This window comes from Saimiri boliviensis, chromosome 3 (assembly GCF_048565385.1).
Source record: "Saimiri boliviensis isolate mSaiBol1 chromosome 3, mSaiBol1.pri, whole genome shotgun sequence".
Classification (NCBI taxonomy): domain Eukaryota; kingdom Metazoa; phylum Chordata; class Mammalia; order Primates; family Cebidae; genus Saimiri; species Saimiri boliviensis.
The window spans coordinates 75,658,070-75,760,059 of NC_133451.1; the positions used below are offsets into that span (position 1 = coordinate 75,658,070).

At 42.1% G+C, this 101,990-nt stretch overlaps 1 protein-coding gene and 1 pseudogene across 3 annotated transcripts; both read right to left on the bottom strand.

Annotated features, from left to right (window-relative positions):
• Positions 1-8,307: 8,307 nt before the first annotated feature.
• Positions 8,308-84,502, bottom strand: TMEM150C (transmembrane protein 150C). 3 transcript variants are annotated; one of them, XM_074396351.1, is made up of 9 exons: positions 84,131-84,247; positions 32,060-32,149; positions 30,885-30,938; positions 30,725-30,757; positions 30,557-30,624; positions 22,649-22,776; positions 16,300-16,478; positions 10,323-10,556; positions 8,308-10,019 (listed from the first exon to the last, which is right to left on the bottom strand). In XM_074396351.1, the coding sequence occupies exons 2-8, from the start codon at positions 32,137-32,139 to the stop codon at positions 10,349-10,351; spliced, it is 750 nt and encodes a 249-aa protein (XP_074252452.1). In that variant the 5' UTR covers positions 32,140-32,149; positions 84,131-84,247; the 3' UTR covers positions 8,308-10,019; positions 10,323-10,348. The 3 variants fall into 3 exon arrangements, with proteins under 3 accessions (XP_074252452.1, XP_074252453.1, XP_074252450.1); XM_074396352.1 differs by lacking the exon at positions 84,131-84,247 and adding an exon at positions 84,395-84,502 and having other exon boundaries at positions 8,308-10,556; XM_074396349.1 differs by having other exon boundaries at positions 8,308-10,556; positions 84,131-84,245.
• LOC141584014 (small ribosomal subunit protein eS6-like) lies at positions 16,485-22,640 on the bottom strand (annotated as a pseudogene).
• Positions 84,503-101,990: the final 17,488 nt, after the last annotated feature.

Below are 101,990 nucleotides of genomic sequence, written 5' to 3' on the forward strand. Positions count from 1 at the left end.
CTCTGCCTTTTAATTGAAGCATTTAAGCCATTGATATATAATTACTGACAAGGACTTAATTCTGCCATTTTGTTATTTGATTTCTATATCTTGTGTATCTTTTTTGTTCCTTAATTCTTTCATTGCCGCCATTTTCTGTGTTAAATAGATATTTTCTAGCATACTGCTTTAATTTCCTTATATTTTTAATTTTTATTTATTATTATTATTTGTTGAGATGGAGTCTCGCTCTGTCACCCAGCCTGGAGTGCAGTGGCACAATCTTAGCTCACTGCAACCTCCGCCTTAGCAGAAGAAACAATGGCTGATTAGAGTTTGTGCCTACATCTTAAAGAAAAGGTGTAAGGTATTCAGTGAATATTCAGAATATTCAGAATTCAGGGCCCTATCACATTTCTAAGCTTGTGGCCTTTGATTAGTTTTACAAAGGTGGTTTTGGTCCTGAGCAAGGAGAAGGTTAGTTATGAGAAGGAACTGTTTTCATCTTTGTTTTAAAATTAAACTATAAATTAAATTCGTGGGCCAGGCACGGTGGCTCACACCTGTAATCTGAGCATTTTGGGAGGCCAAGGTGGGAGGATCGCTCAAGACCAGGAGTTCAAGACCAGCCTGGGCAACATGATGAAACCCCGTCTACCAAAACAAAAGGAAACAAAAATTAGCTGGGGACGGTGATTACGTTCCTGTAGTCTCAGCTACTCAGGAGACTGAGACAATAAGATTGCTTGAGGCTCGGAGGTCGAAGCTGCAGTGAGCCATGTGTGTGTCACTGTACTCTAGCCTGGGTAACAGAGTGAAACTGTCTTAAAAAATAAAAATAAATACTAAATTCTTGGAATGACCAAAGACAGCTTGTGAGGTTACAAGGAAAATGGAGTCAGTTATGTTAGAGTTCCCTCACTGTCATAATTTTTGCAAAAGTAGTTTCAGTCTTTCTTGATTAAGTCCTCCTGGTTGCTGTAAGCTTTTACTTAGGTTCCAGAATTCTGAAAAAGTTGATTCTGGCAGTTTTTGCCAGTTTATGTGTTGCTTTTTTGGAAGGATTTTGATGTTCCCTATTCTTTCATTTTCACAGATGTCACCCCACATGCTCTTCTTACAATGAGACTTTGACACTCCTGTCACCAAGAGGTGGGGCCTGTGTTTCATTCCATGAGTCTGGGTGGCACTTAGGAAGATGTGATGCTTTGTAACTTTCTTTCTTTCTTTTTTTTTTTTTTTTTGAGACGGAGTTTTCGTTCTTGTTATCCAGGCTGGAGTGCAATGGCACGATCTCAGCTCACTGCAACCTCCGCCTCCTGGGTTCAGGCAATTCTCCTGCCTCAGCTTCCTGAGTAGCTGGGATTACAGGCATGCGCCACCATGCCCAGCTAATGTTTTGTATTTTTTAGTAGAGACGGGGTTTCACCATGTTGACCAGGATGGTCTCGATCTCTCGACCTCGTGATCCACCCGCCTCGGCCTCCCAAAGTGCTGGGATTACAGCCTTGAGCCACCGCGCCCGGCGTCGTGATGCTTTGTAACTTTCTAAGCTAGGTTATGATACAGCTTCTAGCTGACTCAGTGTTTTCAAGAGCTGGGGGTTAGACAAGTGCTCTGGGGAAGTCAGCTACCATGCTGTGAGGAGCCCAGATTCACCCATGTGGAGAAGAACTAAGACCTCAAGCTGACAGCCAGCATTGACCTCCAGACATAAGAACAGGCTGGCCTTCAGGTTCTTCCAGCGTCCAGCCTTCATGCTCTCTAGCAGAGACCCCAGACTTCAGAGAAAAGCTGTCCCTGCTGTGCCCTGTCTGAATTCCTGACACACAGAATCTGAGTGCAATAAATGGTGGCTTGATGCCACTAGATTTGGTGATAATTTGTTTGACAGCCAACGTGAACCAAATAGTACTAAGCAATGGACAGGCTTTTTCATCCTTTCAGCACAGCAAGGCTTTCAAAAGGCCTGTGCTGGGGTGTGCAGTTAGGAACATCAAGACTGTCTCATCATTCTCCTTCCAAATGCCATCTCTTATCTTCCTACATTTTGCAACTGTCCCCATCTTCCCAGTCATGCAGGCTTGAACTTCAGAATGTCTTTGACGCTTTCTTCCCCTTTACCCTCCTCCGTAGGCAGCAAGTCACACCTGTTGTCTTTTCCATGGTGACTCAAATTCATTTTCTTCCTATCCCTAGCAGCCTGTGCTTGAAGCTCCAGTAGTTATTACCTACAAAATAAAATGCAATAGAATAGAAAAAACCTGCCAATAATAGACATCATGCTTTCAGGCTTTATACAGAAAAGGGTACTGCTTAAAGCCTTTCAAGGGCAAGTAATGATAATGTTTATGGATATGATAAGGAAGTCGAGTATTTTGAGAAAGCTGTTTCCTACTAGGGCAATGCAAAAAGCAAATCACCAGCTAGTCTCTATCTGGAGTACTTCTAGTCACTGAATCTACTTTGCTCCTGTGTTTAGTCAAAGCCTTTTCTCCACAGTGCTCTTAATTATCCCTGGCTACAAATCTAAATATAGTTTACAAAAATCTAGTCATCTTAGATGTTACTCTAATATTGACTGGTGAACAAATCCCTTAGTTCTGCTTTATTCAGAAATATTCATTGAATACCTTACGTTTTCTTTATCCTGACCCAGATAGCATTTGTGGGTAGAGGTTTTGTTGTTTTTGAGATGGAGTCTCACTCTGTGGCCCGGGCTGGAGCACAGTGACATGATCTCGGCTTACCACAACCTCCACCTTCTAAGTTCAAGCAATTCTCCTGTCTGAGCCTCCCAAGTAGCTGAGATTACAGGTGTGCATCACCATGCCTGGGTAATTTTGGTATTTTTAGTAGAGATGAAATTTCACCATGTTGGTCAGGCTGGTCTCGAACTCCTGACCTCAAGTGATCCGCCCACCTCGGTCTTTCAAACTGCTGGGATCACAGACGTGAGCCACCATGCTTGGCCTGTAGGGAGAGTTTTTGATGAGTAAATTTTAAAATCTGATTATGACCTACAGAGTCAGCTCAGCTTCTTCTTCTTTTTTTTTTTTTTTTTTTTTTTTTTTTGAGACAGGGTCTCACTTTTACTTTTTCACCCAGGCTGGAGTGCAGTGGTACAATCTCAGCTCACTGCAACCTTGACCTCCCAGGCCCAAGTGATCCTCCCGCCTCAGCTTCCCAAGCAGTCAAGACTGCAGGTGTGCACCACCATGCCCAGCTAATTATTTTTGTATGTTGGTAGAGACGGGGTTTCACCATGTTGCCCAGGCTGGTCTCAAATTCCTGGACTCGAGTGATCCACCCACCTTGGCCTCCCAACGTGCTGGCATTATAGGCGTGAGTCACCGTGCCCAGCAGCTTCTTGTCTTAAAAACATGAAACACATTTAATTTTCCTCAGGTAAGGACTTAGTTATCCTTAATATATTATTTTGAAGCTACATGAGAGAAAATCATGTACTAATACAGGGTTTGCATATGGATATTTCAAGTCTTATTTAGAATTTTGGTATTTAACATGTACTCGTTGCTGCAGACATCATAAAAAATAACTATAATCTAGAACTTCCTCAAGACATAGAAAGCTGTTTGATGGGACTAGCACGCATGAGGACAATTGTATCCTTCGAAATTGATCACAATAGCACTTTTCCTAAATGCCTTGAATGACTGAGCAGCTGATAACTAATAAACCAAATGTTTTTTTTTTAAATCTGGAGTTGGGGGTTGGCAGCTACCAGTCATTTGTTTTAGAAATATTAAGTACTTACCTATGTACCGGACACTGGTTCTAAGTACTGGCTGGATATATGGCTAACACAAATCTCTGTACTCCTGGAGTTTGTATTTTAGGGGTAGAGAGAGTCAGATAATAACAAAATAATAAAGTGTGTCAGTATTATCATGTTAAAATTTTAACCAATTACAGGACCGTGTTTAAGAAAATGCTATACCCAGGATATCAAGACTACAGCGAGCTACGATGGTGCCACTGCACTCCAGGGTGAGCGAGACCCTGTTTTTTTTTGTTTTTTGTTTTTTTTTTTTAAAAGCTATAGAGCAAAATAAAACTGGAAAGAGGGACAGATTGTACAGGGTAGGCTTGCAGGGGTTGAACTTTAGAGAGGTCAGGGGCCTCAGTGAGAATATAACATTCAAGTAGGTGAAGAAAGTGAGAAATTTAAATATTTAGGGGATGATGGCCCAGGGCAGAGGTCACAGCAAATGCAAAGGCCCTGTGTTAGTTCCTTCTCACGCTGCTGTAAAGAACTGCCTGAGACTGGGTAATTTATAAAGGAAAGAGGTTTAATTGACTCTCAGTTCCATATGGCTAGGGAGGCCTCAGGAAACTTACAGTCATGGCAGAAGGGGAAGCAAGCACATCTGTCTTCACATGGTGGCAGCAAGAAGTGCAGAGCGAAGGTAGAGAAAAGCCCTTTATAAAACCATCAGATCTTGTGAGAACTCACTATCACGAGAACAGCATGAGAGTAACCACTCCCATGATTCAATTACCTCCCACTGGGCCCTCCCACAACACATGGGGGTTATGAGGACAACAGTTCAAGATGAGATGTGGGTGAGGACACAGCCAGACCATATCAGGCCCTGTCGCCAGAGCATGCCTGACTGTTGGAAGAACACAAGGAGGCAGAGGGACTGGAACAGAGAGAAGGAAAGGTATAAAGGCAAACCTTCTTAGGCCTTTTAGAACATTTTAATGATTGGGATTTTTAGTCTTCGGTATAAGGAGTGCCGAGGGCTGGAGGGTTTTAAGCAGAGGAGAAATGATTATCTAAGCTTTTTTTTTTTTTTTCCGTTGAGAGGGATCTCATTCTGTTGCCCAGGTTACAGTGTAGTGGCACAATCTCAATCTCAGTCCACTGCAGCCTTGACCTCTCAGGCTCAGGTGATCCTCCCTCCTCAGCCTCCTGGGTAACTGGGACTACAGGTGTGTGCCACCATGCCTGGCTAATTTTTTGTAGAGATGGGGTATCACCATGCCCAGGCTGATCTTAAACTTCTGGGCTCAAGTGATCCTCCCTCCTTGGCCTCCCAAAGGGCTGGGATTATAGGCATGAGCCATGTGAGGCCTAATTTAGCTTTTAGAGAGAGCATTTTGACTTCTGCATTGAGGACACACTGAAGGTAGCAAATGATGGAAGAAGAGAGACTAATTTTTTTTTACTTTTGAGACAGAGTTTCACTTGTTACCCAGGCTTGAGTGCAATGGCGCGATCTCGGCTCACCGCAACCTCCGCCTCCTGGGTTCAGGCAATTCTCCTGCCTCAACCTCCCGAGTAGCTGGGATTACAGGCACACGCCACCATGCACAGCTAATGTTTTGTATTTTTAGTAGAGATGGGGTTTCACCATGTTGACCAGGATGGTCTTGATCTCTTGACCTCGTGATCCACCCGTCTCAGCCTCCCAAAGTGCTGGGATTACAGGCTTGAGCCACCGCACCCAGCCGAGAGACTAATTTTTATAGATTTTTATAAAAATCCAGGAGAGGTATCAATGGTTTGGACTAGATCGTGGCAGTGAATGAATTCAGTATACTTTACAGATAGAGCAGACAGGATTTGGGGTGAGCAAGAGAGAAGAGATGAGGATTGCTCTAAAGTTTCAGTGTGAGCAACTGAAAGACGGATTGTCTCTAACTTGGGTGGGAGGAATGGTGTAAAGAGATTAAGTCAGAATGTGTTAAACTTGGGACGCCTTTCAAGTGACGATGCCATAAGGGTGGTTGAAGACACAGATCTGTGGTACTGAGGAGAGATGTCTCGCCTGCAGAACTTGAGAAATGTCAGCCCATGGCAATATTTAAAACTAGAATACTGGCCGGGCACAATGATGGCTCATGCTTGTAATCCCAGCACTTTGGGAGACAGAGGCAGGTGAATCACCTAGGTCAGGAGTTCGAGACCAGCCTGACCAACGTGGAGAAACCCTGTCTCTAATAAAAATACAAAATTAGCTGGGTATGGTGGTGCATGCCTGTAATCCCAGCTACTTGGGAGGCTGAGGCAGGAGAATCGCTTGAACACGGGAGGTAGAGGTTGTGGTAAGCTGAGATTGTGCCATTGCACTCCAGCCTGGGCAACAAGAGCAAAACTCCGTTTCCAAAAAAAAAAAAAAAAAAAAACTAGCATACTAGAATACTGTATGAGGTCAGGAAAGAAGAGTTGCCAGGACGGAGCCATGAGGCACTCCAGTGTTGGGATGGCAGGGAGAATGTGGTCCAGCAGAGGAAGCTGGGAGGAGACGGAAGCAGGAGGCAAATTAAAAGGACACAGTGTTCTGAGAGCCAAGTAAAAGTGTTTTAAGCAGAGAGATGGCGAGGGGATGATCAAATTGTGAAGTGTTGCTTATCAATCTAGGGACAGTAAGAAAAGCACTGAGAATCAAAGAGTGCCAACCCCACAGATGGTCCCTTTCCTCTCTTTCTGAATTATGATGGCTTCTCTAATGATTCTTTGGAACTTGCACCTTAAAGGATTGACAATGACTGAAGAAGTTAAGGATCCTGTGGTGGTGACTGGGCTGTTCACAAATGTGTGTCCCAGTGTGGGCACATAGTAGGAGTGCCATGTTTAGAGAAGTCCACTCAGGTTCCTTAGCCACGAAATGTACGCTAAGTGATGTCTGCCATTTCTGGAAGGAGCTCCGAGAGGCAGCGAGCAGTGTGCCACATTTCCTTGGCTGTGAGCAGTAGTGGGAGCATGTGCTGAGAGGAAACGTCGACCAGCCAAGGTGGGAGTTCTTACAATTAGCAGAACTCCCTGCTAAACCTGGATAGGCATCTAGGATAAGAAATAAAGTTTAGCTTTATTAGTTTTATATTGGGACAGCAAAACCTAACCTATCTTCAGGACACAATGCCTGAGTACAAAAATAGTATCAACAGTGGTATCCCGTCTCCATTGGTAACCAGTAGATTATCAATTTCAGGATATGAAAATTTTACTTTTCCACACCAGGGGTAGAGAAAATCCAGCAAATAACACAGATGATAAAACTTGACCTGATAAAACTTTCCTTATTGTCAGTTCACAAGAAGGACAAGTTTTATCAGGTCAAGTTTTATCATCTGTGTGAAGGTCAAGTTTTATCATCTTGCCGTTTTGTTTTTGTTTGATGTTTTTGAGATGGAGTCTCGCTGTGTCTCCCAGGATGGAGTGCCGTGGTGTGACGTCGATTCACTGCAACGTCCATCTCCTGGGTTCAAGCAATTCTCCTGCCTCAGCCTCCCAAGTAGTTGGGATTACAGGCACGTGCCATCACACCTGGCTGATTTTTGTATTTTTTAGTAGAGACGGGGTTTTACCATGTTGGCCAGGCTGGTCTCGAACTTGTGACCTCAGGTGATTTCCCTGCCTTGGCCTCCCAAAGTGCTGGGATTACAGGCGTGAGCCACCACACCCAGCCGGTATTATAATCTTATGAGACCACTGTCTCATATTCAGTCAGTTTTTGACCGAAAAATTGTTATGCAGTGCATGGCTATATTTAGTCTTTGTTCCCAGTTCCTGCACAGAACTTCTAAAACCTTTGAAGTTTACTGAGAGGGGTGTCTCTTGCTTTACATAATGAGCCCCTTTTGATCACACTTGAGTTTATGCTAATGAATTCACTTAGGGCAGGGCACCTGGATAACCCCAGGCTGCGGTTGGCCAGTAGAAACACCTCCTGACCCACTGAGCTTTGGGGAGAGAGGGTGTCTGGAGATCCAGCTCCATAAAATAAACTCTTGAATGGTAAGATTCAGAGAGCTCCCACGTAGATGAACACCGTGAGGTGCCGGGAGGATGGTGCGCTCTGAGTGGGCATGGAGCACTAGGCACCTCCCCATGTCTTGCCCTATGCTGCTTCTCAATTTGTTCTTCCTGAGTTGTAGCCTTCATCAAAAACCAGCAAATGTAAGTATTTTCCTGAATTCTGTGAGCTGTTCTAGCAAATTATTGAACCTTAAGCGGGCGGTGTGCGGGAGCCCCCTCGACTGTGTAGTCAAGCTGGACAGAAATGAAGGTCACCTGTGGACCCAGTACTTGTAACTGGTGGTAGAATTGAGGCAGTTTTGTGGGACCCAGGCTTTAAACCTGTGGAATCTGACACTAATTTCGGGTAGTTAGTGGCAGAACTTGAATTGTACATACCCAATTGGTGTCCGGGAGAATCAGAGAATTGGTTGATGGTGTTAGAAAATACCCAACCAATAAAGAAACTTAAGTTCATTTTTAACATAATATCTGACTGGGTTTTCACATGCTTCAACATTAGAGAAGAAATGGTGGTATAAGAGATAAGAAAATCACAATTATGCATAAAAGAATTTTATTTAGTGATTAGATCCCAATGAATAATGTCAGTCATTGCTTGATTCTGCTAAAATGTGCTATTAGATATATTCTTAAGAAAGTGTACAATTGCATCACCAAAAGCTGTTTAATTTGGATTGTGTAGAATAAAAGAAAACTACATAAATCTTTTTTTGATAAAAATTTTAAAATATAAAAATGAAAAAAAGAAACCCAAAAGCAGTATTCAAAACTAACAAATGTCACCTTGGACTATTTACAGTAAGATGCCTTTTTGACAGGAGAATCTTGCTCTCTGCTTGTTCTTTTCGTCACATTTTACTTACAGGGATTCTCACTCCCCCATCCGACCCCTATTCATGACCACTTCCATTCCTGTCTCACGTGAAATAGCCATCTTCCATGCTGTCTCACTCATCTTTGAGTCTCTCTCTGACACTCCTTTTTCCTACTCCCAAATTATCAGTAATTCTATTCAACAGACATTTATTGAGCACCTAATATGTGCCAGGCACTGTGCTAGGAGGTGGGGAAAAAATACACAGATGAAAAGACATTGACCTGTTCCTCAAGAAGTTCAGATTTTGGTTGAGTTAAAAAATGTTTTTCCTATTATATTCCATGAAATCCCAGGCCTCTATGGAGTAAATCTGAGGATTTCTTGAAACAAAGTGCACTCGTGGAGGGTCTGTCCACTTGGCTCACTCCAACACAGTCTGAATTTGGAATTCTGCTCTTCGACATGAAGCCCAGCCTCAGAAGCCCACACCTATAGTCTGAATTCCGAACTCTCAGCGTAGGAACTGGGAGCTGCGGGCTGGCTAGCAGGGGGACCAGTTGTGTCACTCTGATTTTTAGGAAGGGTATTCTTTTAACTGGCTTCTTCAAATTCCAAATTTGAAAAGCCCTTAATAAAAAAAAACAACAACATACTAAATTTGAGCAAAAGATATATAAGATATGTATCAACAAAGTCTCCCCAGATTTGGACTTGCAACAAGATGCTCTAAAATGCCTATCTTTGATAAACGTCCAGCAGCGGTTCTTATTACCTCTGCACATCCATATCTCTTTCCACTTTTCTGTGACTATTTTCTCAGCGTCCAACAGAAGCCTGCAGGTGATCTTTGTTTTTCCTCAATCATCGCTGAACCCAAAGCACACTCAGCTCTTGCATTTGGTTTAGATCTTGTCCATGAGGCTTAGAGAGAGTCATGGTAGTTACTTGCAGGAAAAACAAACCATGGAATATAAAAAAATTGTCAATGGCATACTATGGAAGCAAACACTAAACCATACCTTCACTGCCCCCTTCTTGTTCGGAGCCTGGCAGACCACATCCCTCCAAATATTCACATTTGGAAATCATTCTCAGTCACAGTGCATCAGGTCCAAATCACGGTGGTGGGCTCTGCCCTCACAGTCTTTAGCATATTCCTCTCCTGGGATCCACGCAGCCGACCACTGAACAAGGATGAAGGGGGCTTCCGTGGCAAAGTTCCACCCACCATGCCTTTCCACAGGCCACGCAGAGTCACATCTCAATACAATTTCTGTCCTATTTGACGATACATTATCATCCATTCAAGAAAATTAGCGCCAGATTCAGAACTTCCTCGCGAGCTGGTTCCAAGCCCTTTGGACCTGAAGGCAACTTCGGGAGTTGGCATGATTCTCAAGGAACATTTGGCCTGCCCTACTCAGTAGGGTGCTTGAGACATGTGGAGAGAATGGGAAGAGGAGGGAGTGCTGGGAAGGGGACGGAGAAGAAGTGACCATGCACAAGCTTCTTGCTCTGTCGTGCATATATTTTCAGTGTAACAGCGTGTTATTTCCACACATAAGGGCTTGTGCTTTTTCATTAAAGAAATAACTCGCCCTGAAAAGCTCATTTGGCAAATACGGCCATGAATGTGTGTGTGTGTGTGTGTGTGTGTGTGTGTGTATGTGAAATGAGGTTGTGTCGGGTCCCGTGAGTGTGTCCTCCTGGCCCCTCCCCCACTGTCACACTCACCTCACCAGCAAGGACAAACTGATGGGTTACACCTGGTCAGTCTGATATTCAGAAGCTTCTGACAGGCTTTCTGAGAAGCTTAGGAAATTCTCCTGGTACTCAGAGCAAACAATCTCATAGCGGTAATGCCGGAATTCCATGGCAAAGGTGCCAAAATAAGACAGGAAGCACATGACCAGGCCCCACTGGACCCTTGCCGCGTACATGTGGATGCTTTGGGCCATGAGGATGAAGTCTGGGGAGAAGCAGTCAAGGAAAACACTCTCATCAGGCACATCAAAACTGAAATCTTTCCAGCGCAGAGACAGATTATAGGAAAAGTCTGGCTCTCCTCGTCACTAGCAAAACTGGTAGCCTGCTAGAGCTTGTTGAAAACGAAAATCGACATGAATAATAACAGTTAATATGATTGAGCTCTTATTGGTGATAGACACGCTTTTAGGTGCTTTCATGGATAGTATCACTTAATTCTCACAACAATCCTATTATCATTTTCTTTGTTTCTCTTTTTTACATGTTCTGTTTGCCCTTAAATACTCTTCTATCCAAATCATTGCCAGTTTGTTTAAAAATAGGGAAACTGGGCTGGGCGCGGTGGCTCAAGCCTGTAATCCCAGCACTTTGGGAGGCCGAGGCGGGTGGATCACGAGGTCGAGAGATCGAGACCATCCTGGTCAACATGGTGAAACCCCGTCTCTACTAAAAATACAAAAAATTAGCTGGGCATGGTGGCTTGTGCCTGTAATCCCAGCTACTCAGGAGGCTGAGGCAGGAGAATTGCCTGAACCCAGGAGGCAGAGGTTGCGGTGAGCCGAGATCGTGCCATTGCACTCCAGCCTGGGTAACAAGAGTGAAACTCCGTCTCAAAAAAAAAAAAAAAAAAATAGGGAAACTGAGACCAAATGGGTAAGTAACTTGCCTGAGGTCACACAGGTATTAATTGGCTGAGCTGGGCTCAAACAAGCGCTCTAACTCCTGCGCCATGTACTCAACAGCTGTACTCTGTAGCTGCTTAAGAAACTGGGAGGTTACCAAAAGGATTACAATTCCAAAGTAATTAGTTGGCCAGAAAAATCAAGCTATTTTTAAAAATATCATGGCATTCTATGATTTACGCTGCAAATGGCGAGCCGAGATCGGCCACTGCACCCAAGGTTGGGCGACAGAGCGAGACTCCATCTCAAAAAAAAGAAGAAGAAGAAATCACTGCGAATGACTATGAGTTCATAGTTACCGTTATATCTGCAGAAATAATTCTGAACATATCGAATTACTAACTACCTACATGAAAGCTGTGTCTGGCTCTGCAGTACTGCTAACAATGTCTAGTGGCTGGCCCTTCTGACTCTTCTAATTTTCACGATTGTCTTTTAGACAATACTGTATAGACTAGTTTCATTCCTAGTATCACGTTTAAACTTGTATGATAAACAAACAGATGAGGCCAGGTGGGGTAGCTGCCTGTAATCCCAGCGCTTTGGGATGCAGAGGTGGGAAGATCACTTGAGCCCAGGAGTTTGAGGCTGCAGTGAGCTATGACTGCACTGTTGCACTCTAGCTACGGTGAAAACAAGGCTCCATTTTTAAAAAAAGAAAAAGAGGGCCAGGCACAGTGCCTCACACTTGTAATCCCAGCACTTTGGGAGGCCGAGGCAGGCAGATCACAAGGTCGGGAGTTTGAGACCACCCTGGCCAACAAAGTGAAACCCCGTCTCTACTAAAAGTACAAAAAATTAGCCAGGCATGGTGGCGGGCGCCGCAATCTCAGCTACTTGGGAGGCTGAGGAAGGAGAATCACTTGAACCTGAAAGGCAGAGGTTGCAGTGAGCCAAGAATTGTGCCACTGCACTCCAGCCTAGGCGACAATGCGAGACTCTTTCTCAAAAAAGAAAAAGAAAAAGTAAAAAAAGAAACAGATCAGACTCTTATGCCTGGATATATATGTTGTGTGTGTGTGTGTGTGTGTGTGTGTGTGTGTGTGTGTGTGTGTGTATCTGTATCTGTATCTGTATCTGTATAGATACAACAGAATAAATGGAGGGAGGAGCTGGGAAGGAGAAGGGTGAGACATTCATAGCATTCTTTAGTGAAAAGCCAAGTGTCTGAGGAGCTAAATACATTTACTTAGAAAGATTAGAAAGGTCTCCTTAGAATTAGTTTTATCTTCTGAAATTAAACATGAAACTGGGAAATTTTCAGAGAGCAAGAATGTGAAATTACTTCAGCCAGACTTTGCTCTGCTGACTGGACTTTAATCCATTCACCTGAGAACCAAAAAAAAAAAAAGATTTTACGTGTTCAGAAAGAACATGAATCAGAATCATTTGGTGAAAGCTCAAAACTTGGGATAGGCTGGGCACGGTGGCTCATGCCTGTTATCCCAACATTTTGGGAGGCCAAGGAGTGCAGATCACTTGAGCCCAGTAGTTCAAGACCAGCCTGAGCAATATGGCGAAACCACATCTCTACTAAAAATACAAAAATTAGCCGGATGTGATGGTGTATGCCTGTAATCCCAACTACTCTCGAGGCTGAGGTGGAGGATGGCTTGAACCCGGGAGGTGGAGGTTGCAGTCAGCCAATATCATGCCACTGTCCTCCAGCCTAGGTGACAGAGTGAGGCCCTGTCTTGAACACACACACACACACACACACACACACATGCACGCACGCACACGCACAAAAGGCCAGGCACAGTGGCTCACGCCTGTAATCCCAGCACTTTGGGAGGCCGAGGCAGGTGGATCACCTGAGATCAGGAGTTCAAGATCAGCCTGACCACTATGGTGAAACCCTGTCTCTACTAACAATACAAAATTAGCCGGGTGTGGTGGTATGTGCCTGTAATCCCAGCTATTCAGGAGGCTGAGGCAGGAGAATCACTTGAACGCAGGAGGTGGAGGTTGTAGTGAGCCAAGATTGCACCACTGCACTCCAGCCTGGGCAACAAGAGTGAAACTCCATCTCAAAAAAATTAAAAAAAAAAAACAACCCTCCACACAAACACACACACACACACACACACACACACACACACAAAATATCTCAGAATTAAGTCTGCACATTCTTCCGAACAAGGGTGCAAAATATTGCCAAAGCAATATTCACTTATTACTTAAACTAATGGAGAAATCACAAATATTCCATATTGGCAGAGTCTTGATCTTTTTGATCATAAAGTATTTATTAGGTTGCTAGTAAGAAGCAAGTATTTTGGCTTGAACTTAAGTCCTTAAACGTTCTCTATCTAATGTGACTGTAGAGCTTCGGAAAATCAACAAAATGCTGGAATGGGAATTTGTGAATGAAGAAGAAATAAATAGTCCAAATACTTCACTAACTAGAGAATGGGCTCTGAACTGTGTATGTTTTCATATTTTATACTTTCCACCCTCATCTTAGGGTCTGCTTCTATTAATATTTTAAAGCTACTTTCTGTTTTGTTTTTTAAGAAATTGATATACTTAATTTTTTTCTAGCTACTTTTGAACTTTAAATTTATTCATTTTTATTTCAATAGGATTTTGAGGAATAGGTGGTGTTTGTTTGCATGAATAGGTTCTTTAGTCGTGATTTCTGGGATTTTGGTGCATCCACCACCAGAGCAGCGTACACTATACCCAATGTGTAGTCTTTTATCCCTCACTCCCCTCCCATCCTTTCCCAAGTCCTCAAAGTCCACTGTGTCATTCTAATGCCTTTGTGTCCTCACAGCTTAGCTCCCACTAACATAGGATGTTTGGTTTTCCATTCTTGCTGGGCGCAGTGGCTCACACCTGTGATCCCAGCACTTTGGGAGGCTAAGGTGGGCAGATCATGAGGTCAGGATTTTGGGACCAGCCTGGCCAACATGGTGAAACCCCATTTCTACTAAAAGTGCAAAAAGTTAGATGGGCATAGTGGCACCCACCTGTAATCCCAGCTACTCAGGAGGCTGAGGCAGGAGAATTGCTTGAACCTGGAAGGTGGAGATTGTGGTGAGCTAAGATTGCACCATTGCACTCCAGCTTGGGCAACAAGAGCAAAACTCTGTCTCAAAAAAAAAAAAAAAAGATTTTCAATTCCTGACTTACTTCACTTAGAATAATGGTTTCCAGTTCCATCCAGGTTGCTGTGAATGCCATTATTTCATTCTAAAGTTACTTTCTCTTTTTTCTTTTTCTTTTATTATTTTTTTCTTTTCCACCCAAATCCCATCTTGATAAAGCCACATTCTCTAAGGTGGGGTCCTGTAGTGGTTAAAAGTGCAAGAGCTGAGCCTGAGTTTAAATCTTGATCCACTGCACGTTATCTGTGTGATCTTGGGCACATTAAACTGCTGTGTGATTCACTGTTCTTACATGTTAAGTGAAGATAAAAAGAGTTGATAAATTTAAAGTACTTAGAATAATGCCTAGCATGCTGTATAAGTATCAGTGATTATTACGACTGAAGATTGTATAATTGTGTTTGCTGTACAGTCTACCCTTTAGGAACCTTGATTCCCTTCTCTGGTTTCCTGAGGAAGAGGACCTTATTAGAGTGAACACTTCTTTTATTTTTCCTTTTCCTTTTTTTTTTTTTTTTTAGCCAGGGCCTCAATCTGTCACCCAGGCTGGATTACAGTGGCATGATCACAGCTCACTGCAGCCTCAAATTCCTGGGATCAAGTGATTCTCCCCTGCAGCCTCCCAAGTATCTTTGACTACAGGTGCACACCACCATACCTTGCTAACTTCTTTTTAAAACAAATTTTTATAGACAGCAGGTTTTGCTATCTTGCCCAGGCTAGTCTTGAACTCCTGGGCTTAAGTAATCCTCCTGCCTCAGCCTCCCAAAGTGCTAGGATTACAGGCATGAGCCACAGCACCAGGTCTTTATTATTGATTGATTGATTGATGGTTACAGACAGGGTTGATCTTAGCTTACTGCAGCCTCAAACTCCTGGGCTCAAGCGAGCCCACCTCAGCCTCCCCAGTAGCTAGGATTACAGGAGCTCATGACAACACCCAGCTGATTTTTAGATTTTTTTTTTTTCCTTTTTGTAGAGGCAGGGTCTCACTTTGTTGTCCTGGTGGATCTTGAGCTCCTGGCTTCAAGTGATCCTCTTTCCTCTGCCTCCCAAAGTGTTGAACGCTTCTGATTACTCCACTCCATGGAATGAGTGACTGATCTGATTGGTGGGATAGGAACTGGAAGGCTTCTGTTGGGCCACACTATTAGCGAGTGAGGTTACTGCATTCCACCCTAAGATAGACTCTCTCTGGGTATGTGAGTGAGGTGCTCTCCTCTGCCTTTCTTTGGTTTCTCTGCTAGTTACTGGGTGGTTAAGTTGAATTCCAAGGTGTGAGAGAGGAGACCTTCAGCATTTTCCTTTCAGGTTTACTAGAATAAAGGCTGATTTCTTCATCCATCCCCATCTGACTTTTATTGTCTATTCTCAATTGGTTCAAATTCTGAGGGGAGGAAAAGAAATGAACAGCATCCCAAAACCTCAAATATTTGAGGAAAGCTACACATGCAACATTAATTTAATGCTTGAATTTGTCTTCCAGAAAAGCTTCATTATTTTCCTGGAAGATATAAATGTATTGGCCCTCTGAAACTCATTTCAGAGCTAATAAATGAAATGAAATAACAGGGCTGTTAATAGAGTCACAGATGAATTTTTTTAAGCTGGAGAAAAAATGACAATTCTCTTTTGGCTATGCATTCTCTGATTTCACAAATGAGAACTTTTACATCATTAGTGATAAGGAGAGTGCATGACACCTTCCTCATCCAGAGAGGGCAGACCTTGTTTTATTTTTATTTCTCCGTCTCCCCTTTGGCATGAAAAATCGGTCTGAGTTTTTGTTTATATACCCGTTTACCTTTGTTTTGCCTTAAGATTCTGAGATGATCTGGCAGAATATCCTAACCCACTGGGTTCTTCTGCAGAGACAACTTACTTGTTTTCACCTTACTGGCAAAAGAACCTTTTCACATTTAAAGGATATAGAGGACCACACAGAGAGTGATAGATGCTGACAGAATAACCCGTGGAATTCCAACTCTCCGTCCTTCATTCTTGATGTTGACCTTCAGTGTCAGTGCAGCCTGGATCCAGCAGGTCAACGTGCCAAATCCAAAGGTCAAGGAAGTTCCGACGTTATGGATTTCTTCATCATTCGTGAGCTTAGGGATGAATGGATAATGACACATGAAGGACCATTCAGCAAAGAAGACATGAAAGTTGAAGGAATGTATGAGGGGAAAATACAGGAAAAGAGATATCCCAACAATGGGAAGATAGATTGTAGAAAGATTAGCTCTTTGTTCTATTCTCAAATGGTTTGAACTCTGAGGGGATGAAGGAAATAAATAAGTAGTACCCCCAACCCTTAAAAATATTTGTTTAGAAAAAGTAAAAGAAAATAGCAGGAGAATTACAGAAAAAGAAATGTTTCTACAAGTATACACCCCAAACCTTTCCAGGCTAAGAAAATTAGAACAGGGATTTGAACATGGTTTTTGCTTTTGGTGTGTGTGTGTGTGCGTGCGTGTGTTTTGACACAGGGTCTCACTCTGTCTCCCAGGCTGGAATACAGTGGCGTGATGATGGCTCCCTGGCTCAAAGTGATCCTCCCGCTTCAGCCTCTCAAGTAGCTGGGACCACAGGCGCATGCCACCATGCCTGGCTAATATTTTTCTTTTGAAGGAAATTTTGTATTACTTTGTTTTCTAATGTACAGAAAACTCAACAGTGTACATTTAACCCAGCTTGGTAGCAAGTTTTTTAGCCTTTGCCTTTTTGAGCTTGGCGATGCGAGCCACAGACTTGGGACCCAAGACACTGCCTCCCCAGTGACGGCGGATTACATCATATCTGTTGTTGTAATTGGTCCTGATAGCTTTACCAGCTTAGCCAAAGCTCCTTTGTATTCCCAGTTAACCTGTGTGAAATCCACAGTGGTGCAGGTCTTCCTGGGGACTAGGCATCCCAGTCTTGCCCCGCCCCGACCTTGATAATGCAGTAAGGCACCCCCATTTTACGACACAGGGCAGGCAGGAAGACAGCTCGATGGGATCCATGTTGTGTGCAGTCACCACCAGGTGACCTTTCTTGTTCTCCACCAAGGTGGTGGCAGCATTAACTCCTGCTCGAAGGACAGGTGGTCCCTTACTGGGGACGTCCCCTTTGCTGGCAGCTTTCTTCTAAGCCTGGGCCAACAGCCTCTGCTGCTTCTCTTGCTTTGTCTCTGGTCTGTACTTGTGGGTCAGCCAGAGAGGATGGTTCTCTGCCACTGTAACCTGATATAGAGGGCCAATTTCACAAAGTGGGTATGGTCACTTTGGGGCTGGATGTCCTGTCCAACGCCAACATTCTTAGGCTTTTTCTCAAACCAGGGCTTCACCACTTTCTTGGCCTCCTGCTTTTTCCCAACAGCAGGGGCCGGAGCCACCTTCTCCACTCTGGCCTTCTTTCCTTGCAGCATCTTGGGTGGCAGGAGGAGAGTGCTATTTATTTATTTATTTTTTATAGAGATGGTGTCTTTCTAGGTTGCCCAGGCTGATCACAAACTTCTGAGCTCAAGCGGTCCTCCCGCCTTGGCCTCCCAAAGTGCTGAGATTACAAGCATGAACCATCAATCCTGGTCGATATGTATTTACTGACAGAGGACAGCCAATTAAATCTAGGCAAGTCAAGATTTAATTGGCATGGACAACTAAAACCTTTTAAGCTATGTTTTTTACTCTTACAAAACTGGCCTATGTAATGTGACTAATTCATTGTTTTTTTTTTGAGACGAAGAGCTCTGTTGCCCAGGCTGTAGCTGGGGTTACAGGTACGTGCTACCACACCCGGCTAATATTTGTATTTTTAGTAGAGACAGAGTTTCAACATGTTGGCCAAGCTGATCTCCACCTCTTGACCTCAAGTGATCCACCTGCCTTGGCCTCTCAAAGTGCTGCAATTACGGGCGTGAGCCACCATGGTGCCTGGCTTCATTTTTTTTTTTTTTTTTTTTTTTTTTAGACAGAGTCTCACTCTGTCACCCAGGCTGGAGTGCAGTAGTGTGATCTTGGCTCACTGCAACCTCAGCCCTCCGAGTTCAAATGATTCTCATGCCTCAGCCTCCCAAGTAGCTGGGATTACAGGCGTATGATACCACACCCAGCTAATTTTTGTATTTTAGTAGAGATGGGGTTTTACCATGTTGGTTAGGCTGATTTCAAACTCCCAACCTCAGACGATCCACCCGCCTAGGCTTTCCAAAGTGCTGGGATTACAGGTGTGAGCCACCATAACCGGCCCTAATTCATTGTTAATGGGAATTTTTTTAAGTTTTATTTTCCTATAGTAATAAGAAAAACTGTCACCTATGAGCTTTTGCCACACATAGAGAACCACAGTAGGACAACAGGATTTGAAGATTCATACTCAAGGCTTTTGTAGAAGAAATAGTTTAAAGGACTCCCATTTAGGTTATTTCCATTGTGGGGTTCAGATGTAAACTCCTCAAATTATAACCCACTGATATTTTAAAATACATCCATCACTTGGGCCAGGCGCGGTGGCTCACACCTATAATCCCGGCACTTTGGGAGGCCGAGGTAGGCGAATCACCTGAGGTCAGGAGTTTGAGACCAGCCTAACCAACATGCAGAAATATCATCTCTACTAAAAAGAAAAAATTAGCTGAGCATAGTGGCGCATGCCCGTAATCCCAGCTACTTGGGAGGCTGAGGTAGGAGAATCGCTTGAACCCAGGAGGCAGAGGTTGTGGTAAGCCAAGATTGCACCATTGCACTCCAGCCTGGGCAACAAGAGTGAAACTCCATCTCAAATATATATACATACATATATATATACAAATATATATACATATATATATATATATGTACACACACACATATATATACATCACTCCTTTTGTATTTTCATATATATATATATATACACACATATATGTAAATATATATATATATTCAGATTATCACCATTAGATCATAATTTTTTTAGTCAATCGTACTTCACCAAGACTATCCATTTCTCTAAAAAAAGAAAAAACAAAGTCTATCCATGTCTTCATCAAATCTAACATATATGTTTGTGCATATATACATATATACACATTTGAGATGGGGTTTTTGCTCTGTTGCCCAGGCTAGAGTGCAGTGGTACAATAAAAACTCACATTGTATTTACATATAGTTTTTAATTGCACATATAGGAAAGTAAAATCTACTGTTGAAGACATGGCTTTAAGCCACTGTGAAAATATTATTTTTTTGGTCGGGTGCGGTGGCTCATGCCTGTAATCCCAGCACTTTGGGAGGCTGAGGCAGGTGGATCATGAGGTCAAGAGATCGAGACCATCCTGGCCAATATGGTGAAACCCCGTCTCTACTAAAAATACAAAAAAATTAGCTGGGCATGGTGGCATGCACCTGTAGTCCCAGCTACTCGGGAGGCTGAGGCAGGAGAATTGCTTGAACCTGGGAGGTGTAGGTTGCAGTGAGGCGAGGTCATGCCACTGCACTCCAGCCTGGCACCTGGTGATGGAGTGAGACTCTTGTCTCAAAAAAACAAAAAATTATTTTTTGAATTGCTGTTGCTTTCAGATATCTTGTTGTTTGACATTGTTGTTCAAAATGGTTGCATCATATCAGTATTACTTTTCCTTTACAATTTCTTCTGCTGTTTTTGGCTGTAGGATTTTTACCTCTTTTTTCAAAGAAGTCGTGTTTTCTCTCACAGCTCAAAAGATGTATTTTCAAAATTATTTAAAATAATGATACCTGCAAATCAAATTTCACTTCTAGAAAATTGGCTTCCCATGCTCTATAAATCTGTTCATTCATTATTTTTAATCTTTTAAGAAAGATAATACAGTTACATAGTTCAAACTTAAAAAAATTATAATGAGGGATAGATTGAAAAGTCTGTCTCCCATCCCATATTCTAGCCACCTGGTTTCTCCACAGGAAACCAACTTGTCATTTCTCATGTATTCTGTTATATTCCAGCAGCAAACGTACATCATCAGTAGTGTCAATATTCATGGTCTGAATATTTGTGGTTCACCAAAGCCACCCAGTCTTGGGGCTTTTTCTAGGACTTTTGTAAAGAACAAAATGTGTTCTTAGTAACTCATCAAAGCCCTGGTCAAGAAAAGTGACAGTGATTGAGCACTTTACAACATGCCTGTACCTCAGCACAGGCTGGCAAGTGGGAGAGACTCCCACCAAAAGTTCCATTAAAATGTCCCATGCCTTATCATTTTGGATCTTAACAGGATAAACTCTCAATAATTCTCCAGGTAATCACTGCCTCAACCAATCTATTCTAAGAATGCAGCTTTCTGGTTGCCTAGCTGGATATATATGGAAGATAGAATGTTAGAGGAATTGGTGAGATTGCCTATTTACAACTCATCAAGCAAAAAATACTTATTGGGTCGCTACTATGTGCCAGGGGAAGTCTTTGGGAATGAGTGATCCTGGTTTATACTCGATCTTAGCCAAAAGGCCGAGAAGAGATGTGATCCTGGTTTAATAAATCAGCAGTGCTGAGGGCAGGACAAGAAACGGCCTTAGAAAATTCACTACTATTTTAATTAGAAACATTACTAAATGCACACTAGAATGCTGAGGGTCTTGAATGCCTATGCCATTTGGGATTTCATTCAACAGACGGGGGGAAGGGTGTCAGGATCAGTGTTTGCCGCAAGGAGGAAGTTTCTAGCAGCAGTATAAATAGCATAGGTTGGAGGCTGGTAGGAAGGGAGGGAAATCAGTCAACCACTGAAATAGTACAGAGGTTTCCTTGTCTATGTTACAAATAAAGTCATTCTTGTCAAGAGTTGCATAATGGTATTGGCAAGGAAAATTATGCTAACAGGTTGTGACCTTGGGCTTCTGAATTTCTAGGAAGAGGAGTTAGGGTTAGTATATCTTTATATAAATCATAGGTGTTCTAGAGAAATTCTAGGCTTTCAAACTTGGCTTCCACATAAACTCACTAATCTGAAAAGCATGTTTTCATCCAATGAGGATGTTTAGTATTTAGTCATAGAGAGGCAATGATCTTATTGGTTTGCTAGAAAGGTATGTTAGGATCCAATTTGTTATGAAAAAGTGTAAACCACTTGAAAATCCTTTGTAGAAAATACACAGCTGTTCTAGTAGCTGCTCTTCTCAGTAGTCACACTGTATTTCATAGGCATATTTACCACCCTCACACATGTAAGAGAACTCAGGAAAACCAGGCTGAGAGACTAGAAAGGCTAAACTCTAGAGAACCTGTGCATTTTAGAAACCAGTGTTCTCTCTCTCTCTCTCTCTCTCTCTCTGTGTGTGTGTGTGTGTGTGTGTGTGTGTATTTGTGTGTGTGTGTGTCTGATCTTATTTATTTGTTACTCAAAAAAACTTATTTCTGACTGGATTCAGACTTAGAAATAGAAGCTTGCAGAGAGGAAAGTGCATCTCTTTGCAATTTGTTTCTGGTGCTTCTCTTTAGCCTCCTTCATTCTCTTGGCCAGAAGTTCAGCATACTCTGTCTGCAGTCTCTTATTGTTCTTAGTATGCTGCTTCTTCAGAGCAATACGCTGTCATCTGTGTGTGCTGCAGGACACGGGGAGAAACAAGACGCTGAATCTTGGGTGCTTTGGTCCTAGGTTCTCACCTTCTTCGTTTAAGGGCTTTCTTACAACATACTGGCAGACATCATCTTCTTTAGAGAGACCGAAAAGTTTGTGGATTCTGCTAGCTCTTTCGGGCCCCAAGCAATGAGGCACCATAGTATCAGTCAGTCCAGGAATATCCTTCTCTCCAATTATTTATTTTTTAAAATAACCAAGTTGAGAACACTCAGATTGGCATCCACAATGCTACCACAAACTGATTTTCCCTTTCTTCCTCCAGTTCTCCTTGCTGTAACAGGAATACCCCTCACTCAGTAGCAGGAGGACACGGCCATGGGTCAAGACACCCTCCTTCCTGGGGAAACCTTGTTTGTCGCTCCCACCACTGATTCTGACCACATAACCCCTCCATTCTTCTCCCAGAGTGTCAGCAGCAACTCCTATGGCTACACGCTTCTCCTAAAAAGTACAAAGTTTGTGTTCATCGTCTACTTCAATGAGTTTCTGGCAGCCAGTGGCTGGGAAGGAGATGTTCAGCTTCATGTTGAAGCAGCTGAATGCCTCTGAGGTGCCATGGAAAAGAGCCCTAATTTCCAAAGAAAGGTTTGTGCCAAATGATATGGGCCATATGGTGATTATACCTCATTAGCTTTGATAATCTCATAAGTGAAGGTCTTAACAGTGTCAGAGGGAGGTGAAAAAGGCCAAATCAAGTACCTGAAAATTACCAAGTAAGGTCATGCCAAAGGAAGCCAGACACAGCGCCACCAATCCACTAATATTCAGCCACGGGTTTAAAACCTTCGGTTTCAGTTGTATGAAGCGCAGAACAGCTACCACAAGGGCTAGGAATAAAGCAAAGTCTTAAATGAAAGAAATTAAATCACACACCTAGACTGTGAGGCAGAATTTTTTTTTTTTTTTCTGCACTATTTTCTTGGATAAGAGGCAGAATTCTAAAGCCACAATGTGCAAAATCAAACTTTTCACCACAGTACATTTTACATCTCTGGAATGATCCACAATTTTTCAAAGAAACTTTCCATGCAATGCTTATGATTATTTAGACGTTTTATTATACCCAATCTGGGGACAGCAGAGAGGCAGAGAGGACTCGAGGCAGCAGGGCTGTATGTTATTTTGGTGAGACAGGGATGATAGCCCCGTGAATCGTGTTGTTCTCAGAGTTTTCAAAAACAAGGTCAGCACAGGACAGACTGGCTTAGGAGAGCACTGCAGAGGTCTGACACACAGCAAATAAGATGGGATAAAGACAGACCGACTCAGTCTTCCTTTAGCTTAGAACAGTGTGGAAAATAATGACAGGGCAGGAAAATAATGGGAAGAAGACAAGGTTACATCTAGACAGAACAGCTGGTGCCAGCACCATCAACCATGCCTGGGCAGAGGAAGAGAGATAATGGAAAGTGTACAGGTTCCTTTATTACTGGTTTTACGCTCATCCTCCCTTTGATTCTACTTGGAGATGTTCACTGTCAAGCAACAAAGATAGTTAATCCAAATTGGAGCAGTTACAACATTCACACTTACGAAATCTGTATTTTAACAGAGCAGATTGGGGGATTTGGTATATACTAAAAATCATACCCAGTATATCAAGAAAACTCAATTCCTGAAAATAATGTTAATTCCTCATTTTAAAAGTCCACTCTATCTGTTGAAGCAAATGGGTATCTGAGAATCTGAAGAGAGGATGAGGGAAGTTACTTAGATTTCAAATCTGACTTCTAATAGTAACCTTGGGATAGTCCATACTCAGGCCCTAATCTAAAGATGACCTTTTATTAATTGCCTAGGGCAGAGATATTTTCATATTTATACAAAGAGTTGGGAGAGCTTAGTCTACACATGATGAAAAAGCACTTGCAATTAATGTAAATAATATCTACATGTAAGGAAATAAACTTACTACTAAGAGAATTTATTTTGACATTAAGATTCAGTAGGAAAGACAATTAGAAATTCAAGAATTACCCTATTTATTCAGCAATTAAGTTGGCAATTATTTGCTAGAGATTTTGCTTTGATTACAGGCCATTATTAGTAGCCATTAATAAAGAAAATCTATCCATAAATTTGCACTTCCCACGTATGTTGAATTTCATAGTGTCATGCTACGGCTTTAAGCTCAATAAGTTGACTTTTAGTTCTAAGTACTTCTGATCAAAGAGCGGTATAAAACTTGATTAATATTTGGATTTTGGAAGCAAAATAGAGATAAATCATCATTTATGAAATCTCAAATTGTTCATCCCTGACATATCTTTTAGCATATGCTTCAGCTAGTACTCACTATTGATCAGAAAATTAATACATTATACCTGAGTTGACAATAGCTTCTCCAACTATTGGTTTGAGAGACCTAGGTAGGAGTTATATCCAAAGTCTTTAACAATGACAGTAACTATCCTAGAGGATGAAAAACAGGCACAATGTCTTATTAATTTTAGGATAGGAATAGGAGGAAGTGAGGGAGAGGAGTAATTCAACACACGGCACCCCAACACAAAGTCATCATCAGCTAAAGAAGCCATTAGGCCAGGCCCAGTGGCTCACGCCTATAATATCAGCTCTTTGGGAGGCTAAGGAGGGTGGATCATGAAGTGAGGAGTTCGAGACCAGCCTGGCCAACATAGCGAAACCCCGTCTCTACTAAAAATACAAAAAATTAAGTGGTTTTGGTGGTGGGTGCCTGTAATCCCAGCTATTCGGGAGGCTGAGGCAGGAGAATTGCTTACACCTGGGAGGCGGAGGTTGTAGTGAGCTGAGATCTCACCACTGCACTCCAGCCCAGCTGACAGTGCTCTCAAAAAACAAAAAATAAAACAAAACAAAGAGACCATTAGATTAAGCCTAGAAAGTTCAACATAGGCACCATAGGATATCCTTCTAATTAGTTGTGTATAGCTGTTAGGACATAATTACAAGACACTAAGACAGCACATTAAATTTTTTTTTTTTTTTTTTTTTTTTTTTTACGGAGTCTCACTCTGTGGCCAGGTTGGAGTACAATGGTGCAATCTCAGCTCACTGCAACCTTTGCCTCCCTCATTCAAGCAATTCTCCTTTCTCAGACTCCCAAGTAGCTAGGACTACAGGCCCACGCCACCACGCCCAGTTAATTTTCATATTTTTAGTATAGATGGGGTTTCACCATATTGGTCAGGCTGGTCTTGAACTCCTGACCTCAGGCGATTTGCCTGCCTTGGCTCCCCAAAGTGCTGGAATTACAGGCATGAGCTACTGCATCCAGCTAATTTTTTTTTATTTTTTTTTTTGAGATGGAGTCTCACTCTGCCGCCAGGCTGGAGTGCAGTGGTGCAGCACAATCTCAAATCTCAGCTCACTGCAACCTCCATCTCCCGAGTTCAAGAGATTCTCCTGTCTCAGCCTCCTGAGTAGCTGGGACTAGAGGTGCACGCCACCACACCCAGCTAATTTTTTAAAAAATATATATTTCATAGCGACAGGGTTTCACCATGTTGGATAGGATGGTCTCCACTTCCCGACCTCATGATCTGTCCTCCTTGGCCTCCCAAAGTGCTGGGATTACAGGCATGAGCCACCATGCTAATTTTTAAAAAATGACCACTGAAAATATGACTCTGAGAACTCTCTGCTGGTCATTTTGTGGGATAGGATGGTGCTGGAACTTGGCCTAAGCCCCAAACCCAGTTCCTTCCTAAAATGGCTTATGTTGACCCATGCAGTCAGTTTGTTCCTTTGTGCCCAGGAGAACAGAGCTGATGGCCATCTCTTCATTATCTATTTTTCTCCAGTAAACATAGGACATGCAACATCTCCTGGTCCCTGCTTTGCTAGCTGTCCTATTTGTAATATGAATGATGTCATCTTATCATGAACAAATGATAAAATTAAGCAGGAAACAGAAACCTATTAACCCAACACTCCTAACTTCTAGAATTGCATTCTAAACACCACACTTGGCCCTTTTTTTTTTTTTTTTTAACTTCTTAACTCCATTATTAATCAGATCAGGAGAGGCATACTTTCCTTTTAAAATAGATTCTAGCTGAATTTTTAGAATGATGAATCTAATAAAGATTCTGCCCGTAACAGTTTTATTAACACTTAGGTATGAATGGAGGCAGATTTGGAGCGTTATGAAGTCCATTTTTAACCAAGTAGTGATTTAATTCTACCTTCTTGAAAAAGACTTATGGGCTATTCAAAGCCATCTTTATATATGCTGACTAACTTTTACCACATTCACGTTCTGATCAACAGATTTTTTTTTGTTTCATTAAAATTTTTACATTTCACCAACAGTTTCAGAAAAGATTTTTTTTGAGATGGAGTTTTGCTCTTGTTGTCCAGGCAGGAGTGCAACGGTGTGATCTTGGCTCACCGCAACCTCCGCCTCCTGGGTTCAAACAATTCTCCTGCCTCAGCCTCCCTAGTAGCTGGGAGAACAGGCATGCACCACCACGCTTGGCTAATTTTGTATTTTTAGTAGGAACGGGGTTTCTCCATGTTGGTCGGGCTGGTCTTGAACTCCCAACCTCAGGTGATCCGCCCACCTCAGCCTCACGAACTGCTGGGATTACAGCTGAGAGCTACCGTGCTCAGCCCAGAAAAGATTTTAAAAACTCATCCTTCTGTCGTTTTTGCTATTTAGAACAGTCCTTTGCTATACAGGTGTCCCCTACTTAACTTCCCTGTCTATTTTTAAAAGCACAGAAATACAATAATGGCTGATTTTTCTAATTACATTTTAAATTCTGAGTCTGACTGGGTTTTTAAAGTTCAAAACTCAAAATAACATCTCTTCTTTGCAGTTCTAAACTGGTGCCTGGCCAAATCCTTTTTGGTTTTGTTTAGTTTTACTCTTGATGCATCAATAATTCCTATTTATGACTGTGGTAGAACACAACAGTCAATATGTTTTGCTGATGGAGGGAGAGTGGCTGCTATTAGGTGACTGAAGTCATTCAGCTATTAGCTTTATTCTCACAACTTCCCCAAGGCAGGAAATTATATTCCGTTGAAGAAATTTGTCTTAGGACTTTTTCTCTCCCACCCAGTGGAAAGAAATGCAGTTTCAAGACAAACAGCATAACTAATTCTGTAAAGAAAATAACGGCGCATTCAATCTTTGGTTAGTCTGTCAAAAAAGATAAAATATCTTTGCTAATTTTAATATATGCGACACTGACTCATTTTTATATTGTAAATTATAAGCCAGCTGCTGAAAAGCAGTGACTTACAGGCAGTGTGGGTTATTTCTTAAAGTCAGTTATGTAGTCTAAAGTAATGCTCTGATATCAAACAGGGGCAGGCCTGGGGAGATGAAGGTATCCACAGTGTAGAGAAGGAATTATTAGTAAACTGATTCTTTTTCACTCTCAGAGTTGATAAATAAATAATTGTTGGTTTGCTCCCATTGAACACTAATCTTAATCAATTTTATGTCTACCAGATGGCACTAAAAACGATGAAAGATAATAACAGAATAAACACTGGATGTTGTAATACCTTAGAGCAAGAGCTAGCAAAAGCTTAATTGCTTCTTGGTGGAGCAGGAAGGACTGGAGAATAAGATGATGACAAATGTCATCTGGAAGAGGGGATCTTGCTTTCATTGCTTTGTTTTTGGAAATGTTTTTGTAGTAGATCATAAGCCTTAAAACTGGATAAACTTGTGAGCTATACGAACTGAGTTTTTGAAAATTATACACTTAAAGACTACTGGGAAATATCAATTTGTCTTAAGCATACAAAGGAAACAACATGTGGCTTCCGATGTGCTCACTGGTTTGTTTAAAGCCCAGTGGGAGGACAGACAGCTGGTGACAGCTTTTTTTATTCCAGACTTGAGTATCACAATTAAATGAGGTAGCATTTGCAAAGCACTTAGCATTGTTCCTGGAATAGAAATGATGGCTATTAATTATCATTTTTGCCTCCTGTGGGATATTCATACAAATAGGTGCCAGCCTGCAGCCCTATGTGCTATGACGGCAGAGGGACCAGGAAAGGTCCCTGCCCCTGCCATTCAAGATTCACTCTTGGGGCTTTGTGCTCTGTTAAATGCAAATGTTCCTTAGCCGCTATTTATGTCTTGGGATGAAAAAGTTTATTAGGCTTTTTCAGAAGAACAGTGTCAAGAGTAGAAAAAAGGAGTGCGTATAAAGCTCCTGGCAGCTCTGAGGCTGAAAGCAGTGATAACCAAACCTGACTGCCCAGGACTGGCCCTGGTGCCCACAGATGCACAAGATGCTGCAGGTGCCATCCTTCTTGATACTTGTGAATATCTAGGATGTGAAAGTCCTGACTGCCAGGGGCATAAAGAGGAGAGCTTTTTATAAAGATTCGGCAACCCCAGCATCAGGGTTTATTTGACTTTCTCCTTAGGTAGTGTAGCAGTCCATGCCTTCTAGACACTTCCTGCTTTGGCAAATGGGATATACTTTGGGGAAGCCTGGGGAGCGCTTTGATGGAAAGATGGTTAGCTCCAGGGAAGAATCTTGCTAACTGCACAGAAGCTCCCTAGTATATTTCTTTTTGAAACTTACAGGTTCAAGAGAGGCCTGATAGCCTGATGGGAAACATTCTCCATGTTTCTCATGTTCTGGGCTTTCTGAACCAACTAAGTTTCCACCTGTGTTGCATGTTGGACCAAACATCTCCTTTGATTTTCCACTGATTTCGAAAGGTCTTCCCCACCACCTCCTTTTTTTTTTTTTTTTTTTTTTTTTTGAGTCTTGCTCTGTCGTTAGGCTGGAGTGCAGTGGCGTGATCTTGGCTCACTGCAACCTCTGCCTCCTGGGTTCAAGTGATTCTCCCGCCTCAGCCTCTTAAGTAGCTGGGACCACAGGCATGTGCCACCATGCCCCACTAATTTTTGTATTTTGACAGGGTTTCACCATGTTAGCCAGGATGATCTTGATTTCTTGACCTCATGATCCACCTGCCTCAGGCTCCCAAAGTGCTGGGATTACAGGCACGAGCCACTGCACCCTGCCATCTTCCCTTTCTTATAGCAAACATTAAAAAGTAATAGATTAAGAGTGAGTAGGAATTTTGGGTGGTGGAGGTGAAATAACAGGTCACCTCTTTGGGGGACAGCTCCCACAAAGGTTGAATATTCCCTCAGTAACAATACTACCTTTTACTTGAAGTGGAAGTCTCACCATCAAAAGAACCACTTCTAGAACACCATCGTGGGAAAAGTGAGCTGTCTCTGGTCTTTCCTAACAGCATGCTGTCAGTGACAGCTAGTTGACTCTTGGAGAGGCACTGGGAAAGCCTGGCCTTGAGGAGATGGTATACAAGTAGATTTGAAAAAGAATAGAGTGCACAGCTGGTTCCCACCATCTCTGGAGGACTACACAGGGTCATGGACGCACTCACAGAGGGGACAGAATATTACATGAGGGTCTTGGTCCCTGAGAAACAGTGAGGAACGGGGGATAGATATGAGTATCAAAGGTTTCTTCTTCTTTTTTTTTTTTTTTTTTTGAGACGGAGTTTCGCTCTTGTTACCCAGGCTGGAGTGCAATGGCGCAATCTCGGCTCATCGCAACCTCTGCCTCCTGGGTTCAGGTAATTCTCCTGCCTCAGCCTCCTGAGTAGCTGGGATTACAGGCACGTGCCACCATGCCCAGCTAATTTTTTGTATTTTTTAGTAGAGATGGGGTTTCACCATGTTGACCAGGATGGTCTCGATCTCTTGACGTCGTGATCCACCCGCCTCAGCCTCCCAAAGTGCTGGGATTACAGGCGTGAGCCACCGCGCCTGGCCCTCTTCTTCTTTTTAAGCCTCTTTCTCCATTTGCCAGCTTACTACATCTACAGGGACGGGAGAGAGCGTAATCCTAATGCTAATGTTGACCTTCAGGTTTAAAGACAGTATCTACACACATCAACAAATATCACAGAGCCCATGCGTTTTTTTCATCTTTGCTAGTGAGGGAATAAAGAAGGCATTCTTTTCAAAACAACGTATTATACAATATTACATTCTCATACAGGATTTTAGAACATGAAATATATTATTTTATGCAGCAAAAGAAATCAAGTCAAGAATGTCTGAAATGATATAAAGACAGTAAAGGGAAGAGAAAGTGTAAGGACAGCAGGGTGAACGTAAATGGATGTATGAGAGAAAAAGATATTTAAAACAAAGAGCTGACTTCAGCATATTGACATGATATGACGATACTAAATAATCAGCTGAATCTCCAATTTTTTTTATTATTTTTTTTTTTTTTTTGAGATGGAGTTTCGCTCTTGTTACCCAGGCTGGAGTGCAATGGTGCGGTCTCAGCTCACTGCAACCTCCGCCTCCTGGGTTCAGGCAATTCTCCTGCCTCAGCCTCCTGAGTAGCTGGGATTACAGGCATGCGCCACCATGCCCAGCTAATTTTTTGCATTTTTAGTGGAGATGGGGTTTCACTATGTTGACCAGGATGGTCTCGATCTCTTGACCTCATGATCCACCCGCCTCGGCCTCCCAAAGTGCTGAGATTACAGGCTTGAGCCACCGCGCCCAGCTCCCATTGTTTTGATATGAGTCTGGAAAATTTAAAATAAAAAAGAAATGTACCAAAGCATATAAAGCATTCTTTACGCTATTCTTACCTAGGAAGGCTGCCATGTTCATAACTTGACTAAACACACAGCTTGCAGGAGGATTATCACCTGCAATGCTTGAAAAAAATGAAATGTTTTATAGTTATTATATCAAAATATATAATCCTCCCAACTTTCCCTGTGGTCCCACAAGACAGAAGAGAATTGCTGGATTACCTTATATATGGTGCACGCTTCACACTAGGTTTCCTGGATAACCAAAAAAATACAGAGGCTCAGGTTAAAGCACTGTCATTTGTGTGGTTTAACCTTCCCAGTGGGAAAGTTTTTGCTAAATCTGTTGATGAACAATGAATTACCCACAGGTAAACTTTACCTTTCAGCTGAATTTAATGGTAAAATTTTGTCATCTTCCACAGCTATGAAGTATCTATCAAAAAAGAGTAATTTTATAAAACAAAGAAATTGCAAAAAAGAATTGTTTCCCAGTTTTATTAAACTGCACAAATCATATTCATTTTTTTCTGAGAAATGATCTTTTACAATTCTTTACCCACTAGTTCTTTGAAGCTCAAATGTCATTACTAGTAATATTTCCTTAATTTCAAAACATCCCCCAAATTAATGACAACACTTATAAACTGGAAACTAGAAAACAAGGAAATAGACCTTACAACTTTGAGCAAACTAAAATTAGGATTCAGTTTCCAGCTTCTCAGGAAAATGTGTCTGACCTTTCATAACAAACTTTGAGGAACTAAAATAATTTTCTTAAAGAGAATATTACCTAAAATAAGCAGGAACATTTTGTGGTAAGCCAGGACTTCCAATGTAATGATATTCATTTTATAAATATATCAGACCCAGTCATGAATAACTAGACTATGAACTGGACTGCAAATGGAATCCATGGCATGATAGTGTCAAATTTGAAAATCTTGCAAATAATTAATTCATAGAACCAGTTTACAAAATGTTCAATACAACAAGAACACATGAACACAAAACAAACTAGTATTCTTCACTACCTGCTTTGCGTAATTATTACTCACTTTTGTTACTGACTTTGGTTAATAGAAAATGGGGAAAGAAATGAGGACTTTAGCAAGGTTGAATTAGTAAAATATATTATTTTAAAGTATTTATAAATACAGTCATATAGATATGCCATCTACTATTTTTTTGGGGTGGGGACAGAGTCTTGCTCTGTTGCCTCGTCTGGAGTACAGTGGCGCGATCTCAGCTCACTGCAACCTCTGCCTCCAGAGTTCAAGTGATTCTCGTGCCTCAGCCTCCCAAGTAGCTGGGATGACAGGCATGCACCGCTACGCCCGGCTAATTTTTGTATTTTTAGTAGAGACAGGGTTTCACTATGTTGGCCAAGCTGGTCTCAAACTCCTGACCTCAAGTGATCTGCTGCCTCAGCCTCCCAAAATGCTGGGATTACAGGTGTGAGCCACCATGCCTGGCCACTAAATGTAACTATTAAGAGTTACAATTTTATCTACATTGCACCTGAATCCTTAAATAATTAAATGAGAGAATACTTACACTATCCACAATCCAGCTGAAGTAAACAAAGTAAATACAAGAGGTAGGAACATCCATACGCTGCATTTCTTCCCATCCATGCCTGTACCACTGAAATAAAATAAACATGTATTAGTAATGAAAGTAAAATATTTATTTCACTCCTTCAAGATAGAAAGTTTAGTCTAACTGAAAAAAAGTATATTTTACGAAACCATGATTCAAATTGAAATAATTGAAATAATTATTGCCACCTACTCAAGTGTGAAATCCCTGAAACAGTTAACGTGGATGATTGTTATCTAGCTTAAATGTTCCAGAGTTTTCGTTGAGAACTAATGGGCAATTTATTTTAAAATTTTTTTTGTAGAGATGGGGGTCTAGCTATGTTGCCCAAGCTGGTCTTAAACTCCTGGCCTCAAGTGCTTCTCCTGCCTTGACCTTCCAAAGTGTTGAGATTACAGGCCTGAGCCACAGTGCCTGGCCAGAAAATTTTTCATAAAAACATTTATCCTTGTATAAGCATTGATATATTTAAGAAAAGACAGAAGAGTTTGGGTTAGGTTAGGACTTTTGCGATGAGAACTAAGTACAAAGGTATACTTCAACATGCTTTTAGTACTAATATTAACATTTATGTATTTTTGGATCTGACATGTACATAAATCTACAGGCTGGCAGACAAAAGTGTTAAGAACAAATGGCTACTAAATAAATTAGCAATTATCAGGAGGAAATGACAAATACTTTGCAAATCTGAACTTTTCTCATGACATGATACTGAGCAGCTATCTCAGGAGACTAAAGATGAATGCTCTGTGAAACAATGCATTGTGTATAACTTTAAATTAGTGCTAATAAATACACTGAAAGGCTGAGCGCAGTGGCTTGTGCCTATAATCCCAGCACTTCGGGAGGCCAAGCAGGGGCAGATCACAAGGTCAGAAGTTCGAGACCAGCCTGGCCAATAAGGTGAAACCCTGTCTCTGCTAAAAAATTAAAAAAATGAGCCGGGCATGGTGGCACACACCTAAAGTCCCCTACTCAGAAGTCTGAGGCAGGAGAATTGCTGGAACCCAGGAGGCAGAGGTTGCAGTGAGCCAAGATCATGCCACTGTACTCCAGCGTGGGCAGCGGAGCAAGACTCTGTCTCAAAAATAAATAAATAAATAAATAAATAAAATACACTGAAAAAAATACATATGTCTGGCGTTTTGGATGTTACATTTTTAAAGTGAAAAATATATTTTAAAAAAATCCCCACATACACAATGAAGTGAAAATCAGAAGCTCCGGAAATATCTATGAAAAATTATCAGTATTAAAGATAAAGAAATAACTATCACTTTACGTCTTAATTGCCAGACAAAAATCTATCTGAGACACTGAATGCCAACATAATCCTTATGGCAAAAACAAACCTGTTCTAAGAAAATTAAGTGCCTTAGTAACCTCTACTGGGGACCTGACAATCAGAAGAACAATGTCATTATATAGCACCTCTAGGGAGATATCAGTGCTCTTTATTTTGGGTTTTACAATTAACTGCAGCAAGTTTGTTTACTGGGTTTGAACCAGTACTGTCCCATTAGTGAATACCTCCAAGACTTCTGCTTTCATATGCTGGGACTCTGTGGACCCTCCAAGTGTTGAGACGAGAGAGAACATGGTGCTCTCTTCAGGCTGGCGAACCAGTCCCTTCTGCAATGTCTTAGGAGGTCTTAGTTCCCAGGACTGGTGTACCTGATTACGTAGATCTTTCAGACTGGGAGACAGACACAGGGCCTAATAAAGTGTCTTTGAACAGTTGTGCCTTAGTCTAAACACATATCTGGGCAGTGGTGTTAAATAAATTACAGAATCTAGGAGTTGATAGACATTAGAGCCACTTTCAATAATTTAATCCAATCTAACCCAATACAATCCAACTCAAAATTATGGGCACCCTATGCATGCCAGGTACTATACCGGGTGGCAGAAATACTGAGGCAAGGTCTGATGAATACAGCTATTTACACGTAACATTCTATGCAATACATAAAAGCTACTGTATGGCTGGGCACAGTGGCTCACACCTGTTAATCCCAGCACTTTGGGAGGCTGAGGTGGGTGGATCATGAGGTCAGGCGTTCCACAGGACTGACCAATATGCTGAAACCCCGTCTCTACTAAAGATACAAAAAATTAGCCGGGCGTGGTGGCACATGTCTATAATCCCAGCTTCTCGAGAGGCTGAGGCAGGAGAATCACTTGAACCTGGGAGGTGGAGGTTGCAGTGAGCTGAGATCGTGCTATTGCACTCCAGCCTGGGTGACAGGGCGAAACTTTGTCTCAAAAAAAAAAAAAAAAAACCAAAAAGCTACTGTATAAACTAAGTGGTCCATGGCTTTCTAGTTTATATGATATGGAAGAACAATGAACATTTTAAGCATACACAATATTGTTAGTCTCTATTCATTTATTTACGTTCAGAAAGTTGTGGGCTCATAATAAAGCTATCCATTATGGTGACAAAAATAATTCCATAAGTAGCCAAATGTAGAGGGAGCACAGTAAATAGGAGTGATGGTTGAATATGCAAACCAATTATTCTAGGTCTGCCACTGAAATAGGATCCTCTAATAGGATGAGTACAGCCAAGATGGTTAGGAGATCTGGTTCCCAACCTTGGCTTTCCCAATAACTGACTCATTAGGTCTGGGTTGTTACTTAAACCTGTAATATCATTTTCTTACGATGTTACAGAATCTAGGAGCTGAAATATTTTTCAACTCCTAGATTGTGAAATTCAACAAAGTGAAGACCACTGAATGCAAACAAAGGGAGAAGGATGTTAAGGGCAGAGGCTTCACAGAGGGGCAGTACCTTGGAGGTTAAGCCAAGTCTGGTATTTTACACCTTTGCAAAAACAGAATGATCCAATATACTCAGAAGTATCAGCCCCAGAGAAAATGTTAACTGTCTTTACAATAGATTGGTGAATACATCAGAATGACAACTTATTAATGTACAATGAGAGGCACAACTGTCAAATGGACAAATACTTATTCTGGCTCCCCTTTTAGGAACATCCATGTGGGAAATCCAAATTGTCAAGCAGGGAGGTAGAGTGAAGAGAGTTAATAAGATAATCCTAAGACCACGGCATCAAGCTAAAAATAGCTTTATATACTAATTTCCTGGCCCAAGGTACTGGGATGTCCCCTTCAGCCACTGATCCTCATTTGCCTGCTCTTGTCAGCTTATATTGTTACCAAACAACTTGCAATAGAGAAACAACTCTGATGTGCTCTCTGTTCCAGGTACTGGGGGAGGATTCCTGGAGGTGCCTGGAGATGAATGCTTAATTTGCTTTAGTTTCACAAGCCAGATACTTGGCTGAAAATACCTTTTTGCAAAGGATAAACAAACAAATCTATTAAATTAACTCTCTTTTTTTTTTTTTGAGACAGGATCTCGCTTTGTCACCCAGGCTGGATGGGGTGCAGTGATGTGATCACAGCTCACTGCTGCTTCAACCTCCTGGGCTCAAGCAATCCTCCCACCTCAGCCCCCTAAGTAGCTGGGACTACAGCTGCATGCCAACACACCTGGCTAATTTTTTGTAGAGACGAGGTTTCACTATGTTACCCAAGCTAGCCTGGAACTCCTGAGCTCAAATGATCTGCGCACGTGAGCCACTGCCTGTGGCCAAATTAACTATTAACTTTGCCTTACTGTTGCCTGAGAATTAAAGTTACAAGTAGGAGATGGATTTGTTTCCTGCATCCTTCCAGACACCATGGAAATAAACTGGCCCATTGCTTCTAGTCACATTAGAAAGTGTCACCCAAACATTACTTACATTTCCTAGCGATAATAAGTTCCACTCTTTCCCTGAGCTAAATCAACAAGATTCCTCCCAGCTAGAAAAGTACAGTTTCTCCTTGCCTCTTTAAAGAAGGAGGGGGAGAAGAAAGGAATACTCCACACTCCTAAAATAGTTTTATCTTTGCTTTTTTTTTTTTTTTTTTTTTTTAAGTGATCCATCTCACTATGTTGTCCAGGCTGAATTCAAACTCTTGGGTTCAAGAGATCCTCCCACTTCGGCCTCCCTAGTAGCTGGGACTACAGGCATGGACCACCACACCTGGCTTGTTGTATCTTTGCATTCCAAATTGTACTTCTTTTTTCTTTTTCTTTCTTTTTTTTTTTTTTTTTTTGAGATGGAGTCTCATTCTGTTGCCCAGGCTGGAATGCAGTAGTGTGGTCTTGGCTCACTGCAAACTCCGCCTCCTGCATTCAAGTGATTCTCCCACCTCAGCCTCCCAAGTAGCTGGGATTACAGTCACCCGCCACCACACCCAGCTAATTTTTGTATTTTTAGTAGAGACGGGGTTTCACCATGTTGGCCAGGCTGGTCTCAAACTCCCGACCTCAGGTAATCAGCCTGCCTTGGCCTCCCAAAGTGCTGGGATTATAGGTGTGAGCCACCGCACCCGGCCTCTACTTCTTTGTTATTCTACATAATATTTACTCTATTGATATTAATCTTCCAATAATACTTCACAGTAAAAAAATTAAAGATAATTCTTCCTATGTCCTAAATGTTTAATTATATCTAGGACAACGTCACCTCATGAGCTTCTAACAAATGGAGGAAACGAGCCAGGATTTGCATAAACCTTCTTGAAAGGGTTCTGGCATTTAGATTTGCTTTGGAAGACTCTCCTCGGAATGGTATCATTTATCCAAATGATCTGCAAAGCTGTTATCCAGATGGTCAAACCTTCCTAGAGAGCCAATACTGCAAACTCTCTGTATATTTCTGTCGCATGTTCTTTTCTTCCAATAAATGTCACTCCCTGAGTCTGAGTTATCTTCTCTCTCTTTTCCTCAATCTGTGGTGTGAGTGAGACTGCACAGTGGGGCTCGTCAACACTGTGTTGATGATTTTGATGAAAATGCCCATCTTCTACCACTCCCTTTGTGACCTGGCATCCCTGGAGTTTTCTTTTTTCCTCTGAGAGAAAATGACCTGTAGCTCGAGGTCTGCAGAGGCTCCCACTGTTGACACTTTTGTTGCTCTGGAAGTCTCAAAGCAGCAAATAGCCACGAGAACACCTGGCCATTTGAAAATGTACAATTTTTGTGGAAGTGAACAGAATGGTAGTTTATTATCCAAGACTCTAACTCCTTTCATTGGCTAGAAAAGGGGGTCTTCATAAAGTCAAAGTTACAGCAGGGAGGGGTGGCTCACACTTGAAATCCCAGCACTTTGAGAGGCTCAGGCGGGCAGAACATCTGAGGTCAGGAGTTCGAGACCAGCCTGGCCAACATGGTGAAACCCGTCTCCAGTAAAAATACAAAAATTAGCTGGGTGTGGTGGCATGCACTTGTAGTTTCAGCTACTTGGGAGGCTAAGACAGGAGAATTGCTTGAGCCCAGGAGGCAGAGGTTGCAGTGAGCTGAGATCCACACTTCACTCCAGCCTGGATGACAGAGCAAGACTCTTTCTCAAAAAATAAATAAATAAATAAATAAAGTCAAAGTCACATGATTATTCATACTTCTATCATCAAATTCAAAACAGATAGATTATACAGTGTTAGCTACTGAAGCTACGAGTGAAAGAACACAGCATACCATTACCCATGCTAATCCTTGAAGACAAACTTTCTATTCTGTCAAGCCACAAATGGAAATGGAAGCTACAAATGGAAAAGTAAAGCCCAATCTGCATTTACAGCTTAAAAACTTTATTAGTGAGAACCACTTACAACAATGACCGTGAAGTGTCATGAACGTTCATATTTTGAAGGGCTGGAAAGGACTTGCTTATTATAAATAGAAGGACTTTGTCCTGCCTGGGGCAATGGAGAGAGGCAGCTATAGTTCACAGACTCGAGCCGGGCGACCAAGGCCTGGAATCTCAGCTCAGCCTCTTTTTAGTTGTGTGTCCTTGGTTAAGTCTTCTCTGTGCCTCGGTTTCCATATCAGCAAAGTGGAAATAGTAATGGTATTTACCTTAAAGGGTTTTTATGAGGACTGAAAATATGTTTAAAATATGCAGAACAGTGCCTGGCATACAGCCAGCATTTCAATAAATGTGAACTGTATTACACTAAAAATGCTGTTGGGGTCTTTGGTTATCTTTTTTTGTCTTGTAATTTATCAAGGAATGAGCCCCCTGCTATAGTAATTTTTCATTCTTCTGTAAGGGCCAGCTGGAAGGAAGCAGAAATGATAAAGGAGTCACCCTCTCATGGCCATGACAGTCGCAATGTCCGTGAGCCATCCTTGTTTGTTTTTAACCACCTGAAAATCTGACTTTTCTTTTGTGTCATGGGCAAGTGTGAAGGGCTGGTGTTATCTTATCAGTCACTTGTACAACATATACAAATCAGTAAGTGTAATCCATCACATAAACTAAACCAATGCAAAAACCACATGATTATCTCAATAGATTCAGAAAAGGCCTTCAATAAAATTCAACACCCCTTCATGCTAAAAACTCTCAATAAATTAGGTATTGATGGACTATATCTCAAAATAATAAGAGCTATTTGTACCAAACCCACATATATGCCTTGGAATACCATGGAGCCATAAAAAGAATGAGTTCATGTCCTTTGCAGGGACATAGATAAAGCTGTAAACCATTATTCTCAGTAAACTAACACAGGAACAAAAAACCAAAGACCGCATGTTCTGTCATGAGTGGGAGCTGAACAATGAGAACACATGAACACAGGGAGGGGAACATCACACACTGGGGCCTGTCGGGGGGTGAGGGGCTACAGGAGGGACAGCATTAGGAGAAAACCTAATGTAGATGACAGGTTGATGGGTGCAGCAAACCACCATGGCATGTGTATACCTGTGTAACAAACCTGCATGCTCTGCACAGGTATCTCAGAACTTAAAGTATAATAATTTTTTAAAAAATGGAAAAAAGGTAACAAGTATTGGCAAGGATGTGGAGAAATCAGAACCCTTGTGCATTGTTGTTGGGAATATAAAATAGTACAGCTGTTGGAAAATGGTATGGCAGTTCCTCAAAAAGTTAAAAATAGAACGACCATATGATCCATAAATTCTACTTCTGTGTATATAACCATACAAATTGGACGCAGGGACTTGAGCAGATATTTATATACCCATGTTCATAGCAGCATTATTCACAACAGCTGGAAACATTATTCACAAAAGGTGGAAACAAGTGCTTATCAACCAATGACTGGATTAATAAAATGTGGTCTAGACATCAATGGAATATTATTCAGCCTTAAAAAGGAAGGAAATTCTGATACATGCTAAATTATAGATTAACCTTCAAATCATTGTGCTAAGTGAAATAAGTAAGCCAGACACAAAGTAGTGAAATTCACAGAAGCAAAAGTGGAATGGTGGCTGCCAGGGGATGAGGGAAAAGTGGGAAAGAGGAGTTACTGTTTAGTGGGAATAGAGTTTCAGTTTTGCCACTGAACTGCACTTTAAAATGGTAAACTTTGGCCAGGCATAGTGGCTCATGACTGTAATCCCAGCACTTTGGGAGGTTGAGGCGGGTTGATCACGAGGTCAGGAGATTGTGACCAGCTTGGCCAACACCGTGAAATCCTGTCTCTACTAAAAATACAAAAATTAGCTGGGCATGGTGGTGCGTGCCTGTAGTCCCAGCTACTCGGGAGGCTGAGGCAGGAGAATCGCTTGAACCCAGGAGCTGGAGCTTGCAGTGAGCCAAGATCGCACCACTGCACTCCAGCCTGGTGACAGAGCAAAACTCTGTCTCAAAAAAAAAAAAAAGGTAAATTTTATGTCATGATATTCTAGCACAATAAAAAACAAAAGATTAAAAAAGATAGTCATAAGGCAAATGTGTGACTAAAATCTGGTCTGTGCTAACAAAGTCTGTTGACATTAAAAACAAACAACCAACCAACCAACCCGTCACCTGACCTAAAAAGCAGACCATATTTCTGTTGAGCCCCTACCCAGACTGATTTGCAAAGAGAGATACAAAAGAAGAGGAAGAGTTTTTAGAAATTTGGTGTCCTGAAGGGTTGGAAAAGCCAATGACTTCCATACCTTAAACAGAAAGAGACTAGAGGTGAAAATAAAGGTTTTTGCCTTCCCTCCCAAGTCTGCTGTCTCAGGGGGCTCCGTACAGCTGCCACCACATTGTGAGAGAAAAATATGGAGGGCAGGGAAACAAAGAAATAAAGCAGGCAGATACGGCCCGAGTCTTGAAAAGAAGGTTGGGAGAGAAGGCTGGCATGTGAACTGGCTGGAAGCTCTGAGTTCTTGAACTGCATTAGCAAAGGGACCACAGCCAAGCCAATGAAAGGACTGTTGCACTTTCAGACCTCCACGTTTGCACCAGCAGGCAGTGGGCTGCAAAAGCTGAACAGCCACCAAAGGGCATATCCCTAGCACCCACTTCAGATTTGGCCAAGGAGAAAACTGAACACAGAGAGGCCCCTTCCCCAAGAGCAAGGCCAAGGGACACCAAGAGCATGAGCAAGGGCTCTCCTGAAGAGCAGAACCAGAATCTACTCAGGGAAGCTTCTCTCCTGCTGGGGCAGGGGGCCTTCCCATTGCCTGCCGCAGGATCCTAGTCCTGCTATAAACCAGGGGCTGCTGTGTGCATTTCCTCCTCCTCTTCTTCCAGTGAGAGTTTTAATTTCCAGAGGGGTTTTTTCTGTTCCCTGTTCTACCGTGGTATATTGAGTATGAGTATGAGTGCAGAAGGGGAGATAACTTGCCTTTTAGTTCACAGGTTTCAAGACCATCAGGAACCATGTTGGAACATGATGGAAAGAATCATGTGTTACCCAGAGACCACAGACTGTCAGGCAGGGCATTTACTGGATGGGGCTTTGGTTTGTCTCCCTTGGGATGAAGCAAGTGTGTTCTGTGTGTAGAAATTAAGGCGTTTACTGATTCTTGGTGTTCAGAGGCACTGACTCCAGCAAAGACAGACAGCTGTCCAGGAACATCCATTGTTCTCTCCTTCCACTGTGTCAGAAGAATAGCTAAGCACATGGCTGCCCATCTACATGACTCTCCCCATCTTCATCTGCACTGTGAAGTAGCCACGTGAATTATTTCTTGCCAGTGGATATAAGCCTGCCTGGCACATATTCATTTCCTATGAACTGAGACATGATGACCAAAAGACAGGAGCTATGCTGCATACGGCCTTGCTGTCAGGAGCACCTACTCCCCTCACTGATATGAAATAGCCACCCTGGAATGTTATGTGAAAAACAAACTTCATTTTTAAGCCACATTATTATTGTTGCCTAATTGTTGTTAGACCAGCTGAACCTTTCACTCAGAGTACATTCAGATACTCTGCTAAATGAAGCCCAAACACTTCACCTGATGTCTCACCCTATTCCCGATAAAAATGACAAAGTCAGCAGGGCACGGTGGCTCAAGCCTGTAATCCCAGCACTTTGGGAGGCCGAGGTGGGTGGATCACGAGGTCAAGAGATCGAGACCATCCTGGTCAACATGGTGAAACCCCGTCTCTACTAAAAATACAAAAAAATTAGCTGGGCATGGTGGCGCGTGCCTGTAATCCCAGCTACTCAGGAGGCTGAGGCAGGAGAATTGCCTGAACCCAGGAGGCGGAGATTGCAGTGAGCCGACATCGCACCATTGCACTCCAGGCTGGGTAACGAGCGAAACTCCGTCTCAAAAAAAAAAAAAAAGACAAAGTCACTCTGTCCATTAGCTACTTGAGAGGTACATTGATTCCGAAGTGACACTAACTTAACAGAACCCTACTCTGGTGAATCCAGTGATACCCAAGAGTTCTGAGTGACTAGGTGGTTCCCCTCAGCACAGGAAGGAATTAAGGCCAGGGAATGGGTTCCTTACTTAGCAGTGGCCCATCTTTAACATATATAATTTTTAGATAGGTTTTATAAATATCCACACATACCTTTTCCTTAAAGATTTCACTGTATTTTACAGCTCCTGAATCAAATGAATACACAGCACAGCACCCTGAGAAGTATAGGAATGGCTGGGTAACATGACTAATTTCATTTTACAAATGACAGTGAGGTGATTACTACCAACGTGGCTGACTCAGCAGTTCTAAAGGATGTCTTCTAGACCTTCAGCCACATGAAGTGATTTCACGTGCCTTCCTATCCCTAAGGCAAAACAAAAATGAACAAAAAAACTTATACAGCAGCCTGACCACAAGCTAATTGAAAATGAGATCCTTGGGCTGGGCGCGGTGGCTCACGCCTGTAATGCCAGCACTTTGTGAGGCCAAGGTGGGCGGATCACGAGGTCAAGAGATCGAGACCATCCTGGTCAACATGGTGAAACCCCGTCTCTACTAAAAATACAAAACATTAGCTGGGCATGGTGGCGCGTGCCTGTAATTCCAGCTACTCAGGAGGCTGAGGCAGGAGAATTGCCTGAACCCAGGAGGCGGAGGTTGCAGTGAGCCGAGATCGCGCCATTGCACTCCAGCCTGGGTAACAAGAGTGAAAATATGTCTCAAAAAAAAAAAAAAAGAAAAAAGAAAAAAGAAAAAAAAAAAAGATCCTTGTGCCTGGAAGCCCCTGGTCTACAGCTTTGAAATAGCATCACAGCAACCCTCTTTCTGGCATACAGTCACAGCTCCAAGGGCCAAAACAAACAGTAAGCTTTCACAATGCTGGCTCTCCCTGCTAGGCTCTGACTCCAACACCTCAGGCCTGGTTCAGTGAAGAGAAACAACCAACATGAAGCAAACCAGAGCACAAGAAATGCACCACCCAGATCCCCCGAGGACAGGCAGGCCCGGAAAATACAAGAGATGGGGACCTGAGAAGCAGTTTCAGGTTGAATCTTAGAACACACAGACAGAAATGCTAGGCATTCTGTCTGACCATCGAGCCCCAAACAGTAAACCTGGATCTCCTCCTCAAACAAGCTGGCAGCTGCTCAGGGGATGTGTGATGCCAGGGTGACAGTCAAAATAATCATTCTTCCATGCTCCATTCTAATGGGAAATCAGAACAGAGCAGGAACCATGAACACATTTCCTGGATTCAGATTCTCTGGTTTCAAATCCAGGCTCTGCCATTTCGTAGCTAGGTGATGCTGTACAAATTACTTAAACTTCCTTAAGCCTCAATTTTCTCATCTATAAAATGGGGAACATAATAAGGACTGTGGTGAGGATTAAAGGAGTTTAACACGAGACTGTTTTATAAGCACATGACAAACATTCAATACTAGGAAGCTATTATTTGTATAAATGGTTCTCTCAATACCACTGATGCCCATCCCATTTGTAGTCTAGGAAAAGAAGGTAAAACTGCAGATTTATTCCAGCTGAAAGACGACTGCTTAGGAACTCAGGGAGAGACCTGACAGAGAATGTAGGGCATGCTTTTAATGTCCTCTTGGTGAAGCAGAAGAAACAAATTCTTCAAATAGTCTCTTAGAAATTACTTTATGCTGATGACTGCTTTGGAAGGACAAAACACACATGAAATATACCAGATCGTAGGTTGCTTGTTGGAGTTCAGGTTGATGATGGGAAAAGTTGTACATCATCCTGCAATCTTCCCATGGCCAGAAGAATTAATCAGCAACTCAGAACCCAAACTCCCCAGAACACTTAGGGCCACTACATCACCAGAATGAAAAACAGCGAGACCAGGGACTTGTGAAATGTAGTTAACTGCCTCATGCCTGTCCTTCCAAAGCCTGTTGGTGCTTCATACAACTCCTGAAAGGTGGCCCAATGCAGTTTCTCACTTCATACAGTACCCTTACAAAAACCAACCTGGAACAGATCTTGTAAATGATCAACCTTCTCTATCTTCCTCAAATCCTCTCTCATTTCCCACCAGTGATGCCATTTCATGTTTATTTTAAGCACTTATAAGGTTACAGGCTATGTGTCCTCAGAAATAGGAGCAAAATCAGGACTATCACTGTGATGGCTAATTTTAGGTGTCAACTTGATTGGGCTAAAGACTGCCCAGGTATCTGGTAAAACATTATTCCTGAGTGTGCTTGTCAGGATGTTTTTGGAAGAAATTAGCATTTGAATTGGTAGACTGAGTAAAGAAAACTCACCCTTACCAATGTGGGAAGGCATCACCCAATCCATTGAGGACCCTGATAGAATAAAAAGGCAGAGGAGGGATAAATTCTCTCTTTTCTTGTGCTGGAACACCCATCTTCTACTGCCCTTAGACATCAGAACTCCAGTCTCAGCCTTGGGACTCCAGACACATACCTGCACCCCTCCCAGCCTCTGAAGCCTTCAGCCTCAGACTGAGGGTTACAGTATCAGCTCCCCTTGCTCTCAGGCCTTCAGACTTGGACTGAATCCAATCCAGCTGGATTCAGCAGCTTTACAGGGTCTCCAGCTTGCAGATGGCACATAATGGGACTTCTGATCTTCATAATTGCCTAAGCCAATTCTCATAATAAATCTCTTATATATCTCTATATATCCTATTGATTCTGTTTCTCTTGACTATACAGTCATCAACAAAAGTGGCTCCATAGTTAACCCAGGAAATGAAGCACGTAAAGCAATAACATATTCTAACAACAACTTGCAAGGGGACTGCTAAGAGGACTGACATGTTTCCCAACTCTCCTTGCAAAGACTAGCAAACATCCTCAGAAAGTAGTGACTGGGCCGGGCGTGGTGGCTCATGCCTGTGATCGCAGTACTTTGGGAGGCCAAGGTAGGCTAATCAGCTGAAGTCAGGAGTTCAAGACCAGCCTGGCCAACATGGTAAAACCCCATCTCTACTAAAACTACAAAAATTAGCCAGGCATAGTGGTGGGCACTTGTAATCCCAGCTACTTAGGAGACTGAGGCAGGAGAATCACTTGAACCTGAGAGGCAGAGGTTGCAGTGAGCCAAGATCATGCCACTGCACTCCAGCCTGGGTGACAGAGCGAGATGCCATCTCAAATAAGAAAAAAAAAAAAGTAGTAACCGATATGAGCTGCTCCATGCCCTGGCCCCTGGCCACCATGCCCCTCAGCAGCTCTCGCAAGGCTCCAGTGTTGCTCACCAGACCAGGATGCACTGGGCTTTGGTCCTGGGTTACCTCTACAGGGCAGTCCTCTTCCAGCTATCCCTTTACAGCTTGTATGCCAGCTCCCTTCTTCAGCCGCCTCTACTTTTCTGAAGTGGATCATACGTTGACACCACTTTCCTCTCCTAGGTGGGAGGGTGGGGCAGGACGGAGGTGGGAGGAATCGTACCCTGAGACATACAAGGGGTTTCTCTTTGGTTCCATTTACCATTCCTAGACCAGCAGGCTCCTCCCCACTGGGATTTGGCTGCCCAGTTTCTAGACAATGGGCACTGCTGTACCTTTCAAAACTTGCCACCTGCTTGCCCCACTTCCTAGCAATGGAACCTGACTAATTCACCTTTAAAGCAGCTCCACAGTACTTGGTAGAGCATAAAAAATGGATTGGGAGAATATTCTTCTTTTAGAAACAGCCCATCAGTTATTAGATAACTTGTTCTCTTCCTTCGATAACTATTTATAGCATATTATTTGGATTCTCAAATCAGTTATACTCCCCCAATATCTTGAATTGTTCCTTGCCTGGGGTGACTTAAGGGCAGATTCATTGACTGAAGCAGTTGAACCATTAGCATTCTCAGCGTGTCTCCACAGTGCCGTAAAAGCTGCTTGGATTCGGAGGACGAGTGTTAGTCTTCTGGAAACAACCTGACAGTAAAGAACAGCAATCTGGCAAACCTGCTTGACAGAAATATCCTCACTTCTTTGGTTGTAAATCTGTATTTGTCATGTCACCTTTTGGCCTATCATATAGTTTTCTGAACAGAGTTACTCACCAGAAAGGATTTTCCTAAGCAAACGGCTACTGTTGCTTTATCCCCATGGTGAATGCAGTAGTACCCTCTTATCCACAAAGGACACACACATTCCATGACCCCCAGGAGATGCCTGAAATCTCAGATAGTAACAAACTCTATATATACAATGTTTTCTCTTTCTCTCTCTCTCTCTCTCTCTCTCTCTCTCTCTCTCTTTTTGACATTGGGTCTTACTCTGCTGCTGAGGCTGGAATGCAATGGTGCGATCTCAGCTCACTGCAACCTCCACCTCCCAGTTAAAGTGATTCTCCTGCCTCAGCCTCCCCAGGTAGCTGGGATTAAAGGAACCTGCCACAACGCCCAGCTAATTTTCATATTTTGAGTAGAGATGGGGTTTCACCATATTGACCAGGCTGGTCTCAAACTTCTGACCTCAAGTGATTCACCCGCTTTGGCTTCCCAAAGTGCTGGGATTACAGGCATGAGCCACTGCACTCTGCCATGATGTTTTTTCTATACATACATGCATATGATAAAGTTTAATTTATAAATTAGTCACGGTAGGAGAGTGACAATAATAAAATAATAAAATAGAACAATTATAATAATATGCTGTAATAAAAGCTATATGAATGTGCTCCTCCCTATCTATTTCAAAATATATGAGTATCTTTGGACCTCAGTTGACTATGAGTAACTGAAACTGTGGAAAGTGATATGGGGGTCTACTGTACATTTCTATTCTGGTTTAGAAAACAGTGTTATAAATTTGTCATTGAGAGGTGGTCTGCAGTTTTTGCATCTTCCGGCGAATGTTGAAAGAAACCTGTCACACTGAGGGCTTAGACGGTGGACCTGGGTAGATCGGTCGTAGGGATTTTTGTTATCTTTATATCATCTGGACTTGTGAATTATATTGACATGCAGTAGTGCCATGCCCAAAACAGTTAACCGTTAATAGTTCAATATACATCCTCCCAGGTTCCCCCCCACATACGTGTCAGTGTGAAGTTTTTTACTTAACCATGCAATGCGGACACCTCTCTAAGTCAGCACCCACAGGTGTCCTCCCGATCTTGCTCCCCAAATCTGCTTTGTCTGCAGTCTGTCCTGCTCCATGAATGGTGGCTCCATCCTTCCTCCTTCTCAGGCCAAAAGCCTTGGGATCATCTTAGATACCGCAATTTCTCCCACACCCCGCATTCAATGTGCCCAGAATCCTGAGCCAAAGTAAGAGTTCAAACTGAACCACTCCTTGCTACAGCAGCCAGGCAGATACTGTTACAACACTGATCAGATCATGTCATCCTTTAATCATTCAATAACCTGCTAAGGCTGGGCACGGTGGTTCATGCCTGTTATCCCAGCATGGAGGTGGGTGGATTGCTTAAGGCAAGAGTTCAACACCAGCCTAGGCAACATCACGAGACTCCGTTTGTACAAAGAAACTAAAAAATTGCTACCTGTGGTGGCAGGTGCCTGTCCTATCTACTCAGAAAGAGCCCTGAGCCCAGGAAATTGAGGTTACAATGAGCACTATGATCATACCACTGCACTGCAGCCTGGGTGGCAAAGTGAGACCCTGTCTCTAAAAATAATAAACAAACAAAACACACACAAAAACTAGCTAAGCCCCTACCTCAGAGCACCTGTCCCTTCCTCTCTGACTTTACCCACTACTCGCCCCTGGCTCCAACTGTTCTGGTCTCCTTGCACTCCTCCAACACACCAGACACCTCCCTGCACGGGCCACACATGTGCGGTACTGTCCCCTGTAGTGCTCATCCTGCCAGTAAGACATATGGCTGCTCCCTCACAAGTCTTGGCCAAAACGGTACCTTCTTGACGAGGCCTTTCCTGAGCATCCCATTGAAAATCCCCTCACCCCTAGAATTCCCTGTGCCACCCTGCTATGTTTTTCTCCACAGGATCTAGTATTACATTGTATCTATTTCACTCCCAGACTTCCTTCTTTCACTAATTGCAAGCTCCAGGAGAGTAGGGATTTTTACCTTTTGCTCCTTGCTCTATTTCCAGTCTCTAAAACAAGACCTCACCCATAGCACTGCTCAATATGTATCTGGTGAAGAATAAACAAAAGGCACTGTGCTACAAAATGGAAAATATAAGATTGAAAAAAACAAACAAAAGCAGAAGCCTTGGCTAAGAGAACAGAAATGTGAACAAATAACTACAGCATGCGGAACAGCCTGAAAATTGCCATACACACATAGAAGATGAATTCTTACGTCTACACCATAGTATGAGTGATTAATTCTGACCATGGGGATTAGAACAGGGTCCATGGGGAGGGTAGCATTTGAGCTGGGCCTTGGGTGGTAAACAGAATTGTAAGATGCTGAAATGGAGTGGGAGACTATCAGCAAGAGTAACCAGGTGAAAAGGAAACGCAAAACGTCTGTGGAGAAGAGTCGGTGATGCGGAGGGGCTGACACACAGGGTAACTGGTTGAGGAGATGTGACATGGGAGATGAGGCTGGAGAGGCATTCACAGCCAGACTGTGTGGGGCCAGGACAGAGTGCTCAGGAGCGGGACTGAAGGGGGCCACGCTTGGGCAATGGGCAGCACTGATTTCCTAGTGATAAGGTGAAGGTGATGCTTAGAGGATTAAATTTGCTCTTTGGGCTGGGTGCAGTGGCTCAGGCCTGTAGTACCAGCATTTTGGGAGGCTGAGGTGGGAGAACTGCTTGAGCTTGGGAGGTCAAGGCTGCAGTGAGCTGTGACTGCACCACTGTACTCCAGCCTGGGCAACAGAGCAATATCTTTATTTTAAAAAAAAAATGCTCTTTGTTTATGATATTCTCCAAAACCATAAAAACATACGAGGTAGAGAAACAGGTTAGGAGGCTACAGGAAGAACTACCACTCCCATATTCTAACCACAGCTCCCTGCCGTGGGAGTCCTCTGATCTGAAATGGTAAGACTGGGTATGGCCAGTCCTGGTTATCTCACCAAAATCCGCAAGCGACCAAAGCGAAACAATGTGGAGAGACGAAAACACTAGATACTTCTGAAATGGCTTTGACAAGATGGGAGTAAGCGCCAATAAGATGCCGCATAACACATTCTGGCCATCAGTTGGGGTCAGTAGTCCTCGCATTTTATTTCCTGCTGAGTTATGTAAAATTACAAAGGAAAAGAGATGCTTGTAGATTTTTTGGGGGTACAAAAGTTCAGCATCTTAATGCATGAAGTCAAATGTTCTTCCCTGAAAGGCATCAGATAACATGATGGATGGTCTTTAGATTCTGCATAATGATAAAAGAATAAAAGGAAAGAGAGGCGCTAAAGAAAAAACTAATGACACTTGTTAAAGCACAGTAAGGCTGACTTTCTTCAGGACCATGGAGACAGGTATGGGGACATCTGCAAGGCGATTTGCAGTTAGAAAGAGATTGGGATCAACTCCAAATACACCGCGGGCAAGTGGGAATCTATAGCTAAGGAGCTGGAAAGTAGACAGAAAATTACTAAGAGGAAATATCAGGGGTAAGAGGGGATTCTGGCTAAACAAACCTAATGAGATTCTTGCCGAAGATGCCAGCATGATCATATGTCAGCTAGGGGATGGTGGAGGACAGAAACCCGACAGATACGGAGAGCGATCAGGTATTGAAGGCGGGGGTGGGGGGTGGGGTGGTTTGCTAACACTGGATTTTATAAGGCATTCACAGGTGGGCCCAGTAGAAGGTTCAAGAGCCCTGACTAAAGTTTACTCACTTGAATAATCTTTGTCACAGGGTAGGGTCCAAATGATATGGCTTTGATGAGTGGAGGAACACCAGGGGTCTTGGTCCTAATGCTGGCTTAGATAAAACAACATGGACACAGGTGGAGTGGTTTTTGAGGGGCAGAGAGTTTAATAGGCAAGAAAGAAAAGAGAAAGGCAGGAGGAAGAGGCTCCCCCTTACAGAGACAGAGGGAGGGGGGTTCCAAAACCAAAAGAGGAAGTCCCCACTTGCCACGGATATCAGTCAGGTAAATATACAGAGACTGGAGGAGGCTATGCTTGATTTGCATAGGGCTCAGGGGATTGGTTTGACTAGGCATGTCATTTAGGTAGCCCGTGAGAAAGCTGGCCCTCTCACCCTAGCCTTTTAATAAGCAAGCGCATGGCACCATGTTCTACACACGTGGGATACGTGGGGGCGGCCACAATGCGAGGCACCCGTGGGGCAATGGCAGGAAGGCCACAGGAATCGCCCCGTGGGGTGGACTCAGTTCCTAATGGCCTACATTAGCATATCAAAGGTTGGCGGCCTGGCTCTAAGAGCCCGCGGCCTTACAAGAAACTTCTCCGGAGATGCTTTAAAAAACTAAAACTCCCAAAGGCCTCTTTTCCGACTTGCCTAAAATAATTTCTTAACAACTTCTACAATACAACACAAATAACAAATAACCTTTTTTTTTTTTTTTTTTTTTTTTTTAAATAACTCAAGCTGGAGTGCAGTGGCGTGATCTCAGTTCACTGTAACCTCCACCTCCTGGGTTCAAGCGATTCTCCTGTCTGAGCCTCTTGAGTAGTTGGGATTACAGGCGTCTGCCACCACACCTGGCTAATTTTTATATTTTTAGTGGAGATGGATTTCACAATGTTGGCCAGGCTGGTCTCGAACTCCCGACCCCAGGTGATCTGCCCACCTCAGTCTCCCAAAGTGCTAGGATTACAGGTGTAAGCCACCACGCCCAGCCTCAAATAACCTACTTTATTAAAACACAACAACTAAAAACATGACTGCAATTCAAAATTAGGTTACAGAATCTAAAGTTATCTCAGAAGTATTTTATATTGGATTTTTGTGTTGGAAAAAAAATCTGTTTTTTTCTTTTTCCAAAAACGTTCATTGTACTTTTAGGTAGACATATCTAAAAAGAGAGACATGTGTCTTGGGACCCCCACATTTCATTATTTAGCTGTGAATGACTATCCATTTCTTTTAAATCGCAAATTACTTGCAGCTTTCTTTAGTCTCTGCAGAAAATTACTCACGTAATTGTCTTTATTATGTCTTTCCTTCTTATATAACCATGGAAAAAGAAGATTTTCATTCACTTGACAAATATTTACCCAGTGCCTTCCCTGGGTCAGGTATTCTGTGGGGTAGTGGGAAGGTACGATTATGAAAAAGGCAGACTCTGATCTCAAGGCATCTAGAGGAGGAGACAGCCACAATTACATAATCATGAATGAAAATGTCGCAACTTTGATAATGCAAACAAGTTCTGCAAAGCCCAAAGTAATGCAAGCATAATCCCACCTGAGGAAGCTGGGACAGATGAATAGAGGTGCTGACATTAAGATGGTCTGGTAGGAATTGACCAGGCTGATAAAGCTAGACAGGCATTCTGGGTAAGGAACTGCTCAAACAAAGCCACTGAAACACAGTGTGATTGCAAACCAAATGAGAAGGATTTTTACCAATGAGGATGGCTATAGCACAGGCGGAGCAGGAACCTATCGCAATGTTCTCAGGCAGATACACAGGTATACCGAACCAAGCAGTGTGAAATCGATGAATTCAAGAAATATTTTGGAGGTAGGAGGCAACAATAGAAAGAATGCTTGAGGCATTTCATTCTTGCAAACACAGCTGAGACAGAGCCGGCACTACACACCTTTCAATGAATAGAAACTTTACTACTTACTCTGCTAGGGAGTGTATGTGTCTGGAATAAAGTCAGGTGGGGCTTGGTAAAAAAGAATAAAATTGTTGCACTGATAGGATCTGTAGATTTTGTTTTAAAAGATAGATATGTAAATGAAATACATTCTGAGGATCCGATCAATGATGAAATTGAATAATAAAACCAGAAGGGACTGTATTGTTTCCAAAGTCTAGTTCAGTGATTTTTCTCCACTTCAAGTGGCCACAAACCAGAAAATCTAATTAACGATGGGAGGTGGGAGGGATGAGAGTGAAGATTTACAGGAGATAAAGATTTATGTAAACTCAATAATCACGGTAAAGAAAGGGAGCTAGAATAGCTCTTTAATTAAAAGATAACATTCCATTCTTTGTTTTTCATTGCTTAACGAAGATGAAAAGACATCTAGCACTTTCTCTCAGGCAGAAAAATGCTCAACAGCTTCTGAATACTGTTATGAAATGACACCCACGGCTGTGGATAGACATTAGTCTGGTTTTCCAAGCCCCCACAAGATAAGTCTCTAAGTTGCTCCACAGGGAGCCCATATGATCACATGCATGCAGCCTCATGAGTGGGCAGGTTGACTCTGGTTTGCTCGTTGAGTTCTGAAACTGTCCTTGCCCAAGGCCTGGTAAAACAGGTAGTGGAGAAAAGCTGCAAAGCCCATGTCTTAGGCAAAAGAAAAGTAATCTTTTGTTTTGTTTTTCAGGAAGGGTTTTGCTCTGTCACGCAGGCTGGACTGCAGTGACATGATCATGGCTCACAGCATCCTCGATCTCCTGGGCTCAAGTGATTCTCCCACCTCATTCTCCATAATAGCTGGGACTAAAGGTGTACTCCACCATACCTGGCTAATTTTTGTATTTTTAGTAGAGATGGGATTTTACCATGAAACCTAGGCTGGTCTCGAACTCATGGGCTCAAGCAATCCTCCCACCTTGGCCTTTCAAAGTGCTAGGATCACAGGTGTGAGCCACTGCGCCTGGCCAAGATAAAACACTTTGATAGGAAAGTACAGGAAAACATTTTGGGGTTGTGGATGAGGAGATGAGGACAACTATATTTGAATCCAAAGAAGCAATAGAACAAGTAGAGCACATTGCTTCTGGTAATCAGTACTAGATCCTATCTGCTCGATTGGCTGGGTGCTTTGAATGGTCAAAGGTATCATTTGGCCTTTGGAATCACCCTGCCTAAAAAAGTATTTCCTAGGGAGTTAATGACAATGACAATAATAATGATGATGATAATGATGGCAGTGATGATGATGGGATATTGGCAGCAGTTAATATGCCCTGTGCCAAGTACTTTACATGGATTCTCTTATTAATCCCTCACAACACCTTTGTAAGATAGAGACTACTCTTACTGCCAACTTACAAATGAAAATATAAAGGCCTACAGAGGCTTAATAGCTTGCTCAGGGTCACACAGCTAGTAAGTGGTTGAATCCAAGCTTCTGAGCTATTATCACTGTGACTAAACTTTATTATCCTTGAGGACACTCACCACTTACAAAAACCCCTCAATTAATTGTAATGCTTAGATGATGTTCTAATTAATTAAAACTAGATGGCTTTGCTTTTGATCCTTACTGACGGTCTCTCCAAAGTCTATCCTACCTCAGTAAAGACTGCATACTGAGCACAATTGTGCCTCTCACTGGTGACCGACGGTCTTCGGTTAAGAATTTTGTCTTCGGTTATGATTTTGTCTCTCCTGGGATGTTCTCCCCATGTAATTCTTTACCCATCTTTCCAGAACTGATTCCACCGTCAGCCAATCTAGGAAAGGCTTCCCAGACCATATTGGTTTTTTTGGGCAAATAATTGCCCATATCTCCTATTTTACTTCAGAGAGTAAACCTCAGGTATTTCAGCTTCAGACATGTAGGTATTGTGGTGGCTTTGTACTGTGTCACCTTGGCTCACCTGACCGGGGTTTTCCAGAGTTTCCTTACCGTTGTGTTTCTGGTGAGAATGGGCACAGGAGACATTTTCACACGTGATTTGGAGGTAAAAGCTCAGCAGCAGCCATTTAAAAAGCTGCTTCCATTTTATTTTGGAATAATTTTATTTAGTTAGTTAGTTTTTGGAGATGGATTCTCCCTCTATCTCCAGGCTGGAGAGCAGTGATGTGATCTCGGCTCACTGCAACCTCCGCCTCCTGGGTTCAAGTGATTCTCCTGCCTCAGCCTCCCAAGTAGCTGGGACTACAGGTATGTGCCACCATGCCCAGCTAATTTTTGTATTTTTTAGTAGAGACAAAGTTTCACCATGTTGGCCAGGATGGTCTCGATCTCTTGACCTCGTGATCCGCCCACCTCTGCCTCCCAAAGTGCTGGGATTACAGGCTTGAGCCACCATGCCTGGCCTATTTTGGAATACTTTTAGATGTACAGAACCACTCCATTCTTTTTGGTTTTTGTCTTTTGTTTTTTTCTTTTTTACTGATAAAGCTTTTAATTCTCAAGAACCATTCTGTTCTTATGCTCTGAGGATCAGGGCAGGTGCTTTTGCAGCTCTCACATGTGCTTGTTTTTCTGCAGCTCCCGCACTTGGTGTGGGGCATGTGCTAGGCCTGCTGCTGCTCCCCCTTCCCCCAGATGCTTCTTGGGCTTCTCTGACTGCTGGCTGGATCAGGAGTGTGTTTAGCTCCATGACCAAAGGTACCCTCTTTCTGCAGGACACTCACAACATCAATAGGTTGAAGAGGGCTGATCAGGTTCCAGTGTCCTTGTGGGTCCAGGTTGATGCTCATGGGTTCCAGCTGAGCCTGTGGTGGGTCGCTTCCCTGTGCTCTCTTCCACGCTTCCTTCACATCCATCTTTCCCTTCCCAACTCTCTGCCCAGTGGACTTCTAGCTCCAGCATCAGAAGTGAAGAAAACAGCTTCACACAGTTTAACCAGCTCTACAATTAAGTAAGTTCAAATCCCTATAAACTGTGTGTGCATCCATCATGGTTTTACTTCTCTTTCAACCCTGACTGACTGATAAAAAGGGACTGAAAGCTTGAATCCAACGAAAACATTACCTTTGCATGGTAAGGTCTCATTTTGGTAATTTATTCATATCTAGAAGCCAGGTTCAAGGAAAGAAGAAAGGCAAGGAGGGAGTGAAAAGGGGACATGGGAGCAGGAAAAATAAAAGTAATTTATGATAACGTAATATATGTCCACTTTGCACAGGCACCAGGCCTGGTGCTAGAAATACAAAGATGAATAAGAACCTTTGACTTCATAATCTATGGGGGGAGAAGGACTGCTAAAGAGCTAACTGTAACAGAATAAGTGCTATATAATTGGCATGAATAAAGTACTATGGGAACATGGAGGAAAAAGCCATTAGTTCGAACTGAGAAGATCAGAGAAGGCCCTGCAGGTGAAGCAGCACTGGAGCTGGGCCATGAATAACGAGGAGTTCACCAGTACAGCGGCTCTCAAACTTTCGCAGGCATCAAAATCACCTGCACGGGCTGTTACAACAGAAATTGCTGGGCCCCACCTCTGAAGTTCTGGCCCAGTAGGTCCCAGGTGGGACCTGAGAATTTGTATTTCTACACAGCTTGCAGGTGATGCTGATGTGCTCCTGGCCTGGGGACCACACTTTGAGAACCACAGCTCTAGTGAAGAAAGGTGGGGATGAAGATGGCACATGTTCCAGACGGAGCAGGGGCAAACAAAGAGAGACACAGAAACTCGCTGGAAATTTATTTCCCCTGCCCACAGTCCTCTCTCATTCTCCTCTCTCTCTTACTATTTTTAGTGACTTTTCCTTGCCCTCTTTACCCACTGTCTAGATCAAGTTTTATGGTGTCTTTGAGGCACAAAAAGTGGAGACGTGCAGAAGGCAGGAGGCAACCGGGGTCTTGAGTTCAGGCAAGTAGTCAGGCTGGACGTGTTGATTTGGGAGTCTACGCAGAGTGGTAATAGAGGGAGCATCAGCACACATGGAGAGTGTGTGAAGGGAGAGAGGAGCCAGCAGGAGGGCAGGGGAGGAGGGCGCAGAGCACAGGAGAGCCAAAGACAGAGGAGCACCAGCAGTGGGAGCAGAAAGGGGATGCTGCCAAGGAAGGGGAGTGAGAAAGAGAGACAGCAGAAGCACAAGACGGACTTGTTTTTTGTCTTCCTTCCTTTTTTCCATCCTTCTCTCCCTCCCTCTCTCCTTCCTTCTTTCCTTGCTTCTTTTCTTATCTCTTTTCTTTTCTTTTCTTTTTTTTTTTTTGAGACACAGTCTTGCTCAGCTGCCCAGGCTGGAGAACAGTAGCACAATCACAGCTCACTCCAGTCTCGACTTCCTGGGCTCAAGCAATCCTCCCATCTCAGCCTCCCAAATAGCTGGGACCACAGGCACGTGCCACCATGCTTGGCTAATTTTTTAACATTTTCTAGAGATGGGGTCTCACTATGCTGCCCAGGCTGTCTCAAATTCCTGAGCTCAAGCAATTCTCCTGTCTTGGCCTCCCCAAGTGCCGGAATTACAGGTATGAGCCACCATGTCCGCTTACGAGAGTTTTGTTCTAGAGGCCAAGGAGTGGTCAACTGTCTCAAATGCTGGAGGTGAGGGCTGGAGAGAGCCAAGGGATTGGCTAGTGAGTAGATCAGTGATGGCCTTTATCAGAGAAGTTTCAGCAGGACTGTGGAGTCAGACATCCCACTGCAATGATGTAAGATGAAAGGGAGCTGGGGAAGTAGAGAAAATGAATGTGGGTTACTTTCAAGAGAAGTGTGGCTGTGAAAGAAAGGAAAGATGTGCAGGCATGAGTCAAGGGAGACCTACCTAAAAATTAAGAGAGAGATATTCTTTTCAAAAAGTAGAGATTTGAGCATATTTTATGGTCAATAGGAAAGTAGAGGCTGAAAGTATGGAGAGAGGGAGGGAATGCACAGGGCTCCATGTGCTGCAGGAGAATTCAGAGGAGGGGCTCTCAGCCCAGGAGGGGAGGGCTGGGAAGCAGGAAAGTGAAAGGCTTCGATCACGCCTGATAATATCCATTTAATCCATGAAACTAAAAGGCAAAGATAACGAGAAAGTGAGAGAGAGAGAGAGAGAGAGAGAGAGAGAGAGAGAAAGTGTGTGTCAGAGGGAGGGCAAAGGAGGGATGGAGGAAACAGGAGAGAGAGAAGGTAATGGGAGATACAGGGGAGTGAAGAGATATGAACTTGGAGTAATCACTGAGGTGTGAGGAGGGTGAACAGACTCATAAAAACCACCCTGTTCCACGCTGAAGCCCTAAATTTGCCTGTAGTTCCTAAGTTTGTCTTCACAGAGTTTTTCTCTAGGAGTGATCAGCAGCCAATATACAATGGCATAAAAGGTAGATGGCTATATGAATCCATTCTTGCACTGCTATAAAGAAATACCAGAGACTGGGTAATTTATAAAGAAATGAGGATTTATTGACTCATACTTCTGCAGGCTGTACAGGAAGCATAGCAGCTTCTGGGGAGGCCTCAGGAAACTTACAATCATGGCGGAAGGCAAAGGGGAAGCAAGCACATCTTACATGGCTGGAGCAGGAGAGAGAGTGAAGGGGGAGGTAACACACACTTTTGAACAACCAGATCTCAGGAGAACTCTATCATGAGACAGCACTAGGAACATGGTGCTAAACCATTAGAAACAATCCCCATGATCCAGTCACCTCCCACCAGGCCCCACCTCCAACACTGGGGATTACATTTTGATATGAGATTTGGGTGAGGACCCAGATCCAAACCATATCAATGGTTAATGGAGCCAAACAGGGCAGATACAGCAGAATAAAAAGAAGCAGAGATGAAGACTTACTAAGGAGTAAAGCTCCAGTAACTAAGACAGGAATAGCAAGAGGAAAATTAAGATGCCTGAGGAAACCCAAGTCTGAATGAGCTGCACTGAGATGCCTTTGAGACATTCAGGAGAGAAGTACAGGATAGAATATAACCTGTAGTTCAGAAGAGGTTAATGACAGAGGTTTGGAAGTCAGCTGCATAGATGTACTGATTCAAGCCAAGGTCGCTGTTGCAATAACCCAGGTGAACTATATGTAGAATGAGAAGAAAGGATGAAGCCAAGGAGAGCACTCACGTTTAGGGGGCAATGGAGAAAGGGAGGCTGAAAAAATGGTCATGAAAGGGCCGATTCATGTTGGCTTACGCCTGTAATACCAGCACTCTGGGAGGCTGAGGCAGGTGGATCACCTGAGGTCAGGAGTTCAAGACCAGCCTGGCCAACATGGAGAAACCCCATCTCTACTAAAAATACAAAAATTTAGCTGGACGTGGTGGTATGCACCTGTAATCCCAGCTACTTGTGAGGCTGAGGTAGGAGAATTGCTTGAACCTGGGAGACGGAGGTTGCAATGAGCCAAGATTGCGCCATTGTACCCTAGCCTGAGTGACAGAGCAAGACTCTGTCTCAAAAAAAAAAAAAAAAAAAAAAAAGGTCATGGAAATAGAGAAAAGTGAGGAAACAATATTGTCATGAAAGCCAAGGAGAAAAGGTGCAAGACAAGAGGTGGTCAACAATGCCAAATGTCCTTAGAGTTCAACCAGGACGAGCGCTGAGAGGAGTCCACTGGAGTCACAATTCAGAGCTCACTGGTGACATTGGCATGAAAGGTTTTCATAGAGCACTGGGTCAGAAACCAGGTTACGATTAAGTTTAGAAAGGGATGGGAGGAACTTTGGCTATAAACACCGGATGGAGCAGTAGTTCAAAGGACAGTCAGAATCAATGAAAGACTGTTTTGAGGGAGCTACAGTAAAATAGCACATTAGTACTTAGCATTTGTACAGGCTGATAATAAGCCAGTGGAGAACTGAAAAGAGAGTAGGAATAAGGCAAGATAACATGTTTGCTTCTCAAGCTAGCAAACTTTTCATCAAAAGGGCAATGCTGGTGAGAATGCATACTGATACGCAAATCTTTCTGGATTTGTCAAAACTGTAGGAAGATGCAGCCCAGGCTATATTCAGGGATAAATGGGTGGTCCTAGATATTTTCATTATAGTAGAGAAAGAAAGGCGGGAAGGAAGAGAAAAAGATGCACTCTCTTCATAAATTTAGAAAAAAACGCATAACAAATCCATGAGGGTAAAAATAACAAGTAAAAGCAACAATCAATGAGCTTTAAAAGATAGCAAAATTAACATGAAGAAATGCTAGAGCTGGTTCTAAAACCACTATCTCCACCATAGAAAACTGGCATATCAACTGTCTTAAGAAAGATACACAAAGTCATGTTATAAAGTATCTATAATATATATTTGATAATATTTGTACTGATGGGGTATGTGTGTATACATATGTATGCATATATATACATCTATAATTGTATATACATAGAACTTTTTTTTTTTTTTTGAGATGGAGTTTCACTCTATCTCCCAGGCTGGAGTACAGTAGCACAATTTTGGCTCATTGCAGCCTCCACCTCCCGGGTTCAAGCAATTCTCCTGCTTCAGCTTCCCGAGTAGCTGGGACTATAGACGCGCGCCACCACACTCAGCTAATTTTTTGTATTTTTAGTAGAGACGGGGTTTCACCATGTTAGCCAGGATGGTCTCAATCTCCCGACCTCATGATCCAACTTCCTGGGCCCCTGAAAGTGTTGGGATTACAGGCTCACGTGAGCCACTGCGTCCAGCCATATATACATAGAACTTTAAGTTATAGGTAACTAATAGAATGCAAAATAATTCTTGTCTATAGACATGCGACTTCTGTTCTGTCAAGTACAAATTTCAGTCTTCTTTCTCCTGTCCTCCCACAAAACAACCACTTTTGCTTCCATTAGCACATTTATTTCAATATTTCTTTATGAATCAATATTGTTGGTCCACAGATGTGTCCACTTTGAATTCTCTTTTGAACTGGTTATAACATCTCCCTGGTTCCCTCATCGATTAACGAGTGCCATAAAGTAACGTGTTCATTTATATATTTGTATGAGCGCCATGAATTTATCTTTTACTGACAACTATCCTTTAACAGTTGCAAACTTTTAGAGAAAAGCTCATTTTAATGCTAAATCAATTATGCTGGAATATGGAAAATTATGGAAAGCTACTCAAACTTTTTTATAGATGATTTCTGATGCCAAAAACGGATAAGCATATCTCCAAAAAAAGAAAACTACAGGCCAATTTTATTTCTGAATAAAATATATCAACTCACAGTTTTGAGCTGACGCAGTTTTACAGTTATTTATTAATTTTTTTACTTTATCCACTATTCATGTCTTAAAGAGACAAACAAAAAAGACATCAATTATTATTGTCCTTAAATCTTGTAAGCAGTTTTATCAACTAGTACTTCAGAAAGCTCTCTTTTGACTCCAACTTTTCAATACATGGACTGTTTGTCAGGCAGCTTTCCCCAAACAGGCCAGTAAGTACTTGGATAGTTTTTTAAATGACCATAGTTTAAGGAGTAGTTAGCCAGAATTGTAGAAACAAACAAGGAAGACCAAGTCCAAAGCATCAGCCTCTCAATAAAATATAAAGCCGTAGAAATGTTATCTGAACAACAAAAGAATGTAAATCAGGCAAAAAGTTACCTATCAGCCCAGGTTTCAATACTAACAAATCTGGTTTGTTTTAGAAGAGTCTACCATCTAGAACTTTCACATTACTGAATTTAGTTACATATTCAAAACCAGAGTTGTTGCTTTATCCCTAATCCCCTTTGAAATCGTGGTTTTGGTAACTGGAGTTCTGCCAGACAAGCTACTTATTAGAACAAAACCTCTCACAGTTGGTGAGACATTGCTATTCTAGAAAATAAAACTTAGAATATATTTAAAAAGTAAACCACCACAACTTACTACGAGTTATTTCATAAGGGTGAGGATGGGTTAGGAATTTTATTAATATGTGCATTTTTAAAAGAAAGGAAAATGTCAGGCTGGGCGCGGTGGCTCATTCCTATAATCCCAGCTCTTTGGGAGGCCGAGGCCAGCGGATCACGAGGCCAAGAGATTCAGACCTTCCCGGCCAACATGGTGAACCCCTGTCTCTACTAAAAATACAAAAATCAGCTAGGCCTGGCGGCGCGCAGTTTGCAGTCCCAGCTACTTGGGAGGCTGAAGCAGGAGAACAGCTTGAACCCGGGAGGCAGAGGTTGCAGTGAGCCGAGATCGTGCCATCGTGCCACTGCACTCCAGCCTGGCCACAGAGCGAGCCTCTGTCAAAAAAAAAAAAAAAAAAAAAAAAAAAAAATGCCGGACACAATGGCTGACACCTGTAATCCCAGCCAGCACTTTCGGGGGCCGAGGTGGGCGGATCACAAGGTCAAGAGATCGAGACAACTAGCTGGGCATGGTGGCGTGCACCTGTAGTCCCAGCTACTCGGGAGGCTGAGGCAGGAGAATTGCTGGAACCAGGGAGGCAGAAGTTGCAGTGAGCGGAGATTGTGCCACTGCGCTCCAGCCTGGGCGACAGACACTCTGTCTGGGAAAGAAGGAAAGGAAATGAAATGGGAAAGGAGGAAGGGGAAGGGATCACATATACTAAAAAGGCACTGAGAAAGTCTATACACACTCTTTTTTTTTTTTTTTTTTTTTTTTTTTTTAGTAGCTTTAAGAATATTGGGACTAGAAGGCTACTTCTTTGATATCATTTTTTTAAAGTCCTATCTAAAATAAATTAATAGCACCATTCTTAACCATGAAACCATAATAGAGACATTCCCTTTAAAATGGGGAACAATTTAAGGGTGGGTTCTATTAGTGTTTATTTTGCAGTGTTCTGGAAGCTTTGGACAATTGAACAACCTAGAAATAATAGATATAATGCTGTAAAGGAAGAGGCAAAAATAATTTGTTTCCAGGTATAGGCTTATTTACCAATCAAGCCCCTCATCTCACACCTGCAAAAGATTTAACTGAAAAACGATTACATTTAACAGTGGAGCTTAGCAAAGTGGCTGAATACAACACAAACATCTAAAAATCAACAGCTTTTGTGTATACTCACAAAATAATTACAAGATATAATAGAAAAAAAGAACCCACTTACAATGTGTAAGATGTAACATATAGAGGGAAAACTTTGCTAAAAGATAAAAAGACATCCCAAATAAATGGAGAGACAGTAAAAAGGTGTCAATTGTATGCAAATTACTTCACAGCAGTGTATCTCTAAACGGGGTCCAAGGATTCCTGCCTCAAAAATCACCTTGGATGCTGATTAGATGTAGATTCCTGGTTTACAGATGCCCAGCTTACAGAATTGGAGGAGAGAGAGGGTGAGTTTTCAAGAAACTTCTCTTCTTAACATGCTCCCCAAGAGATTGTAATACATGTTAAAATTTAGAAACCACAGCTTTACATAGGTTTCATAAAATTCCACGAACATTCCAACTTCATGTAGAATGAGAGCCATGAATGGGGCTGCCCTAACATATGTTAAAGTGTATAACACATTTAGACACGAAGTATTTAAATAAAGTATATCATAAACTTTAGTAATAAAAATGATGTGGTTTTGAAAAAAAAAAAAAAAAAAAACCTCAACAAACAAATCAACAGAATTCAATAAACAGCACCAAGACAGACTCCTACACTAAGTTACAGAAGTAAATTGTTCCTGTGTCAATTCTTTCATTCACCAGAGAACTGCTGCATCTTTGTCACCTAGTTTGGAGGGTTTGTTTGGATTAATCTGAGGCTACATGGTTGGCTCAGTCCATTTTCCATTGCTGTAACAGCATACTGCAAACTGGGTAATTTTAAAAGAATAGGAGTTGATTTGGCTCATAGTGTTGGAGGCTGGGAAGTCCATGATCAAGGGGTTGCATTTTGTGAGGGCTTTCTTGCTGTGACAGAATATGGCAGAAGGCGTCAAATGGTGGGGAAGGGCACACACAAGACCGAGAAAAACAGGGCTGAACTCCCGTGACAACTAAACCACTCAAAGCCTTAGAATCAACAATAATGTTGCCGGGCGCGGTGGCTCAAGCCTGTAATCCCAGCACTTTGGGAGGCCGAGGCGGGTGAATCACGAGGTCAAGAGATCGAAACCATCCTGGTCAACATGGTGAAACCCCGTCTCTACTAAAAATACTAAAAATTAGCTGGGCATGGTGGCGTGTGCCTGTAATCCCAGCTACTTAGGAGGCTGAGGCAGGAGAATTGCCTGAACCCAGGAGGTGGAGGTTGCGGTGAGCCGAGATCGCGCCATTGCACTCCAGCCTGGGTAACGAGAGTGAAACTCCGTCTCAAAAAAAAAAAAAAACAATAATGTTAAAAAAAATTTGAGGGGCCAGGTGCAGAGGTTCAAATTCCTGCACTTTGGGAGGCTGAGGTAGCTAGATTGCTTGAGCTCAGGAGTTTGAGACTAGCCTGGACAACATGGTGAAAGCCCAACTATACAAAAAATATTATACAAAAATTAGCCAGGTGTGGTGGCGCACACCTGTAGTCCTAGCTACTCAGGAGGCTGAGGTGGGAGGATCAGTTGAGTGTGGGAAGTCAAAGCTGCAGTAAGCTGAGATCACACCACTGCACTCCAGCCTGGGGAACAGACCTAGACCCTGTCTCAAACAAACAAACATAAAAGACATTTGATAAAATTCAGTGATCATTCCTTACAAAATAGCTAAGAAAACCAGGAATAAAAAGATTCTATAATGAGTCTCTCTCTCAAACTATCATCCAGTATCATTCTTTGGGGTAAAAGGTTAACTTGCCTATTAAACAAAATTAGGATGAATGAATACAATTATCATGATCATTAACACTGTTCTCACAGTTTTTACCAATTCAGTAAGATGAGAAACAAAAATACGGGGTCTAATTACAACAACATAGAATTATTATCTGCAACAGCAAGACCACAGAATTGATTAAAATATTATTGAAATTCGCTGGGCACGGTGGCTCAAGCCTGTAATCCCAGCACTTTGGGAGGCCAAGGCGGGTGGATCACAAGGTCAAGAGATCAAGACCATCCTGGTCAACATGGTGAAATCCCGTCTCTACTAAAAATACAAAAAATTAGCTGGGCATGGTAGCACGTGCCTGTAATCCCAGCTACTCAGGAGGCTGAGGCAGGAGAATTGCTTGAGCCCAGGAGGCGGAGGCTGCGGTGAGCTGAGATCGTGCCATTGCGCTCCAGCCTGGGTAACAAAAGTGAAACTCTGTCTCAAATAAATAAATAAATAAAATAAAATATTAATGAAATTAATGAGTACTCATATAATAAATTGGATAAAGGATAAAAATCCAAACAACTTTTAAGTGTACAGAAAAAAATGGAACAGATTTACAATAGCAACAAAACCCATAAAATATCCAAGACTACCTATAAGAAATATACATGAACAAACCCCACAAAACTACTAAGAGACACAAAAACTTGAATAAATGTTCCTGGAAGGTAAATTATTAATAAAATACAGTGAAGAAAACCACTCTTACCAAATTTAGAGGTATCAGAGAATTCAACAGAAAAACTTAAGAAGATTAATTTGGAATATGACAGTGTTTCTAATGTTCAACTGGAACAAGGAACGGTGGAGGCACACACCTGCACATAAAATTGGTATCTAAGCCCAAATAAGTCATTCAATGTTTCTGCCTATTCTTTTTTTTTTTTTTTTTTTTTTTTTGAGACAAGGTCTTGCTCTGTTGCCCAGGCTGAAGAAGTGTGGTGGCATGATCATGGCTCACTGCAGCCTTAACCTTCTGAGTTCAACGGATTCTCCCACTTTAGCCTCCTGAGTAGCTGGGACTACAGGTGCATGCCACCATTCCTGGCTAATTTATTGATGTTTTTATTGAGACAGGTTCTCACTATGTGGCCCAGGCTGGTCTCAAACTCCTGAGCTAAAGGGATCCTTCCCCTACCTCAGCCTCCTAAAGTGCTGGGAATACAGTGTGAGCAACTACATCTACATATTACCTACTTTTAAATTAGTGTTTCATTATCTGGGAAGCTTCAAAACTGAAGGGTGTTTTCTTTAAAAGGTTTTGCTTTTTTTCCTCTAAGCATTATTATTAATATTAATATTTTCCACCTTATTCCTTTTTATCCTGGCTAATTTCTTCCAGGAAAATGCAAACCCTTGCAAAGCTCTGTGGTTATTTAAAAGAAGAATCCACTGAAACATTTTTATTTACATAATAACTATATTTTTATCCTGGCATAAAGACGGGTTGATTTATTGTTGTGTGCTGTTTTTTAATTGACAAATAAAAGTTGTATATATTTATGGTGTACAACATGATGTTTTGATAAATGTACGTACTGTGGAATGGATAAATCAAACTAATATACACATTATCTCACATACTTATTTTTCTATGGTGAGAATACTTAAAATCTACTCTTAGCAATTTTCAAGTACACGATATATTGTCATTAGCTCTAGTCACCATGATGTATAACAGATCTCATGTACTTATTCTTCTAAGACACGTTGATTTGAATCCCAGCTCTGTCTGTACTAGCTGTTTGAATTTAAGCAATTTATTTAATCACAGTGCATTCCAATTTATTTATTTTTGAAAAGCAGATTAATGTACCTACCTCAAATATTTGTTATGGGGATGCAGTCACATAATTATTATCTAGTGCAGGGTTTGGCACATACTAGAAGCTTGGTAAGTATGATTTATTATATTATATACTTTCTAATCTTCTATTTCTTTCTATTTCTCCAAAGTTTTCTTATATAAATATTTAACCCTGATTTGATTCCACTTCATAATATGGGTAGATCATAGTGTTCAGATTGCTATGGCCAGCTGTAACTTCTTAGAAAGAGGAGGCAATGTTTCATTCATTCACACATCTATACAGCTCCTAATTCATTGCTCTCCTCATGTTAGATAACTGTCAATGTGAAAAAACAGAAGAAAAAGAAGGAACAGAGAGGGGGAAAGAAAAGGAAAAGGATGTTAATTATAATGATGCAGGAACTATATTGGTACTCTAGCAACAACATTTTATTTCATTATTTCTTAAATTTCATAAAACCTCAGTATTTTAGCAGATATTCTAAATTAGTACAGAGAGATGAATTGACATGTACAAATCAGACTAACTCAGTGAGGAACCCAAAATAAACCACAAATCAATTTGTACACATTTATTAGATTCCTACTATGTACTTAAATACTGAATCCCCACTATGTACTTAAATGACAGTGGGGTTCCGGCTCTTAATTCAACAGTCTATCCATGGTTAAATAGTGATGAAATGTTGATTTACTAAAACAGCCCAAGTCTCATGTATTCTAAAAAGTCAGGAAATATATTGGTTCCCATAAAAAGTCAAGAAATATATACGTATGGTTCCCATAATAGTAACAACCCTGCCTTGCTCTGTAATATTATTTTGTTTTACCACATGTAGTCTGGACTCTAGGGCTATACTTAACACGCAGTGAGGTGGAAATACAGCTCCCAAGAGAAAAATGTTATTTGTTTATTTTTTTACTTATACATACAAAACAAGGACAGTTTTCCTAAATGCCTAACTGGAAAGCTTATAATAATTTTAATATTATCAACTTGGTTTGAGTCTTTAATGAGAAGATACAAATAAAAATGGCATCTAATAAAGCTCTTAATTAAATATAACCAAATACAAAAATTTAAGAGGAAGCCAGTCAATGTTTAGGAAAAGGTAAGGTTTATCGAAGAAGTGGGCATTAAAGCTGTAAATAAATGTAAGTAAATAGAATGGGCCAGGGAGGGCATTTCAATGCAGGAACCATGAAAACAGAAGTAAGAAGACAGGACAGGGTTCAGATAAGTGGGCAGTAAAAGTCTACGTAAGTGAAGAACTGGAAGAAAAATGTGAACAAATAAAATGTGTTCAGTTACATGTGGCCTTGAATGCCAATCCCTGTGGCTTGGATTTGGTCCAATAAATAAGTAGTCACTCAAGAGGACTCCTGATGCAGGGAGACCTTGTGCAATGAAGTGCAGGGAAGATGCACTTCCCTCTAAGCACGACCTATGCACAAGACTCTAGTGGCCAAAAGGCAGGAGGTAGGGAAACCTGTGTGGAAACTACTGCAGGGTTTTCACACATCAAACCATGGTTATTTAACATTGTCTTTAAAAGTTGTAATGCATGGAAGTTATCAGACTTATTTCTAGACAGCAAGTGGTGGAAGAAGAGTAGGTAGAAATTCCAGGCAGGTCAGTTCTAGTTCAGTCCTTCTTGAAACCTTATACTTTGCATTAGGGTGATTGTCAGTGTCATTAAATGGATCTAGGAGAAAGACACACCAGCTGGACTGAAGAAAATGTGAAACCGAAAGGAATTACCACCAATTAAGACTGGGAAAGACACAGTAATGAAAGTACTTCATGGTGTGTCCAATAGTGGCAAGACCTCATGGAATAAATACTACCTTTATGTGAATAGCACTTTGCAAAACATTTCATGCACTATATTAATGACTCTTATTTATACAGCACTTACTATGTGCCAGGCACAACTAATACAACAACCTTAGGTAGCAGGTACTACCATCCACTTTTACAGATGCACAAAGGTAATCACCTGCCCAACATCACATTACTGGGAATGCTGGAACCAGGATTGGGCCCAGGGGTTCAAACTTCAGGATCTGTGCTCTTAACACTATACTCTGCTGCTTCCCATCCTACTTCCTCTTCAAAACAACTTGTAAAGTAGGTAAGATCAATCTTACTTGTTCGACAAATATTTACAGAGTTCTTACTTACAAGGATCCATCCCACATATTGAGTTTCCAATGGTGGATGAGCTATGACCCCTACTTTGAACAGTTTAGAGAGCAAGACAGACAAGTATATCCACATTTTACTGCTGAAATATGAAAACCTAACCTTAAACAAATAACTTATCCAGGCACACAGCCAATATAGCGGGTGATCAGGCAAGGACTTGAATGCTGATATTAATTACATCTGCATGTCTAATGCTTATTCCAAGTAACGCTGTTACTTCTTTTTCTGGCCTACTAGACAAAAATGAAAGAAAACAACAATATCAAAACCAGAACTAGTCTAGCCAGACTTCTACAAAAAGGGCCTGATCTTAGATGAAGACAACCTTGAATGAAGAGGCTGGGACTCTGACGCAAAGAGTACAGGTTACCTATGCCAATACACCTATACCACATATTCATTCAGGGGCTGAAAACTGTATCATTTCAAACATGAAATTCTCTGTCCTCAGTCAATATTTTTCCTAAAATTATTTCAGATGCTCTGGGTAAATTGTTCACATGGGGCCACTTCTCTCAAGGAAAATCAAGAGAAAGCCTTGTGGGCTGAGAAGCTGAAGACAGCTCCAATCAGTTCACTTCCAGAGTAAAACTGTTTTTCGTTTTTTTCTTCTATCCCTTCAATGCCCCTTAAGGAAGGCCTACAGATTCTCTTTTGATACATAAGAAAGTTTTCCCAAGCTACCTAACTACACCATCCTGCAAAATTTGTTTTACCAAATTTTGATGGCCTTTCTGAGCTTGTCAGTTTGACCCACTATTATGAACGATCGGATGTTAACTGCCCCTCACCGTGTAGCTGGCAGCATCAGGTGCAGCAAAGATTCATTAAGTTTTCACCTACTAAGGTGCTTAAACACCCTAGGGTGCCATGTTGGTAGCAGATGTTTTATTTCTTTTTATTTCCCATAAGGGTCCTGTTCAAGGTCAATCATACATGTAATGTGAGCAGCTAGTCACTATTGCATAAGTTGGAGGGTGATAATAGAGTCCTCCTTTGCCCTTAAATAACTCTTGTCTCAGCCTGTTAAAGTGGATTAATTTAAGGAAAAGAAGTTTGATCATAGGAAACTAGCAGGGTTATTAAGGAAATTAACAGGTATTTACTGAACATGCCTAATAGGCCCAATACAACAGAAGGCCCCACCCACCTGACCCAGCATAGGCACCAGAGTTGACCAGTATCATTAAGATCAAAATGTAGGGCTGGGTGCAGTGGCTCATGCTTGTAATCCCAGAACTTTGGGGGACCCAGGCAGGTGGATTCCTTGAGCCCAGGAGTTTGAGACCAGCCTGGGCAACATTGCAAAAACTCATCTCTACAAAAAATACAAAATTTAGCCAGGTGTGGAGGTGTGCACCTGTGGTCCTGGCTATTGGGAGGCTGAGGTGGGAGGATGGCTTGAGCCAGGCAGGTCAAGGCTGCAGTGAGCCATGTTTGCACCACTGTACTCCAGCCTGGGTGACAGAGACCATGCCTCAAAAAAAAAAAAAAAAAAAAAAGTAGCATTTTTTCAGTCTTCCAAGATTGAATTAGGAAGCAAAACTCTGGATAGACCAATATCAAGTTCTGAAATTGAAGCAGTAATTTAAAAAAACTACCAATCAAAAAAAGCCCCAGACCAGATGTATTCACAGCCAAATTCTACCATATGTACAAGGAAGAGCTGGTACCAATTCTACTGGAAGTAGTCCAAAAAATTGAGGAGGAGGGACTCCTCCCTAACTCATTCTATGAAGCCAGCATCATCTTGAAAACAAAATCTGGCAAAGATGCAACAACCACAAAAAAAATGAAAACTACAGGCCAATATCCCTGATGAACATAGACACAAAAGTCCTCAGCAAAATACTAACAAATCAAATCCAGCAGCACCTCAACACATCAAAAAGTTAACTCCCCATGATCATGTAGGCTTCACCTCTGGGATGCAAGGTTAGTTCAACATATGCAAATCAGTAAGTGTGATTCACAACATAAACAGAATTAAAAACAAAAACCATATAATCATCTCAATAGATGTGGAAAAAGCTTTCAATACAATCTAACATTCTTTCATGATAAAAATCAAGAAGCTAGGCATTGAAGGAAGTTACCTAAAAATAAGAGCCATCTAAGACAAACGAACAGCTAACATTAGACTGAATGGACAAGACCTGGAAGCATTCCCCTTGAGAACTGGAGGAAGACAAGGATGCCCACTTTTACCACTCCTATTCCACATAGTACTGGAAGTCCTTGCCAGAGTAATCAGGCAAGAGAAAAATAATAATAAATAGGAAAAGAAAAAGTCAAACTATCTCTCTTTGTGGACAATATGAACCTATACTTAGAAAATCCTATAAACTTGGCCAGGTACAGTGGCTCATGCCTGTAATCCCAGCACTTTAGAAGGCTGAGGCTGGCAGATCACTTGAGGCCAGGAGTTTGAGAACAGCCCAGCCAACATGGCAAAAACCTGTCTCTACTAAAAATAGAAAAGTTACTGGGCATGGTGGTGCACACCTCTCAGTTACTCAGGAGGCTGAGGCATAAGAATTGCTTGAATCCAGGAGGCAGAGGTTGTAGTGAGCTGAGATTGTGTCATTGAACTCCAGACTGGATGACAGAACAAGATTCTGTCTCAAAAAAAGAAAAAAAGAAAAAAAGAAAAAAAAAAGCTAACAGTCAAATCAAGAACACAATCTCATTTACAATAGCAGCAAAAAACAAAACAAAACAAAAAACCTAGTAATATGTCTAACCAAGGAGATAAAGGATCTCTACCAGAAAACCTACAAAATACTGCTGAAAGAAATTACAGGTGACACAACCAAATGCAAAACATTCCATGTTCATAGATTGGAAGAATCAGTATTATTAAAATGGCTGTTCTTCCTAAAACAAACTACAGATTCAACACTATTCCTGTCAAACTACCAATGTCACTTCCCATAGAACTAGAAAAAAGCTATTCTAAAATTCATATGGAATCAAACAAGAGCTGGACTAGCCAAAGCAATCCTAAGCATAAAGAACAAAACCAGAGGTATCACATTACTCAACTTCAGACTATAATACAAGGTAACAATAACCAAAACAGTATAGTACCGGTATAAAAACAGACAGACCAACGGAACAGAGTCAACCCAGAATTCATGTTACACACCTGCAGCCATCTGATCTTTGACAAAATTGACACACAAAAAAAGTAATGAGGAAAGGACTCCCTACTCAGTAAATGGTGTTGGGATAGCTGGCTAGCCATATGCAGAAAAATAAAACTGGACTTTAACCTTTCACCATATAAAAAAATTAACTCAAGATGGATTAAATATTTAAATGTAGGACTTCAAACTATAAGAATCCTAGAAGAAAACCTAGGAAACACCATTCAGGACATCAACCTTGGGAAAAAATTTACAACTCAGTTCTCAAAAGCAATTACCACAGAAACAAAAATTGACAAGTGGGATTTAATTAAACTAAACAGTTTCTGCACAGCAAAGGAACTAACAACAGAGTAAACACACAATCTACAGAATGGGAGAGGAAAATGTTGGCAAACTATGTGTGCAACAAAGGTCCAATATCCAGAATTTATAAGAAATAATTAAATAAGCAAAAACCAAATAACCCAAATAAAAAATGAGCAAAAGACATGAACAGACACTTAAAAAAATACATACAAGCAGCCAACAAACATATGAAAAAAGATTTAATCGGCCAGGCACAATGGCTTACACCTGTAATCTCAGCACTTTGGGAAGCCAAGGTGGGTGGATCACTTGAGGTCAGGAGTTTGAGACCAGCCTGGCCAATATGGTGAAACCTCAACTCTACTAAAAATACAAAAATCAGCCAGGCATGGTGGCATGCACCTGTAATTCCAGCATTCTGGGAGGCTGAGGTGGGTGGAGCACAAGGTCAGGAATTCAAGACCAGCTTGGCCAGCATGGTGAAACCCCATCTCTACTAAAAATACAAAAATTAGCCGAGTGTGGTGGCATGTGCCTGTTGAACCCAGGAGGCAGAGGTTGCAGTGAGCCGAGATCGTGCCACTGCACTCCAGCCTGGGCAACAGAGCGAGACTCTGTCTCAAAAAAAAAAAAAAAAAAAAGAATATATATAGAGAAATTAGATTCATAAAGAAAAGTAGAATAATGGTTGCCAGGAGCTAGGGATAAGAGGACATGGGGAATTGTTTAATGGGTATAGATTTTCAGTTCTATAAGATGAAAGAAGTTTTAGAGATTGGATGCACTGCAATATTAATATATTTAGGATTACTGAATTGTACATTTAATAATGGTGAAGGTGGTTAATTCTGTTATGTGGATTTTACCACAATTAAGAATTAAACATGTAATTAAATAAAATTTAAAAAGAAAACTACGTCGGGTGCGGTGGCTCAAGCCTGTAATCCCAGCACTTTGGGAGGTCGAGGCGGGTGGATCACAAGGTCAAGAGATCGAGACCATCCTGGTCAACATGGTGAAACCCAATCTCTACTAAAAATACAAAACATTAGCTAGGCATGGTGGCACGTGCCTGTAATCCCAGCTACTCAGGAGGCTGAGGCAGGAGAATTGCCTGAACCCAGGAGGCAGAGGTTGCGGTGAGCCGAGATCGCGCCATTGCACTCCAGCCTGGGTAACAAGAGTGAAACTCTGCCTCAAAAAAAAAAAAAAAAAGAAAAAAAAGAAAACCACTTAACAAATCTCTTTAAACATTTTTTTCACTTCTTTTTGTAATCATCTCTTTATTGGAGATATATGCACAACTCGTCAATATTTCAGATGACTGTACAGTACCCTCCAAATTGTAGAGATCTGCCTTAATTTATTTAACCCAGGAAAATTATTTTTTGCAATGGAAGAAACTTGTAAATGCTTGTCTGATGGGAAGGAGCTAGCAAAGCGCAAAGAAAGGTACAGGACCACAGAAGAGAGGAATATAATAATAGAGCATGGGGCAGTTCCCCCATGCTGTTCTCATGATAGTGAGTTCTCATGAGATCTGCTGGTTTTATAAGTGTTTAACAGTTCCTCCTTCACATGCTCTCTCTCTCTCTCTCACCTGCCACCATGTAAGATGTGCCTGCTTCCCCTTCCACCATGATTTTAAGTTTCCTGAGGCTTCCTCAGCCATGCAGAACTATGAGTCAAAGAAATCTCTTTCCTTAATAAATTACCCACTCTTGGGCAGTTCTTTACGGCACTGTGAAAACACAGAGATGGATAGGTAAGAAAGAGTTTGGGCAGCTGAGGTAAGTCAAGAGACTAGATGTCTCAATGAAAAAAGAGGTTGAGGAAGTAGGGTATGAAAGAGCTGGAAGGATGCAGTTATGCTCAGGGAATGGGATAGTGGGGTTAAGATTTCTGAGGTGAAAAAATAGTGGGCAGATAAGAGTTTGGGCAGAGGGTTGGGAGTCAGTCAGTGTGGTTTAGTAAAGGTGAAGTTGCTAAGAAGGTCCAATGGAGTTTGAGGCTGAATTCATGGTCAGACCCTCTAGGATGATATCATTGCCACAGGTTACTGCAAGAGTTGTGGGAGAAAGAGGGGTACAGGGAGACATGGAGCCAGGTCGTCAGTTCTTTAAGAAATAAACAGGAGTAACTGGGAGCTGAATGAAGAGTTGGGATGTGAAAGGGTGGAAGGTGGTTGCTTCATTCAGTATTGAAATTTGTAGTTCTTAGAGAACATTCTCCAGCACCCCCAAATTCTTTACAAAGATTTTTGTGTCCCTAACAAATACAGCATACACTATACTATTCTTTTTTATCTATGATCTGTCTTCCCACTATAATATAAAGCTCCCCGAGGACAGAAATGTCCATTTTGTTCACTGCTTTATCACCAATACTTAGATTATGTCTGCATATAGCAATGCCTTAATAATCATATTTGAATGAATGAAAGAGTAAATGGTAAAGGCCAATTAGGATAAGGACATTCCATGAGGTTTGCTAAAATAGCAGAGAGAGCCTTGCTTAGGAAGGAGCTATCTTATAGTGCTCAGACTTGGACAGAAAAGTCAGCCAGGGCCTCATCCCAGCATGTATCTGCCTTTTCCTCATTTTCCCCTTTTCATGTAACTACTCTTTTTGATCCTATAAGACTCAGCATGGGTGTCACCACTTCTGGAAAGCACCACCTGATGTCTCTCCCCTTATCTATCCATGATGGCTGCCCCTCGTGGCTACTCTCATGGTACCCTAGGAAGTTTCTCAATTAGCATGCTTACCCCACTGTATGGTAACTGTTTACATGGTGGTCTCCACACTAGACTGAGTAAGTGTAGTGTACTTAAATATGCAGTAGGCACTCTGGTATAGTCTGGATATTTGGTCCCTCCAAACCTCATATTGAAATTTGATACCCAATGTTAGTGGTGGGGCCAAATGGGAGGGGTTTAGGTCATGGGGGCTGATACTTCATAAATGTCTTGGTGGTATCCTCATGGTAATAAGTTTTCACTCTATATGTTACCAAGAAAGCTTGTTGTTAAAAAGGGCCTTGCCCCTCCCTCCCTTCTCTCTGGTTGCCTCCTCTCTCAGCATGTGATTTCTGCACACACTGGCTCCCTCATAACTTCCACCACAAGTGGAAGCAGCCTGAAGCCCACACCAATAGCAGATGCTGGCACCATGCTTCCCATACAGCCTGCAGAACTGGGAGCCAAATAAACCTCTTTTCTTTATAAATTACCCAGCGTCAGGTATTCCTTTATAGTAACACAAAAATAGACTAAAACATACTCTATAAATGTTTTTGTTTGTTTGTTTGTTTGTTTTTTGAGATGGAGTTTCGCTCTTGTTACCCAGGCTGGAGTGCAATGGCACGATCTTGGCTCACCGCAACCTCCGCCTCCTGGGTTCAGGCAATTCTCCTGCCTCAGCCTCCTGAGTAGCTGGGATTACAGGCATGCGCCACCATGCCCAGCTAATTTTTTTGTATTTTTAGTAGAGACGGGGTTTCACCATGTTGACCAGGATGGTCTCGATCTCTTGACCTCGTGATCCACCCGCCTCGGCCTCCCAAAGTGCTGGGATTACAGGCTTGAGCCACCGCACCCGGCCTTATAAATGTTTTTATTTTTTTTTTATTATTTATTTATTTATTTATTTTTGAGATGGAGTTTCGCTCTTGTTACCCAGGCTGGAGTGCAATGGCGCGATCTCGGCTCACCGCAACCTCCGCCTCCTGGGTTCAGGCAATTCTCCTGCCTCAGCCTCCAGAGTAGCTGGGATTACAGGCACGCGCCACCATGCTCAGCTAATTTTTTGCACCATTAGTAGAGACGGGGTTTCACCATGTTGACCAGGATGGTCTCGATCTCTTGACCTCGTGATCCACCCGCCTCGGCCTCCCAAAGTGCTGGGATTACAGGCTTGAGCCACCGCGCCTGGCAAATGTTTTTAAGTATATAAGTGCAAAGCACTAGATGTGTGAGTTGGAAGATCCTGTACTTTTTCTTCTTTGAAGCTCACCCCTGACACACACAAATCTGCACTTTGGCCTCACTGAGCAAATGGGCCCTGTGCTAGAGAAACCAAGTAGGAAAACAGCTCAGTCCCCACCAGAGCCTTCCTGTTAAGCTAAGGTAGGGGTCACTGGCCTTCATGTGTCCATTTCCCTGCCCATCTGTCCATAAGCATACCTGTGATGCCATGGTGGAATACTGAAGCACAGGCCACCTTGCCACCTGTGATGTTGCCCAGCCAGTAGAGCACAATGAAATCACCTGGGAAGCTTTAAAAAAAGTTTGGTGTCTGAGCTCCCTGACCCACCCAGAGATTCTGATTTAAAAGATGTGGGGTGCAGCTGGAATTTTAGAGCTCTTCAGATGATTTTATTGTGCAGCCATGATTGAGAATCTCTGCCCCCTGCCTTGCCTGCCATCTCTTCCTGGCTTGTGGTGCTGTCCAAGGTAGCACCTCATCAAGAACTTCTTTACTCCGAGGTCTGCCTGGGCCAGGCATGGGCAAAGGTCAACGGTCTGTCTGAAGAACTCAGTGGAAGGGTGCTGCGTCTTAGGGCAGCACAAGAAGCCAGATCACATATTTAACTGGCCTGGAGGAAAGTACAGCTTTGTGTTCCATCTGCAACTGCTGTTCAGTAGCCACACAGGCTATTAAAATTTGAATTAATCAAAATTAAAAATTCAGTCCATAACAGGCTGGCCAGTGCATTGTCAGCTTTATGGGCCACATGGTCTCTGTTCCAGCTACTCAACACTTCGGTGTTCATGTAGAGGCAGTCACAGGTAACATGTAAACAAGGGGTATTGCTGTGTTCCAATTGGACTTTATTTACAAAACAGTTAGCCAACTCCTATCAAAGAACCATCAAATGCCCTAAGACAAAAACATTTACCTACTATAATTTCTAAACACAGGCATAATGATTTATATGGAAAGGCAAGGTAAATATACAACAAGCAAGCAAACTAGGAGCTGGATGAAACTGAAGTGAACCTTATGGTACAACATCAGAGTCCTGCTAAGTTGGCCTGGACAAACAACATGTCGAGAACTAACATAAAATATTCATAGGCCAAAAGCGGAAGGAAGTCTCATCCTTCAGTGATGGCTGTGGTCATGCCAAAAATCTAAGAAATAAATTACGTGCCTTCCAAAGGCATTTTCTAGCTCTGAGACACTGAATAGAAGAGCAGTTATCATCCAGAAGAATCCTCTTTAATTCCCCATGTGATAAAATAAGTTAGAACTGGTGTTATGAATAAGAAAGAAGAGTGAAAAAAAAGTTACTCTGAGCCAGGGACTGTGCTAGGGACTTCACAAATATTGTCCAATAGCTAATAAAAAGCAGTATTTCTGAATTGCTACATTTATGGCTTTGTAAGTGGACATTGATTTGGGTCACTGGCTTGATCTTAAAAGATTACTTTGTGCCACTATTTGATCATAACTATATCATTCTGCGAATCAGTTAATGGAGAATTTTCATCTTTATTTTTATGTGCATACATATACAATCAAAATTTTGTTATAAAATGGCAAGTCACTCCTTTTCGTATAAATCAATTTTACACCACATATAAGCTGAAGTTAAAATGGGGAAACACCAATCAAAACGCCATAGAAAAGATAATCAGCTTTCTCAAGAACAATTCTATTAGCTGCTAAAATTACAGGAGCTAAATACGGTTTTTGTGAACACTGTGATGTCAATGACAGGATTCAAAAAATTTTCAAAATGCCATACTCTTGAAGTCTATGGTATATGGAAACATAATACCACCAAGGCAGAAAAACTGTCACCCACAAGTTAATATTCCTGCTACTATATGTAAGTATATTTTAGTTGTCACTGTTTCTATATAAATACACTTTAAGTTTCAGTGAAAACTAGAATTAGAAATTCCAGGAGATATATTTCCATTAGAAATTCCAAGATGATTACATTACAGAATTCTAATTTTAATTTGCAAATACTCCAAGTTCAGTAAAAAAATATTATTTCTATTTGGATTGCATTACAATGGTATCAACATTTCTTAATTAGGGCTATTCACTCATGAATCAACAGAATGAAAAGAACTCGAAACACTATTTTATAACCAACACAGTTTAAAAAATATACAATGTTAATTTTAGCTACATACAGTTTTAATTTATGCTTTAAAACTTTCAATTATTGCCATTTAAATATTTCTTCGGCAGTCATCATTAAGTGTAAAAAAGGAGTAAGAAATCTACTTTGTTAATAAATGAGAAGTTTGATGAACAGTAAAGCTGTGCTATTTTTGGAGACGTTTATGTTTATATTCAGTTGATTGTCATTATAATTCATTATAATTGCTTCAGAGTTAAATAACACCATTTAAACTACGGGCTGATTTTCTTTACTGCCATAGTTAAGCACAATTACTCCTTAAGCTTTGTGTATACTTGTCTAAAAGTATTACCTGACTTTCAATGTTTTCTCAAAAGCAGTTCCTCTAGCCCCTTTGTATTCCAGAGATAGTCTGAATCACTGCCCTCAGAGATGGACAGTTCTACAGCCTTGAACAAAATCTGAACAGCTTTAGAATTTTTAATATGTTAGACACAGCTTTTGTACTTTTTAAAGGACAGTACGCATGACAGCAAGCTGTGGCCTCTTCTAGTCTACCTGACAAAGTCTATGGACTTTAAGTGGTCTCATTACGTTAAGTTTGACCTTTAAGGAAAACTGAAATCTACTTCCAAAATGAAATTAGTTTTACTTTATAGATTGCTCTGGGGAAAAAATATTTCCAGCCTCACTTTCAGGACTTCTCTTGTCATATGAAAGTCTTAAAACAACATTGTTTTTCCATTTATTTTATTAAAACTATGTCACGAGGCACTCGCGGGCAGGAGGTGATTTTGAAAAGACAAATAACTTAGATGTAGTAAACAGTGGTGGATTTATAAGACGGACGTATCTGTTTAGACCATTTGTCACTATTTGCTACAAACAAATGTGTGCAGAAGTTAGGAAGTGGTTAGGAGGGAAGGAAGACAGCTCTGGAGACACAATCTGTAGTTAGTCTCTGGGACATGCACATTTCTTTGGGCATATGGCTGCCTTTTCAAGGGCATTAACCTTCAAAGACCACAGGCTGGCAGCAGTGAGGTCTCTTCCTGCCTAAAAGTGCAATGACTCCCCTGTCACCCATCAGGCCTCCTCTTACACAGAAAATAACTGGCATCAGCTTATTTCTGCATTTGTACAATGCTCTATAACTTTTGAACCTCACAGTTTTGTAGACGTCCATCTGTGTATTGCTATCACATTGTAAGATGGGCTGTCACCAGACTACCTGGATTCCTATTCTGCCTTCACTGCTTACTGGGATGTAGGCACTGCAGGATAATGGCAATACTTACATTAAACGACCGTTGTGAGAGACAAGATAAGAGACGCAAAGCATTCAGCATGGAGGACTTGTGATCACTCAATAATGTTGCTCACTGTTAGCCATTATTTTTGACTTAGGTTAATGTTTCCTGAAGTGGATCCCAAGCCTAGTTTCCCAGGCAATATTTTATAACATGGGCCAGTAAACACATATACATTATTATAAATAATGAATATGCATATATTCATTATTTATGATTATTCTGTAATCATTATTACATTATGATTGCTTAATATAAATAATGAATATGCATATATACTTACTATATATGGACTGAGTGGCGCTGAGTTAGGATTTGACCCTAGGGGTCCGGGGTCCTGTTTTTCTAGTGCTCCTTTTTCTTGGAGGGAGGATTACAGGCATGCATCACCACAGGCCTGGCTAATTTTGTATTTTTAGTACAGACAGGGTTTCTCCATGTTGGCCAGGCTGGTCTTGAACTCCTGACCTCAAGTGATTCACCTGCCTTGGCCTCCCAAAGTGCTGGCATAACAGGCATGAACCACCACACCTGGCCTCTCTAGTGCTCTTAATTACTACTCTCCACTGCCTCATGGACTGGTACTTGTTATACATGGAGGAGCCGAAGTTTCATCAAACACTAGTAACCCTCACTAATAATGATGCACAGTGACCACTTCTATTACACATTCTATTTCATCAATAAAAATGCAGATCCTAACCTGTTCAATTGATTTTATGACCCAAGACATGTCATTTGAAAAAACTACAGTAAGTGTTGTATGAAAAATTGTTTGGAAAACACCAACAGCCAGGCATGGTGGCACACACCTATAGTCCCAGCTACTTTGTGGGCTGAGGTGGGCAGATTCCTTGAGGCCTTAAGTCCAAGAATGCGGAGAGCTATGATCATACCACAGCACTGTAGCCTCGGTGACTCAGTGAGTGAGACCCTGTCTCTATTAAAAGAGAAAAGAAAAGAAAAGAAAATTCTAACAATAAAAAGTTAAATACGTATATGTATCTCATCTCAGAGGCTTCACCATGCTATTGTGCATTGTAAATCTCCAAAAAAAAAAAGGATTATATGGAGCATTTTCTAAATTTATTCAAACAACCCCATCACCCTAAGGGATGGACACTAATTTGGGAAATGTTATCACAGGGTGTTAATACCTTCAAGACAGAGACAGTTTGGGAGTTATTTCAATCTATAACTTTAATTAGTAGGCACAAACATATTCAACAAATTTCTAAATAATTGATTGAGGGAGAGTCCCTTCCAGAGGAGGGGAACCCCCAGGACCCTGAGCTCTAACCTGGAGAGAGGCACCCTAGATACCTAGGCTGAGTGAGGAAGCATCACTCACGCAAGAAACAGAAGAGGCAGTGTCTTGTAAAATAGTCTAATTAAAAACATGTCCCTCTCCATGGTCAAAATAATGGTTCTAATCAAAGCAAATTAGTTTAAAAATGAAAACAACGTGGTTGGTGTTAAATCAAATCCTATTTTAATGGTTTTACTAAAAATAATGGTAGATTATATCTTAAGTGGATTTGGTAATCCCCACAGGCTGGACTTGAGCAAGAGGGTCTGGGTTTGAAATCCAAGGGAAAGAAACCAGACAAGAAGAGCCCAACTGAGGCAGAAGCTCCGGCTGCTCCTGGAGCCAGGGGTACCCATTTGTCAGGCTTTTCACAAGGTGTCTGTGATTATAATCAAGGGAAGAGTGAGATATTTGTGCATTACTACTTCCCACCTTTCTCTGATTCTCCTCTCCTTTGAAAAATGGAAACGTACAGCAGCTGACTCTAAGAATAAATGGTCTATAATGTGCAAAAGAGCAAATAAGCTCAAATTCATGAACGCTGACACAAGGGGCCAAGCATCTAAACAACTCTGGGTGATGCTTACTATTGGGGCTAGCAGACACATAGAAATTAAAAAGGGAAATTGCTTTTAGAGTAGAGTTGAACTTCAGCACAAAGTATCTTCTTCAGAGCAAGTGCAAGTGCTTTCTCATAGCAATAGGATTATGAAGTCAAATCTTAATTCTGGTATTATCAATGCCAATTGCCACTTTTCTTTTTAATTAAAGGATAATTGCCCATAAGTGCTATCTCTCTAGGAAATATGGGGAGAAAATTTAGAACTATACTGTCCAATATGGTAGCCACTAGACCCATGTGGCTATTTAAATTAATGAAGGCTAAATAAAATTTAAAATTCAGAGGCCGGGCGCGGTGGCTCAAGCCTGTAATCCCAGCACTTTGGGAGGCCGAGGCGGGTGGATCACGAGGTCGAGAGATCGAGACCATCCTGGTCAACATGGTGAAACCCCGTCTCTACTAAAAATACAAAAAATTAGCTGGGCATGGCGGCACGTGCCTGTAATCCCAGCTACTCAGGAGGCTGAGGCAGGAGAATTGCCTGAACCCAGGAGGCGGAGGTTGCGGTGAGCCGAGATCGCGCCATTGCACTCCAGCCTGGGTAACAAGAGCGAAACTCCGTCTCAAAAAAAAAAAAAAAAAAAAAAAAAATTTAAAATTCAGTTCCTCAATTATACTAACCCACACTTAAGTACTCAATAGCCACATGTGGCTCATGGCTATCATACTGGACAGATGATAGAACATGTCTATCGATGCAGAAAGTTCTTTTGGACAGCACTGATCTAGAAAAGCCTGTTTATAGATGCCAAAAAGGAAAATATTCATTTCTCACTTGGTAAAAGAGCTTCAAGCCCTACCTACGAGAACTGGTTTGACTCAGAATAGTTTAGGGCTGAATTTGAAGCTACTGCCAAAGATTACACTATTATCTCAAAATATTCTAAATGGCCCATCTAAAATCTCTTTGCATGATGATTGATTTTCCATTGCCACAAGTTGTCTTTCGAAACCTAAACTTGCCACACAGAACAAAAAATCTAAACATACCAGGAAATGATATTTGGTGATAACAATAACTTAAAGTTCCAGTAATATATGAACAAGTTTGAAAGTGCTTAGAACAACTATGAAAAAATATAAAGATACATGGCACCATCAACTCCAGGAGTAAAAATGTATAGTTAAGAAGGAGTGGCCGGGCGCGGTGGCTCAAGCCTGTAATCCCAGCACTTTGGGAGGCCGAGGCGCGTGGATCACGAGGTCAGGAGATCGAGACCATCCTGGTCAACATGATGAAACCCCGTCTCTACTAAAAATACAAAAAAAAAATTAGCTGGGCATGGTGGCACGTGCCTGTAATCCCAGCTACTCAGGAGACTGAGGCAGGAGAATTGCTTGAACCCAGGAGGCAGAGGTTGCGGTGAGCCGAGATTGCGCCATTGCACACTCCAGCCTGGGTAGCAAGAGCGAAACTCCGTCTCAAAAAAAAAAAAAAAAAAAGAAGAAGAAGGAGCTGGGCATGGTGGCTCACTCCTGTAATCCCAGCACTTTGGGAGACTGAGGCAGGTGGATCACTTGAGGTCAGGAGTTCAAGACCAGCCTCATTAACATGGTGAAACCAGGTCTCTACTAGAAATACAAAAGGAAAAAAAAATTAGCCAGGCATGGTCGTGGGCACCTATAATCCCAGCTACTTGGGAGGCTGAGGCAGGAGAATCACTCGAACCTGGGAGGTGGAGGTTGCTGTGAGCTGAGATTGTGCCACTGCACTCCAGCCTGGGCAACAAAGTGAGACTCTATCAAAAAAAAAAAAAAAAAAGAAAGAAAGAAAGAAAGAAAAAAGGAGGGCTATACTTCTTCTGTTGTTACCCTTAGAATTAGGAAAATATTTATTACATACCTGAGTCTAGTCCTACCCTTTTCATGAACTTAAACGCAGATTCATAACACTTGAACTCTGTATCGTGTTTTGGGAACTTCGGCACACATCTCATTTGACTTTTACCAGAACCTAATCACACTGTAGTGCTGATTCTGAGTGTTACAGATTCTTCTCTGAAAGGAGATGACTGAGAAGTAATACATTATCTTGTCAGTGTTTGTCTTGCTTAATTGGTTACTGAACTGATCCCAAATGGCCAGATTACAGTGAAACCAAATGGCTGAGATTGCAGGGGCCAGCTGGTTTTTCCTCTCTCATGACTCCAAGATGCCCTGCTAATCTGACCCACTGTACTGAAGAGGTGTGGGTCACAGGGGAGACAAAGCAGGCAGACAGACAAGAGTGTAAAGCAAAGGGCCTTGCCGCTTGACAATTGCAAAGCAGGTAAAGTGAGCACAAAAACCCCTGCAAGGTCATTGTGAACATGATTGTGGTAGTTCTATAACAAAGGCTAAATATAAGGCATTATTATGTTCATGAAAAAAAAAATACTCCATAGAGCAAATTATACCCCCACAAAGCAACATGGAAAAGGCATTTGTGAGAAATGCATGAATTAAGCAATTGTTCTGAAGACTTAAGTGCCTGTTTAAATAATCCAAACAGATTGCATTCAGCTAATGGCAGATTATAATAAACATGCATTAAAGTGTTTTTCAAATACTTTAATAATTTGTTAATGTCATAACATCAATCAACTAGTCATTATTGTTAGCAAAACTTCTTTACCCTTTTATTTACCATGTCCAGTTTGTGAGCTTCCAACTTGGGGGACTTGCAAAACATATATTAAATAATGTATAAAGGACACATCATGAAAAATCCTATGCTTATGCCTTGAAGATTAAACTCACATTTCTAGCTCATTAACAGATGACAGCTATGGTTAATCTTGGAAACATGGAGACTCTAGAACACATACAAGAAAAAGTTGGGGATTTGATACATGAGAGCTGAGACTAAAATTCTTTGATCGGTCACATATACAGGCTTGACAATTTTTCCTTGAAATAGGAAACTTTAAGTAGGTCAATTTAATAACTGCTAACCTGGAGTTTATACATCCACACTCAACTATCCTTTTGATGAACTGCTGCCCAAAATGGAGTTATAACCCTGCACTATTAAAATATCTTTGGTTCAAGCAGAGAAATGAAGAAGCAAAAACTGATCTTGCCATTTAGGCTTTGTTATTGTTTGAGATCCAATAACTATTTGGTTTTGTTTTTCAGCATGGCATTAGTACATTTGGGACAGGACCTCGCATGTAGGACATAAGAATGGGTTCACTCGGGAAGATGGATTCTACCATTCTACCAGAGCTATGTTCCCACATGCAGTCACAATCCTGGCCCAACCGTGAAAGGCGGTCTGGCCAGAATAAACCCGACCAAAAAGATCAATGAAATGTTTGGGACATCATAAAGTACTGTGGAGGTAGGGTGGAGGAAGGGAACGAGTAGAGAGAAAAGGAATGTGAATTTAAAATGGGAAAACCCTTTCATTCTCCATTTGATTCATTTAAGGAGGGGAAAACCACCCAAGGAAGTTTTTTATTGCAGCGGATTACTAAAGAGCCTAGGTAACCCACCTACCACGGCCTCCCGCCGAAAACCCGAAAATCCCATTTCTTCCCAAGTGTGCACCCAGGAAAGGAGGGAAGACTGTGCATTTACAGTGGCGGGCGGTGCACAGGGCAAAGCAAGTTAGTGCCTCCTTCCCGAGCCAGCCTGACCTGGCTAACGGCAAAGTGCAGGGAGAATGATGACCACGGGGACCGGGAGGTCAAACTTAGGGTCGCTTCTCAGCCGAGTCGACCCGCCACCGAGGGGATGAGGAGGCGGGTAGGGACACCTGTCAAAGGACGGGGCCGGGGCCGCAGCGGGCGGGCGGGCGGCACTGCGGCGGCGGGGACCGAGGTTCGCAGCGCGCGGCGCAGAGCCGGCACCGACTCCGGGACTCGCGGGGAGCTTGCGCCCGCTGAGGGCTCGGGGGCGGGGGAGGGGGCGGTCCCGCGCCCGGGACGCCGTGGGAGGGGGCAGCAGCAGAGCAGGGCCCCGCAGCCGGGCGGACCCCGCCGCCCCAGCCGCGCTGCAGCCCCAGCCGTCTCGGGTCTCCGCCTGCCTGCTGCGCGCGGGGCCGGACCGGACGCCCCCTGGCTGCGCGGCGGGCCCGGGAGGAGGAGGGGGCCCCGCGCTTACCTGCTCTGGTGCGGCGGGGCCGCTGTCGCCTCGCGGGGCTGTGACCTGCGGCGGTGGCGGCGGCGGCGGCAGTAGTCGCGGCGGGGAGGGCGCTTCCTTCAGGAAGGGGTGGGATCTGCTCGCCCGCACGCCCGCCCGGCCCCCTCCTGCCGCGCCGGGGCCCGCCCCCGACTTATTCTGGGGTCCCTGCTGCTAGGCCTCTCTGGGAGAGCTGATCCCCCTGGTCTTGGGCTTGTGCCACCCCCCGGGGCCCCTAATAGTCACCCGGGGCAGGAGCCGGGTGTGGACGGGCGAGTCACTTCCGAAGCCTTTGTGGATGCGTTTGCCTGGCGCTCCTCATCCAACAAAAGGAAGGACGGAATCTGGGATCCTCCGCCCGGTGGTTATTTATTCCTGACCTGTTGTAACCTTCTGCCTGGCTCCCTTCCGTCCACACACCTAGGGATTTTGCACATAACAGCTAAAATTCATTTTCATGCCCATTGGCTGAGCGTAGCTCTCCACTCAGGCTGTCCCGCTTTTTTTTTTTTTTTTTTTTTTTTTTTTTTTGGCCCCTTTTATCGTATTGAACAAACACAGAGCCAACTTCTGACCCTGGCGACGAACAGCAGATACCAAGGCCGCCCTCCGAGTGCCAGCTTGTAGCTTTCCTCCCCTGTCTTGCCTGAGTGCGTCATAAACTGTGTTTATCAGCATTTTAACAGCTTCCCCCACCCCAGACCCCCAACCTACCATAGGGCCCCATGGCACTATGTTAGTGACTCTAGCAGCAGCGTGGATCCATTCCGTTTTTATCCCTCATCATGAACCTCATTCCAAACACAGCCTCTCTGGCCTCCCACAGAGGACCCTCCTTTATCAACCTGCCTTTGTCAGTCTGCCCTCCATTCTTTTAGGGGCTTCGGTACCACACCTGTCTTCTTTAAACTGTCGCCTCTCCAAGCAGGCTTTTCTTCTTTGCTTTTCTCTTTCTCTTTTCTCTCTTTCTCTTTCTTTCTTTCTCTTTCTTTTCCTTTCCTTTCTTTCTCTTTCTCTTTCTTCCTTTCTCTTTCTCTTTCTTTCTCTCTCTCTCTCTTTCTTTCTTTCCTTCTTTCTTTCTTCTTTTGACAGAGTCTCGCTCTGTCTTCCAGGCTGGCACGATCTCACCTCACTGTAACTTCCGCCTCCAGGGTTCAAGAGATTCTCCCGCCTCAGCCTCCTGAGTAGCTGGGACTACAGGCACCCACCACCATGCCCGACTAATTTTTGCTTTTTTAGTAGAGATGGGGTTTCACCACGTTGGCCAGGCTGGTCTCAAAACTCCTGACCTCAAGTGATCCGCCCACCTCAGCCTCCCAAAGTGCTGGGATTACAGGCGTGAGCCATCGCGCGCGCCCGGCCCAACCAGGTGTTTCTAAGAATCTTCTCCAATTCGGCATATTCAAATTCTGCAATTAATGCTCGGTTCCAGAACTCTCTTTTCCTTACAATTCTTGTGATTATTGTCTACTATGTGTATATTGATTCTTTTTTTTTTTTTCTTTCTTTCTATATATTGATTTCTTGTAACTGTTTTCTCCTGGCTGCTAGACTGTAAGCGTTCGGAGACTAGGGATCCCGCCTTCTCTTGTTTTCCTTACTTTAATGAATGGGACCATTATCCATTCAATTAAAACAGCAAAAACAAAAACTGAATCTTAGTCTAGACTCCCTTGAAAGTATATGCTCAATTTTGTGGAAATCAGCTTATACATACTTTTCTGAGGGAAGTAACTATCATATTCATCAGACCGTCAAAGTGGTCTGACTTCCCCAAAGTTAAGAACTGCTTGAGGCCCATCCATGGACCCCACCTCTGATGATACCCCGACTCCCTGTCCCCATGTCATTCATTTCTCTCTGCAATGCCGGAAAAAGCCCTCTAGCTAGACCTTCCGATTCATTCTTTCAGAACTAGATTCAGCCAGAGAGTTAGCTGTCCCTCATACAGAGCAATGGTGTTCTGTTTTCCCATCAGAATCACCAGTGGGGGCTTTAGAAAAGTAGACGTGCTGGGTCCACCTCAGACCCGGAGTCAAAACCTAATTGGAGGTGGCCGGGGCAAGCAGAACAGAAGTATTTTGACAAAGAACCACAGGTGATTCTGACATGCTCATGCCATGTCACTGCCTTTCTTGGGAGTAGGGCTCCCAATTTATAAAATGCGCTTACTTTCCCCTCCCCCAATTTTTTTTGTGGAAGGATTAAGAACCCTTGCACCGGGTTTAATTTATTTCAACACTTTCATTTTCATTTAGAGCCAGGCTGTGTTTCCTAAAAAAACCAACTTGAGTTTGTGAGGATTGCAGGCTCAGTGCCATTCCTCAGAACCACTAAATCACTGCCGCCTTCATCTCCAAAATGTCCCTCTAAATAAACCCCAAAAGCAAAATGAATTACATTTCTGACAGTGATATTACCAGCTGAAGCTGTATGTTAAAATGCTGGCCATGAAGGAGAGTTGGTTGCTATAAGCAGATTCCGTTAATGTCAAGAGGGTTCAAGTGAAGCTTTGAGAGTACAAGCAAAACACAGGCTTCTCTGTGCCTTTTTCTTGGTATCCCATCTGTTAAAATTTGTTGTCCACCATGTCTCAATGTGACCTTGGATATTTTAAATCATATATGGGTGTAAGACTGAAATACTTCTCCAGAACTGGTTGTCTTTTTTTCTTTTGAATATTTTTTTCAGAGATGAATTTTAAATGAATCTCTGAAGGCTTCCAGCCGGCACTTCCTCCTACCTCACAAAGACCAGCAAAGGCCCCAAGGCAGCTTGGTCCTGAGTGCTTGGGAAGTGGGAGTGAGGAATTGTTGTGTTGATGAGGCAAGCACAAATTTGTGAGGATCTTCCTGCCTCCTCTTCTTACTCCTTTTCACAGGAAGCTAGATCTCAAGAGTATATGCTATTCCTTGGCATCACTTGGGAGATGGTCACATTGATCCATTGTAAAATGTGACATTTAATAAAGGTCCCATCCTCTTCTGCCTCCAATTCAAAGGCCATCTCTGGAATGGCCATTGTCGGTGGAGGATATAGGTTCTCTAACATCTGCAGCACTCCCCCTGTTCCCAAGAACCCCTAGACCACTGAGCTTGGTTCTGCCCTCTCATACGTGAACTCTTTTCTTCTGATCTCAGAACCCTCATGTGTGTCCTATCGATGGTAAGGAGCTTGATCAGAACTGGCTGTCTTTTTAAAAAATACATACAAAGATTCATTCTGTACCTTCAAGTGATCTGTTGATAGTGATAGTGTGCCAAAATGATGCAGGCTGTGAGGAAAGGGCCAGGCACGGCGTAAGAGACTGGCACATGGAAGAAACAGAGCTTAAGGACCAGAAAGAGATGCCAGCCACAAACTTAGTCAGATTTTGTGTAAAATGGAGAGTCATACTCAGAGACATCAACATTCTACAGAACCACAACTAGGCATCCTGATTTCAAAACTATATTGTTCTACAAGGCTGATGTCCTAACTCTGGTGAATAGCACAAACATTCATCTATTTGAGTGGGTGATGGGTGGTGGTGGTTTTTCTGATATAAGTGAATTTATTATCTAACTGAAACCACTACAAAACATTTAGAATTACAAGGAAATTTTATATTCTTGCTCATTTTCTTTCTCTTTGGCAGCCAATTTGTTGTTGTTATTTTATGATTCAAATCATTTCCCTAATTCATTTGAAAAAACAAAATTGAGAAGCACAGCTCATAAATAACGCTCTCAGGGATTCTGGAAATCCCTGCTGTTGGTCCAATTGCAATGACTGTCATTACAATAAAAATCTCTGTATAACAAAGTCATTGCCAAACCTTATCCAACAACTGGTAATCCAAGTAGTCTCTGATAAACAACAAAATCGGGGGGCGCAGTGGCTGTAATCCCAGCACTTTGGGAGGCTGAGGCGGGCGGATCAGGAGGTCAGGAGCTGGAGACCATCTTGGCCAACATGGTGAAACCCCTCTCTACTAAAAATACAAAAAATTAGCTGGGTATGGTAGTGTGTGCCTGAAATCCCAGCTACTCGGGAGGCCAAGGCAGGAGAATCACTCGAACCAGGGAGTCAGAGGTTGCAGTGAGCTGAGATTGCGCCACTGTACTCCAGCCTGGCAACGGAGCAAGACTCCTTTCAAAAAAAAATTGGCCAGGCACTGTGGCTTATGCCTGTAATCCCAGCACTTTGGGAGGCCAAGATGGGTGGATCACGAGGTCAGGAGTTCAAGACCAGCCTGGCCAAGATGGTGAGAGCTAGTCTCTACTAAAAATACAAAAATTAGCCAGGCGTGGTGGCACAAGCCTGTAATCCCAGCTACTCAGGAGGCTGAGGCAGAGAACTGCTTAAACCCAGGAGGTGGAGGTTGCAGTGAGCTGTGATCAGACCACTGCCCTTCAGCCTGGGCAACAGAGTGACACTCTGTCTCAAAAAAAAAAAAAAAAAAAAAAAAAACATAGAAAGTCATTGAAATGGCATTTGATCATTATCAAAACTGCCTATTAAAGAAAACCTTGTAAAGGCAATTGGAAGGGTAATGAGAGTACATCTGCTCACAGGAGTAAATAAATGGAAGCCTTTATTTTATTCCCATTTTGAGAGAGGCCCCAGATAATAGTTGTCAACCACAGTCACATTCCAAGCAAAGTTCTAGACTACCATATAGGATTTGCAAAGGAATGTTCTTGAATTTCTCATTTACCCTGTCATAGGTGTTCTAGGAGGCCCTTTGTCTGCACTTACCACAGGGAGGTGAAGGGGGCTTTTCTCTCACCTGAAGTCTAGTGAGAAGGACATAAGGCAGACCTCCTGGAGAGCTCCATGGATGTTCCTTGCAATTTTGGGAACACCAAGGGCTGGTGCCTGGTTCATGCCTGAGAAACCCAAAGGGCCAGAGTTAGCAAAAGCGGCCTCAACATCAGGTAGGGACTGTGGTTAGGGAAGTAATTTACTCTCACAGAAGACAAGGCTAAGAGAGTCACATAGGGCAGGATTGACCTTGATTGTACCCAAGAGGATTGCTTGGAAAGGCAGCGGCTTCTGCAGAAAGAGGCCAGAGGTTTGCCTCCAAATGTGCAGAGTCTGGGGCAAGACTCTAAAGTAACGAGGCAGAAGCAAAATGAACCTGTTCATTCCACGAGGATGAATGGGTGGTGAGAAGTTCCCCAGAGGGTGGCCATGGTAAGCAACATCCAACAAACTCATCACAGGGGTTGTAAGAGAAAGTATCAGCTGGAAATATATGCCACGGCCAGAGGTAGCCATGGTAGGTAGCAAGAGCCATCCAACACCTTCCCGGCTCCTCAGCTCTCTCTTTTCCCCTCCCGTCCTGGAGGAATCAGGCAGCCAGTGAGAGTAGAAAGACGGTGGAAGCCCTAGGCTGGAAGGAAAACACAGAAAGCCTACCATTAGCCACCTTTTCCCAGTCAAGTGTGGAATTTTTAAGATTATTTTACTGTACCATACATTTTTTTAAAAAACTTTTTGGTTCAGGGTGTATGTGCAGATTTGTTATATAGGTAAATTGCACATCACAGGGGTTTAGTGTACAGATTATTTTGTTCCTGGGATGTCGTTGCAATCTCCTGGATTTCCTTCTTCCTCTCTGACTGCTTCTCACATACTCCTTCACAGCGAGCTCCACCTTGTGCAGATGTGTCCTCAGTAGTCTGCATATAGTCCTGTCTCTTCTAACACTGGGCTCTCCCTCTGTGTAATGGTATCTCTCTGCAAACCAATCATCCATCCTTGTCTTTATCTGATCAGCCTGCAGTACCTCCAATTCAAAACCAAACTCTAGGAAGCCTCCTGATTCCTTGATCAGCCTGAAATCTGGGAGTTAGCAACAACTCGTTTTCTCTCTTCAAGTGATCTCATCTTTACTCAGGAATTAAGTCCTATTTCTTAGTCCTACTTTTACAACATCCTGGGAAGCTGTCTCCTTTTTATTTCTACTGTTTTAGAGCAAGTCCTGGTCACCTTTAGTGTGCTTGATTGCCCTACCTCCTTCCCTCAACCTCCACTCTCTTCCCTGCTCCAATCTTCCTCTCTTACTGTACCCACTCTTTTTCTTTTCTTTTATTTTCTTTCTCTATTTCACTTTTTAAAAATTCATGTCCTACATGCTTAATTAAAAAGTGAAACCGAGAAGCTAAACAGTGATGAGAACAGCAATTCAGACCTCTCTGGAGATAAGAATGAGGATGCTGTCAGTATACAAAGTGTTACAAACACTCAATGCCCTGATACACCTACAAACACACGTACTGGGAAGGAAAAGTTGGGTAAAGGAAAAATGGAAGTCAAAGAAATGCAAATATTCTTTCAAATGTGTGAATAGTCTCAAGGAAAACCATAACCAACCATTGTTTGGAGTTCAGTTTAACTGGCACAGTAAAAGAGGAGATCCATTAGTGTTTGCAGCTGTAGGAAGTGATAGAGTTACCTTGTACGAATATCATTCACCAGAAGAAATCCGGTTGTTGCAGTCTTATGTGGATGCTGGTGGATCCTTTCCTGGGTTTTTAATATCGTTGGTCAAAAGAATTAATTTTCAACAATTACACCAAAACTTTTATAAATTAATTCCCTAAAGGTTTTTTCTTTCTTTCTTTCTTTCTTTTTTTAAGCAAAAAGGCCAGGTGCAATGGTTCATGCCTGTAATCCCAGCACTTTGGAAGGCCGAGGTGGGTGGATCACTTGAGGTCAGGAGTTCGAGACCAGCCTGGTCAACATGGTGAAACCCAATCTCCACTAAAAACTACAAAAATAAGCTGGGCGTGGTGGCACGTGCCTGTAATCCTAGCTACTCAGGAGGCTGAGGCATGGGAATCGCTTGAACTCAGGAGGTGGAGTTTGCAGTGAACCAAGATCACCCAGGTGACAGAGCGAGACTCCGTCTCCAAAAAAAAAAGTGAAAAAAAAAATCCAAATATGTATAATAAAAAGTTAATAATCTCCCATTATCTCCAACCCCTTTCCTCCTACCTCCAGTATGAATACACTGGTATGCATCCTTTGAATATTTGTTCATGTACATACAAATACACATTCACATTTTAAAACAAAAAAATGGGATTATGGTATATATATAGACTATAGAACTCTTTTCTGACTTAAAAATATATCATGGACATCCCTCCAAGTCAATCCAAAGAGATTTAACTCATTTATTTAAAACAATCACAGCTTTATTGAGAAATAATTCACACACCATACAATACATCCATTTAATAGTACATTCAATGATTTTCAGTATATATACACAGTTAGGCAATTATCACCCCAATCAATAACATTTTCATTGCTTCAAAAAGAAATTCTATATCTATTATCAGTCCTATTATTCTATGCCTTTTATTTCCCACTTCCCCCCAAAAGTAGATTAGTGGTTTACAAGGGGCAGCCACTAAACTAATTTTTGTCTTCATGGATTTTCCTATTCTTAATATTTCATATAAATGGAATCATATGATATGTGATCTTTTGTTTCTGGATTCTTTAACTTACTCATTCACACTGTGGTATGCATCAGTACTTAAGTTGCTTTTTTGCCAAATAGTAGTCTATTGAATGAATGTACCACATTCATTTATCTGTTGTTTATCCATTTATCTGTTGGTAAACATTTAGGTTGTTTCTGTATTTTGACTATTAGAAATAATGCTGCTATGAACATTCACGTACGTGTTTTCATGTGGATATGTTTTTATATCTTTTGGTTATATACATAGTAGTGAAATTTTTGCGTCATTCAATAACTCTATATTTGACCTTTTGAAGAACTGCCAAAGAACAAAGTCAGAGAATGACTTAGTCTATTTTGTGCTGCTGTAACAGAATAGCACAGAAATTTATTGGCTCGCTGTTCTGGAGGTTCCATATTGGAGCCATATGGCTGTACCATTTTACATTACCATCAGCAGTGTACAAGAATTTCTATTTCTCCGTATCATTGCCAACAGTTGTTATTGTCCATTAAATCTTTTTAAAATTATAACCATCCTCATGCGTGAAGTGGTATCTTACTGCGGTTTTGATTTGCATTTTCCTGAGGGCTATGATGTTGAATACCTTTTCATGTGCTTACTGGCCATTCATATATCTTGTTTGAAGAAATGTCTACTCAGATAGTTTGCCCATTTTAAAATTATCTTTTGACTATTGAGTTGTGATGGTTCTTCATACAAATCTCTTATCAAATGCATGACAATCTATTCTTCTGGTTGTTCTTTCACTTTTATATTATATCCTTTGAAGCACCAAAGTTTTTAATTTTAATGAAGTCCAAATTAGCTACTTTTTTTCTTTTGCTGCTTCTGCCTTTGGTGTCATATCTAAAAAGACTTTGCCTAACCCAAGACCACCAGACTTACTCCTATACTTTCTTTGAAGAGTTTTATAATTTTAACTCTTCCATTTAGGCCTTTGATCCATTTTTAGTTTTGTGTGTGTTGTGTGTGTGTGTAAGACACCAGGAAAGGGTCCAACTTTATTCTTCTTCATGTAGTTATCCAGTTGGACCAGCACCATTTGTTGGAAAAGATTTTTCTTTTCCCACTGAACTGTCTTGGCACCCTTGTTGAAAATCAGTTGACCATAAATGTGAGGGTTTATTTCTGTACTCTCAGTTCTATTCTGTTGATTTATATGTCTACCTTATGCTAGCACCACATTGCCTTGGTTACTGTAGTAAGTTTTAAAATTAGGAGGTCTGGCCGAGCGCAGTGGCTCATGCCTGTAATCCCAGCACTTTGGGAGGCCGAGGCTAGCAGATCACCTGAGGTCAGGAGTTTGAGACCAGCCTGACCAACATGGAGAAACCCCATCTCTACAAAAAATACACACACACACACACAAATTAGCTAGGCATGGTGGCCCATGCCTGTAATCCCACCTACTTGGGAGGCTCAGGTAAAAGAATTGCTTGAACCTGGGAGGTTGAGGTCACAATGAGCCGAGATTGCGCCATTGTACTTTATAGCCTGGGCAACAAGTGTGAAACTCCGTCTCAAAAAATAAAAAATAAAAATAAAAATAATTTAAAAAATAAATAGAATGAGGAGGTCTGAGTCCTCCACTATGGTTTGAATGTGTCCTCAAAAGAGCATGTATTAGAAACTATATCCCTAACCCAGCAATGTTGGAAGGCGAGGCGTAAAGGCAGGTGATTAGGCTGTGAGGGCTCTGCCCCTCTTGCTCTCCTGCACACATACACTCTTTCTCTCTTGGTCTCTTTTGCACCCTTTTTCTCTCCCATCTCTTTGCCCCTCTTGCTCTCTCTTTGCCCTTCTGCCACGGAACGACGCAGCAAGAAGGTTCGTGTCAGATGCTGGCTCCTTGATCTTGGGCTTCCTAGCCCCCAGAACAGTGAGCCAATAAATTTCTGTTCACAGAATACCCAGTCTGTACTATTTTGTTATAGCAGCACAAAACAGACTAAGACATTCTCTGACTTGGTTCTCTTTCAAAATTATTTTGGTTATTCTGTGTCCCTTCCATTTACATGTGAATTCTTAAACCAACTTGTCAGGTTTGGCAAAGAAGCTAGCTGTTGTTTTGCTAGGGATTGTACTGAATTTGTAGATGAGTTGGGAGAATATTGCCATCTTAACAATATTGGTCTTCCAGTTCATGAACATGGAATTTTTTTCTATTTATCTAAGTCTTCTTTAATTTATTTAAACAATATTTTGACATTTTTAGCTATAGACTTTGCATTTGTTTTGTTAAATTTATTCCTAAGTATTTTGTTCTTCTTGATGTTATTATAAATACATTGTTTTTTATAATTTTGTTTTCAGTTTGTTGCTAGTGTATAGAAACACAATTGAATTTTTTTTTTTTTTTTTAGACAGAGTCTCATTTACTCTGTGGCCCAGGCTAGAGTGCAGTGGTGCGATCTTGGCTCACTGCAACCTCCACCTCTCAGGTTCAAGTGATCCTCCTGCCTCCTGAGTAGCTGAGACTACAGGCGTGTACCACCACACCCAGCTAATTTTTGTATTTTTGTAAAGAGAGGATTTCACCATGTTGGCCAGGCTAGTCTCAAACTCCTGACCTTAAGTGATCCACCTGCCTTGGCCTCCTAAAGAGCTGGGATTGCAGGCATGAGCCACGACGCCTGGCCAGAAACAAACTGATTTTGTACGTTGATCTTGTAACCTGCAACCTTGCTAAACTTATGCATTAGTTCTGGTGTAGTGTGTGGGCGTATGCATTCCCTAAGATTTTCTATATTCAGGATTATGGCATCTGCAAATAGAGGTAGTTTTACATCTTCCTTTTCAATTTGGATGCTGTTACTTATTTTTCCTGCCTAATCGCCCCGCGTTAGAACCTTCAGCACCATGTTGAACAGAAGTGACAAGAGTGAACATCTTTATTTTGTTCCTGATCTTAGGGAAAAGCATTCAACCTTTCATCATCGAATATGATGTTAGCTGTTGGGATTTTTGCATGTGGCCCTTATCAAGTTTTACAAGTACTCTTTTAGTCTAGTTGTTGATTGCTTTTGTCATGAAGGGGTGTTGGATTTTGTCAATTCTTTCTTCTGTGCTTATTGAGATGATCATACTTTTGTCCTTAATTCTATCAGCCCATTTATGCCTAGTGTTCCATTATTGGAACACTAAGCATGTAAGAGTTATTTATATCCTACTGCTCAAGGTCATCACCAAGGTCTGATTGCAAAAATTCAAAAAAATGCAACCTCAGGCATAAATGGGTTAATTCCATGTGTTACATGGATTGATTTTCAGATGTTAAATCAATTTTGCATTCCTGGAATACATTTCAGTTGGTCATGATGTATAATCTTTTTAATATACTGCTGGATTTGGATTGCTAACATGTTAAAGACTTTTGTATCTATATTTATAAGACATATCAGTCTGTAGTTTTCTTTTCTTCTGATGTCTTTGTCTAGTTTTGGTATCAGGGCCTCAAAAAATGAGCTGAGCAAAGTCATTTCTAGCAGTTTAATAATATTCCATATTTGGTTGTGTCACTATTTAGCCATAGCCATACTGACAAACATTTGTTTCTATTTTTTGCCACTATCCACAATCACAATGTATAGGATATATATATATATATATATATATATATATATATATACATATATATATATATATAAAATTATGTATGTGTGATTTATTTCTGAAAAAAATTCCTAAATGTGAGATTTCTGATTCAAAAGGTAGATGTTTTTCTTTTTGGGGGGATGGAGTCTCGCTCTGTCACCCAGGTTGGAGTGCAGTGGTGTAATTTCGGCTCACTGTGATGTTTACCTCCCAGGTTCAATTGATTCTCTTGCCATGCTTCAGGCGCCCGAGTAGCTGAGATTACAGGCACTGGCCACCGCACCTGGCTAATTTTTGTATTTTTAGTAGAGATAGGGTTTCACCATGCTGGCCAGGCTGGTCTCAAACTCCTGACCTCAAGTGATCTGCCTGCCTTAGGCTCCCAAAGTGTTGGGGTTACAGGCGTGACCCACCATGCCCAGCCAAATGTAGGTATTTTTAGTGTTCATATATATTTTCAGATACCTTTCTAAAAAGGTAACAATTTATACCACTACCAGCAATATATGAAAATATTAGTTTCTCTACACCCCACCAAGACTGATTATTATCATTATTTTTAAAGGTTGTTACATTGCCAAATTGATGTTTTTCTTTTCGTTTCCCCTACTATTATTTTTCTATTGAAAAAATTTTAGGTCTTTATGTATTAGGGACAAGAATCCCTTTTCTGCTATGTATTTTATAAATTTTTTTCAGTTTATTACTTTCCTTTTGACTTTGGTTTTGATGTTTTTGACATAAAAGTATTTTTAATTTTTTTAAGGTCAAACATTTCTCTCTCTCTCTCTCTCTCTTTCTCTCTCTCTCTTGGCTTCTGGGTTTCCAGGCTTACTTGGAAAGGTCTCTTCCAAGCTAATATTATTCAAATATTCTTCCAATTTTCTTCTAATGTTTTTAGTGTGTGTGTGGTTTTGTTTTGTTTCTTACTTTTAATTCTCTGCTACATTTAAACTTTCTATTTTTTATTTTATTGTATTATTTATTTATTTATTTTTGAGACAGAGTTTTGCTCTTGTGGCAGAGGCTGGAATGCAATGGTGCAATCTCAGCGCACTGCAACCTCCGCCTCCCGGGTTCAAGCAATTCTCCTGCCTCAGCCTCCCAAGTAGCTGAGGTTACAGGTGCCTGCCACCACACTGGGCTAATTTTTTGTATTTTTAATAGAGACAGATTTCACCATGTTGACTGGGCTGGTCTCGATCTCCTGACTTCAGGTGATTCACCCACCTCAGTGATGGAATTATGCAAGTGAGCCACTGCAGCCCGCCTCATTCAGAATTTTTAAGTTTCTGTTACAAGGTAGGGATCTAACTAACTTAGTTTTTTCTAGTTTGATTAATAATTATGCCAGCACTTTCAATTAAAAGTGCTTTACCATCAAATTGTTACCTTTGTCATTAATTTTCATATCAACATATCTATGTCTGGGTTCTCTATGCCAATATCATTTTATCTTGATAATTTTAATAAAGTAAGGCAAGTTCTCCTTTGCCATCCTTCTTTTTAATGAATTTCTTCCATGTCCTTAGACATTTATTCTGCCACTTTTTAGTAAGCATTGTCATCTGGTTCCTGGGCTTTCTTCTATGGTGCATTAGTCATGTCTTTTGGGAAGGCGGATCTTGGCTATGGAGGTGGCCTCAATCAGCCAAAGCCAATCAGTTTAATCCAAATTTTCTGGCTACATTAATTTGTTCGTGGAGGGGTAAGACCTAAATTCATCTAATTGCTGTGAAACTTAGGACTTTTCATTAATAATTGGGTTGGGGGAAGAATGAAATAGCTCTGGTTTCTGCTGGTAGCAATCTTGGAACCATGAGAGAAACTAGTCTGGAGATGATGTCTACACATGGAAGAGAAAAAAGCCAAGATAATTGCAGAAAACTGAAGGTGAGATCTTGATCAAACTGTGCCTGAAGTCCACCCTACTTCTGGACTTCTTATTTTTACAAACCAGTAAATTTCTTTCTTTGTTTTAATTCAGGCAGTCAGGTTATCTGTTACTGTATTCACAATGGAAAGCCATATGTGTAACTGCTACTCATCGGGCTTTACAAAAATTTTCTTTCTAAAAACTAACATGAAAATGATCTCTCATTGTTCTGAAACCCTTCAATCTCCTCATTAGCAATAAAATGATACTCCAGCTCTTTGGCATGGCCTGATTCTATCCCACTTCCCCATTACTATTGTTCCTCCCACATACACACATACCTAAATTCACCTCCTAATCATCTCCCAGTTTCCACTCCTCTATTTTCTCACTTGAAAGTTCAGCCTTCTATTAAAGGTGTACACACATTTGGATCTAAATTCCTCAAACATATGTTAAATACCTACTACGTGGGAATGGCCTGTTGAAGGTGGTGGGGATGCAAACGTGAGTGAAGGATGAACACTGCCTTAAAGGAGCTACCTGTAAGTAGGGGAGTCGGACGCACGATCGTATCATCCCAGTGTGATGTGATGAATGCACTAACACAGACATGCACAATGCCTTGTAGATAGTAAATGATGGAAGAGTATTTATTAAACAAAATGGAATTTAAAGTCATGTTAACACAAACATGGATTCTGGATCTTTAAAGTTATGCAAAGATAAATCACTGTGAGAAAGAATTAAGTAAACATGAAGCCATCCTTACAGGGTTAACAGGAATTCTGGATCAAACGGAGTTATAATTAAGCATTAATCAGGCTGCACTTTGGCCCATTTCTTTGTAGCCAAAAGTCACGTAGCACTAGATACCATTTGTATACTCATTGTTCCTATAGATAGAATTTCTGACATTAGAATTTTAAGGCTTTTGTTTAAAATAGACAGGTTCTCTAACACTAAATTCATAAGACGTTTGTTTAAGAATGGCTTAAGATGATTTTTAGCTCCCAAATTGCAGTGAAACAGCTGATGCCAACAAGCAGCTGATGCCAGCCCTACAGAGGACTGGAATCAGCATGAGAACACAGCTTCTGTATCTTCCTATCCCATGACTTCACTCTGCACTCTTTGACCGATCAATAATCATACTTTGGCCATCCCAAAACCCTTAAAAACTCTACCCTCAAACTCCACAGGGGCACATATTTGAGGTTTCCTTCTGTCTCCTTGTTTGGCTGCCCTACAATTAAACTACATTCTCTGCTGCAGCCCCACGTCTCAGCCTATCGACTTGCTGTGTGCATCAGGCAAATGAATTTACTACGTTTACAAACAAGAAATAAACAAGACCTTTAAAAATAGAATAATTTATAGCTCTTTTCTTGTGATGCCTTTGTCTGGTTTTGGTATCATGGATAATACTGGTCTTGAAAAAAGAACTGAGCTAAGTCATTTTTAACAGCTTTATAATACTCCATAATTTGCCAGCACAACCTCCCTGTCACACCACCCATGCCAACACCCCATACACGCACCCCCCCTCCACACACACACACACAAACACACACACACACACATTTTGGGACTGCCACAGGCCCCAGCTGCTGAAGACTGAAGTGAGATGAGTAGAACCAGTTGGTACTAAGAAGAAAGTGAGCCTCAGAGTTACACGGAGTGAAGAATGTGAACTGTGAAGAGGAGGGCCTCTGCTCTGCCTCTCTTAGTAGCCTGTCACGTTAGTGCCTTTCCTAACACTTAACGTGGGCACTCAATGATTATTGAATTGCAAAGTACTGCCTTCTTCCTACTTCAAAAAGCTGAGTCTGCCTCCTGGCTAATAAAGCCCTCTCTTATCTCCACAACTGCCTAAACTATTTGTTTCCTACTCCTGCCCCTTTCTTCTTCAAGACTGCCTGCACTTTCATTTGAACCTTGCTAGCCTGTAAAAGAAATTGGGCAGGGTAGATAAGCACAGGGTCTGATGCATGCTAAATTCCAAACTTACCTGGGGCCCATCTCCTAGGACAAAATGAATACACCTTGGGCTGTTCATTTCTGAAAAACAGTTCCCTGTGCTTCAGATCTCAGATCACAGCCATCACTAAGCGAGCCTGTCGGATTTTTATGTCACTCATAACTGCATATCCACACCGAATCCCTCCTCCTCAGCTTTTGCCCTTTCGAATGCACTAATTGAAAGATAGGCATCCAGTACTACTCTCTGCAATCCGGGCCCCTGGTCTCCACAGATTCAAACTCCAGGGTGTCAGCTCTCCAATCCCCTCTAAGACAGCCCTGTCCAGCCCACAGATCCCTGAACCTTGGAAAGGCAAGCTGACTCCATCTTTTCCCTGAGAGTTCTGGCCGGACCTTTCCTTGGCTGCCCTTTGTTAAAAGTTTTTTTTCCACTATAGATACAGTATTCGAGCGTAACAGAACTGCCCTTGTTGTAGTCTTTCCACTGGTTCAGTCTGTTCTCCCCCTAATTGTGAGTTAGTGAGACTAATTCCACAAGCACAACTTTGCAAGGGGCCATTTTGCATTACAAACAGGCATGACAGGCCTTCAAGTACCGGCCAGAAGATGGTCCCTGCGGGAAGCCGAATCAAGCCAGTTCAGTTAAACTCCAACCAGGCAACCTCCTGTTAACTGATTGTGTCACCTTGAGCCAGCCAGATTCTCTGGGTTTCAGCTGTAAAATTAAAGCCACGGACCTTAGATACTCTCACAGTCTGTGATTTTCGAGATAGGGTCACCCACGCAGTGTGGGACTGAGGCAAACTACTGTGGGAGCCCCTGTTCTTCCACATTAATAGGTTTAGACAGATGAAACCAGAGAATAACACCAAGAGCAGCTTTGCTTGATTAATTAAAACTTCTAATACTAAACAGGGAGGGAGCATCATGGTTGCCAGGCAATCAGCCTCCATGCTTATTGACAGAGGGGTGGAGTTGGCTCAGATCTCTTAGCGGCAGCTGATGGAACCACTCAGTGGCTCTTTTCCTGACCATTGTCGTCCTGTGGAGCTCTAACCAAACCATCTTCACAGCCGTGTAGGGACACTCTTGCTTTCTCTGCAACCCTGAAGTTTGCATACTGAAATAATGGAAACAATTTTTTGTTCTATAGAAAACAGCTCTACCCATATTCCTATTGTCTTCATGGAAGTCTATCTACTGACAGTGGCCGGCACACACCTGTCCATCCTTCAGTCACCTGTGCTTGCCTTTCCTCTGACCTCCTCATGTGGTCAACTCTCTGTCCAATAGCCATGGACCTCGTAGACTATCTAGAAGCACTGCACAGAGGTGACGTGGAGGCACAGTGGAGTGAAAGGGCAGCCCAAGCTGCCAAGTGAGTAGACATGGAACAGTCTGAAACCCTCCACTAAGCCAGTGTAATGACAGAACACATGGTCCTTATTAAATACACACACACACACAAATGGTTGTCTGGACTCCTCTATTTTCCTTGCCACCACCCCTTTTTCAACCTATTAGCATTTACAGCTGGTCTCCCTCATTAAAAATAAGCACATTATGCAGATCATGTCTCTCTTTAGTGACCTCCATTGCATAAGAATACAACCCAAGTGGCCAGTGCGGTGGCTCACGCCTGTAATCCCAGCACTTTGGCAGGCCAAGGAGGGCAGATCACCTGAGGTCAGGAGTTCGAGACCAACCTGGCCAACATGATGAAACCCCGTCTCTACTAAAAATACAACCAAAAAAATTAGCCAGGCGTGGTGGTAGGCACTTATAATCCCAACTACTCAGGAGACTGAGGCAGGAGAATCACCTGAATCTGGGAGATCGAGGTCTCAGTGAGCCAAGACTAAGCCATTGTACTTCAGCCTGAGGGACAGAGCAAGACTCCATCTCAAAAAAAAAAAAAAAAAAAAAAAAGAATACAACCCAAATGTCTTCCTGCTACCTCCAAGGTGCTGAGTGGTCTGGGGCCTGGACACCTCTTCAGCCTGGTTGGGGCCCCACTCCCCTGGCTCACCATGTTGCAGCAATGTGAGCCTTCTAGACCAGTCTTCAACAGGCCAGACTCTTTCTTCCTTAAGGTCTTTGCCCAGACTGCACTCACTGGCTGGGAAGGTCTTTCCTTGGCTGTTTCTATGGTGGATTGCCTTTCACCAGTCAGATCTGTTTCCCGCCTGCCCAATCGAATACAGTTGCTCCTTCTTGTTTCTGTCTCATCACCATGTTTATTTTCTTCACAGCATTTCTCCTAATCTGTAATTACATTGTTTATATATTTGTTGACTTATTTATTATTGATTTCTCCCATCAGAGTACAAGCTCAGCAACCTCAGGACGCAGTCTACCTTGCTCATAGTTGTCTCCAAGTGTCTAGCTCAAGCCTGGCACATACTAAATATTCAATAAATAGGTGTTGAATAAAAGAATAATGATGAATAAAAGATGTGCCAAGATACTACATTTACACGTAGTCACACGTGTGCATCATGCCATCATCCCCGTCGTGCTTGCTACGTGCCTTGCACTGTTCCGAGTACTTTGTACAGGTTAAACTCATTTAGTTCTCACATAAGTCTATGAAGCAGAATTATAATCATCTCCAGTGTACAGGGAAAGAGGCAGAGGCACAGAGTGGTTAATTAGCTCATCTAAGATCAGACTGTGAGCTGGGTGGATGTATTTGTTTGCTAGGGCTTCCAAAATAAGATACCATAGACTGGATGGCTTACACAGAAATTTGTTTTCTCACAGTTCTGGAAGCTGAATGTCCAAGATCAAGGTGCCAACAGGAATGGTTTCCTCTGAGACTTCTCCTTGGCATGCAGATGGCTGCGCTCTTGTTGCCCCGCCTCATGGCCATCCCTCTGTTCATGCACACCCATGCAGATGC

Coding starts and splice junctions, on each gene's coding strand:
- TMEM150C (XM_074396352.1), bottom strand. CDS start 32,139: ATGGATGGGAAGAAATGCAGCGTATGGATGTTCCTACCTCTTGTATTT. Junction 22,777..30,556: donor GAACATGGCAGCCTTCCTAG/GTAAGAATAGCG, acceptor CTTTATTCCTAG/CCCTTGTGGTAGCTGTTCTG. Junction 10,557..16,299: donor ACTCTCTGTGTGGTCCTCTA/TATCCTTTAAAT, acceptor CTTCTCCCCAGA/CTTCATCCTCATGGCCCAAA.